The 125746-nt window shown below is 37.6% G+C and overlaps 5 protein-coding genes across 13 annotated transcripts in view; 4 read left to right on the top strand and 1 right to left on the bottom strand.

The window, feature by feature from the left end:
• The first annotated feature begins 5161 nt into the window (after positions 1 to 5161).
• Positions 5162 to 12916, top strand: m6pr (mannose-6-phosphate receptor (cation dependent)). Of its 2 annotated transcripts, none has more exons than XM_066683160.1 (7): positions 5162 to 5441; positions 5777 to 5941; positions 6038 to 6198; positions 6441 to 6550; positions 10378 to 10508; positions 11069 to 11195; positions 11281 to 12916. In XM_066683160.1, exons 2-7 carry the CDS (start codon positions 5787 to 5789, stop codon positions 11401 to 11403), a joined length of 807 nt encoding a protein of 268 aa, XP_066539257.1. In that variant the 5' UTR covers positions 5162 to 5441; positions 5777 to 5786; the 3' UTR covers positions 11404 to 12916. The 2 variants fall into 2 exon arrangements, with proteins under 2 accessions (XP_066539257.1, XP_066539256.1); XM_066683159.1 differs by having other exon boundaries at positions 5178 to 5245.
• A 984-nt stretch (positions 12917 to 13900) lies between these two features.
• casp2 (caspase 2, apoptosis-related cysteine peptidase) lies at positions 13901 to 24071 on the top strand. Of its 5 annotated transcripts, none has more exons than XM_066683903.1 (12): positions 13901 to 14439; positions 14999 to 15155; positions 15357 to 15506; positions 15606 to 15683; positions 18056 to 18128; positions 19115 to 19206; positions 19390 to 19569; positions 19757 to 19885; positions 20550 to 20640; positions 20786 to 20986; positions 21142 to 21251; positions 21467 to 24071. In XM_066683903.1, the coding sequence occupies exons 2-12, from the start codon at positions 15003 to 15005 to the stop codon at positions 21599 to 21601; spliced, it is 1392 nt and encodes a 463-aa protein (XP_066540000.1). In that variant the 5' UTR covers positions 13901 to 14439; positions 14999 to 15002; the 3' UTR covers positions 21602 to 24071. The 5 variants fall into 5 exon arrangements, with proteins under 5 accessions (XP_066540000.1, XP_066540001.1, XP_066539999.1 ...); XM_066683904.1 differs by having other exon boundaries at positions 14996 to 15155; positions 20786 to 20980; XM_066683902.1 differs by having other exon boundaries at positions 14996 to 15155.
• Positions 24072 to 30359: 6288 nt separating this feature from the next.
• clcn1b (chloride channel, voltage-sensitive 1b) lies at positions 30360 to 66431 on the top strand. The gene is made up of 23 exons (XM_066683505.1): positions 30360 to 30450; positions 44207 to 44411; positions 45477 to 45608; positions 45683 to 45811; positions 47699 to 47832; positions 48337 to 48414; positions 49155 to 49233; positions 52575 to 52700; positions 52866 to 52950; positions 53185 to 53286; positions 54149 to 54233; positions 55055 to 55210; positions 55574 to 55643; positions 57199 to 57309; positions 57489 to 57702; positions 60512 to 60645; positions 61030 to 61214; positions 61527 to 61608; positions 61858 to 61934; positions 62688 to 62738; positions 62862 to 62966; positions 65742 to 65828; positions 66035 to 66431. The coding sequence occupies exons 1-23, from the start codon at positions 30418 to 30420 to the stop codon at positions 66416 to 66418; spliced, it is 2844 nt and encodes a 947-aa protein (XP_066539602.1). The 5' UTR covers positions 30360 to 30417; the 3' UTR covers positions 66419 to 66431.
• A 4591-nt stretch (positions 66432 to 71022) lies between these two features.
• Positions 71023 to 105650, bottom strand: fam131bb (family with sequence similarity 131 member Bb). The gene is made up of 8 exons (XM_066683506.1): positions 105508 to 105650; positions 83783 to 83820; positions 78627 to 78732; positions 77003 to 77227; positions 75650 to 75790; positions 73561 to 73892; positions 71458 to 71715; positions 71023 to 71258 (listed from the first exon to the last, which is right to left on the bottom strand). Exons 1-8 carry the CDS (start codon positions 105533 to 105535, stop codon positions 71028 to 71030), a joined length of 1359 nt encoding a protein of 452 aa, XP_066539603.1. The 5' UTR covers positions 105536 to 105650; the 3' UTR covers positions 71023 to 71027.
• A 10337-nt stretch (positions 105651 to 115987) lies between these two features.
• Positions 115988 to 125746, top strand: part of zyx (zyxin) — a 21147-nt gene continuing 11388 nt past the window's right edge. Inside the window, exons 1-2 of one of the 4 annotated variants that reach the window (XM_066683668.1) lie at positions 115988 to 116080; positions 125549 to 125746. The exon at positions 125549 to 125746 is cut by the window's right edge and continues 37 nt beyond it. In XM_066683668.1, coding sequence (XP_066539765.1) covers positions 125555 to 125746 — 192 coding nt within the window. In that variant the 5' untranslated portion in view covers positions 115988 to 116080; positions 125549 to 125554. Of the gene's footprint in view, positions 116081 to 116819; positions 117170 to 125548 lie in introns of those variants that run through there. The other 3 variants (XM_066683666.1, XM_066683669.1, XM_066683665.1) reach the window with 3 other exon arrangements.

The raw sequence follows: 125746 nt of genomic DNA, 5'->3' as shown, positions 1-125746 counted from the left end.
AAAAGTGGCGCTTGGGAGTTTGGAATGCTTTAGATATAACTATATTTCTGCATGAATTTGACCTAAAATTAATCAGAATCTCACAAGTCTCAAAGAAGACACCAATGTTAGACTTGGTCATTTATTTTTTTGAGAACAATTATCCAGTATTACATATCACAGATAATTTAATGTGAATTTAGGAACGTGTTTTCAGTGAGGTTGCAATCGGGTGTGAGTGTGCCCTCTGTTTTATTTAAAGAATAAGGATCTATTAAAGTCAATGCACATGTTTTTGGAAGTGTATCATGTCATGAACAAAGGTGATTTCTTAGGATCTCAGACAGAAGAAATGGAAGTCTATTATTACCCTCCCCAGCAGAGGTCCACCAATAAAGATTACTCCAGTTAGGAGTTAAGTGTGAAAAGGTCAGCAAAAACACAAAGGAACCAAATGTAATGTCTAAGCAACTAAAAGTCTTTCTCATATTATTCATTCATTCATTGTCTGTAACCGCTTATCCATTTCAGGGTCGTGGTGGGCCCGGAGCCTACTCGGAATGCAGGAACACACCCTGGAGGGCATGACATTCCTTTACAGAGCAACACAAACTCACATATTCTCTCACACCTAGGGAAACTTTTGAGTCGCCAATCCACCCACCAACATGTGCTTTTGGACCATGGGAGGAAACCGGAACATCCGGAGGAAACCCACGCTGACACGGGGAGAACAGACCAACTCCTCACACACCTCCACAGCCACAATGCCGCCCTCTTTTTCACATTAGGAAAACACAGGACAAAATGGGGTCTGTGGCAGTTTTGCAAGGAGAAACCATTGCTCTTTATAAAGAACATTGCTGTCCATCTGCAGTTTGCTAAAGATTATGTGGACAAGCCATCTTAAGCCAGTGGGACAATGTTTTGTGGCCGGATGAGACCAAAATAGATCTTTTTGTTTAAATGAGAAGCTTTATGTCTGGAGAAAGAAAAGCACTGCATTCCAGGATAATTATCTCATCTGTGAAACACGGTGGCGTTAGTGTGGTGTTTTGTGGCTGTTTTGCTGCATCTGGACCAGGACAGCTTGTCATCTTTGATGGAACAATGAATTTAATTAAAAAAAAATTTAATTAAATTAATATAAACCTATAATTCTAAAGGTAAATGTCAGGACATCTGTCCATGAGCTGAACCTAAAGAGAATGACACTAATCTATCAAAGAATGGTTAAAGATGTTAACGTTTTGCAATGGCCTAGTCAAAGTCCTGACCTTAATCCAACAGAAATGTTGTGGAAGGACTTGAAGCAAGCAGATAATGGGAGGAAACCCACCAACAAAACAGAGCTGAAGCTGTTTTGTACAGAAGAATGTACCAAAATTACAGTTACCATAAACATTTAGTTGTGGTTTTGGTTGTTAAAGAGAGTCACGTCAGATACTAAAAGCCATGTTTAACTTACTTTTACCACTCACAAATGTATAATATTGTGTCAATTTACTCAATAAATATATGTGTAATATATGTGTAATCTTTTACATTTGTAAAATACCAATTGTGTTATTTTTGTGTTGTGTGTGTCATCTGGCTCTCTTTATCTATTATGAGGACTTCTAAAATCTGCTGAAGTTTCAGGTCAAATGATAAGAAGAAATATAGGAATCTAGAGTTTGCAATCTTTCAAGCACCACTGTAGCAGATAATAAAATTATATATTAACAAACCTTCATAAACTGTTACTGACTATGCTAAACTGCTTTTAATTGATTTTTTTAAAGTAGAAATGTATTATATCATGGCCCAACACTCTGTAACATGTTAAAAGCAGCATATCTCATAATCAGGATTTGTTTTTAATACACACATGCAAATTATTTAATCATTCCAACATCAGAAGGCCATTCACGTCAAACCACATAAAGCACAATCTCGCTTACAACTACATGATCCTATCACCACAAAGAATGCAGCTGATCTCACAACTTCCAGAGTTCCTTGGTTTTATTTATGCTCTATGTCTTATAAATTCGTGTGTATATAAAACCCATGTTCACATAAGTCGTTCGCTCTAGAAAACTTAAAAAACAAACATCGTATAACTAAGAAATAAAAAAGAAGGCGGACACTAACATGGCTGACTAAACAGGAGCAATGTGAGAGCCACAGATGAGAGCAAGAGATGCCTTGAGCATTAGTAACTCAGGCTGTTGTTGACTGGGTGACTCAACTGCAATATGAGTGGTTAGTATCCAAAAAAAAAATTATTGTAATAATAATTTTAAAAAAAAGACGCTACGGACATTCTGCAGAGGGCTCACCTGAGAACTTTCCCGGAGAGACGATGTTCTCTCTGCCCCACTCCTCTACGCTGAGAAGCTAGCAGGGATTGCACAACACACAAGCGCTCCACATACCTGCGCGTGCCCACTGAGTAAATCAGTGTCAGGAGTGAGATAAATACCTTTCTGATAATCGTGATTGAATTACCTTCTCTTTAACTCAGTCTGTTCTTCTAAGACATAAAGTCCAAATGTTTACAATAACTGCCAGTGATTCTTTACTGCGTTCCACTCTCACCGAGTTTCTTCCCCTCCTCCCTCACTTCTCAAATTCCCAAACAAGTCTGAACACATTCATGCAGATCCTCCCTCTTTCTAACTTTCGATCCCACTCTGCTGTAATCAGGAAAGGAACAAAAACATCTTTCCCAAGCCAGGTCCTTTGGGAAGTTCTCTGGTGTCGTCTTCCAACTCAAGTAAGTCCAAAGCGATTAAAAGAGCTGCCAGATTATTGCTCTGAAGAGTCCAAGGGCTTCACCTCCACCCAGGCTTCACACACCACTGCCACACAGAAATAGGAAGTACACCTTCTGAGTGTTTCTTTGCCTGCACTGTGATTGGAGAGATCAAGGAGTCGGGTGTGTCCACACTCTGAGGCAGGTACGAACAGGGTGGACAAGGCGAGAGGGGGAGGGGAACACGAGGAAAATGGATGCAAGGAAAGTGAGGCATGCTTAGTATAACAGCACAAAAAAATAAAATAAAATAAAAGATAGAAAATAAACAAAGCACTTCAAATAAACAACATTACTGACCTAGATATAAGCACCAGCCTTGCGAGAGGTTAAACTACAGCAAAGATGATGTGCAAAGATTGGAATAAGATAATAAGTCATGTTACAAAATATGTATTAATATATTACAGTGTGCTTAAATCTAGATTAACTTTGCCAACAGAGAACTACTGAACCTCAGAAGAATTCTGCACCTTGCCCACAGCTTACAATGTCACAAAAAGAATTGTGTATGTCATTTTGTGTTCTATATTAAAATCAGAACACAGTAATAAGCTCTGCCTACTTAAATGACTTCTTTTTGTATTCATAAGCTGTATGACTGGTATTCAACAGAGATGGGTGTGTCCCATTTGCAGCTATATTTAAATGTATGTGTTGATGTGGCACAACTTAAAACCTTTGAAGCTCTGTATTTTATGTGGGAGTGCAGATACAGGTAAGAACAAATAAAAAAGCAGGTTTCATTTGGTGAGGATTTTTTCATTTAAATCTAAAGTTTCTCAGTTTGTAGACCCTCTATGTTTGCCTCATATAATATCATTTCATTTCATACAATATCATATCATTTCCATCAACATTAAGGTTATGATAAGCTTTGTTGGTGATTATTAACCTACGAATCAATATGTACATACATCAGGAATGTACATAATTAAACAAGCTGTCAGAACACTCAGAGGAAATTAAATGTCAGTGATAGGTCAGCGTAAACAAAGATTAAATGTGTCACTGAATGAGTAGTATTGTTTCCCCATGTGCAAATAACTTTAGGGGGAAATGCACCCCTAGCTTACAAAAAAAAAAAAATAATAATAATAACTTTACAATGAACTATGGTGAATGTCCATCCATCCATTATCTGTAACGGCTTATCCAATTTAGGGTCGCGGTGGGTCCAGAGCCTACCTGGAATCATCGGGCGCAAGGCGGGAATACACCCTGGAGGGGACGCCAGTCCTTCACAGGGCAACACAGACACATTCACTCACACCTACGGACACTTTCGAGTCGCCAATCCACCTGCAACGTGTGTTTTTGGACTGTGGGAGGAAACCGGAGCACCCGGAGGAAACCTATGCGGACACGGGGAGAACACACCAACTCCTCACAGACAGTCACCCGGAGCGGGAATCGAACCCAACAACCTCCAGGCCCCTGGAGCTGTGTGACTGCGACACTACCTGCTGCACCACCGTGCCGCCCCTATGGTGAATGTGAACTGAGGAAAACATTAACATTTCTGAAAATGCAATTCTGGTCATATTTTATGATTTTTCATTAATAATATCATTTTATATGAATAAAATCACATTTCATTTTTGATTACATTAAGTGTACCTTAAGTAAAATAAAACAAATAGTAATATAAGTGTAAAATCATAACACTTAAGACCTATGCATAAGGCGGCACAGTGGTACAGCAGGACCTGGGGTTGTGGGTTCAAGACCCGCTCCGGGTGACTGTCTGTGAGGAGTTTGGTTTGTTCTCCCTCTGTCAGCATGGGTTTCCTCCCATAGTCCAAAAACAGATGTTGGTAGGTGGATTGGTGACTCAAAAGTGTCCGTAGGTGTGAGTGTGTGTTGCCCTGTAAAGAACTAGCGCCCCCTCCAGGGTGTGTTCCTGCCTTACACCCAGTGATTCCGGGTAGGCTCCGGACACACAACGACCCTCAGCTAGATAAGTGGTTACAGACAATGATTGAATGAATGACCTATGCATAAGAAAAGCAAGCAAGGGGATAGTAATACAGAAAACAAAAAATATTAAATCAGTAGCCAGATTCTTGCTTTTTCCTTTGGAGAAATATATTTTTCTTTGCACAGAAATTTTATTTGTTATTGAATTGTTGTTGAAATTGCTTGGTTTATTTTTGGTAGTCTGTTATTTAGCATAGTTTGGTCCTTGTGTTGTTTATTAAGCAATAATTGGGGTTTTATATCAATCGAACTTTCACCTTTGAGGACTAATTTGTGAAGTTTAAAACACTCCCTTGTGAACAATAGTACGTCATTGACAATCAGTGATAAACTCAATTTCCCATAAGCACTCTGGGCTCTACCGGATGTCACGTGCTGCACCGTCTCTGGGTTAGTTTCGTTTCCGTGTGTAGCTGTGATAAACTGGATCATGATCATGAGACTCTTCTCTATGCGGAGCTCCGTCTGCTTCCAACTGTACAAAGAGTAAATTAGCTTGTGTGGCTTTCTCTGTATCCTTCACTCATAGATATCTGGACGAGTGTTTGTGCGGTTTAACGGTTTATTTGGCGAGTCAGTTATAGGACACAAGGAAACTCCTCTAACTTTAACTCTGCAGACTTACGGCTTTTTATTTTCACACAGTTTCTGCTGTACTCGTCCACACTCAAGTCTTTGAAAGGTTTGCTTTTCCTGATTACAGTCATCCATCCTCTGTTTTCATGAGTGAGTGCTAATGTAGCTAGTGCTTGCCTTGTTGAAAGCTCTGACAAGTTGAACGCCTTTAGAAAGAAATTAGCATCATATACAGCCAGTTGGTCAGGGGGTAACCCGATCTTCGTAAAAGCAGGTTCAGGCAGGCTGTTTTCAGATCATTCTAATGACTGTTTGTGCACTTCCTTATTGTAATAATAACTCGTGACTGACAGAGCCCTTTGAAATTAAACTGTTGGATTGACAGTAAACATGCTGTTAATAAACAGTGATTACCTAATGACATTTGTGTTCTGTTTGCAGGGTTTTACACATGGCCATGTCATTATCTTTGAGAGCAGTCGCTGTCCTGATTGTATTGACTGTTGAAGTTCAAGCAAGTGAGAACACCAGTAGATGCAAACTGTCTGCTCCTGACGAACGTGCGAAAAATGCCCTTAGACTCTTAGAGCCCCTTACAAATCAAAGGTAAACTCATCATTTAAATATTTATCATTTACAAATCAAAATATTTCAGCATTTTGTCTATATAAGCTAATGCCTTTTTTGTCCTGCTTCTAACAGTTTTACTGCGAAAAGCCAAGATGGGAATGATAGCTACGAATACGTGTTCAAGGTTTGTGATGATGCTGAGGGGATGAAAGATGCAGGAGTTGTACAGAAGGACAAGAAGGGAAAACAAACCCGTATTGGAAGCTACACTGATACACAAGTTATTGAAGGAAGTGAGTATCAGTGTGACCAAAGTCTACTTAAGGATTTCAGATATCATTCAATTTTCTACAACCCAAATGACCCCCACAATGGTGTAGCTTAGTTAGGAGCCCACTATATTTCATCATAGAACACTAAATGTACCAGTAGTAAAGGTGTAGAAACATCTATATATATATGGGGCCACTTCACATGGACCTACCTCAAGACTGCAGTAACTGAACATAGCCACATTCTTTCACTTTCTCTACAGGTGACTGGGTGATGCTGATCTATAGGAGTGGGGAGAAATATGATAACCATTGCCAAAACGAACAAAGGAAGGCCATCATCATTATTTCCTGTAACAAGTCTGCGACTGTGGTGAGATTTTGGTGTAAAGGAAGCAAACTGAAGTGTGGTTGAGAAAGTAGGGTTTTTATTTAGAGTTTGTCTGTAGTTCTGTATTCTACATTAATCCAATTTTGAAAACAAGAAAAAAAAAAACAAGTAGGCACCAGTTGTCATGGAGCATTTTCCCTTTTTAACACAGCTTCTTTAAATTTAATGTTTTGCCCATTATACCCAGGGAAAAAAATCTAAATGTGATTTTGTATTAACTTATTATACTTAAGTTATAGTACATATCAGCCATAACACCAAAAATGCCCTCCTTGTTTCTACACTCATTGTTCATTTTATCAGCCTTTACCATAAAGGTGCAACTGTACAGTTAAAGACTCCAATATTGTGCAAACCTTTGCCAGTTTCACAGTGTTCCTCAGTGGTCAGGTCTTCTAACAGCCTGCCAACTTACAGGCATTTGCATGGCGGATCATTTTTGGCACTGATTGTTTTTAATGTGGGGCGGCACGGTGGCGCAGCAGGTAGTGTCGCTGTCACACAGCTCCAGGGACCTGGAGGTTGTGGGTTCGATTCCAGCTCCGTGACTGTCTGTGAGGAGTTGGTGTGTTCTCCCTGTGTCCGCGTGGGTTTCCTCCGGGTGCTCCAGTTTCCTCCCACAGTCCAAAAACACACGTTTCAGGTGGATTGGCGACTCAAAAGTGTCCGTAGGTGTGAGTGTGTGAGTGAATGTGTGTGTGTCTGTGTTGCCCTGTGAAGGACTGGCGTCCCCTCCAGGGTGTATTCCTGCCTTGCGCCCGATGATTCCAGGTAGGCTCTGGACCCCCCGTGACCCTAAAATTGGATAAGCGGTTACAGATAATGGATGGATGGATGTTTTCAACGTGTGACAGATCTAGACTTGTTTAGAACCTAGTGGTGCATTTCCTTTAAGACGTAAATTTTAACAGCAATTTTAGGAGTGTTTGCCAAAAGCCTTCTTAGTTGCAAATTACAATGTTTTGAGTAGTTCCTTGTTGATGCCACCCCAGCATCTATGATGGAAAGGCAGCACCAGTTGAAAAACTGAAGCACTGATTTTAAGATGTTTTTGCCTTATTATACCACAAAAATATAATTAGGGCAATAATTATAAAAAAATATGACCAATTATATATTTACATTACTGGTAATAGAAAAATGTAAACAAAAATTGCACTTGTTATTTCTTCGTGTCACATATCAAGCCTATAAATAGGCAGACAATTAACCCATATTTCATAGCAGGGAACATATTGTTTTTTTCCACCTCTACTATGCTGGAAAATAACATTTTATTGAATTCATTTCTTATAAATGTGTATATCAATAAAATACTGTAATACAAATACAGTAAATATTAAGTAATTTAAGTACTACTGTACTTAGATCAAGTATAGTTATTTGTTTCACTGCAATTAAATTATTTAAACACTGGAATTAAATGAAATATTATATGCATTTATGTGTGGAATTGAACTAAGGGCCTTCATATTGGGAGGCTACAGCAGTACCCATAACACAACAATATACACAGCAAGTCCCTAGGAATATATTAATTGCGTATATCAAGCTAGTAGAGATTTTTGTTTTTATTATTATTATTATGTAGTGTATGGAACATAATTACATTTTCAAAAATAATATTGATTGTGGGCGGCACGGTGGCATTTGGTGTGTTCTCCACATGTCCACGTGTGTTTCCCCTGGGTGCTCCGGTTTCCTCCCAGGGGCCAAAAAACACACGTTGGTAAGTGGATTGGCGAGTCGCCCTGTAAAGGACTGTCACCCCCTCCAGGGTGTGTTTCATGTAGGCTCTGGACTCACTCCGACCCTGAACTGTATAAGTGGTTAGAGACAACAAATTAACAAAGTTTGATTGTCATGGATTTGTTATTTTAAAATATATATATTAATGTGCTGTTGCTGTGAATAGAACCAGCCCATTTTTTTAAATAGGAAATTAGCAACCTCTATTGTTGCTAACTTGTGAACTTCACAAGGTTCAATATAAGAAGTACTTGATACACAAATGCATTTAATTGCTACATTAGTTACAGAGGGTTTTTGGAAACACTCATAATTTTAAGAATGTTCTTAGTACAACATTATGAAGAACAAATAATTTAGGAAACCCACCACAGACTCTTTTATAAGGAGCCATACTGTTGTAATCCATCCAAAATGTGCATTGACTTTGTCTTGTGAAAAAACAAAAAGTATCCATGCCATGTGCACTGATGCACCCTACTAGTTATCTTCTAGGCCTTCATCATAGGTCACAGGTTGCTTAACACTGGTCAAAAATATGGACATGAGTCTGTAATTGTAGAACAAAATGCACCTATATGGTCCACGGAGCTGATAAAATGGGCAATGAATGAAAAATAAGGTCATTTTAATGTTATGGTTGATCATATAACATATCCATTGCTAAAATTTTGAACCCAGAGGTGGTATTCACAAAGTGGTTCCATTTAGAAGTGCTTTTTCTGGACCACATGTATGCGATGAATTTCTAGCTTTCTATATTTTTAGATTGTTTGTAAATACCCACACACACATCTGACAAGAATGCCAGAAATTTATTTTCTTTGACATACCTGAGGATTTATGTCTATAATGAACAGTTTATTCAGTTACCTTAATCCTGGACTGATTTTGTAATGAGGCACAATCACGGCAAATCAGGGCTAAGACAGTTTACAGAGGTTGTCATAAAGGCCCTGTCCCAAAAAGAGCCCTCTTAGAGTGTTTTAAAAATGATCATGAAGAAAAATCAGTTGTGATTGTTTTTGGTAACTTAAACACACAAACAAATTAAATGGGATTATTAATGAAAGGTAACAGAGAATTCTGGCAGCTGAGTTTTGGACATACTTAGGTGAGCGGATGGTTTTATTAGGTAAAAGAGGGAGCTGCAATAATCAAGAAAAGCATGACAAAAGCATGAAAAAGAGTTTCAGCATCATTACTTGTGAGCATGGGCCTAAGTCTGTCAAAATTTCAGAGGTGGAAGAAGGTATTTTCAACCAGTGGCTTAATGTGAGGTTCAATGGAAAGTTGGTCATAGAGTCATAGTGTACACCAAGGTCTTTAACTACACATGAGGGTTTAACCATGTCACCATCAAGACTGAGTCTAAAGTCAGTTTAGAGTTTAGAAATAATGGATTTAGGAGAAGTGAGTAGAACTTCATTTTTGTCAGGGTTTAATTTTAGGAAGATAATGCTCATCTACCTTTTAAAATCTTGGTTAAAAAACAGTAGAGTTGGGCGTGTTAGCATATTGCTAACTTTGGTGCTATATCTGTGATTTTTTGGTGCTATATAGATCTGTGATGTCAACATAACAGTGAAAGTGAAGACCAAGTCTGTAAATAATCTGACCAAATAGGTATCAAATAGATAATAAAAAAGAGAGGACAAAGGACAAATGGTTAATCTAAACAGTACATATCTTCTACAGCATTAAGATATTCAAATTCAGTTATACAGTATAATAATACAGTAATAATGATTGCAATCCCACCTTTACACAGGTGAAGAACATAGAGAAATTGCCATTGATAAACAGAGATGGAATTAAACACATTTCCATATGCTGCTTACGTCATGTACTTTTCTTATATTGTGCACATTTGTTGTGTTTTTAGCTTTTTGTTGATTATCTTTATTAATTTTAGTTGGTAGGAGACTGGTGTGCACACCAGCCGCTGTCATATAGACATATGTTACTTCTGAAGCTATTTCTATATATTAACCCTTCAGAACTTTTTTTTTCATCTTTGCAACTTTTACTGACTGCACATGTCTTACCCCTTTCTTTAGGCACATCTCACAATGGTTCAAGAACAAAACATAATAGATTCTGACTGTTTTTACCTGTTTGAGTTGGACACCAGTGAACTATGCCCGGTTGCCCAATCTAAACTCAGCCCAGGATCCATATTTCTTATTGTGTGAGTTTTAATTGTGACTCTCCTTGGTCACCACACCAAATTGCACATCAATCACACACATCCTCTTTTATGTAGATAAGATGAATCACATCAAATTGCACATTTATTTTCAAAGGAACAGAATAGTCTGATAATGAAATGAAGAAATTTCATTGCTGTGTTCTGCCAAACAATGTAGTTTCAAACAGCTTGAACCAGAGTAACACTTCCAAAAGGGCACAAACCTTGCTAAGCAAAGAAAGAAAATTTTATTGATAATTTTATTGGTTCAAAATGTATATAGTTATGATATAGTTATGAATGTGAGATTAAATTTCAGTATCATATAAATGATTGTTTTGTGTTAAATAGTTTAACCAGTTTTAAACATTCCAAAAATGTAATTAAAAATATTGCTAATTGAGAGAAGAATCAAAATATCTTGTAAATTTTATATTACTAGGAAATAATATTAATACATTTCTCTGTAGTTTTTCAATAGTTTTAGAAATTTGGGAGTATTTTGGACATAAAACAATGCTTACTATGTTAATAAATTTAACATGTTGCATGTTTTGTAGTTGCTTCTCCTGTTTGGCTGTGTATCTCATTGGTGGATTCCTGTATCAACGACTCGTGGTTGGAGCAAAAGGAGTTGAACAATTTCCAAATTATGCCTTCTGGTCAGAGATCGGAAATTTATCAGCTGTAAGTCTCTCTATATTTTCTGCTTGGTGAATTGTCTCTTCATTGAAATGCATTAAATATTAAGTGTATTTCTGGACTTTCGCAGGATGGATGTGACTTTGTGTGCCGTTCCCGTGGCAGTAGAGAGGAACAACCCACTTACAGGGGTGTAGTGACTGAGCCATTGGAAGAGCCAGAGGAAAGGGATGATCACTTACTTCCAATGTGACCATAATAATTTGACCTAGCGTCGTAAATTTAGCCTTGACTAGGCAAGGGGTGGGCCAGAACCAGTTCTGTATATCTCCAAACAACCCAGAAAATTAATCTTTATGCATTCCCACTTAATGCTCTTTATACTGCTCATAGACATAACTCAAATATACATTTCAGCAAATTAGTTTTCTTATTTTTTATAGTATACCTCTTAGGAACATTTTTTCATTCGTTTGGGAACTGTTATAATTCTTTCCATCTATTTTAGCCTATAAATTATAACTTGTGTTGTGGTTTAATTTCAGTTATGAGTTGTATTTTATTCTTATAACAAATTAACCACATTCCTAATAGGTTTTCCTCATTGACTCCTGAAAAAGTACCTCAAATAATTTGTTCTCTTGTGCTCAGACACTTGGTGTGCAACCTGCCTGTGACACCTTATTATAAAGTGAAAAGAGTGTTATATTGTATCATTGACAAGTTACCATAAATGGTTTGTTTGAAAGACTCCTCACTAAGAGTACAAGAGAGTGAAAGTGCATTTGCTGGAGGAATTCTGGTTACTTTTGTTGTAAAGTTATAAACAAATATTTAAATTTAGATACTGTATATGACAAACAGTACTGAAATTAATGACATGTAATGGGCTGTTTAGTCATAAATGTTTAGTCAAGGTCCTATATGAAATATTAATGCTATGCTTTGACCTGTGACTGGAGACCTTTGTGTACTTGCAATTGCTGGATAAATATCTATTGATTTTTTTTTTTTTTTTTTTTTTTAATTATTATTATTTTTCTTTTATATGTGCTTCTCTGTTAGTGTGAATAACTAAAGGAAAACTTTGTATCTGCTCATTGTGCTGTAAATGAAGGTACAAAGTGATAAAAAAAAATGAAAACAAACAAACAAAAAGGTTATATTCTGTTCCAAGCCAACCTTTGCTTTGGTTTGGATCTGATGTTTAAAAAAGAAAAAAGAAAAAAAAGCACCTCCAAAGTTTGAAAAAATATTTTCTTTTGCACTTGAAACTCTTTGTGAGGGCATCTTGAACATTGATGTTCTTTTGAAAGGAAGTGTGACCAAAAATTTAACAGTGTACTTTTACTGGTAGCTTCCAGGAGTTAGATGACTATTATTCTGGACTAAAGTGTTCTTAGTTAAAGGTGATTTTTGAATGGAAAAGCTTTGAAGTCAAAAACTGTGCTTAGTAAGTGTCTAGTGAACTGGTCCTGGATCACCAAAAGCTCAAGACTGTTTGTGTGTGCATTTCTTAAATATGACAAACTACTGAACCCTAGCCTTAGACCTATCTTCATAGCAAATTTAGCCAAGAACTATGAAGGCACAAACTTGGATAGCTGGTGAAACACTAGAGCCTGTTATTTTTAGGTAAATATGGATTTCTCTCTTGGGTTGTCCAAACAGACTAGTTTTGCTTATTCCATTTGCTGTTTTTCTGTGTAGAAAATGGAGCTTGGGATTTGCTTGTGATACATAAAGATGAATAAAGTGTTTGATTACCAGCGTAAATTATTATTTTTTTTAATCATACATTTACATTTTTATATATAGAGATCAAATAAGTTAATATAAGCATTGTTTAACTCTGATTTTCTTAAAATTCTGAATACTGTTAGTTGCGATTAAAATAATTGTTTGCATTTGAAATGTGAGACAATAAATGAATACCTGTGCAAGCTGAAGAAACAAACAAACAAACAAACAAACAAAAAGGTAATGTGAGGAAATTAGAAATAAGGAACTGAAGAATTTACTTGGAGCCTGACTTGTTTGACAATATGCTAAGTATGGCAGTTGGTATATTTCAGCAATCTATTTAAGCATGTAAATTAAGCTCATAATCATAGGAGTGCTGATCAAGTATAAGATATCTTCTTATAGGTTTACTTTACTGACCAGCGAATATTGTTCTAAATAAGCATAAAATCAAGTCACTTTTTAATGTAGTCTTACATGTATCTGATACTCTGATACACAGTCACTATATATATATATATATATATATATATATATATATATATATATATATATATATATATATATATATATATATATATATAATTTATTTACATCACGTTTCACTGGGCACATAACTGCCATCCTCCGCTGTCAGCGGTATGTAACATTAGCCATGTTACTAGTGTCAAATACAGAGTAGATGCCAGAAGACCATTACGGGACTCCAGATTTTAACTTATATTGGCTGTTGATGTTTTATGTTTTCAGAGAAAATGCAAAGGTCAACTTTCTTGTTTGAAAATGCTTGGTATAATTCTCACCAAAAAAAGCTGGTTAAAGTCAACATTTCTAACATATACAAAGCATTATACAGTATACGTTAAGAGCGTAAAATATAATGCTGTAAGGCAGAGAATACAGTTTCAGAACTATTGCTGAAATAATCAATTCTTTATGTGAACCCAACGTCAAGGCCAGTACGCGGCAGTAAGGCTCTGTAACATGTAGACGCTGTTAAGACCGAAGAAGCGATAGCAGTCTCCCATTCGCTGTCTGTTGGCGCGGAAGTTACTTCAGGGGATATATTTATGCTGTCAGTTATTATTTTAAATTATCCATGTTCTCTTGAATGTACAGATACAGAGCTGTTGGTGCTCGACGATCTTCCTCCACAGAGCTGCGCTCAGGGGTGACGGTCTTACGGAGGCGGAATGTATTGTGGCTAACAGGTCGCCGTTGTGCGTTTTAGCCTGGTTAGCTTCACCTAGCGCTTTCACTGTGTAGTTAGCTCACTAACGTGTGAGGTTGTCAGGCTAAATAACTATAAAGCGATAAGCAGACTCTAAATACGCTGCCCCCGAATCAGTCTGCTCCGTTTATTTAGCTACTAAAGTTTGCACTGCGTTTTAAATAAGTTTTTTATTGGCTAGTCAGGTATATAGATGTCGGTAGAAAGTTTATATTCCTATTCATGAACGGTTCAGAATAATATGAACAGTCGCTAATCGATAAGAAAAATTGAGCACTTCGGGGAGTACGTTATACCGAGAAGTCGACAGCGGAGGTAAGTTTAGTTTATAGATGCATTTTCTGTGTGACACACTCGTTTAAAGATAACGTTTCAAAATCATTGTTCATGGATGTTGATTACATAATATATCTGGATTAAATATTAGTTATTTAGCCTAACCTACTGATATTGTTTTGAGTAATTGTAGACCTAGCGGTTAACACTGATTAACTTTTTTTTTTTTTTTTTTAACAATTATTTTGGGGGAAAGTCATGCTCCCCCAAGATTTTTTTATTAAAAAAAAAAAAAAATATATATATATATATATATATATATATATATATATATATATGTGTGTGTGTGTGTATGTATATGTGTGTTTTGAGCTTGATGTTCTTCTAAAGCTATTTGTACTCGGGCTGAAATATGTTTATTTAATGTGTTCAGTATATCAGTTTTACCACTTAAATATTTTACATTAGACCACTTAGTGATTTATGCTTTAACTAATAAATGATGCTGGAAAAAAATGGTACAGTTCCCCTTAAAATTCATAACTCTTCATCTCTCTTCCATAATATACATACATTCATAAACATACTTCCTTAGCAGCACCATGCTTGGAGAATGTGGCATGAAAGAACGAGATAAGCTGGCACTGAAGAAGAACTCTGTGGCTCTTTGTAAAGAAATGGTGGTGGATGAGCTGCTCATCCAGTTTTTGCAGGCAGAAGATGTTCTCACTGATGGGATGGCTGAAACCATTTTGGTAAGTTGTAATTAAACAATGGCACAGATTCTGTCATGCTATGTTAACCAGTTTGTTTGTAGTCTCGAAGTTAATTCAGAAATACTTTGTATGGCACATTTAACTGCCTGTGGTTGACTTTCCATAATAGTCACTTGTTTTACAAGGCTTGACTGTTATGTAGTAATAGTGTTTGACCTTGTCATGACTTGAACCCCACAGGCAGAGCCAACATCCCATAAGAGGAGCTGGCGTTTGCTGTCACTGCTGCCTAAGCGTGGTCCCCGAGCCTTCAGCAGCTTCTGCATGGCTCTTAAAGAGACAGAGCAACAACATCTCTACAGCCTGCTTCTAAGTTTCAGAGGCAGAGAGGTGAGGAAAGGCACACTGTAACGTAAACTTGTTGTGTGAGTTAAAATTGCCAGAGACAAGAGTTGTTTTAACAGGAGTGCTGCACAAATGTGGTTGCAGAGCACACCTTCAGAGAGTGAGGGAGAAATCTCACTGACACAGGACAACACACCTGCTAAGATAAAAAGAAAACAGGAGGTGAGGGTTGCAAATGACTGTAAAGTCATCTTAAATCAGAGTGGAAGGGTAGAAGGAAACATTTTGAATACCCCATTACATTTTAGGATTTCCAGTTACGTCTTATTACTATGCAATACTCAGCGCTAATACTATTATAATTAAACATATTATATATACCACTTTGTTGTATTTGCTTCTGTAATTAGTAATGTTTACGTTTTGTTCTTTAACAATATATTTGAAAGAAAAACTATGGAATTTTATATATATGTTACATAGATAGAGAAAGACTTCGAAAGTGAGGGAGATGGGAATAAGGAGGGAAATTGCACACTTGATATTATTGCAGTCAGGGATAATAACAGAAAACAGGACATTGAGAATGAAAGCTCACTTTCTGAGAACAGCAGTGCTGCAATGGTAAGATTCATATGAATTATTAGGTTTGTAGATTTATATGAAAATTTTATTAAATGTGTTCTCTGAGAGTGGAGTAAGTCCAGGGGTTGCATGTATTTATTGCAGTATTTCTTTCAGAAGGTAGTACAGTGACAAGAAATGAGGCCTGGCTCTGTAGTTAAACAGCTAATATCGCAGTCACAAAAAATGAATTACGTTTTTTTAATACATTAAGGGACATCACTCTTAATTGTTAGGTTCAGAGAGAGGAACACAGAAGGTGCTGTCAAATACATTCGTTTGGTACAGCCTCAAATTCTCAAATAATGCGAAATACCAAAGTTCAAAATTGTGCCTCTTGCTACTGAAGGATGCTGTAGTAGAACCATGCTGTGGTCTGCATGGTTTCAGTAACAAACCAATACCAAATCTTGAGAACCAAGTAAAAACACACAATATGACTGGTTCGGTTTCATTTGTATTTAGGTGATGTAATAAATCTCTGCACAGCAAAAATCATTGCACCTGACCCAGCTCAAAGACTTTGAATTAGTAATCTAGGGCTGATTTGGTGTATGAGCCATCATACATACCTCTCAGAATCAGCTCAGTCTTGAGCAAGGGCATCAAGTTTTATTAATGTCACTGATCGAAAATGACATTAATCCACATGTGCTCTGCAAGGTGCTTCTCAAATTCTTAAGACTAGAGATTCTTTATGGAAAGCATTTTGTCTCCTCTGTTCACACAGCAGGATTTGTGGCACAGTTATTACTGATAACCACTTCCTTCAGCATCCCTCTATCTTAAATAATATCAGGTAGACCTCATTCCATTGTCTGTTAATGTAAGACACAGTGGAATATTTATCTGTCTGTTTCAGAACACAAGCACCTGGAGAAAAGTTCTCATGTTGATTTCTAACACAGTAATGAGTAAGCTATTGACAGCACTTCCCTTGCACCCAGCTCCTATCTTGTCAGAGACACATCCATCTGTATAAACATCCCAAGGTTCACTGATTACTGTAGGCAGTTTTGCACTAGTTTTTGGGCACCTGATTGTGATATGAAAGTAGTAGAAAAAATGTTTTACCAGTAAATTATTTATTAGTCAGATATAACAGTCAGTTTAGTTGTAATGATATTTAAAAAAGTCCAATGCTACATTTATTTTAAGCATGTTTTCCTTTTGCAGAAAGCCCATATAATGATTTAATGGCTTTTTAACTCCTGTTACTTCAGTGTAACTTTGGGATTTGCTCATGATTTTTCATGTTTTTGTCCTGACTTTCTAGCCAGGTGATTCAATATTGAAGTTCATAGCTAAGCAGGCACCACTTGCACTCACATTTTTCAGATTGAATGCTTTGTTTTTTTAGCCATTCACTTTCAGTCATTCTACTACTGACATTGTATGTGCAGGCTTAGTATGCAGGTCATGTAACCTGGATTTTATAATCTCCTTTATGAGAAACATAACATATATAATGTTTGTCCCTCTGTTCTTTCTTGATTTAAAATGTAACCAGAAACTTTGTTAATATCAGCACTCACAAAGTCGAAGTGGTGATCAAGGATCAGTCTTTGATTTTGAAGTGAGTTAATTAAACAGAGAAGTGCTGATAATGAGTTATAGCTGTGAGATACCTGATACCTATGGGCACAGATTAACTTGAGGCTTTAAAAGTTAGGCTTAAATGAAAGGTTCATTTACAGTTACATGCAGCAAGGAGAGAAAACGACAGAACACTTTCTACCACCCGTAGCACCACACCCAAACTGCAGGCAGTCTTTGTGTTGATCACAAATGAGTCACAAAAGTGGTTCCTCAACTCTCATATTTCCAGAGTTTCCTCAGCACCTTCTCAGAGAGCATGTTGCAAGACAAACAGTATTAATGAGCAAGTCACACAGTCTGTGAAATCAGTTGAAAGTCAGACCTATTCTCTGTAATGACTTTAACTTACTACTTTTTCTTTGTGTTTGCAGAGATTTCCAGACCCTACACTTCCACTCCCAACTCAGGAACATGCAGTGCCTGCCAAAAGAGCTCGCACCCATGGTGAGTGGGGGTTAGAGAGTAGGAGAGTCTATTCTCTATCCTTTAAAGGGGCTATCACCTGTTTTTCCTAAAATTAAGTACATTTTGAAAATTAATTTTTTGGATATATCATAGCTGTGCTTTACCATGAGAAGCAGGTTTCCCCGCACACTTGCATGTGTTTTTCCGAAAACAGCAATGTAGACACACACACACACACACGGAAATCCTTGTGTAGATGGCATTACTGTTTTTTCGCAAAGTGCAGATTTGTGTGTGACCAAGGTGGCCATGTAAACGGCATTGTAACTCTATGTATTCATGTGTAATGTCAGCCCTTCACAAACAGTAAGATATTATTGGCTGTGTACTGTAATGTCAGAGAGGTACAGCATGTCTCCCCCACTCTGATGGTATAGTTTTACCCCTTTCATTGTAAGGAAAAATCAGAAATCTGGTTGTGAGAAACATGACACGGATCACTGCACACAGACTTGTGGTGAATAAAGAATGAATAAATGGTGTGCTTGGCAGCAGTGAAATGAAATGTCTGGAGCCTTTTTTAGCCTATGAGCTAAGTAGGCAGTTAGCAAGCTAGCAAACTGGTGACATTCACTACCGTTGAGTTCACTCAGTTAAGATAGTGAAAAGTAAACATTTCTTTCTTTGTAGAGCATGCAGTTACACAGTACCAGTTGGATATGGTTTACCGACAAAAGACGTGTAAATGAAATAAATACACTTTAGTGCAGCTACACTTCTAACCTATAAAAAGGTGGAAAGGAAATGTCCAGTAACACAATGGTCAGTCAGCTGATAGTACTCTTGTTTCTAGGCAAAACACATTACCCAGTTGAATGGGTTTAAACTGAAATTTTAAGGTACTGAAGACTTCTACATGGTCTACGTTGTCTTACTGTTGGTAGATGGAAGAATTATTGGATTATTTTACAGATAAGGACATCGGTATGAGTGAGGATAAATATTATTTATATTTTTGTTTTCAGAGTCTATGGAGATGTGTTTGGATGCTGACAGCCCTGTGACAACTGCTGTGCTGCCCTGCACCCCTGAGTTCTACCTATCTCACATTGCACAGGTACACACACATCACAGCACTAACACACAAACAGGCATGCACACACCAAAGCTCCACCTGTCTCACAGTGCATAAAAATATTCTCATTCTTCTGACTGCTAAGAATGAGAATATTTATAAGATATATATCTAATATATTTTCAGCAAATAAGCAGTCTCAAGTCACTCTTCCTATCTTCTTAGGCCTACCCTATGAGCTCAAGTCCAAGGGGCCTTGCACTGGTGCTAAGTAATGTACACTTTGAGCCAGCATTGTCAGAACTGGACACAAGGAGAGGAGGAGAAGTGGATGAGGAGGTGCTGAGGAGACTCTTTACTGAACTGGACTTTACAGTCGTCCTGTGCAAAGACCTCACTGTCAAGGTACCAATCCAGTTTCCTTGGCTCAGCATAAAGCCAGTAGACTTAAGAATTCAGAAATTCATAATGCTTTCTGTGTTTTAAAGCTCTTTTTAGCAAGTACGTTGCAGTTGTGCCTGTATGTGGTGAACTTTAATTGTTAATTATTACAGACCTCAGTTGGAAAATTCTGTTTCTCTATCACTCTCAGGCCATGCAAGACTGTATAGAGCAGTTTGTGCGGCGACAGGAACATGCAAAATTTGACTGCTGTGCTGTGTGCTTATTGTCTCACGGAGTGGAGGGGTCTATCTACGGAACTGATGGTCAGCTGCTGGAGGTTAGCCTTCCTTCTGCCTTTACTTCAGCCTTTAACTGCTTGGGCACATTCAGATTGTGTACTGTCTGCTATATCAGTATGAAATTGCAAGTTATATATGCACATTGATCAGCTGTAACATTAAAATTACCTGCTCATTTCTACATTTATTGTCCATTTTCTCAGTTCTATTCAACAGTAAGGTGAGCATTGTGCTATTTTACGCTACATTTGCAGGTTGTAGTCCATCTGTTGCTCACTGCACATGGGTTGAGACACTGAGAGGCATAGTACATCAGAACAATACCTAATTCTCTTACTCTATTTCTGATTGTAGAAAAATGAAACTGTACAGAAAATCAAAACAGGATCACTTGATGTCGATCATTATTACTTTTAACATTTGGAATTTATTAGGAATGTAGGAATGTATAACTATATGGTTATTAGTGAATGTAAATAATTTGGAAGCTGTGATATATTGATTAATGTCTCCAGAACTTGGCATCAATAAATATGCCGGAAATATTCAGAGATATTAGGAATATCAACTAGTAGCTGTTCAGCTGTGGACTGGTAGGCTATAGTCAGGCTTTTTAATAAGCAGCCATAGTATTTCACTAAGAAACTCTAGTTCAGACATTAAAAACCCTTCTGTCTCTCTGTTTCTCTCTGTCTCTTGCAGCTGGATTGGGTATTTGAGAGGTTTGATAATGCTCGCTGCCCTCTGCTTCAGAACAAGCCAAAAATGTTCTTCGTTCAGGCCTGTAGAGGAGGTTGGTGCTTAAACTTGGTAATCGTCTTAAAATCATTTGAGATATTACATCAAATTCTAAAACGTTATGTGAATGTGTATCGTTCTGTCAAAAGGGTATTCTCATCCATAGCATGCAGAATTTTCACTCTCCCTTCTGTTTTCAGAGGAGATGGACAGTGGTGTGGACCAGTTAGACGGTGAGGAGCATACAGAGCCTACATGCTGTGAGCAGAGTGATGCAGGGAGAGAGGAGAAGAGTGAAAGACAGAATGGCGCGAGGGATCAGACTGAGCGTGAGATACTGCGAGTGAAACTGCCCCAACGATCCGACATGATCTGCGGCTTTGCCACACTTAAAGGTTTCAGTGTGTATCCACTTCTGTCCTAGTTGGAGTGTATGGAATTAATATGTAACTATAAATTTTAGAAAATGTTTTATCCCTTCTCAGTGAAGAATGAGACCACATCTGATTATTTTGTGTGTGTGTATGATATGTTGTGTTTGTGTGTTTGAACTTAGGCACTGCTGCAATGAGAAATACAAAGAAAGGCTCCTGGTTCATTCAGGAACTCAACACAGCTATGAGATTGAGAGGCAGAGACACACATTTATCAGATATATTGGTGCAGGTAATATATTCACTCTTAAAGTGAGGGTCAGAGTTCTGTACAGTACAATTTCCATGATATAACACACTTACAAAATTTGTTAATAAATGAGCAGAATCTGGTGTTACATGAATCCCTGTGCTATCCCTCCACTGGTTTAAAGCTACCAATGCAAGGAGTAAACATATTTATGCATGTAATATGTGACACTGATTGTTAATACCTTCCCTGGATAGGTAAATGGGAGAATTAAGGAGAGAGAAGGCTACGCTCCAGGTTCAGCACATCATCGGTGTAAAGAGATGTCTGAATTCACAAGTTCTCTCTGCAAAGACCTCTACCTCTTTCCCAAGTACTGCCCAAAAAGCTAGACACACACACACACACACACACACTGCTGTACAAAAGCTTAAGTACACAAACATTTAAAATTTTGTGAGTTTTTGAAAGCATTCCTTGATACAAGTATAACACAGATCTGTGCTGTACATATTTTGCACAAATATCCTGTCAATAATTGGACCAATTATAGAACTTCAGAGGTTCCATTTCCTTTTCCAGTTTGTGACACATGTGACTACAAGCACCCAGCACACATTTATAAATGCAGTCTACAAAGAGCCATTTTTCTATGTTTCCAGGAATATGTAATAAATATTAGTGATTTATAAATCCATTTTATATATGTCAAGCCAATATTTCAGTATATGATTTTTATTATTATTTTTTTATATTCCCTGTGTCTTTTTATCTGGGCTTGCCTTTAAACATAACTGTTTTAATAACTATATGCTAGACTTTTTTTTCAAAGATATATGAACTCTGTACAGTTATAATTTTAAAACAGTTACATTTTTTTTCTCCCCATTTGTCACTCGTTTATGTTGGTGAAGTAGTTCTTGCAGTCTATCTGATGCAGCTTATGCTCAGAGTAAATCCTGTACACTGTCTACCTTTTTTCCCCACATTCAGATTGGTTTTCTTGCACTGTGTGTCCACTAAATACTCACACATTTAATAGGTTTCAGCTACATGGCCTTGAAGTATATCTTAGTCCAAAGTTTCTGATGTTGCACATGGCAATCTCTGAAATACTGTATGTACAGATATCTGCCCTAGTATTATGTTGTTCTTACAGGCTTTATTTCCCTAAAACATTGGATTCATTAACATTTAAAAAAGTTTTAGACGGATGTTTTGGATGTGGTGAAATATTTATTGGAGAATAATCAGTTGCCATATGGTTATTTCATATTTTTAATATTTTTCGACACATAGTGCCATATCAGTTAACATCAGCTACCTTCGTTTTTTGTTATTTCTTTTGAGGTAACATTCCATGAGTAAGTCAAAATGCCTTGTCATACTTCTCCTCTAGGAGGCAGTAGAGACTAATTGTTTATTACACACCCACTTACCTTACAGTATTTAAGACTTTGATTATATTTGAACACACCTCTCTCTGGTCTGTTATATCTGTCTCTCTGTTCAGGTGGGATAAAGGCATTTTGAAAACACTGAATAGGTTTTATGGTCAGTATAGTGATTACCTCTAAATAAAGGTTTCACTTAAAATAAGGTTTCAAAATTTTAAAATAAGGTTTTCACTTATTTTAATGCAGATAAAATTAACTGTATTGGCACTTTCCAGAGCTCCATATAACAGCTTGTATACACACTTTTATTTGCACGTTTTATTGGTGTATGCCTTGTGGTGGCTAAGTTGGAGCAAAGACATGTCTGTCTCTCATTCCTGAACAGGAGTGACACTGGAGGGGTCAGGAACTTTGGGATGCCACAAAATTTGACATAGCTCTAAGACATTCTCCATTTTGCATTTGGCAGCACCTGTACTATATTGACATAGCAGTGTAACTTATGCAGGGCATTTTTTTAATATAAAATTTGTTTATTTGAATTTTTTTAAAAATATATGTATTTTATTATTTTTTTAATATATGTAATTTCAATTTTGTAGAGACAACTACATGTGCCGAAATGTGGCAAATACAGATGATAGTGCCAACCTAATCTTTCCATCCTGAAAATATGCAAGTGTATTTTGACCTTTCTGCTGATGGGTGCTGGGTAATGAGTAAAGAAATGCAGCTGTTTACCATCTTTTGTGTGGTATATTACTTATATATTAAGTAGAAATGATTATTAAAAATTTTGAAGGGGGAATAATTACTAATATTTATTGTATAAATGTGTAATTAAATGCAAAAATGTAATCCCTTAATGGCACATCCAAAGGAAGAACTCAAACTTAAGAATCATTTTAATAGTTCAGGAGTGAATCCAGGCAGAGAGGTAAAGATTTACTTCTTTGAATGCAGTTGTGCATTTACATGAATGCTAAATTGATATTCATGATTATAACAGAGAAATTACAGTAATTTAAACATTTCGTGGAGATTTTCTTCCCAGTTTTGTCATGAGAACACTTTAGGTTAATGTATGAGATGCGTCTGTGTTATATTTTTAGTAAATTATCTCTGATATTTGGTGCTATTTTTATTTTTTTCACATTAGCATTTTTCTCCCATAGTTGATATAAATTGTAGAATGTGATCTTGTCAGTTGTTTTTTAACATTCCTTTGCTAATTGATCATACAATCAGTTCACAAACAGCTATATATAATATAAAGTGTGTTCTGAGAGGGAAGTTTAAAGTGTTTTTTATGCAGTGTAGCTTCCATGTAGCCAACTGGAAGAAAAATGAATTACTAGCTCTCTTTTGGTAAGATTGACTTCATTCACTGCCATTATCTGTTTCAACAATCTATTGAGGGTACTGTGGGAAATACTGATATTCAACATTTTGTGATATTTTTGTAAAACACAAAATAAAAAGTATGTTGTTAAAAATACGGTTTATTATTGTTTTTATTACTCGTGGGTGTTTGTGTGAGAGAGAGTGCATGAGATTGGGTAAGTGTGTGCTTGTGGGTTTTTGTCTGAATGTCTGCATCTGCTGGTTAGGCTTTTTTCTGGTTGTCCCATTGTTTGTATATTCCTGGACATTAATTAACACCTTGCAAATGCGTCTTTGGGAGGGGGTGCTGTATTTTCGTTTGGTTGGCATGTTGCTAGTCTTCAAGGCGTAGAAGCTTGCATGGTTGGCTATTGCATTGTTTTCTCGGTGTACTGACAATAGGATAATCTAGTTTGAAGTTTATCTTAATTTTCTATCTTTTTAGGTACTGGCATCTGTTCCATTCTGCTTGCTGAAGAGCTGTAATATTGTCACTATCCCGCTTTTCTCCAGTTGCCTTGTCCTGTTCCTCACTGAGTGTGGCCTGCCTGGTTTTCACGGGGATGCATTTTTCTGGTTCCTTCTGTGGCCTTGCTCGAGTTTCTCTGTCCTGCTGTGGCTGATGGAATGACAACCACAATGGTGATTCACCCCCGCTCACATTACATTTGCCTGCCATAATGTTTTCGTGACTGTAGTGTTATGGTGTTTGATTGTGATGCGCTCAGTATCCTGTCAGGCCTCAAGCAGTTTTTCCACTTTTCATCTTCTGACACAACCACTCGTTGGTAATAAAACAAGGCATTTCATCATATAAAATAATGTCATCGGCGAAACAATATTGAGTTTAATTCAGCTTCAAAAAACATTTTAACAAGCGTGTGTGAGCGAAAGTAGATATACACAATGCATATCCAAAACGTGTGTGTGTATGTGTTAAAACAAATATGGCCATTAGTGTGCTTCATGTGGGTATTTATTGAGGCAGTGTATAGAAGTAGACATTGGCAGGGAGCTCTTCTGTTTACCACACTGTTAATCAGAGTTGTGGCTGGATGGGTTGAATTTAAAGCACATGTGTGCTTTGGCTTAAGAGCAGTGTGTCTCAGCTTCCTTGTCGCTGATGAGGTGAAAGTTGCTAAGACTTTCCCCCCTAGTGCCACACACACACACACACAGACAGCCTCATCGTGTTACAGGGGCTCTCTAAGGGGAGGCAGTATCCTCTCAGAAACGTGTGAGCCTGGAGGGAGTAGGGAGGAAGCAAAACGGAAATCCAGGCGGGAGGGGCGAAGGGGTGCGGATGGACAGATGGACGGATGGACAGGCCGGTGGGCCAGCGTGCTGCCGGGGGACATTGGCATTAAAGGCAGATGAGGGCAGCTATTAGCTGCACACTGGAGCTAAGAAAAGACACGCGGGCCTGCATCATCTCTTTAACACACACTCTCAGTGTCTGATTTTGTACTCATCTCTGTGTTTCTGACTCACCAGACTGTCTCTCTGATTTCATTGCTACTTGTTTATTGTGGAAATGCACATGAATGCTCCTCTACCGTGTGTGGCATTACTCCTTTGCCCTGTTTTTGCACTCCTTCAAAGTTTTTGTCTTCTGTTTCTCTGCGCCACCTGTCTTTTTCTTTCTTAGACTTCTTTTTTATCACTTATCCCTCGTCTGCCTGCAGTTAACCAATTTCCTATGGCAGCTTTCACTTTTTATCTATTTCCTGGTAAATCTAGGCCCTTGATCTGCTTCCATAAATCTAGATTTCTAGTCCAAATGTCTGCAGGGCAAGATGACGCGGAACTGTCATCTAATTAAGTGGGTGGGGTTTTTTTTGCTTTGTTGTGTTTTTTGGCACTCATTACAAGACTGCATGCACAGGGAATGTTAATATGTTTAGATAAGAAAAGTATACAAGAGTGAAATTCATATGGCTGCACTGACCATGCATTTGTGTCATTTTGCCTGAACACTCCTTATGTTGCAAGCTCTGTAACATGAGTGTGAAGTATGTAGTTATTTTTGTGTGTTTGTGTGTTGTAGGTGCAGTATCACTGGCAAAGGACTGTGTATGTATTGCTGTTTGTGTGTGTGTGTGTGTGTGTGTGTGTCTGTGTTTTAGGCGCTGTAATACAGGAGCAGGACAGTGTGTATGTTTATTTTTGGCTCAGTACGAGCTTGTCGATGGCTGCCGATGCGTCGCAAAGGAAAGCTCTGAGATATCAACAGACCCTGGTCAGTCACTCTCTGCCTCTGTTTGACTGTCTCGCTCACACCCTCTGTTGTGTTGTGTGGCGTTGTGCTCAGATTCTTTGTTGAATTGCTGCATGTGGAGCTTTTGCTGTGATGTGGAAGCTGAATTGTGAGAATACAAAGGTCTTATCAGCCAAAAATAACTATTTTTAATAATGGCAACCAAAGTGTTTATCTCCTATAGCTTAAACTTTAATCAGTTTTCCATTCTATTCTTAGTGGTGACATGTTGAGAGCTTGCTGAAATTACAAATGTTTGTTGGGGACAGTTAGGACCTCTCACAGTGCCCTTTTGGATATGGTTGGAACAGTTATATTCGTTACATTAGGGTTACTTGTGGGGCCTGTTGCTGGCAGTTTGCTTGTTGTCACACTGATTGAGAGTGAGTGTGTGTGTTACCTTACATTCTACTTTCTGACTTACTTTAGAGAGCTATTGCTATTAAATGTGACTGTCCTCTTTATAGGTATACTTCAAAGATGCTGAACATTTTGGTTATTATTATTTTTTAATATATAAACATTCTTAACTTCAATTGGACCTTTTAAGGCTTTGAATTATGGGGTGGACAGCTGGTGTGTAGATGATCTATTGGGTTTTTTACTTTAGTTCTGCTCGACACACAGCCAAGTGTGTTGACTGTAACATGCAGTCCACATCTGTGTGGCAATATGCTAGCAGAAACCCGAGCATGCAGGTTAAATATACATCCGCCGATTCTCTTCAGTACAGGCAGAGGAATACATGGGCTCCAGTCTATCAATTACACCACAGGAGCATGACTTGCACCCTCCAAGTGCCATTTTGCCACCAGCGGAGTGGCCTTTGTTTTTTCCCAGCATTTCTTGAAAAGCAATGAAGAAGGAAGACATGGAAAAGAAAGACTTGAATATTGGAAGTGGAGATACATGTCTTGCATTACTGAGAAAGTGAAAAGTGGTAGAGAGAAGGTGTCAATACTTTCCTGCCCTCCCCTTCTTTCTGTCACTTGCTCAGCTTTCTCTCAGCTTTCTCCTCTTGGTCTTGCACAGAAACAAAGATTCTACTCAAATGACTTCAGTTTTCTGGAGTCTCTCTCTCTGCTTAGTCATTATCCATTGAAATGATCTGATACCAATTTATTCTTCATTTATGTTTTTTTTTTACCCACATGCACATGCACACACAAATCCATGTGGAGGGACTGGCTTCAATAGGCGTTAAGCTCTACCAACTGCCCTATTTATAGACTTTATGAGTAAGTGTGTTGATCTCTTTATTATCAGCAGAGCTGATCCACTTCTTCCTTTTGGGGAACTAGGGTTAGGGTCTCAAATAATAGTTATATTGCTGATTTGTTTGGTGGGTGTCCATGCATAATGGACAGGTCTGAGACACAGTGTTAGGCTTTTTGGGCTATAGATATTTCATGTAATCTTCATTGTTTGCTGAGAATTCCTTACTGTATATCTTTCTTTGATTAGTTCGGTTCTGGCTGACTATATAGGCTGAAAAATTAGTGTGTGTGTGTGTGTTTTTTTTTTTTTTGACAGAGTACACAAATTAAATAATCTGAGATATAAATTATCCTACATTTGTCATTGTTAAGAAGTTCTGAGAGAGGAAATTGACATCTGGTACTACATCCAGCATTCAAGACACAAGTGTATAAAAAGATTTGCTGGTGGTTTTAAGTGAAAAACTTTATTCATACGAATCTGTAATAAACCTGCAATTTAGTTCTGGATTAAAAATTATTTTCAGTGGAAATATTCACTGGAATAAATTCTAGACTATAGTGATTTATGTACTGAGTGATTCCACATCCTGGACACACACAAGTTCATCTGAGCTGACTGAAGTCTTAAGGCTTCAGTGTTGAAAGCATGTGCACAGAAGGAAAAAGAGAAAGCAAGTATTTAAAAAACAGCATGCAGAAAGAGTCATCTGTTCAGCATCATCATGAAGATGATTAAAAAAATCACTGTGCTGTTCTTTGCTCAAAAAATGCTTGAATAAAATGTTGAATGCAAACTGTGGATTCCTGATTAATGCACAGTTCGGGTGAAACTAGAGAGTAGATTTAAAAAAGCACATGATATTTTTGGCACATACATAAAATGCTTTAATTTGATATAATACCTACAATCGTGTATATTCACACGTCTGTATATTCACACAAGTCAAAATGCATAAGTCATCAAGAGTTTCTTTTTTTAAACTCTTTTGTAAAACCTTTTTTTTTATGAAGTGCCATGAAAGGTATAGACCCATAAACATCATATTATTCCAGGTTTCAGTCAGCTGATTCCTTGCAGCCAGGTTTTAAATGGAGTCCTGATTTAACCTGTTCTATTGATACATGACTGTGTGAAGCTGAAGCACTAATGTCTATTACCGTTTTGCTGAATAGTTACAATGGTGAAGGTTTATAGGTATTTCTTTGTTCTTTGTGTTTAATTATTATTCTTTAGTATTACAGTTGTCTATAATGTTAATCAATTATATCTTTCTGTATCATATAAAAGTGTATACTGGCTTTGGTATTGACATCAGAAGGTATGCACATGTATATTATTGAAATATAGAATTTCCATACAGATGCAACCCTACTATGTTATTTTTATTTGTGTTTCAACCACACATATTTCTAATATATATATATATATATATATATATATATATATATATATATAAAACCACAGAGAAAGGGTCATTTTGAGTATGCTTTGCATTATTATTATTGTTGTTGTGAACTGAAAGTGGTAAGCTACTTAAACTCATAGAGCAATGCTAGAGTGCTGAAACACAAATCACAGTTAAACTATCTGTCCCCTTGTGCATGACTCATTACAGAGTCCTGTACTGCCCCTGAAAGCAACATGAGTACAAGACCTGTTTGTCAGGAGCTTTATGAACTGGATTCCATGGCTGTGCACAAGGCCACGTGCTGACTAAAGTTGTGTAAAGCCACATCTAAATACTGCACAGTGGAATGTGTTCTTCAAAGTGATAAATTACACTATGTAATATGGCATTTCAGACAATTATATACAGTGAAACCCTGATTTATGTGTGAATCAACTTACAATTTTTTCCCAGATACGAGCTGTCGCTCTGTCATTTTTTCCCCCTTATGATGTGAGTCAAGATCTAATCACAAGCGAGCGAGCGAGCACCACCCGGCACTGGGTGGCCCAGCGAGCATTCACTTGGTTGTCTTGCTGTGCAAGCATCTCTGTCGTATCTCTGTTGTAGCATTGTAGCATTAAGTGTGTAGCGATTAAGTTAAGCAATAGAGCACAAAAAAATTCCCCCAAACTCCTGCAATTCTCCTGCATCTCCACCAGCATCTTCGTCTGATCTGATCTTCAAGGTAGATACCATTAATAGAATCAGTTTATTTCTTTATATTTTCTTTTATTATGTTATTATTTTTTATACAGTTTTTGCTATTTATAAAGTACATTTTTCTTATTTAAAAACGTAACAAAAAAATTGGTGTGGTTTTTAGGGGGCTGGAACAGATTAATAGCATTTCAAATCATTTTAATGGGGAAATTTAATTTGATATATGAGCAAATTATACATTTGTAAGTCAAGGTATTACTGTACTTCACTTTCAAGCCGCATTTGTGTGAAGACACGTTTCTGTTCCAGAATGACTGTGCCCCTGTGCACAAAATCAGGTCCTGTGAATGAACTGGTGACCTGGTAGAAAATCATTGAGATGAAACAAATGGTTTTTTTTATTATTAACTTGGGTTTTTAAGTGAATTCTTGTAAGGTTCTTAAAGTATACTTGTCTTTTTCTTATGTGTGCTGCTTAGAGTTGTGTTTGTCCTTGAAAGGAAAAACTGATTTGATCTAACTGACATTTAAAAGGCCACTGACCAGAAAGAAGTCAAACAAGTCAAATAGTTTGAGGATTCTTAAAATGACAGATGAACCAGCTTTGCAGGACTATGTATTAAAGGCTGCTGACAGCACAGTGTCAAACGTACAGACACTCCAGTCATAGCTAGTGAATTATGGGTAATGTAGTTACCTAACTATATACAGTATGCTTCCTCCCCTTCACACAGAGGGCAGGTAGAGTTGCATATACCTAAAGACATTCTGACAGTGAATGGCACATGGTTGGAGGTAAAAAAGCACTGAGGTACACAGTAGCTGCTAGGATTGGAGAGGATGGTGAAGGAGCATGTTAACACAGATGAAACGGTAACAAATATTTATTTATTATTAAGGTATTTTTTTGCCTTAATTGTTGTTAATATTATTTTAATCAAATATTGTTTTATAATTTCTGAATGTATTTAATTATTTTAGGATAATGATAACTTTTTTGAAATAATATTTAAAAATAAGAATGTCTGACATATATATTGCTAATAATATTAATTAATGAATTAAAGTGGCACCAAGTAATTATCCTGGCATTTTTTGTTCTAATGGAAACTAATGTAATGCTAATAATATTGATTTACATATAAAATATTGTACTGTATTTTTGTTAAATACTGTACTCATATATTAAACAGGCCTGCATCATTATCACATAGAGCACATACTAAAAACATGAAACCCCTTTTAACTAACTATGAACATTTGTAAAATTATCTGATTATTTTTTTACTGGGCTTTTCAGGAGTAGGAGTAGATAAATACACATAATATGGGGGTGAGTGTAGATGCGTGTGTATGTATATTTATTTATATATGTGTATAGATACACTTATATAGAAAAGCAAGATACACATATAGGAGGTGGTGGAGTGTGTTAAGATTCCCCTTATTTTCCTGTTTTTTTTTTTTTGGTTTTTTTTTTCCTCCTGTGTGTTTTCCAGATCTCTATATCAGTCTGTCATTATCTTGGTCAGATTTTGTCATTAAGACTCCTGCTCATATATATACACGCACACACAAACACAGAGGAATCATTATTTTATTTTAATTAACTCAAAGTCAGTGTGACCTTCACTACTAATGTCTGTTAGCAGCACTCACTCTCTTCTCCTCCTAGTCCAACTCTTCTTACACTTTTTTTAAAGGGTTGAAACAAAACATTTCTTTCACAGACCAATTGATCTGTAAATGTTCAAGAAAGTTGAATTAAAATATATTTGTAATGTACAGAAATGTATCTGCAGCATATTTACAGCGTGTGTAATTTTTTAATTAGATTATCAACAAAATTATTTTTTTAATTGAGGCAGGCAAAATTCTTTATCTGTGTTTGATAATTACCTTAACTTTGTCAGTAAACTTTATTTGAATTGTTATTTAATGCAAAGGTTTTCTTAGCATATGGAGTTTTAGGCAGTGCTTTGAAACTTGTTTTGGTCATAAAACTGGTAAGTCAAGGCACACATTTTTTTAACGTCAACGTCAATGTTGATGTCCCATCACTGGAGGGAATGTCATCCAAGAAATTCAATGAATGAAGTTTAAGATGAGTCAGATCTCTTCTGGAGGTGATCTGGACACCTACTAGAGCAAGTAAGGGGAGAGAGAAATAAAGAGTTCTATATACTATTTTACTCCACCGTCTTTGAATTCCAGTTTTGATGTATTAATGATTTGGTGCATTTCACACTGCAGTAGAATTAATAACTCAGGTTTATTTAACCCAATGTAGTTCTTCAGAGGTTAACTGTATAACTTCCTTAAACATTCTAAAACCTTTGTTTAATTTGCCATGGTTTGCCTTTCATATATATATATATATATATATATATATATATATATATATATATATATATATATATATATTTATATATATATATATATATATATATATATATATATATATATATATTACCCTTTCTCATCTATATAGAATATTACAGATTATGTGTATGAGATGGTTTATGTGTACATTCAGAATTTTGATTTTGAGTTGAGATGCATCAGATGCGTTAAAAGTCTGAGATATATCTGTCACCATAAAGGCAAACTCACCCAAGTCCTGGGAAGTAATTAAACCCCACACAGTGTCCTCATTGTCCACTTGTATTGATGCATCAAAAACTTGGTCAATATGCCTGCGCCAGATCATATGTTATCTAACCTTCACAGGGTATGCCTGAAGCCCGGTCCTTGAAATAATTTGCCTGGTTGCCATTTTTGACATGCAGTCAAAAATCTGGTTTTAAAAGGTGAGAATGTGATCTCAGTTATCTCCTCAAAAAGAGTAAAAATTGTGAATGACCCATAGTTCCATGGAAAGTGTTACTATAGGCAAGTTTTTCTTGCCTCACTTTGTCCATTGCATTAAATGACTGCTGAAATGACTGAATGAATATCTTTTGTAGCTGGTAAGGCACAAGGTTATTGCGCTTAATACTATTACTTTTAACAAAAACCTGCTGTACAAGTACACCACTGTGAGCACAATGTGTACTGCGAAAATCTTTGGTAAATATGAGAATAATTGTGCTACCACAAATATGCAGCCAAGGATGGTTCTGGTGTAATTAGTGTGGACCAGTGCCAGAAAATACATTGCTCATTAATAGAGCTGTTTGTCTGTCATTCATGAAGAGCTTCCAGTAGTTTGTGATGAAGCCGTGGTGGCACTATCATACCCTACACTCAGAGTTTGGTAATAGACAACTGCACACCACAAACTGAAAATTTAGTAAAGTTACTTAGAAAGTAATTTGTGGAACACACACAACAGGCAACCACTTTCGGTCAGTTCGTACAGCTTTGCCAAAATTGGGTGTCAACTTGTCTCTTTCTGTATTGTAGTTGTTATGGGAAATGGTTTCATCTGTGTAATGAGGAGCATCCAACTGGAAACATTCCTTGGCCATGTGTATGTTGATGGTCACCATACAATGCTTTAAAATTCTCCTGTCAATTTCTGTGTAATTTGATGTGATACTACAGTCAGAATTCTGTACAGTGAAGCATCACTAGTTAAGCAGCTTCTGGTGTTATCAACTACTTTGAACTTGAAATGGTGTAAATGAGTCTTTTGTCTATTTCCACTCATTCTCCAACTGCAACAGGCAATTAAGTGCAGAGTGAACCAATGACAGGTTTTGCCAGATTCCTCTGGTAATGATTTACAAGGCTCAGAATTGATCACAGTTTCTTCTTCAAATTTGTGACTATTGCATGTCCACAGTATTCTTTGGAGTTTTTAATGAAATCATTTTAGCCTTCACGTGATTGTAGTCTAAACTTCACTGCCATTAAGAATTATATCATACACGACTCTCTGCCACAGAGCTGGATCCAATATCACACCCTGAGCAATCTGTTTTAGTGAAATATACCCTTGTGGGTATTTATGGTGAGATATTTTTGGATCACTCATCTATCTTAATCTGTTGATATGCTTGTGCTAATTTAATTTTTGAAAATGTAATCAATGAAATATATATTTAAAAAAATGACTGACTTTAAAATTGTTTCAATACATACATCACTACATTAGTAATATAGGCATTGACCGGTCTAAACAGTTGACCTGAAAAATTACTTGGTTCTCTAAATGAGTTCTACCACAGATTTTGGTCATCAGTTCAGTGTTGTTTCATAGGAGTCACAGTATTTACTCTCTAATCACCTGAACTGATTTTCCTTAGCTCTGGCCAGCTTTACGTGTATGGAACCTACACACTTTACGTGCTGCCAGCTGAGTTGAATGCTCAGATTCGTGTCTGAAATTAACATTCAAATCAAATAAGATTAATTTGATTTTAAACCCCCCCCCATAACTTTAGTTTAGCTACAAGTGCTATCAATTTCCCTGTCTATATTTTTAGCATTACTGCAGTGTGTTCCATTTTCACATGAGATTTTTTAAATTTTACGTTTAGCAATAAATAACTGACTGTTTACCCTTTCTTCAGTTAAAATTTTGAACTGTGAGCACTGTCAGCAACACCCAGATTCTTTTTCAAAAACTGTAGTTTTTGAAGACATCTCTTCACCGAAAGTCATCTGAGCCTGTCTTTATAACAAGGACATACAGGGGCTGGTAATAAAATTAGAATATCATGAAAAAGTTTATTTATTTCAGTAATTCCATTCAAAAAGTGAAATGTGTATATTATACACATTCATTACACACAGACTGATATATTCCAAGTGTTTATTTCTTTTAATTTGATGATTATAACTGACAGCTAATGAAAACCCCAAATTCAGTATCTCAGAAAATTTGAATATTACTTAAGACCAATACAAATAAGGATTTTTAGAAATGCTGGCCAAATTAAAAGTATGAGCATGTACAGCACTCAAAACTTTGTTGGGGCTCCCTATGCCTGAATTACTGCAGCAATGTGTTGTGGCATGAAGTTGATCAGTCTGTGCCACTGCTCAGATGTTATGAGAGCCCTGGTTGCTCTGATAGTGGCCTTCAGCTCTTCTGCATTGTTGGGTCTGGTGTGTTGCATCTTCCTCTTCACAATACCCCATAGATTTTCTGTGGGGTTAAGGTCAGGCGAATTTGCTGGCCAATTAAGGACAGGTACACCATGGTCCTTAAACCAGGTACTGGTAGCTTTTTCACTGTGTGCATGTGCCAAGTCCTGTTGGAAAATAAAATATGCATTTCCATAAAGTTGGTCAGCAGCAGAAAGCATGAAGTGCTCTAAGCAGTGCTCAGCAGCAGTCCATTCCTTTTTGTCTTTAGCCTAGGTGAGACGCTTCTGACGCTGTCTCTTGTTCAAGAGTGGCTTGACACAAGGAATGAGACAGCTGAAACCAATGTCTTATATACGCTTGTGTGTGGTGGTTCCTGAAGCACTGACTCCAGCTGCAGTCAAGTGTTTGTGAATCTCCCCCATATTTTTGAATGGGTTTTGTTTCACAATCCTCTCCAGGGTGTGGTTATCCCTATTGTACACTTTTTTCTACCAAATCATTTCCTTCCCTTCGCCTCTCTATTAATGTGCTTGTGTGTGGCACCAGGTGTCTTCAATATTGAGCCATTTCACAATATTCAAATTTTCTGAGATACTGAATTTGGGGTTTTCATTAGTTGTCAGTTAGAATCATATATATATATATATATATATATATATACATCAGGGATGTGGCAGACTTGGCTACAAATCCCCTAACACCTATCTCCACCGGTCTTACATGTGCCTGCCACCCGTGTTCCCTCATCTCAGCTGCCAAGTCTGCATACTTCAGCTTTTTCCTTTTGAATACTTAGTCTACTGCATCCTAAAACTCTATGAAATAAACTATCCATTTACTTTCAGATTACAGCACCATGTCTGGCCTCAGTGTAGTTAACACAATGCATGGGACTTGCAGTTTTTTTTACATACGTCCACCTGCAATTTCCAGTCTCATGCTTCACCCCATCTACCAATATTTATAACCTGTGCACATTCTCAAATACATTCCCCCTCATGCACAAACCTAATTACTTTATTACAAATCGGATTCCAAAAAAGTTGGGACACTAAACACATTGTGAATAAAAATTGAATGCAATGATATGGAGATGGCAAATGTCAATATTTTATTCGTAATAGAACATAGATGACAGATCAAAAGTTTAATCTGAGTAAATGTAACATTTTAAAGGAAAAATATGTTGATTCAAAATTTCACAGTGTCAACAAATCCCAAAAAAAGTTGGGACAAGTAGCAATAAGTGGCTAGAAAAAGGAAATTGAGCATATAACGAACAGCTGGAAGACCAATTAACACTAATTAGGTCAATTGACAACATGATTGGGTATAAAAAGAGCTTCTCAGAGTGTCAGTGTCTCTCTGAAGCCAAGATGGTAAGAGGATCATCAATTCCACAATTGTTGTGCAGAAAGATAGTGCAGCAATACCAGAATAGTGTTAGCCAGCGTAAAATAGCAAAGACATTTAAGTTATCATCATCAACCATGCATAACATCATCAAAAGATTCAGAGAATCTGAAAAATTGCTGTGCGTAAGGGTAAAGGCCGTCAAACTCTACTGGATGCTCGTGATTTCCGGGCCCTTAAACATCACTGCACCTCAAACAGGAATGCCACTGTCAAGGAAATAACAGAATGGGCTCAGGAATACTTCCAGAAAGCATTGTCAGTGAACACAATCCACCGCGCCATCCGCTGTTGCCAGCAGAAACTCTACAGTGCAAAGAGGAAGCCATTTCTAAGCAAGCTCCACAAGCTCAGACGTTTGCACTGGGCCAGGGGTCTTATAAAATGGAGTGTGGCAAAATGGAAGACTGTTCTATGGTCAGATGAGTCACAATTTGAAGTTCTTTATGGAACACTGGGACGCTGGGTTGCATGAGTGCTTGTGGCATGGGCAGCTTGCATGTCTGGAAAGGCACCATAAATGCAGAGAACTATGTTCAGGTTCTAGAACTACATATGCTCCCATCTAGACGTCATATCTTTCAGGGAAGACCCTGCATTTTTCAAGATAATGCCAGATCACATTCTGCAGCAATCACATCATCATGGCTACTTAGGAGAAGGATCCGGGAACTGAAATGGCCAGCCTGCAGTCCAGATCTTTCACCTATAGAGAACATTTGGCGCATCATAAAGAGGAAGGTGCGACAAAGAAGGCCCCAGACGATTGAAGAGTTAGAGGCCTGTATTAGACATGAATGGGAGAGCATTCCAATTTCTAAACTTGAGAAACTGGTCTCCTCTGTCCCCAGACATCTGTTGAGTGTTGTAAGGAGGGATGCCACACAGTGGTAAAAAATGGCCTTGTCCCAACTTTTTGGGGATTTGTTGACACCATGAAATTTTGAAATAACATATTTTTCCCTTAAAGTGATACATTCTCTCAGTTTAAACTTTTGATCTATGATTTGTGTTCTATTCTGAATAAAAATTAGATGTTGGCACCTCCACATCATTGCATTCAGTTTTTATTCACAATTTGTTTAGTGTCCCAACTTTTTTGGAATTTGGTTTGTACTACAACCACTTGTCAGTGCATTTACCTCTAAGCGTTTGCTGTTCAACAAACATACTAAGACCCTTAGCACCTGATTATGCCCCAATATATACCTCTCCTGTGACAAACTAACCTTACAGCTGAATATGCTTCAACCTGCCAACCCCTGTACATAATCTACAACTAGGGTGTTTACCTTCCCATTGTCCAAGATCATGTGGAGTTGGAAGGATCATAAGTTGATTCAAGCAAAAACTTAATACGACCTGGCTCTATTGCCCACAATTCTTGCCAAGTGATCTTCTGCTTCTGTAAATTCTCCCAGCGAAGCCACTGGCCGTGTTTTGCCTGTGACGCTGCTGTTGCGCACCATGCCTCCTCTTCCTGATCGCAAATAAATCTAGTCCTAATTTGCCTTGTCTCTGGTGACATGGCATTACTAAAAGCTTTCCACAAATGACCTGAGTCAAGGCCCACTCTTCTGCATTGCACTTGTCCAATCACATCTCTTAGTTCTAATGAGCTCCTGGCAACCTGCCCTGTCACTTGTGGGTTACACTACTTTACTTTTTTTGTGACTGGTGCTGCTGCTTTAACTACTGCATCCTTCGATACTGACAAAATCATCTCGTGCCTCACCTTTGCACATTCAAATTTCTCAACTAAACTTGAGTGGTAGCTCCAGTACCCCTCTCCCATACCATGCCATGCTACTTATACACTGCTGTACCCCTAGCCACTTCCTTATAGCCTTGTTCATAACCTTTTCCATCCTCTCTACTTCTGTGATCAAAACATTATCAACGGCCACCTAATACGAGTCAGTAAGCCAAATTGCAGACACCACAATTTCAACTTTCCTGGCAGACATGGTCAATGCTATTAATAGCTTTTGCCAATTCAGCCTTTATTCCCACAACTAGGTCGGTATCATAAAATATATACTACTCCTTTGTTTAAAGAACCTATTTTGAAAATGTTATATTTCTGTGGTTGCCCACCCCAGTAATTGAAATGTCCCCTAAAAGATGACTTCCTAGTAACATCTCTGGTAGTTTAGGCCTTGTTTTCTCTTGTTCCTTAAATGTTACATTGACCTTCACCCTGTGTATTTTCTAAATTTGTCCCTGTTGCAGTATTTGCATTCGTTGCCACTGAACCAACATTTGGCAGGGTCATGTAATATTTCTTGGGAATTTCTTGACAGTTGCTGAATGAGTTTGAAAATCATTATATCAAATATCAAAGTCACTAATTTGGCAACATTTCGTTCAATTTCCAGTTCAGACATATCAGTGCACTGACGTGTCATGCCAAAATATAATAAATACTAAGGTTTGTCTTACACAAAGTAGATCCTTTACAGATTAAAATAGTAAGGTGCTTGTAAAACTATAACTATAATTTGGCCTGTGTTAATTATTATTATTACAATATCTGTTACAATAAGACATGCTGAGGAAGAAGTCCCACCTAGTGTAAGATCCCATCCTTGTTTTTTTATTCACCTGATCATTTACATTACATTTACATTTATGCATTTGGCAGATGCTTTTATCCAAAGCGACTTACAAAAGAGGATCAAATGGTGTTTCAAATTTAAGACCCAATTCATGGGATAAATGCCCCTTTATTATTGCTCTGAAAATATCACTAAATTGAACTTTTATCTTAAGATTGTTTACTAGGGTTCTAGTGACTTGCTAGCATCAGTGAAACATGCTAACCAGTGAGGCAGAAATAGTTTTAGCAATCTTGCAAGAGGTGAGTTTGTATTTGCAGCTTGGTTATAGTTACAGCTCTTCTGTGTGCAATCTTGATAACCCTGCTGCCTTCCTCCTGTCAGATTTTGGGGCTCTTTTCCTTGTTCAGGATGGATCACTGCACTACAAAAAATAATCTTGGACAAGACCCTTAATGCTACATTAGCTAACCTCTGTAACATGATCAAAATGTGAAATGATTTTAATGGATTTTCTATTAATAATATTATTGTGAATGATTTTGATAATTGAAATTGTCATTAAATAGATTTGTCCTTTATTCATTTCCAAGTAAAAGAAAAAAAAATATCATTTAACTTTGTAAAGTGCATCAAATGCATGAGTGTGTGATTGACTTAGATTCCTGAATAATTGAGGCTGTTAGTGGTCATTTGTGCACAGGACAATGTAAGGGAAAGGTTTCGGCTGTTTTCTGTATACACTGTTAACTTGTTCATAGCCTCTTGCTCTCACGCTCTCTGAAGGTCGGTGAATTACCAACCTGACCTCCAATCATGTAAACAAATCAACAGACAAAATTAAAGAGAAAATGATTTGAGTCAGCCTTGATCACACACTCTCTCTCAGACACACAGACACACACATGTTCGCACAGGCAAAGTGATCAATTGTGAACATTTTCTCTCTTACTAATATATTTACTTTAAGCCCATGAATAAAATTAATTGTTGGAAAATAAATGTAATTTTTCTCATAACTACTAATTATAAACTAATTTCTGATTACTGCATACTCATTTTAAACTTGCGTGTTTGTCAGTGAGATTTTGTGTGCATGCATGTGTGTGTGTGTGTGTGTGTTTGTGTATGTGTATGTGTGTGTGTGTGTGTGTGTGTGTGTGTGTGTGTGTGTGTGTGAGAGAGAGAGAGAGAGAGAGAGATAGCGTGGGAGAGCTATACAATTAATAGGTCTAATTTAGGTGTATTTAAGGTGACTGTGTCTCAGTTTTGGCTGCACTTTCTGTACAGAATGCCTAAGAGAACATCTGCAAAAGAGGTGGGTTCAGAAATCTACCATCGTTACATTTACAAAAATTATTCTTACTAATGGATTGGCATTAGTAGTTTCAAGAACAGTGTAGTTTCAAGGTAAATGTACATTAGAATGTCTATTTTAATTTGCACACCCTGTTTCCAGAAAGGCTAATACTTTAATACTTTTGTACAAAAAAAAAGATTTATCACTGATTAATTTCGTTGTATTTAATATGTATAAACAAACGTATAATATGATGCCTGCAACAACCTCCCACAAACATTGGGACAGAAGTAGGTTTTATATAACTGCTGAAGACTGCTGGAGCAAGACTTGAGCTTTTCAACAGTTTGTGATTGCTGCTCTCTGATTCTTTTCTTCATGCGTCATAGGAAACAAACCTGAACTGTTGTCAGGCCAATAAGCCCACACACTTTCATTTGATGAGTTCATTTTGTAATAGCATGTGCAGAATGAAGCCTGGCATTGTCTTATCTCAATTTTATCTTTATACATCTTTTTTTCATCTTCACACATATGCACGTCATTCATGCAGTGGACATTTTTCACGTCCTTAGCTTGGAAGATATTGGCTTTTAAGCATTATTTTGATAACAGTGTAAAATATTCATTTGTTCTTTGGCACAGAGACATTGACATGCATGTTTTTTTGAACAACGCTGAAGTTTTCTCAGGTTATGCCATACATCAGTCATACATATTCAACAGTTATTCCTGGACTTGATCTACATGGACTGTGGATTCCTTGAATTGTTTCAGTTTTATGTGCTATAGATTGTGAAAGATCTAAATACTTTGCAATCCCACACTGAGAAGTGGTGAGTTATGACTCCTCTTTGCTTGTAGAGACTTGGATGCGCCTTGTGTCACACCTGTCTCTGTGGACGCCTCGCTTTCTCCATCACTTCAGGCCGCATTACCACTCGAGTCTGTGAATGACTCTGGGGACTTCAGTTCCCATGGTTCAACGGATGGTCACATGACTCCATCAACCAATGGGAACTCTTTGAGTTTTAACTTACAGCTGTTCTGTATTTAACATAATCATTCACTTACTATATAAACCCAGGCTTTTGCAGCTGCCACTTGCGAAGTATTGCGAACCTTTTGTTACTTACTGAGCGAACCTTGTTTATGAAAGCCAACCCGTGTATGACCATTTCTTACGTTTCTCTTGACTCTGTGTTTTTGGATCCGGGCTGCTATTGTTTAGTACGTTGTGTATTTGACCTCAGCCTGTACCTCACTATTCTTTGGATTGCCCTTTTTGCTGTGAAGACTTTCTCTTTACGGTGTGCTTTGCACGTAAACATCTCTGAAGTAAATCTGTTCCTGCTAAAAACCCGCGAGCGTCTCTGTTGTTTACAAAGCCTGACACCTTGCATATATCGTCACTGTCCAATGAAAATTATGTATCTCCAAAAAAATAACAGCTTTACAGGAGAAGGAAAAAACATTATATTAAAATGGAAGCCAATGTAAAAAAGATTTTATTCCAAGTAATTTTGCATAATTATACAATGACAATTGGGGGAGGGTCAACTTACTCTTCAGGTCATAATGGGAAACCAGTACAGTGCAGGCGCATGCTTCAGTAAACTGAAGTTATACAATCCAGAGACTTGCTAGGCTGTAATGTCTGCAGTATATTAATGATTAAATGCAAACTCTCTTTTAGTGAATCACGTTAAGTGAAACAAGGTTTTATTTTTATTTTTTTACATTTTAACCAATGTGCCTCAGCCATGTACTTCAAGCTTATATATCAATGTATCAATGTATTGATTCACTGTAGTAAAACAGATCACAGGAGCAACTACTTCACTACTACAGCCACCAGATTATGAACGTTTCATGTTCTTGTTCAAATTGAAATGGTGCATACATTACATTGAGCTTGTAGTAGATGATGGCTCTTGATTAGTTTTATACATTTCTGCTTATGTTGTGCAGAAAATACAATCCACATAAACAATAAACCTGACTTATTTGACTGTTCTGTTCCACATTAACACCCAATACTATAATACTGTAATACTGCAATACTGTATCTAAATATGGTCATGCCAATAAAGCTTATTGAATTGAACACCCAACGAAGTTACGTTCAAAGTGCCTAACAAAATGAATCTTCAGCCTTAAACTTGTGTCGCCTGTGCAGGATTTAATGTGGAACGGTAAAATTGAACAATCTAACATGTTTATGTGAGTGATTTACTGAAGACAAGAACGTGTTTTTAAAAAGCTAGCTAGCTATTTACGCATAAATCCTTCTCTGATATGTACAAGTGTTACCTTAATGAGGAGGTGCTACCTTAGTGAGGCAGGCAGAGAATAGGTTAAACTTAAATAATAGTATGATCCGGTGTAGGGATGTTTGAAATCATTATATTTTCATTGTATTTCAAGACATGAATATTGTACATGTATTGTAACATTTAGCATTATAGATTTTTTTCTCATTTGCCAGTCAGATTAATTTTGTGCATTGGAATTTATTATGTGACAGAAATTTACAACTCATTTCATATTAACACACACCACACCACTTTATGAAGATAGATTTGTCTTCCTTATATTCAGTTTCAGCAGTGGTTATGTGAGATGTGTTTTAATATATTTGTGTGTGTGTGTCTCTGTGTCTGTCTGTCTGCCTGCCTGTCTATCTGTCTGTGTGGCCTGAATGTGGTCCAACAAGTCTTGCAGTGTGTTATAATATATTTTTTGTAGGTGTTATAGCATTATGTGTATTTGTGTGTGTGGCAAAAAGGAAGGTGAAGAGTTTCTTCCTCCTTCTCTCACACAAGTGCTACTAGAATTTAATTTATTCTTTATATTCAATTATGTAATATGCATCTGAGTGGAAAACATGTTTTCATATAATTACATGCATATTATAACATTCTTTTATCATTTTGCTGTGAAATTGTTCATGTAACTGAGCATGTTTATATGTGAATGTGTAGGCTGTTTCTCCAGGGAGACCTTTTTCCATGCTGCGCTGTAAGCCTATTTATGTCCTACAGATACACATGACCACATCTCCCTTAAACACACACACACGCGCGCACGCACACCCACACACCCACACACACAAAACACATTTATATGCATGCATACATACACCCACACATAAACATACATACATACAAACATCTATGTCTTTCTCATCACCACTATTCAGTAATTACTTATACAGATGATGTAGGCCTGGAAATGGTCTAAAACATATCAATAAAAAAGCAAATATAAAACAGTAAAATGTGTGCAATTTTCTGTAATTATAGTGTAACATTTGCACACTAATGTTCTTATGTTATTATGTCTGACTGATTTCATGAGTATATTGTGCTGCTCTACAAACAGTTCTCTGATATTAAAACTTTTTTACACAATCTGACTAAATCAACTGGTTTTCCACAGACATTCAGTCCAGCATTTGCTCTTGGTATCAGTCTAAAATCAGAGCTAGCTGAGCTAGCTAGCTAGTTGTACATGAGAATTTGGAGGAAAAAAATGGAAAAAACATTCTTAACTTTTAATGGTTGATATCAAAATATGTTTTCCAAGTAATTGTGTACCATATTGGTCCATTCATCACAGAAGTTTTACACAATGCAAAGAATATATTTACAAACAATTTTCCACATTATATGTATAAAAAATAATAAAAACAAACAGATTTTTGTTTCAATATAATGCTGCATTCGACTAATGCCATTAACTGGGAAATACCAATATTCTGACTTGTAAATTGCACCTGAACAGTGAACAAAGTCATATTTACCACGGGTAAACTTGGGATTCTAGATGATACATGAGTTTATGAGATGTGATGTACTGTATATCGTGACCTTTTACCTATTCCCCGGAAGAAAATGGCAAATATGCATTTGAATCGTCACATTATGTGTGTTTTCTGTGGATAAAAATCAAATATGATCAGATTTGTTATTACTCAAAAAGAGTCTATTTGTTATTTAATTATGAATCACTTTTTTGGGACATGTTGTATACAGACGGTGGATCTACAACCATGCACAGTGAAGTTATATTTATTACTTAAACTTCTGGTATATACAACCTTCTGATGAGTACCTGAATGCAACATTGGTATTATTAGTCAGTACAGGAAAAAAGCACCAATGCTCTTTTATTTTATGCTCTTTTAAATTATTTTCTCTCTCTCTCTCTCTCTCTCTCTCTCTCTCTCTCTCTCTCTCTCTCTCTCTCTCTTTCTCTCTCTCTCTCCTCTCTCACTCTCTCTCTCTCTCTCTCTCTCTCTCTCTCTCTCTCTACCCAGCTGTATGGAGAATACAGGGAACATCTGGGTAATTTTGCAAGGCGGGAGGCTACACGTCTTCTCGCTGAGAGGCAATCACACAAACATGGCACCCGGAGAGGCTTCGGCCGGGCAAATCGCGGTCCTTTGGAAACAGGACCCATGACCTCAGGGTTCAGCCACTCCTCCTCAGTAAACAAGCCCCACCCCCATTCAAAATGTCAAGGTGAGGCTAATCTCAGACACAGAGGCTATGCCCACAAGTTGATGGAGTGTCTGATATATTTGGTGCACTCACTGTCAAGATTCTACCAGTTGCGTTCTAGTCACTGTCTGCAAATCTGTGTATATGCACTTCTTTGTATCATTTTGAACAGGATCTGCTACTGGTATGATGTAAATCACCACCTTCTACATGTCATGCCAAAATAGCAGATTTGTGATTGGTCCTTTTGCGTGTCAATCAATTTTTTCTTTTTTTTGGCAAAAGTTACCAGTCTCCCTAGAGAGTCTGGCAATTTGAGACTAAGGTGAGGCAGACAGTGCTGCATGTGGGAGCTGCTTCTGCTAAGGAATAACCTTCACTGCGCATTTCCTAAGCACTCTTATACGGTTCATTAAAAAAATATATATTTCAGCATTCTCCTCCAAACTTATTGTGCTCTCCAGTAGGACTGTGCTGGCAGCCATTTAACAGACGCAGTGTGTGGCTGCACATGTCTCAGAGGATTCATGTGCTAGTTCTAACCATCCCAGGCTGGTAGCATCACAGGACTGGATGAATCTTAGAATGAAGGTGGAAAAGGCTATAAATAAATTGTGGACAAAATTGATTTAAAACTAAAGTGCTTCTTTTGTTTTACACCAATGCTCTTTGGTTAAAGTAGCCTACAATCCATGGAAGCTTATTTCCAAGAATTAATATTGTGCTTTCTGCATGTTAAATCAAACATCTGCTGCAAATCATGTTGAATTGTTAATTAATAACATAGAGTTGTTAATTAATATCATATAGAACCATGACACAAATAAGCATACTGTCAAAATTAAGCAAAATTGGCAAAATTTCTTTGCAAAGCTGAAATGCGAAGCTGTAGTGAAAACATAACCTTGTGAAACTTATCAGACACAAAACATTAACTTTTTGGTGCATTTACTTTTGGTGTAAGAGGAAAATTGCAACCATTTTAATTTTTTCCCAACTTTAAACATAGTGAGATCAGCCTGAACTTAAATATTGGCGATGTAATGAAGACTGTCTAAAGCGTGTTGGTGGGTAATATTTCTGCAGACTGTCTTGGACGGATTCAGAGGTATATAGTGACAAAACTCGGGGAGGACTGGCTGTTCTTGGTTCTGCTGGGCCTCACCATGGCTTTGGTCAGCTGGAGTATGGACTACGCTAGCGCTAAGAGCCTACAAGGTAGTATACTGATATTAGCAACAAGATATATAAGAAAGTTGCTCAAGCTAAGCCTCTGTCTCTGTCTTTCTTAGCGTATAAATGGATATATGCAGAGCTGAAAGATAATGTACCACTTCAATATCTGGCCTGGGTCGCCTATCCCATAGTACTCATAGTATTCTCTTCTCTCTTCTGTCACCTGGTCGCACCCCAAGCTATAGGTGCGTATTACTTTCTCTGAGTTTTTATTTTTGTTTTTTTTTTACAATTTTCTTTTTTTTTCTAATGGGCACTAATGACCTTTTTTGTGAGTTTATGAACTAACAAATGACAAATTTATATTTCTTGTTTAATACACTCTTATAAATTGAAAGTGAATGGGCAGGGACAAACTGCTGTAAAATATTGGGATCCTTGCAAATCAATTTATTCATTACATAACAAAAAAATAAATAAAATAAGATAATAATTTTCAAATGTGTGGCATGGTAGTGCAGCAGGTAGTGTTGCAGTCACACAGTTCCAGGGACCTGGGGTTGTGGGTTCAAGTCCTACTCAGGGTGACTGTCTTGTGAGGAGTTTAGTGTGGTCTCTCTGTGTCCACGTGGGTTTCCTCTGAGTGCTCTGATTTAAAATTGTATTGGAATATACAAATTTAAAACAACAACAACAATAATAATAATTTAAATTCACAAATGTGGAAAAAATATTTGTAATGTATAGAAATAATTTTTAAATGTGTAAAAAAGATTTGTATTTGTAAATCAAATGTTATGAATGTGTGAAATCATTTGGTTTTCCACCAAAAGAACTCTGGTTCTTAAACCGGTTCCGTTCCTGATTCTTGAAAGTTGGTTCTTTCCAGTGAACCGCCGCAGTTCACAGCGTCAGAGCCAAAGAAAAAACTGTTAGAGTCATGATAGGGTCATTTATTCTTTGTTTACTGTGGAGTCAGACCAGCGTGAGATATAATACTGTGTAAATATTGTGAAAAATTCAGAGTCGTCCTGCTGAGCTTGAGAACAGCAGAGAAACGTAACCAAGAGCCATGGCTCTGACAAATGCTCATGGCATCGCACCTAACAGCACCAGTATTCCTGACTACCCTCTAAACGTGTAGAAACGCAGCAGTTCACTGGAAAAAAACAAGGTTTCAAGGGTCAGGAACAGAATCCGTTCAAGACCTGTAGTTCATTTGGTGGAAAAGCACTATGGTTGACAGCAACAAATCAAGTGTCCTCAGACAATTGGTGTCCTCAGTTCCCAAATGCTTATTGAGTGTTGTTTAGAGGAAAGGTGATGTAACACAGTGGTAAACATGCTCCTGTCCCAACTCTTTTGGAACGTGTTGCAGGCCTCAAATTCAAAATGAGTGAATATTTGCAAAAAACAATAAATATCTTGTCTTTGTAGTGTATTTAATTGAATATAGGTTGAAAAGGATTTGCAAATCATCGTATTCTGTTTTTATTTATCTTTTACACAACATCCCAACTTAATTGGAATTGGGGTTGTACTTCTTGTGCATGTAATTTGTATCTGTGGGGTGAATACCAACCCACATACCGACCTGCGAAACAAAACAATTCAATTTGATTTTTGCGGTTGTTTTTTTAGTGGCCTTCTTATGTCTGTAAATATAAAACAGTCATTCTGAATTTGTGCTACAGCCTACATAGAGTGCAGAGATTTTAAGTCCTCCTGCTTCTTGATGATCTCAAACAAACAAAACACACATGTAGAAATAAGAGTATTGAATATGGCAGGACTGAGAACAGATCAGAATGCGAAAGAGTGCTTCTGCTCTTCACTCCTGGGTGACTGGGCTAAACTCTGCTGTTGGCTGAGACAGGTGCTGTAATATTTTGATCAAAGCATGTCACAAATATTTCACTAAGACCCCAGGGAACTGTCTTAACTTGTGAAAAATTATAAGATGTCCTCTTTAAGCAAAGCTGTAAAGAAGGGAAAAAAAATTCTTAAATGTTAGTGTAGTTGTATGTCTTTAGATCAACAAATTGAAAAGGGCTCACATAAATCAGTCATGTATTCCTTGTCACCTTTTTCATTTTTGAGTTTTTTTTTCTTCTCATTTACATTTCCTGTAGGTTCTGGGATCCCTGAGTTGAAGACCATTCTACGAGGTGTGGTGTTGAAGGAGTATTTGACTCTGAAAGCATTTGTGGCGAAAGTCATTGGCCTGACCGCTAGCTTGGGCAGTGGCATGCCTCTGGGAAAGGAGGTGGATGTCCTCTAAAGATCTACAAGTCTCAGAAAATGATATGTGTACCTTTAAAGTGTTCAAGTATCCCCAGAATCAAAACACATCATGAGGATAATAATTCAACTGTAGTCCTGAATTATAACTATCCTGTCTCATGGAGGCTGTATTAGCCTAGTTCTCAGTGTGTTAATTATATATGTCAGAATTCCATTGACACCATAAGTAAATAAAATAATGTGAGTGTGCATCCTGTAACTCAAAACCCATATCCTAAAGTATATCATAATATAGCATAAAGAAATGTATGATGTAAAGAAATGTTTAATTTTTCTGAAAAATGCCTGGGAAAATGGGACTATCAAAAGATGGCCAAAAATCATATTCAAATCAAACCTGTTGAACTATGTAAAATCCGTGTTATATTTTATCCCTCATCAGTCCCACTTTCCTCTACTTATTCCTAATTTAAAGCACTGCCAGTTTCATCCCTGATTGTGTTTTTTTTTTTTTTTTTGTTCCAAGGGCCCTTTCGTCCACATTGCCAGTATCTGTGCTGCTGTGCTGAGCAAAGTCATGTCCATCTTCACTGGGGTGTATGAGGTAAAACTGCCAGCAGTCCTTCAATGGCGGTATGTGCTTGTGGCTGAGAACGGAACTGCCCTGGCATGAGCCTTTTACATCAGCATGTTTATGCTAGCTCATTGTGTAATAGTTGCCCATAGTGCTGATCTAGAATCAGATTGGAACTCAACCTTCACTACTTTTTTTTATTTTATTTTCAACCTGGAGGTGCAAACTAATTTGTGATGATAATCTATTACATCTCTTTTATTTTTAAAGTGTAACTCACATGAGGGTTTTTGTTGCTTTTAGTCCCTAAAGTATCAGTTTATGTTCTATATAGCATGAGGAAGAATATGACATAGTGTCCTTTAAATAACTGCTCCTCTAGAGGTCAAAAGTCTGGTCTCAGATCAGTAATTAAGGGCAATGATACTATTCATAATATTGTACTTAACACAATATAAATGTCTGACAAACTGTCTATCTTTGTCTTTCTGTTTGTTTAATGTAATTTCAAGCATTTTAGCTGGTATTTATTCCTTATTGAATCAGTTTTCTTTTTCTCTTCCCACCTGTCCTGTCATCTTTATCTCTTTTTCTCTGCTTCACATATTCTCTGTCCATACTTGTCCTATTTTTTTGGCTACATGTATTAATAGTATTGTTTGGCATGAGTATTAACTGTCTTCCCTCCCTTGATTGTGTGTGTGTGTGTGTGTGTGTGTGTTTATGTTTGTGGGTGGATTTGTCTATGCTCTTTCCTTAACCCCGCCCAGAATAGTGCCCATGTTCAGGACCTGCTGGTGTGTGCGTGTGCAGTGGGAGTGGGCACCTGTTTCGCTGCCCCTGTGGGAGGCAAGTAGAATCTGATTTAATCAGTGCATGTTGCACACACTCTCTCTCTACTAAGAAAGTAAAAGAGAGGGTAGTGAAGTTAAATATGTTTCCCCCACACCCCTCCACTCTACTCTGCTTTTAAATTTGAGTCCCAGGTCCAACCTAATGTTGGGTGTCCCTAATAACAATGTTTAAGAAGAAATTAGGTCATGGGTTCTTTTGTAAGGCAGGATTTCCTGAATTAGCCAGATGTGAACCCCATTCAAGGCATATTTATATTGGACAACACTCACTTTTGGGCTAATGGCCCCCAGACAGCAAGAAGACAGCAGATAAAGGTTGGTCCACTGAGGGAAAATTTGGAGGTGCATTGGTTTTTGCACAGCATTTTCTGGGTGGACCACTGCTGGTTAAATAGAGTTTTAAATAAAATTCTAGCATTTTCCATTCATTGTCCAGTTTACATACTTTTGCTTCATTAATCTTTCATGTTTTTCTTTGTAAATTAGTAAATAATTATATTACAACACAGTTTTAACATTCTCAACCTAATCATTTTATTTCAGACTTACTCATTAATGTTTCTTTCATAGTTGTTGATAATATTTTCATTCATCCATTCATTCATTGTCTGTAACCGCTTATCCAGTTCAGGGTCACGGTGGGTCCGGAGCCTACCCGGAATCACAGGGCGCAAGGCAGGAACACACCCTGGAGGGGGCACCAGTCCTTCACTGGGCAACACACGCACACACAAACAAACATTTTGTCACACACTCACACCTATGGACACTTTTGAGTAGCCAATTCACCTACCAAAGTGTGTTTTTGGACCATGGGAGAAAACCAGAGCACCCGGAGGAAACATATGCAGACATGGGGAGAACACACCAACTCCTCACAGACAGTCACCCGGACCAGGACTTGAACCCACAGCCTCAAGGCCCCTGGAGCTGTGACTGTGTTGTGCCTTTTTTCTATGGTGTTGTGGTGCGGGTGATGAAGAAGAATCTCTGCCAGAAACGGTCTAGAATTTTAAATACATTTTAATTTCACAAAAGAACAGCATCCTACCAGCCATAAGGGCTTGGAGAGAACCAGCCAGTTCTATACGTCTCTCCATTCATCTCTATTCATCTCTCTCCCTTCAGTCCTTCACTACTCACTTATATAGGTTGGTTTGTGTCTACATAAGGTAAATGGTATAGCTTTTGTTTACATCATTTCCAGTTTTGGAAAATGATATGTCATTTGAATATACGTCAACTGCTGCGCTACGGTGCTGCCCTGTTGATAATATTTGTATTAGTTTATTTTTCAGAATAAAAGTTTATTTAAAGTCTCATCAAAGAGATTAAAAGCTAGTAAACATTGTACATAGGACAGTAATCTGAGTGGTCCCATGGTGGACCAGCAATGACTTACAGTTAGTGGTGTGCTGACATTTTTAAGCCAGTGGACCGATACTGTCCGGACAGGTTTTTAAGTTAGCTAAAATTAGCTTTTTTAAAATATTAATCTACCTTCTGTCCAAAAGCTTAACCCTGACTGCTATATAGGCTATAATGTCTGAATGTTGGTCCAAAATAATGTTATCTATAAGCATATATTAGAAAATGCCAGAAGCAAATTTGAACACGTTAAGTTAGCTAATATGAAAGCTAGCACGGTATGTGAGTCTATGTCTTTGCTAGGTCCATACTAAATAAATAAAATAATGCATACATATAATACTACAGAGCAAGATTCGTTTCAAAGAGAACTCATATCTTCTGGTATGTGAATGATTATCTTATTATTATATCTTCATCAGTATAATATGATTTTAACATCTGTGATCTATCAAAGACACTTGTACCAGGGCTAAACATTTATTAACTTTGTGTGTTTTGCATGTGATTATTTATTTATGTATTTATTTTTGGCCTTTCAGTTATAACCAAACCTTAGGTTTACTATCACACGATTCGTACCATTCTATCTCTCATACCGAAGCACTGTATTCTAAGAATGAATAGGTACAGCCAGTATGCTATTGTGTTTTTGTTTACTGGCATTAGGAACACATTTTTTTATACTGGCCCTTGTGGAGACACAGTTATTATGGACAGCTAATGTAAAGTTGCTGGGAGTTGTGCTGTATATACTGAGCTGTATGCAGAGCTACATAGGACTTGGTTTTGCTTCTCTATGTTTGCTCCTAACCTCCTGATTTGCTGTACCCACATCTCTGGTATGATTTATTCACTTCACTTATTGTTTTCCCACTGTTCCCCTCTTTCCTCATTCCTTTTATTCTTTTCTTTCATCCCAACTCTCTCTCTCTCTCTCTCTCTCTCTCTCTCTCTCTCTCTCTCTCTCTCTCTCTCTCTTCCTATCTATCTTTCCTTTATTCTTTTATATCTTTTATTTCTTCTCTTCTACTCCTACCCACACAATGGCCTTGGTGTGTCATTCCTGAACCTCATGCATCCCTTCATCTCCGTACCCTCCCTCACCTCTCTTCACCCCCACCCCCTTTCTCTCTCTTTCTCTCTCTCTCTCTCTCTCTCTCTCTCTCTCTCTCTCTCTGTCTCTCTCTCTCTCACTCTCTCTCTCTCAGTAGAACCCCTATGGTTACACTGATATTCTGACAGTGGGGTGTGCTGTAGGGGTCGGCTGCTGTTTCGGAACTCCTCTTGGAGGTAAAATACAATTTCCCTCCCTTTATTTATCTTCCTCTTCACATTTTCCCTTTTCTTTCTTATGGTATAAATCCATTCCCCCAGTCATTTTACGTTTGAATTGTTCCATAATCAGTTCACAGACAAAGTGCGTGCTATAGGCAAAAGAGCTGGTATGAAAATACACGTAATAACCACCATTACACGAGCCACTGAGATTTGTAACCATAGCTTTTATTTTTGTCTTCCAATGCAGCTTATATCTTTCTCTCTCTCTCTCTCTCTCTCTCTCTCTCTCTCTCTCTCTCTCTCTCTCTCTCTCTCTCACTCACTCTCTCTCACACATTTTCTTACTCACTTCTTCCCTTTGCCGTTCTCTCTTGCTTCCTCCTTTTCTCCTTCTTTACTTCTTTCTTTCTTTCTTTCTTTCTTTCTTTCTTTCTTTCTTTCTTTCTTTCTTTCTTTCTTTCTTTCTTCTTTCTTTGTTTGTTTCTGTCTGTTTGTTTTTTTGTTTTCTTTCTTTCTCCTGCTGTCTGTCCAATCTGTGTCTCTCTGTCTCTGTCTCTCTCACTGTTGTTCTTTCTTGCTTTATGTCTGCCTCTCTCTCTCATGCTCTCTCTGTCTGTTTCTCTCTCCCTTGCGCTCTGTCTGCCTCTTTCTCTGCCCCCCCCCCCTCTCTCTTTCTATCCCCGGCAGGCGTGTTGTTCAGTATTGAGGTCACGTCCACATATTTTGCAGTGAGGAATTACTGGAGAGGATACTTCGCTGCCACCTTCAGTGCCTTTATATTCAGAGTGCTCTCTGTGTGGAACAAAGACTCTGGTTAGACACACACACACACACAAACTCAAACTGTTTTAATAGAGCAATATAAATGCATGTCCCATGCACATGCTAATCTCATTGTATGTATATTACTCACAGTTCAGTGAGGGGATGAATTGTTTTATTTGATGGTGAGATTTGCTGTTTTCTCTTTTCCCACAGTCACTATAACCGCTCTGTTTCGCACAAATTTCCGTATGGACTTCCCATTCGACCTGCAGGAGCTGCCGGCATTTGCCGTGATTGGGTGTGTTGGTAGACACTGCATTTTTTGCACATACTGCACTGTTGAAGTTATAAAGAGAAGGAGTATATATATTTCAGTTTCTGAAGAATTACAGCGAACATTGCTGCAGGGGCTTTTGTTGAAGGACACAAGGAATATGTTTGTGTGTGTGTGTGTGTGTGTGTGTGTGTGTGTGTGCGCGTGTGTGTGTTTAAGAAATGCCTTTGAACAATCCTGTGTTTCTCTATTACACAGGATCTCGTGTGGATTTCTGGGAGCTTTTTTCGTGTATCTGAACAGACAAGTGGTTTTGTTCATGAGAAGGCCAACTGCCCTCACCCGTTTCCTCATGAAACAGTGCGTGACTAATACTCCTTTCCAGATTACGTACAACCTATAGAAATATATACACTTTATGTCCAAAGATTTATAGACACCCGTTATAGTTCCGTTACTTTCAGGTGCACACTGAGGAGCATGTGATGAGTTGGTGTGTCATTTGTGATCCAAAACAAATCATGAAACATCACTACTTGACCTTACTGCGTTCTTGTGGATGGATGAAATCAAATACACAAAGTAATGTTCCATCATCTAATGTAAACCTTCCTCAGAAGATTCAAAGCTATTACTGTAAGACGGGAGACAAATTCCTTATTAATACCTTTAATTTCAGCAGGAATGATGGATGATCATTTTGGCCATATAGTGCAGTGGTTCTCAAACTGTGACACGTGTACCACTGGTGGTACATGTAGCAGCAATAGGGGTACCCGAGATGACCTTGAAAAAAATATTATTTAATAAAAAAATTAATAACTGAAAATCTGAAACTGAAAGAAGTTCATGAGTAAACTGCATAAGGTTTCACAGTTTTCATAATTAAGCTCAGTTAAAGTACTACATGGGCTATGAATAAACGGTAGTTTAGTCTGTGAGTGAAGGGCTGTGCAGCTTTTCCCCACTAAATCTAGGGGCTAAATCTAGATGTAAATATTAAGAATAGTTGGTTTTGTTTGATAATAAGTGGCACTTGGTCTAAAAAAGTATGAGAACCACTGATATAGCGTATCTCACAATTATGATTTCTATGTATTTGCGGTAGCTGTAATATTTAATTATGATCTGATTACTTGTTGGAATTGTTTATTCCCTTATGACACTTATTAATATCTTGATATAACACACTTACAACAGTGTTTTTGTTTGTTTGTTTTAGCCGGCTGATTTACCCTGGTGTGGTGACATTGATTATTGCCACTTTCACGTTTCCTCCAGGCTTTGGCCAGTTTATGGCTGGTGAGGTATGTTCCCCAAATCTGCTCTCACTCTCACTGTAGGCAGGGAAATTTTAATTAATTCAGCTTCTTACACCAAGCCCATATATATGAATGTAAGAGGACTTTTTACCTTCACCTGTCCAGTACTGGTGCATGGTACAATGTTTATTCATATTTAGTCACTGATCCATGGTTAAACAGTATTATGTCTATCAGTGTAATATTGGATTTATAGCAAGGATCTTAAGTAAAATTTTGTGCCCCATTTATTAGTGGGTACACACTCTATATATATTGTTGCTAGTGCTGGACATGTCCACTCTTTTCAAACTTTCAGAAATGGATAGTGTACTGTATAACCATTGCACCACTCATGGAAGAGTGAAGGCTGTACATCACACTGTGTCTGACAACTTAAAGACACAGTCAGTCAGAAACAAAGCGGAAACAAGTGAATTAGTATTTCACATCATTAATACTATTAAACAGATACAAGAACTACTTCACTGTTTGTTTATTAATATCCTTAAAATAAAACTACAACATTAGTTTCAGGTGAATTTACTGGGTTATTTTTAACAGTTAGCAAATATACATTTAATGTTGGGGTAAATACAATGACTTATCTTAAAATGAACATATTATTACAACCCTACTCACTACTGATTTGTAATATATGGTGCTTCCTAAATATGTATAATCATATATATGCATAAAAACAATCAAATAAAATATGTGAGATGTGTTTTAAAATGTTGATCAGAAGATTATCCAATCTCTATTAGTAAAGTGAAAGAGATATATATGAATGGCCCTGTCTTTGTCTTCTCCTTTCTGGTGTATAGCTGATGCCAAGGGAATGTATCAATTCTCTGTTTGATAATTTCACCTGGACAAAGATTTTGACCACTACAGCACCCTCTGGCCTGGGGCGTTCTGCCGTGTGGCTCCATCCACATGTCAGCGTCTTCATCATCCTCCTCCTCTTTTTCATCATGAAGGTATATATTTCTTACTGGTAAAAGGAAGCACATCTTATATCAGCAGTTTTACTCTGACACTCACATAAGGCTCTACAAATTGAACACTTCATAGGCACAGTTGACTTTGAGCTCCTAACACCCTTGCCAATATGCCACTCTACCGGCAAAGTTTAGAACAGATGGAATCGCAGTTTGTTTGGTGATGATATTTTGTGCATTTATCTGAGGAAAGTTAAAAACATGCACTTACAGCTTTCAGAAGTGTTCTGTCATATTGACTTACAAAATAGGTAAATACATTCTAAGCATTATATCAGAATACTAAAACACATCATGTCTTATTGCTTCTTTTTCCCACCATTTTATTTCTCTGTGACATAGTTTTGGATGTCTGCAGTATCTACGACAATGCCTATCCCTTCCGGTGCCTTCATGCCCGTCTTTATATTGGGTCTGTAAGTTTTAATATGGCTAGCTGTTTTCAGATAATTTCCATTTAGTATTATGATGATTGATATGAGACATGAAAGGAGTCAGAGTCCTCTACTGACTATATTTTAATGATACAATGTGATCACTGCTGCCATTTAAACCAAAGAAATTTTCCAGAATACCGAGAAGGTCTTGTCTCCCATGGTTAATTTTGCTATATCTATCAAATGCTCAGAAGAGTTCACCTAAAAGAGTCAGTAGCACTCGTACAGATAAACTAAAAGGAACTTTTAGAAGCATACCCAAGAGCAGAGGTGTCATAGTGTGGTGAAAAATGTTACTAGGGCCCCAAGTGGGGGGAGGGCCCTTGAGGAGTCTGGAATTGTATTTTCCTTTAAATGTTAATATCATTTAAAGATCACAATAAATGTTGCTAACTAATGTAAATTTCATGTTTTGGGTAAATAAATCAGTTTACTGATGCATTGAATTGTGTGTCCGAGCCTACATATAGTGTCTGAGGACAGGCACCCTCACCCCTTGCACAAAATGGTTTAGTCTGCCTTCACTGGGCTTTTTAACTTTTAACTAGGTGCATTTAACTTAGCGTTTGTTTGTGCTACAGAACATGATGCCCAAGAAAGCTAAACCCGGTTTTCAGAAAATAAATTTTTGGCAGGACCAAAAAAAAAAAAAAAGAAAGGAAGGCAACGGCTAACAAACTTCTTTCCCAAGAACGTTGAGCCCAAATGTGAAAGCAAATAGCCTACATTAAATTAACTCCTGTGGTTATAAAATGCTTAAATACCACCGCCGATTGTCAGTGCTAAAAACTGCATAACACAAAAGTTGGGGTGTTGTGGTTGAGTGGAGCCCATAGGCACTGCATAGAGCCAAGAATTTGGTCCTCCGTCCCTGCATATGACAACTGGCAAAACATGAATATAGACCAAGATAAACAAAGCAACAGCAATGAAAGCTACACATTCAGATGAGCTATAGTTAAAAATACATTTACTTAAATGTAAATAATGCATTTGAGCCATATATATATATATGTATATATATATATATATATATATATATATATATATATATGTAGTATCAACAGCAATTATTATCCTAATTACATCATAATTATAATGTAACAATAATTATCATCCTATTACAATATTTTTTGCTAATACCATGCTCTAGTTTAGCTAATCTTAGAACTTTTTTACAGTTTTGCCACTACTGAGCTGGGATTTTTGTCTGCCCCATACTTTGATGCAAAATTGTTTCAGCTTCAGTAATATTATAAAAGTAAACCCACTCTCCAGTTCCTTTCCTCCATTCCTTAACCTAACAATTCTGAATAATTTACTGCTAAGGCTATTTTCAGTGTTTTTACTTTGCTTGACTGAGGATGCAGAATTTATAAGTGACTGTGATTGGATGAGATGTGTGTCAGTCAAAATTTTGCAAATATTCAGTTGTAAGCTGAGTGTATCTTTACATATGTACTGTACTGAACACATTACAGTTCAATTTAATGCATGGTTAATTATTACTGTTGCCATTTTATCCTGTAGGAGCTGCATTTGGTCGGCTGGTTGGAGAGATCATGGCCACTCTCTTTCCTAATGGAATTCTTTTTGATGGGATCGTTTACCGAATCCTTCCTGGAGGTTATGCTGTGATTGGTCAGCAAACATTTTTGTCTGTCCTGCCTCATCTCATCATTTCCGCATATGGTTTACAGTTTTTCAGTGTGTGTGTGTGTGTGTGTGTGTGTGTGTGTGTGTGTGTGTGTGTTTGATGTTCCTCATGTGGTTTTCTTTGTTTGTTTATCTGTTCCCTTGTCATGTACATTTATGTGTAGGTGCTGCAGCGATGACTGGTGCAGTGACACACACAGTATCCACTGCAGTCATATGTTTTGAGCTGACAGGGCAGATCTCTCACATCCTCCCCATGATGGTGGCTGTGATCCTGGCAAATATGGTGGCACAGGGTCTGCAGCCATCTCTCTATGACTCCATCATCCAGGTCAAAAAGCTTCCTTACCTGCCTGAGCTTGGCTTCGGACATATCAGGTAACATTCTGAGATTACAGGTTGGACTAGCACTGACCAGTGTAGTTTCATAGCTTCTGCTCACACAGATGTTCAGAATTACAGAATACTGGCAGAATTTCCACCCTACCTTATGAGGAATTGGTGAATCATTTTGTTTGGTTATTTTGATAATCCCCTGCAGTTTATCTATAGAGATCTAATGCTTATCAAATGTGTTACAAATAGTTTTAAGTTTTGTGTTGAAGTTTTAGTTAGGATTATGTTTGATTATAGGACCAAGTGAACTAAGAGTTGCCCTGCTTTTTGTCAAAATAATTACGTTTATTTGAAAATTGTTTTATTTTACACTAAATGAAGCACTGTAAAAAATGAAGGCTGGCTCATCTGTTTAAACAATTAGCACTTCTTAATGAAATAAAACATGGGTGGCACGGTGGCGCAGCAGGTAGTGTTGCAGTCACACAGCTCCAGGGACCTGGAGGTTGTGGGTTTGATTCCCGCTCCGGGTGACTGTCTGTGAGGAGTTGGTGTGAGTGAACGCCGTGTCCGCGTGCTCTGGTTTCCTCCCACAGTCCAAAATCACACGTAGGTAGGTGGATTGGCGACTCAAAAGTGTGTGTGTCTGTGTTGCCCTGTGAAGGACTGGCGCCCCCTCCAGGGTGTATTCCTGCCTTGCGCCCAATGATTCCAGGTAGGCTCTGGACCCACCGCAACCCTGAACTGGATAAGCAGTTACAGATAATGAATGAATGAAATAAAACAATATATCAAAACAAGTTAATTTTATCTGAACTCAATATTCGCAATATTCCTAGGGCTATCCTGAATACCACTTTTTGGGCTTCGGCCTTTCAGCAGGGATATTTGGTGAATATTCTGAGAGTGGGGTAGTGTATATTTCTGTCGTTAACAAAATCCACTTCCGGCCACTGTTTTAATATTCCTCTCTCCCTCTCTGCCCCGTGGCTCAAAGTGCAGCTTCGTTTGCTACCTACGCTTGCTGCCAACTAGCTCGCTAGCTAAGGGCAAAGAGTATTCAAATTTAACTAATTGAAGTGGATGTGCTCTAATTTCAGGCACAAAGCCAACAAAATGAACTGTGGCGTCGCTCGCTTTGTTGTAGGTGTGTGGTTTTAGTATGTTCGGCTGTTTTATATGACTTGAGTTTTAGGCTTCATTTGCACAAATACTTTTATGTTGATGAGCCTGAGTAAGGGTGGAGTGGGGAGAGCACTGTTTTTACTGCTGGAGCCCGAATGTGGTGGAGCATTGCATTAATCGATAATCACATTTATCCAAAAATACCAGAATCTCAAAATTAGAAACCAAATACATACCCAATAAATATCTGAATACCCAAATATTTGGGGCCAGCCCTATTGTTCAGAAAATCAACTCTCAGCACCAGCTGTAAAATTAAAGCTACACTTTGGCTCTCAGCATGGCTCTGCTCACTGAGTCGTTTGCTAACTCCATACACAGGGCCACTAACGGCTCAGAGTGTACACAAATAAACCAGCGCTTCTTGGAGGTGTTCTAATTTGAGGTGTAAAGCTGACAAAATAAACTGTAGCTTTGCCATACTTTGTTTTAGGTAGGTTGCTGTTGCGTGTTAGGCTGTTTTAGGCTTTGTTCTAGACTTGTATGTTGACACGGCTGAATACATGTAGGATGGAAGGTTGCCTTTATCACCACACTTATCCAAAAAAACAAATATCTTGATCTCAAAATTATAAACCAAATACCCACCCAACGAATTTATATATTTAGGCCAGCCCTAATTATTGCCTTAAATTTCTCTATGTGATGGGTTTAAATGTCCTCTTAATAACTTTGTATTTTTGTCCCTAGCATTGTACTTGACATTTATATTTTACAGTTAATTAAATACATTAATGTTCTTGTAAAGTAGCAGTTGATAAGTCACTCAAAAATGTTACCAGAAGTCCCTGGTCATATTAACTTTAATAATACTGTGTTATAATAAATTATTTCCAAAACATTGTCAATAAAAGATTGAAAAGAATTTAAGTCTTTTACCACCTACAGAACTTAACAGTGAAAACCTTTAGGGAACCTAGTGAATGTCAGTCTGTGTAGGGCAAGGCTAGAAGCTACTGTTGAATGTATGTGACCTTCAAGCCCTACTTCAGCACTGCCGGAGAAACCATCATGGAACTGTGCTCAACAGAGATGTTGACGGAAAGACAATGGAGATATGTGCTGAGGTCAGATATGTCCATATTTCAGCTTGTATTCTGGAAAAGAAAATATATGTGAAATATATCACTGCAAATTATGAGAGATCCACACAGTTCTCAGGGACAGGTGCAAAAGCCAGCATCTATTAAGGAATTGGGGGTACATTACTGCATCATGGGTGACTGGCAATCATTGATGTGGAGGTGTATTAATAGGGATTCTGGAGAGACATATGCTGCCAAAAGGAGGCAATTTTTCATGAAGAAGTTTGTGGTTATTTCAGCAACACAATGCAATGTACCATTCTACACATGCTAGAAAAGCTCTGTTTCATAGACACAGATTGTGTATGCTTGAGTGGCCTGCCTGATGGCCATATTTGTGTCCTATGGCACATCATTAAGAAACAGACAAAAGTGACAATGGAGTGTTAAACATCCAATGGCTTGTATCTAGCAAGAATGGGCATGTTTATATTAACAAAATACAATCAGTTTGGTCAATGAAAACATTGGAAATATGTTCTTTGCCCTTTCGTCCAATGGATGGTTCTATTAAAATCTTTTATTAATAATTAATAAATTGTTGCTGTAGTTTTTGATTTGTTTGCTCTGTCCCCTTACAGTAAGTATAATATCTTTGTGGAGGACATCATGGTGAGGAAGGTTAAGTTTGTGTCTCCTCAGTCCACCTACAGAGAGCTCATCCACCTTCTGGATTCCAGTACCCTCAAAACATTTCCACTTGTGGATTCTAAAGGTCTGTATCTCATGTCTATAGAATTACTTCAGTACTTATTGAAATTCACCACATCATAACAGTATGGGAAGTGGGAAGTCAGGTCTTCTTTGAAAAAATATAGAACAACTTTTAACAGCGTTTAACAATTCAAAGCAGACACTGTGTCATAGGGCACGTTTTGGTCTTTATAGAAAACTTTGCCCAGATGTGGTGAAAGGAGTAAAAGATGACAAAGTTATGTCAAAGTGAACCATATTGCTTTATATGGCTGTGGTCTGAGTTGAACTTGTGTGTTCATCCACCATACTGTAGTTGGTATGTGCATATTTATGTCATGAAATTACTGTTAAAGCTACCCTTATGCTGATGTATAATAAAGTGCCCTCATGATTTTCTTTCCAGAGTCAATGATCTTACTGGGCTCTATAGAGAGGTGTGAACTCCAAGCTTCATGTGACTGGTGGCTGTCAGCAGAAAGACGCGTTCATGACCAAGGCCAGGGAATGCCAAGTCCAGGGTCAGTGGTGAACTGGGAGGAGACTTTCACATTTATAGATGAAGGAGAACAAGATGAGAACAAAGAGAAGGTGAGACCGAACAAGGCTCAAACTCCAAAAGTACAAATCATTACAATTCATAGTTACCATTAATGAATAAACAATTCATATTGTGTTTGTCATAGCAAAACCTTGTATCTGCAAAGTTGTAACTTTATGAGAAAAACATTATTTTGTTGTACATTAATGTTCTTCCTAGTAAATATATATTAAAAACCAAGTTTGAAAATGATTATATCATAACAATATGCTTTTTAGCATCTTGTTTGAATAATCACTTTCCACTTAATTGAGTTCTCATCAATGATACTTCTATCAAAAAACAGAAGTTTTTATTTGCAGAATAATACAACATCTGAGGGGAAAAATGGCCCATTGGCTTTTTCTAAATCTGAAGGAGTCTCCACCAATAACATGCCATCTGGTGAGTCTGACTTGAGCAAGCTTTTTAGTATTGTTATGTTACAAATGTTCTGTATTATAATATGTATTTTTAAGAAAAAAAGGACAAGGTTATCTGTAATCATTATACAAGTCTGACTGGTCTGTCTGATCATCATACATGCTGTTTCTGCTAATCCTACACTAGTGGGGTTTGCAGAGTAGAACCTATATTTATATTGGAGGTTTTAAAAAGACGTGTGACTGATATCCAGTAACTGAATGGGCACAGGTACCCTAAAGTCCATGAGGAGCGCACTTCATAGCCTGTTCTCCACTTCGTCCTCTTCAGAGCCGACTGAATCACAGGTATGTGTCGTGCATGGAGGTAAACAAAGGTTTAAAAAGTGATGAAATGCAATGTCAGCAAAATGGACTGCGCATTAGCTCTCTGACTCAGAGCCTTTAAAGGATGTTAGACTCCGACACCTGAGTGACACTGATACATTGCGATCTCTCAAATGGCAGTGCCAACAATTGGTGGCCTATTTTATTATGGATATAGCAAACGTTTCCCTCAGATTGCTTATGTTTTCTTGTACTTACTGGCAGTCAGCATTATTGTACATGGTAACACTAGGTGGAGACAAATTCCCCTGTATTCTAGTGCTGCATATTCAGCAGTAGCTCTGTCTTATTTTGGCTTTAGCAGCATTTCTAGGCCATTGAAGAACCCTCTGAGTAAGCAGTTCACACCAGCAGATGGCATCAGGCACTCTGTACTTATAGCTTCTAAGCAGAATGAAAAATTCAGGTGCTTATTTTTAGAGTGAATTATGAAGCAGCCTTAAAAATGTGCTGTTATTTCCTCTCTCTCTCTCTCTCTCTCTCTCTCTCTCTCTCTCTCTCTCTCTCTCTCTGTCTCCCTTTCTTTCTGTAAAACCTAGCATATTATGACATTCTCTCTTGCTTTCAGGCTCTCCCCCTCTCTAAAACTATGAAGCCCCGAGACTTAAACTCACAAGTAATTCTCTCTCTCTCTCTCTCTCTCTCTCTCTCTCTCTCTCTCTACATAAATCTTGATATCTTTTCATGTAACAACTATCTCTGTCTCTTCTTTAGGACACCTTACCCCCTGTAACAGCTGTAACAGAGAGCATGACTCCAGATGAGGTAAACAGAATGAAGATTACAGAAGTTTAATTCAGTACAAACACTCTTTACAACTTTATCAGCCATATGTGGATTGCAGTCAGTCAATGTTTATCATCACTGAAATCTGATTGCCCTGTGCAGATTAAAGCTTGGGAGGAGGCTGAGATGGATAAGCCGGTTGACATTGATCAGATTCGCATTGATCCCTCCCCATTTCAACTGGTGGAAAGAACATCGCTCCATAAGGTAGATGCAGTCTTTTAAACCACTTAGGGTTTTTAGCTGGAATACAGATATAGACATTTGTAAAAGAAAAAGAACCGTTTATAGTTCAAACCAATCAACACAACATATATTATTGATCTTTAACATTACTCTTTTACTGACTGTGGCAGCCCAGTGAGCTCTGACATACTGGAGGACCTTCATTTAACTGACTTGACCTGATTTAAAATAATCAATGAAAAGACATTGGTCCAGTTTCCATGTAAATATTGTTATCTATCCAGATAACATCAGATACATTCCAGCCATAAAAATAGGTTTCCATGTTCTAAATTGCCATCTTGTTCACAACATATTCACTCATATTCTTTAAACATGATTGTGCTCAGTGGGAGAAGTTTCCAACTCCTACCCTGTAAATTCCAAGCTCAGCACAATATGTGTATTCCATACTCTACACTCCTGAGTAATGAGGCATTTTTAGTTAAATAATATGATGAGTTGAGACTTATAGATTAGGGGAAAACAGAAAAGAATTGCCAGGACTGGGATTAGTAATGGCGTTGTGTTTGGATATATTTTATGCAATTAATAGGAATGGGTTGAACTTGGAAATGTTGAAATTGAGAAAGTCTTTTATGTTCTTTTTTAAAATTTGCCCATTTTGAATTTGATGCCAGCAACATGTTCCAAAAATGTTGGGACAGGTGCATGTTTACCATTGTGTTGCATCACTATTTTTTTCTAACACTCTCTATGCGTTTGGGAACTGCGGAGATCAGTTGCTCTACTTTTGAAAGTGAATTGTTTTCAGATCCTTGGTTATTATAGAATTGCAACAGCTTAACAGCTCGATGTCTCTGATATTGTGTTTATTGTTTCATAATGCACCAGTTGTTTTCAGTGGATGACAGGTCTTGGCTTGGATAGCTCCTTGATTCTTTTACTAAGGAGCTAAACTGTTGTAATCTATGCAGAATGTGGATCGGCCTTGTCTTACTGAACAGAAGACTGAAATGCGGCATCTTACTCCAAAACCTGTATATATCATTCACCATTAACAGTGCTTTCCCAGATGTGCATGTCACCCATGCCATGTGCACTAAAGTCCTCTCATACCATTATGAATGCTGGCTTTTGGACTGTGCACCTAAATTGAGACAAATGATCCCTCTCCTCGTTAGCCCAAGTCTGTTTTAAAGGAGCTTGGGCATAAAAATAACACATCCGAGTTTCTGGATCCTGTTTATATATGTCCAATGAAAAACATCTCCCAAAAAATAAAATATCTCCCAAAATAATAACCTTACAGGAAAAGGAGAAAAAACTTTTTAGCTTTCAATGCAAGTCCATGTAAAAGGCTTTTGAATTCAAGGCTATTGAATTATTGATTTATAAAATTGTTACACAATGTGAAGGAAAGCTGCTGTATATAAATTAACTTATACAGTGCAGATGCATGTTTTTAATTGGACAGTGACAGTCTGTCTTTTTCTTTGCATTTGATGAGTATTAACATGCATTCTGGATGTAGTGACAAACTGTTTTCATAGACAGTGGTTTTGTGAAGGGTTTCTGAACCAATGCAGTGATATCCGCTATTACAACATGCCTGTTTTAGTTCAGGGCCTAAAGATCACAGCCAGTTAATACTGTTTTTTGGGCATTGTTCCGTGCATATATTGATTTCTTCAGATTCTCTGAAATCTTTAATGATATTATGTTTTGTACAACCAGGGGGCAGCACGGTGTCCCTGTGTCCATGTGGGTTTCCTCTGGGTGCTGCTGTTTCCTTCCACTGTCCAAAAACACATATTGGCAGGTGGATTGGCGACTCAGAGGTGTCCATGTGTTTGTGTTTGTGAGTGTGTGTGTGTGTGTGTATCTCCCTGTGGGGGAATGGCTTCCCCTATGGGGTGTGTTCCTGCCTTGCCCCAAGTGATTCAGAGTAGGCTCCAGACCCACCACAACTCTGACCTGATCATTACTTCTGAAAGAATCATCATTACTTCTGAAATAATCAGACTCCCTGAGACACTCTGTTTAAACCCAATCATATCACTGGTCTATTGACAGTTAATCTCATTTTATTTTTTTGTTGTATTTTGCATTATACAATTTGACTGGTCCTTTGTTCAACGTCCTAAATCTTTTGGAACGTGTTGCTGGTATCACATTCCATCCATCCATCCATTATCTGTAACCGCTTATCCAATTTAGGGTCGCAGGGGGTCCAGAGCCTACCTGGAATCATCGGGCGCAAGGCGGGAATACACCCTGGAGGGGACGCCAGTCCTTCACAGGGCAACACAGACACACACACATTCACTCACACACTCACACCTACGGACACTTTCGAGTCGCCAATCCACCTGCAACGTGTGTTTTTGGACTGTGGGAGGAAACCGGAGCACCCGGAGGAAACCCACGCGGACACGGGGAGAACACACCAACTCCTCACAGACAGTCACCCGGAGCGGGAATCGAACCCACTACCTGCTGCGCCACCGTGCCGCCCCGGTATCACATTCAAAATGGGCAAATATTTAAAAAAATATATGCAATTTCCCATGCCTTTGTCTTTGTTCTATTTCTAATTAAACATGGGGTTTAAATGATTTGCACATCTTTGCATTCTATTTTTTGATTTATTTTGTTTTTTACATTTTGCTCAGTGTTCCAGCTTGAGTATGTATTTTGTGTGATTGTGAATATTTTGATTTGGTTTTGTAATGTTCACTGTACTGTTAAAGCACAAATTCCATACTGTAGTCTTTTAACCTTTCTCTCCTCTAGACACATACTCTCTTCTCCCTCTTGGGTCTTAGTCATGCATATGTCACCAGCATAGGTAAACTGGTGGGGGTTGTTGCCCTAAAGGAGGTGAGTCCCTCTCAAATCTTTAACATTTCAGCTGATATTTATTTTTAGAACATATTATGCAGATTAAGAGTGTTGTTTATTGTTCTTTCACTGATTTGCTTAAGTTTGTTAGTACTATATTCTGGGATTTTCTCTATCCTTCTCTCTTTCTCTCTCTCTCCCCCTCTCTCTCTCTCTTGCTCTCTCTCTCTCTCTCTCTTTTGCAGCTTCAGAAGGCTATTGAGGGTTCAACGCGCAGTGGTGTGCGATTGCGTCCCCCTTTGGCCAGTTTCAGAGATGCCAATCGCAAGGCCAAGAAGCCCCCCCACTCATCCTCTGCCCCCTCTTCACCCACTCGAGACAGGGAACTGTGGAGTGAGGGAGGAAGGAGAGAATCAAAAGACGATGCAGGGGCCCCATCAGCCCAAACCCAAGAAACAGAGTGCAAAGTGACCGTGTGCAGCGACAGTGAAGGTACAGGCAGTCCCTCTGAGGACCAGCCAGCCTTGCCTTCCACCCTCCCCTCTCATTCTATACCCTTGTCTTCCCTCCACCCTCTGCCTGAACGGGAGACGAGTGCAAAGAGAGAGAGCGACTATGATCCTCTTTAGGACTGCTGTTTTTATTTTTCACAAACTGAAGCCTCCAGAGGAAGGTGATACCATAGCACAATGTATTCTGGGAAGTTGAGTTCAGCCTGAGCTGAGTTTTGGTGGCACATGTGCTAGATTGGTACATATATATAGTTCTGGGTTTTTGTACACAGAACCCTTGCCTTCAAGGCAATATTTCTGCTCACCTGTTGCCTCAAGATACTGAATAGTTTCTCAATCTAATCGCAGTCCTTTCAGCAGTTACTGAGAAGCAGATTCTGAAGTTCAGATCTTATCAGCAAGCTAAACACCTTAATTAACAGATTGATTCAATAAATTGTTTTCTAACGATTTAAGCTATAGCATTAACTGTCTGTCATTACAGTTATTGATTAAGGAAGAAACAGATTGATTATTATGATGTAATTACTGATGTCAGGTTTTCTTTTTTTGTAACAAGCTTATCACATCCCATTTACATCCCAGTTATTTATTTCAGACAAATATGCATAATACACCAATATTTCTTCTTTATTTGTTTGTTCTTTATTATTGTCTTCTAGGGAGTAACAGGACAGGAGAGGGTATTGGCCTATGGTTGGGAAAGATTTTTTTTTTTCTCGTGCAGGAAAACAGAGAGAGAGGCGAGTTGGGTGGGGGGGCTCATTGGAAGAACCATGTCATTAGACCCTTCAGACAAGCATGCATAGATATAGGCATCACAGATCAAGTTCCCACTTAGAGTTATTGTATTCAGTCCATTCCCAAATGTCTTCACTTCTGTCTACATAGCACATATTTGGATCAAATCTGTTACAAATGTCTGAACTTTTACATAGTTTTCAAAACAGTTGTATGGATGATAATGACTTATTCTTCCAGTAAAACAACACAGGGTTAGATAGACAAGGCTGAATAATGATCAGAGAAAGATTGAGGGAGATAGAAAGAAAGAGTGAGAGACAGAGGGACAGAACAGAGAAGTTTACAGAGTCATGCCAACATTGTATTGTTTTGAAAGATGGCAGTTGAATCATACAAAACATTGATTTGAATTCATTTCAACAATCTTTAAGCACAAATAATAATATTCAAAGAAATAATGAATAAAATTTGGCTTCTCATTATTCATTTATTCATTCATTATTATCTTACAAATAAAGCAATAAAGAACCTAACCAGAAATGACATTACTCCTCTGATTATAAAAATGTAGCCTGTTGTATTTGGTAGACTGGTGTAAATAACTCTTGACTGCACATTTGAAACATCTGATACCCATCATTTTGGGCTATTTAGCTGGGATGCCATGATATGTGACAGGTAAAAGAACGACAGTTGTATTCTTTAGAAGCTGAACTGAAACTGATTGAACTGAACCGAAGTGGAACTGACCGTGACCCCGACAGTCATTTCTGTCCAAAGAAGCATAAAATACATCACGTCCACAGGCTTCCTTCAGAAAACACAGGCCCATGTTACCACCCAACAATTTTTTACCACATTCTGACAGTTAACCACTATAAGAAGGCTGAATGGTGATATTGCTGAGCAACATGAGGATTTTCATAGCTAAAATGTTTGTACAGAGAATACCTCAATGCAGCAAAGGCTATAATTTCAGTGAATCAAGAGCTAATCAATCAGTAGTAAACCAAGGCCACCGCACACAGGCAGAGTGATGCCATTTCCAAGAAAAACATGCCTAAATCACTAAATGATAAGAACTATACAAGTTGCAAAGTTAAGCCTCTCCCCCCAAATAATTCAAATAAATAAATAAATGAGCACATATTCTTTACTGTGTGCTTCAGTCAGCCTGGCACTGAAGAAGAAGCAGTGGAAGCTCAGAGCTCTTCACAAGATCTTTACGACCAGCTATGACAATAATAAAAGCTTTAAAACATATGAATGTAGAACACTCATGAGTAACTTAAGTTAGGTTCAATGTTTGCACGTATTAATCTCTAAGCAATGACATCAAGCAATCACTATGCAATGTTGTAAGTGACATTGTAAATCCTTTGTGGACGCATTCTCACATTCAGACCTTCCACTGTTTCTAGTTTACCTGCCTTCTTCAGAAGCTCAGCAAGCAACATGTGTCCCATTCTATACTGGGGGAGTGCTCACATTTCTGTAGAAAAATAAACATTGTCCCAACATTGCATAAATAATTAATCAATAAATAAAGTCATTCAAGTCAAGAAACCTCATTTGATCTTATTGAATTTGGTTTGCACACAATCATCAAAAGGTGAACTGAGGTGTTCCTAAAAGAATCGTCCTGGATAACTGGCTGTCCTGGTCGTACTTGTCGTTTTTGTCGGTGAATCATGCACAGCATCACAACGAGTGGTGGAAAAAACCCTCTGCATTTACACTGGTACATTTAAATTGCTTTTGCTTTGGGATACATCAAGTTCCATCTCAGCTCACTTGCACCCGGAAAGGATCACACACTCAACACAGAGTTTGTCCGGTCACAGCGAATATGGTAACCAATAACCATTACAAACAGGAAGACACCAGTTCAGTTCTGATTGGCCTGAGTTCTTCGTGAGGTAATTTCCCCACGTACTTGAATCAGCAATTCCATCCATCACCTTGTTCTGTTGGATACTCCCATAATTCTGGTAATATTGTTTTATTTACATCTGCTGAACTCTCATCTGTCTTCCTTTGCTTATTGTGTACGATGCAGTTTTTAAATATTCACCAGTGCACAGAATCAAAGAGCCTTGTTGCTGAAATCAAGACACATCATTGTATAAAAATAAAGAAGAACTGAGTTATGATCCTGAAAAGTGTTAATAGTATTTACATGTGTTTGACATGTGTCTGACAAGGCCTTGGTAATCCATTGTAGCCTGTGACTGAAAATGTCTTAACTGAACACATTTTATCAGTTTCTTCATTTTCTCCCAGCATTTTTCATTGATTTTACTTGTGCACATGGATGCTGTGACATACTATAATCCATTCAGATTTAACAGACAGGCTGACATTTTATCTTGCAGCCAAAGTGCAAATTAACAAGGAAACTATAACTCAAAAAAAATAAATAAATAAATAAAAAAAACAGCCTTTGTTCTTTGTAAAAGTGCATTCTGGGAAATGTAGTTTCTTTGTTCTTCTCAGGGTGAGTCCAGAAGGCATCTGTTCTTAACTCATACAGCCAATGAGAGTGCAAAGAGTATGCAATGACTGTGCAGCTCAACGACCCTTAATCAGTCAAAGCCCTAAAACTGGGAGAACTCAAGAGAGTTCTTATCAGTGCCCAGCTTAGAGCAGTAAAGTTCAGTGCAATTATCTATACAGTGCTGTATAGGACTCCATAATACACTGACAAACAGCATGCATGCCAAAGGGGACACACAGAGAAGGAAGCACGCTATGATACAATCCGCTGCAGCACAGAACTCTGTATGTGCTTGTATGCATTTGTGTGTATTTGTTTTTGTGTTGCTTTCTCTGTTATTGATATTTCCTAAACTGATTAATCAGATAGCAAAAATGTAGCTTTACGTGAGTGGTTTTCCCTGACTTTTTCATTACACTATATTACATGTGACTCAGGCCTTGTTTTTGTATGGCCCTGTGATCATTTCCCATGTAGAACCAACTAAGGCTGATTGGAAATAAGTATGATTGTACCACAACACATGAGGGCTTATAAAGTATTAAAACAATGGCTGAGTTTGCAAAAATAAAGCAGTTTCACTTTTTGACATGCCTGTCAGAAAACAATTCCAATTAACATTTTACTCTTGACCATATATTAGTGGTGAGATCTGTGAGATGGTATACATCCAGCTCAAACTAATGGGCAAACGTGATCTTTCACAAACCAGTTCATGGAAACATAACCAGATAATTGTGGAAATGACTTTAGAACTCAAAGCTTTTGAGAAAAACATATATTTTGAAATTTTTTGATTTGGAATAAGGGGTCAACATCCAATTGTGTAGCAGTATATAGTATTCTGGTAACATTTATAAGGAGAGACTCATGCTGTACCTCATAAGTATGTGGGTGTATTTGCACATAAATATTTTGGCAAACACACTATATATAAACAATTGTGTTCTGTAGCCATTCAATCTATCCCATTAAATGATGCTGAATTTAATAGTGTTAGTTTCTGTTGTATGATGTTAAATTGCTCTTTGAGGAATTTGAGAAAGTAAGACAGATTGTTTTAATATTCCTGTAGGATTAAAATTTTTCTTTTGTTGCTTTGTTAAAATGTTTTAATCAGTTTATTTTTTTGAAATGTGTCAGATGTTTTGATGTATTGTTATTATGGTTTGTTCTTAGTGCTATGTACCATTCATGGAAGTAGCATGCATGTATTTAACCACTTTTTTGTTGGTACTTTACTCATCTCTGTGAATTCCTTTGTATATCTTTATCCTCTCATACTGTCCCACATCCAGTCCTTTTCTTCAGAAGTGTAAGGCTTTCCTTAAAAAAAATCTGTCCTTTGTTTCCTTTTTGTACTTGAAAAGTCACATACGTTCCATCACAAATGTGTTAATTCCTGAAAAGTGATGTATTAATTCAAATAGTTGATTATGTAGCTTTAAATGTCCATCAAAATCAGTTTTGACTTGCTCCTAACACTCATTTGGTTGCTGTGGCACCGAATGATGAGGATTCTGACTCCTCCTCTTTTTCCTCCAGCATTTCATTAACAGACTGTGTCACATCTGAAGGTTTCCATTCTGTGATTGGTTCCCCAGGGGCCTGTCCTGGACTGCTTCCTCCAGCTGAGGTCACTTCCTCTCTCTGTGCAGCTGGAGAAGGAATTAAAGTCACTGATTCTGATTCCATGCATAACGTTACCTCCTCCTCCTGAAGCAAGAGAGAGAGAAAATCAATTACTTTGTTATAATTACAACTGTATTTATCTGTATGTGTGTGTGTGGGGGGGGGGGGGGGGGGGGGATTTGTTCAGTTGTTTCACTACTGAACACAAAAGCATTCATTTCATGTTTTCTTGGCACAGTAACAGTTTAAACCAATTAATTATGTATAACCTTGATGACCTCACCTTGACCTCCTCTTCCTCCTGAGCCTCCAATAAAGGTGAGTGTTCTGATCCCATCTCCTCTGAGGGGGCCACCAGACTTCCCTCTATTGGTGCCGCCATTCCTATGTAACCCCCCACTTCAGCCTGATAGGTTTCTGTGTGACCTGCCCCCCACAGGTCCACCAACGGTGGGTGAGTTAGTGGAGGTAAACTGTGGATGGTGCTGTTGGGTGTCACTTGTAATGACTGAGTGGCACTATGTAATCTCTGTTCCAGTATCTGAAATGAATAAGTTATTATATAAAAAAGGTTAGAACTTTTGCCATTCCACTACTAAAAAAGGACGTGATTATGCATGTTCCTTGTTTAGTAGTTACTTAAGGTATGTAGCGTAATGTACACATTTCTAAACTACAATGACACGGGTCATGTGTTGCTTGTTTTAGTTATTTTATTTTATTTTTTTCCCAAATAAAGATGGGTGGTACTAAATTTAAATTATTAAAAAAAAATCACAACATTGCTGCTATACCACTTAAATATATAAGAAGTTATATAGTATAATACTATAGCTGCGTTTAGAATGGCTCCCTATTATAGAAATAGTGCACTATATAGTGTGTTGTTTGAAATATCAACATGTACCTTTCACTTCAAATATAGTTTAATATTGAATACCCAAAAAACTTTGCAAAATGTATCGTACAGACTATGTACACTAGAATTTACAATTTATATCTTAATGCCATATGACAGTGTCTTCCAAACTATAAAGAAGAATTGTCTGAAAAGATTTTTAATCATGTCCTAGTCAGTTCAGTATGTAGAAAATGCTATATAGTGAACAGTGTGTGAGTTAATGAGTGAACTACTCCAAACACAGCGTATATCATGTGTTCGGTTGAGGGAGTGGAGTCACTGGAACTTCCTGGTCAGACATATCAAACTGATTTGATCTTGGACCACATATTGGGCAGGAATTAACTGTTAATCAAATTGCTACTAATTGGTATTGCTACTTTAAATGCTTCTATTACTGTTCCACATTTCTATGCTCATATTGCAAAGTGTAAATGGGTAATTCCTTTTGAATGATGTATTATGGTTATGATTATACATACTGATATTTGTCAGACAAAATGTTCTCTGTCATAGCCGCTGTTTCCAGCAGCTGCAAAAAAACAACTGTTCTGTAAAAAGACAACACTGGGCTGCAGTGAAACTAAAGCCAAATTTCAAAAAGAACCAGAAATTTAAGATGGAACAAAAAAATTTAAATGAGGCACCAGAATCCTGTTGGATTTAAGGCAGGACAGAATGTTTAAATATGAATCCAACATGTGAGAATGTCACAGTTTTTGGTTTAACCATTTTCTTTCTTCCTTAATATGCCCTGTGCTCACTCTGGGTGTGGAAGAAATACATGAAAATATTTTGCAAATTATTATTTATACTATTATTGTTATTATTCATTATGTGTTACTGCTTATCCAGTTTAGGGTCGCGTTGGGTCCGAAGCCTACCCCGGAATCATTGGGTGCAAAGCCGGGACACACCCTAGAGGGGACACACACTCACACCTATGGACACTTTTGAGTCACCAATCCACCTACCAACGTGAGTCTTTGGGAGGAAACCCACAAATACACAGGGAGAACACACAAAATTGTGCTGTGTGACTGTGACACTACGCCGCCCCTATTATTATTATTATTATTATTATTATTGTTATAGATGGCTTAATGGAGTTAATGGAGAACTTAACAGAAAATTTAGTATTTTTACTCATGGGTCCCCCCGACAGTTGTAGAATTTAATTCAGTTTACAGCATTGTCCTGAAATCAAGAAGATGGATGGAGGAGGGAGTGTCCTACCCTCATAATTTTACATAGTGCAGTTACTGCAGGGCTGAGCCCAGAACACAAATGACAGAGGCTCAGCTGTGACTTTAAAGTAAAAAGGCCACCTAGTGGTGCATTGGCATCCTGTGGCAGCACATATGTATTTTAAGTGAATTGCTAATTCTGTAGTGATTCTGGAGTTAAAAGAGTGGCTGGTTTTTCAGCTGTAGGTTTGTTGTCCTTGTCCTTGTTTTGGTGACTGTTGGTGGGTTGTCATTTCACCTGTTGCTGTTGCTGATACTGCAGGATCTGTTGTTGTTGGTATTGCTGTATCTGCTGCAGTTGCTGTATCTGATGTAACTGCGTCTGGTGATGTTGGAGGCTGTACTGCTGCTGTTGCTGTTGTGACAGGTAGTGAGCCGCAGCATTTCCATCATAGCCCCCCTCACAAGACGTCCCACTTGCCATCATGTAGGAGCCAGCAGCAGGGGAGGCCACACCTGATGGCTCATTGCTGATTGGCTCCCAGGCATCTGAAGAGGAGAGGCAGTAGAGGCCCTGGGAGACGTAGGTGTGAGGCCATACCTCTGCAGAGGAGTGGTGTAGTATCTGGTCTGAAAGGGAGAAAAGAAAGCTTTTTTTCATAACCATTTCATAACTCTGCTCAAGCAGCTGCAAAGATGTTACCAAATGTCAGAGAGACAATGGCCAGTACAATGATTATGATCATGTGGCTAAAACACACACGTTTTTCTTAATGTGAATGTCAATGAAACATTTTAATTGAGCCCATGGCAGAGCTATGATCTGGCCATATATCATTGTGATATGATTTGGTTTGAGGAGTTGCTGTTGCCGTGGAAATATTTCATCATATAACTGCAGGCACAGTCTAACAGACTGTAGACATATTTCAGCCTGGCGTTTTACAACTTGTCCTTCTGGATATGCTCTAAGGGCTTAGAATCTAAAAAGTCTCAATGGCACTTTGAAGGTAAGACCAAAGGGAAAACGCTGATATGAATGTCAACAAACACTAGTATCCTCAGAGACTAAGCACTAGAATTGTCTCAATCATTTCACATTTGAGCGCAATGCCGGCAGTGAGTAGCTGCATTTTCAAACTTCCCAACTGCTCAAGCTTCCCACACTGCTATAAAAAAACAAGATAGATTTGAGCCAATTGTTGAATAACAGTAACACTGAATAATGATACTGTGGTTTACTATTTCTGTGGTTCAAATTCCTACTTCCTCACCCCACCCTGCAGTCATCATGCTGAATGTAAAATAAATGTTCAGCTCACTCATCCCCCAGGCAGGCCAGAAATTAGATTTTTTTATTTACAGAGGAAAATGGCTCTCGTAATGCAGTGTAGCTGCTGCTGCTCAAACACACTCTGCCAGTTGAGCAGTGCTTTTTCTATCATGCCATTTTATTCCATGCCCCCTCTTATACTCTCTCTCTCTCTCTCTCTCTCTCTCTCTCTCTCTCTCTCTTTCTCTCTTTCACACACACACACACACACACACACATTCTCTCTCCAAGATGTAAACACATATGGTTTTGGATGGACAGTGCAGATTCAAAAAAAGTAATAATTTCAACTGCTGTCACAGTTATTGTGAAGAGCTGAACGAATGTTTTAGGCATGATAAGCTTTTTAATCTCATAATATTGTCCAGCTGTGACTTTCCAAAGCTATGTTAATCTTTATTTATCCTTCCTGGAAATATTGTAATTTTGCAAGCTAACTCTAGCCAGCCTTGGAGCAGCATAGCATTGTTAGCAGAGAAGGACCTCCTGGGGGTTAAGAACTTTGCCCAAGGTACACCCAGTTATTCATGGGATAAGCAGCAGCCTTCTGATGACTAGTTACTCTCATTCCACTGAACACCTTGCCCCACAAATATAGATACTGATAGAGCTGTTGTGACGTGGCATGCTTTTGTATTCTTTGTGCATTATACTTTATAATTGCAGTAACATCAGTACGATGGCAACCACTTTGTGTTTAACTTTTTTCTCCTCTGCCCTGTCATGGCAGTGCAATGGTCCTTGCTAACACTTATACTAGAGCTTGAGGGAGTCAGTGGTCCCTAGCCTCATACTGATTTATTCAAGCTCCATTGTATGCTAAAATTCAAATCAATTGGATGATGATCACACCTTTTGCAAACCAACTAGTATGTGGAACCGACTACCGCCTTTGATATAAGTATGATTTTTGTCAAAATTGAGTGTATCAAAGTTATTGTCTGTGTTAATCAACAATAAACTGCAGGTAGACATGAGTTGTAAGCACACAGTATTCCATTAACAATATGAAAAGCTTGAATTCAGTGCTTCTTTAGGATTTAACATCATGTACCTCTGCTGGTGATGCTCTCTTGGTTGGCTTCACTCAGATGGGCAACGCTTCCTTGATTGGAGCCTGCACTCATACTCTCTCCATCAATGGAAGTCCAGGCTAGTAGGGTGGCCTCAGAGATTGCAAACTGCTGCATGACACCTTACAAAGCAAACACACAGAGGTGAGTAAGGTTAAGAAGAGGAAAAGCACCAAGTGGTTCCAAATTGCCTACCACATGCTGGAGAACATTTTGACATAGATATGCATTTTCATTTCGTAAATGAACGATTATGTTTTCTGCTTGGTCAAAATAATTGCAGTCACATATTGCTCCATGCAAGTTATTACTTCACTGATTTACATGTCATCTGGCAAATGGCTTTAGTGGCTCGGTCTCGGATTTTTGCTGGTCACAGAACAATGTGATATTAGGATCAAGTCAGTGATGCGCAGCCAGTGCAGACGTGGCTTAAATTTTCTAATTTCTGAACCCCATCATAAGAGAAAACCTCCCTCACATATCTGATCACATTGCTCTTTCTCAAACACCTTAATGTCTCAGTGTAGAGTCTGAGGCAGGATCACATTACCATGGACCACAAGCTTGAATAAAGAGGACAAAGGCACATCGGTTTAGTTAAAATTTCATACATAAATGATACATATATAATCCTACCACAACCCACCACAAATAACATATTATCATGCATTCAGCCTGATTTACACCATTCATGCAATAAGAGGTGTTCAGAGCGTGTTGATAGTAACACCTGATGCAATGTGAAATAATAACAGATTTGCTTATTCTACATATCACGGGCTCATATGATTTGATTAGATCTTAGACGCTTAGACTGCCTCTGAGCTTCACAATTGAAAATTAATTTTGTAACAATGTGTTTTGTGTGTTGTTCAATCTAACATGGCTTTATGATAGAGAAACTTGTTTTTTTTGTACACATGTCATGCTCTAAATTGAAGTAAACATTTGCCCTACATTATTGTTTATGTTGAATCAAATATAATACTTTTCTATTACTATGATAGAAAAAAGAAAAAAAAACTGAATTAAGAAGCATAGATAATAATAATAATGTGGGGAAAAAAGCCCAGGTGGCTCTTCATAAAGCTATTATCAAAGCAAATGATGTAGTCATCTTTATTTGGTCCCTGCATAATTCCTTGTGTTAATGATTGTTGTGATGCCTTTAGTAATATTCTAATGTGTGGAAAGTAGTTTTAAAATACAGCCTTTATAAATTGGTGGTTCCAAATTATTGATATGTACTGTATTTATAGATAACACAAAGAAGCAATCACTTATATATCAGGATCATTGCTTGTCTTTATCGCTCTTTCTCTTTTCTTTACCTGCAGCGAAGCGTGCCTCTTTCTCTCCATCACTGAGGTCGCTATAGGCATCGTTCTCCAGCTTGCGTTCTTGCTGGAGGTGGAGTGTAGAGGTTCGGCCACCGCTGGAACCCCCTGCTCCCACCGTCTGCATGCCCCAGTTCTGCCACTCGATCATGTGGGCCACCCGTCCCTGGGCCATAGCCGTCGGCTTCGTCACCTTATCCTTCATAGACCGAGTCACTCCTGGAGTTGAAGGATGAAACAAGGAGGTTAGAGAAGGAAGCAAATCAGAGAGAAATACAAAGGAATGTGTGAGAGTAAAGGGATGTTTGAAGAACGATCATTTGCACATAACATATGTTCAGGATCTGGATAAACCTGACATGTACAAATGGGTTAGAGTAAATGGAGGTTTTAAATTAATTAAGGTGAATGTAGAGCTATTATAAGAATGTACACAAATTAACTCAAGGAAAGGTTATGTCTCTGAAAGACATGGATGGAGGTGAAGGTAGAAGGTTAATTGGAGGAAGACGAGGATGCAGTCTGAGAAATGGCACTATGGCTGGTTGGAATGATCACTCTTCACATTAACGCATATCTACACACAGCATTAGGGCCTCTCCTATTAAAAGTCTTTTATCCAGTTAGTCTTAATTAACACATTTCCAACAGGTAATAGGATCAACCAAGGCTATAATTTACTGCTGGCTTACTAAAGAACTGCCTAAATGTGAGGCCTGATATAGCATTCAGAGGAGAAATGGTTTCATGAATTCTTTTATAATGGTAATGCAGAGTTCTACACTAAACCTGATAGTACGAGACTTTGTGACCTTCCATAATGTCAAATGAAATGATGGTTATGAGTTAAAGGGCCAATATCTTGCATTTATCTTGCATTCTTTAGTTACCATTTGTGTTTTTGGTGTGGTTGTTATGACTAATAGATGTAAATGTATGACTTGTATTTTTGCTCATTGAAAAGCCAGTCCAGGATAAAACACTCTTTATAATATTTATGGACAAGTTTAAACTTCTGTATTGGAACAGATGAATATATGTAAATGTGTTCATTTTTCTGTCCTTACAAAAAAGTGGATTAAAAAACATATGCATATTTATATACTACATCCATTCAAAAAAAAGAAAAAAGAAAGAGACATTTTTCTATGATATGTGCCCTTTAAATGTTAATAAGTTGTGTTTTGAAGAAATTGTAGAGAGAATTTAACACTGCACTGTACTGCACTTCACTGCACATTACAGCTTTACACAGACACAGACATAATTTGTCTGAGACAGAAACACTAAAACAGCACAAAACACTGACTGATCTTCACGCTACACTCCACAAAGCACTTTAACATATAGAAAGAACTGCGGTTCCCATTTATCGCCACTCCCAGAATGACAAACTCTATGAAAAATGTGCTGTGCGTAAGTGCAATTCTTTCTCAGTATGGATCTTTTTCCGATATCTGATATTGCACCAATGACTTGAGAAGTCATTGGTGAGTGTTGTAAATGAAAACAGGGAGTGAAAAGGGCACCCACAAGGGGCCATGTTGGCTCCATCTCCACCACACTCTTCCTGGAGCCAACATGGGGTCAGTTACCAGTTTACAGGACAGACACACACCTGACACACCTGACAGAGAGGACTTAGCCAGAGCGCCAATGCTGTAGGCGTTGGAATTCCGCTTCTTTAGCCGAGGCAAGATGGAGGTCGTGTCCTCCATGGAGAGCTGAAGGGGAAGAAAGACAGCCAAGAAGGAGAGAGAGAAAATTGGGAATGGGAGGAAAAAAAGAAGGAAAGGGTAGCAGAACAGGAACAGTGAGGGAGCATGAGGTGCACAGAAGCACAAAGAATAGGGAAAATTGAGTGTGGTGAAGTTTTAGGAATGTTTGAAGGGATGGAATAGACAGATGATGAAAGAAGTGGGGGTAAATACAGAGTTAGAATTTTGACATGGGTGTGAGGTACTACATTTCCCAACCAGCCTGCTCATCAATGTCTATCATGTTGCATTTTGGGAAGTGTAGTGTTTTTTTTTTTTTTGCAGCATTTGAATCTAACTACAGTGGCATACCAACAAGTCACTGTGAGGACACTGTGTAGAGAGACCACGAGGCAAGGAAATGGAGAGTGAAAGGAAGAGACAAAGCTATCTAATGTGAATCTGAAAAACAGGGAATCGAAAAGAAAAGTCAAAATGAGGAAAATGATAATCACAACACTTACATTGATTCCATCCCATGAAAAGTCTGTTCGGCCATGCTGAGAGAAAAAGAGGGAAAGAGAGAGGGAGGTAGAGAAAGAGGAAGTGTAATGGGGAAAGAGAGGAATGTAGAAAGAGGAGAAAACAAGAATGGCAGTAATAGAAAGAAGACAGGAGGGAGAGGGATTATGACAGAAAAGGCAGGTTTAAAACCATGCAAAGTAGAAGAAAAAAGAGAAGAAAGAAAGGAAGAGAGGGAATCTTTGTTCAAGAGAGAAAATGAAGAGGAGTAACAGAGGCCAGCCCAGTAGAGTGGAGGAAGTAATTAAATTTGGAATCCATTTTTTATCTTGTTGGAATTGTGCAGTGTTCTAATGAGTGTCTGTTCTTTGTACCATGGCCTTTCTTATAGTTGCTGAGTGTATGCTATTCTTTACAAATAAATCCTTATGATGTTATTTCAGCTCTTTCTGAGGGAAGTTTATGTATATTATGAAAAAATATACTGTAGAACTGCATCATACTGCATTAAATATCTGCTTTGACTGCCTGTAGTGAATGAATTTTTGTATGTGATATACACTGGTAAGAGTTACTAATATCAGTGAGGACAACTCTTTTAAGTCAAGGCACTTATTCTCTATGAATCACTAGTGTAAATGCTAATAATTAGCTTTCATATGAATTTAAGCCCATCACCCAGACAAACTGACAGACAAACACACCGAACAGACTAACAAACCAAATACCTTACAGGAGTCTGTGCTGTGAAGAAGCCAGTTTCTACTACACACACAGACACAGACACAAAAGACTCCCTCTAGGACAGCCTCCTTGCTTTTGTTGTAAAATACAACACAAGACAATAATAAAATTTGTGTAGTGTCTAGCAAACAAGACATCCGGTAAACTAATAATTTTACAGCTAATGTCCCTATTTGAGTGTAAGGACATGGAATAGGGCTGTCATGGTCAGTTATACTGGTTATTATAATTTGCTTATTATTTACAGTGCTAAAGTCAGAGAACAGCCATCATTTATATAGTTTCTGATACAGTAATGCCAGTAAGTAAAGGTTATTCAGTCAGCATTAATATCAGAAAAAATGTTTATCTATCAGAAAATTATACTCAGCTACTCAGGCACATTGCATTGAGTTGTCTTCTTACAGGATGAATAAACAGAAGCTTTTTTGTCAGATCTGAAGCAAGAGTGAAGCTTTATTTTCGCCTAGCTTTTAAGAGGAAAGCTTTAATTGCCGTTCAACTGTTAGGGATAGTTTTGATGGTCTTTCAGGTCTTCCAGGATTGTTATGAGGTCTTTTTATGCTTCTATAAAGGTTTTTATAATAGATATTAAACCTATATTTTTCCTTTATTTTTTGACAGTTTCCTTGCCATCATCAAATATCAAATTTTAAATATCATCTGAAAAATTAATAACTGGTAATTAAAGGCTGGAAAATAAATAAAGGACGGGTTGTGCATGTTGCATGGTAATATTAAAATATGTATTATGAATATTATGAAAATTGCCTAATCACACTTGATTTGCTGAGAGGGTACATTTTATTGGACCATTTTTTAAAGTGAATAATATATTTAAATTGATTAATCATGATGTTCCACATCATTCTCTATTTGGAGAACAGCAATGCTGTTCTTACGCTCTGTAGAGCTGGCAGTTGGATTGTGCTCTGTTTGTGTGTGTGTGTGTGTGTGTGTGTGTGTGTTGTTTCCACAGAGCTGTTGCTCAGTACGATACTGACACACAGCTGCAGGACCGCGGGCGAGTTGCGGCTGCCTAAGGCAATGAGCAGTCATACTGCCAGTGTAACCATACATCACGTGAGCTGCTCAGTCACAGCTGCTTGGTGGCACTAACAGGTCACATGATCCTAACATAGAAATCATCAATATCGTACACCACTCAGTACAGGGTATGAACACAAACAGTAATCCACATTAACAAATAAACCTTCGCTCTACACCCCGCAGACTCCTAACCTTTCTCAGGTGGCTGAGAAGGCATGGCTGAATTTAGAGCATCGTTGTTTACTCCTCCCTGCATGCTCACAAAGGGCTAGGGTGCTGTAGCCAGTAATGATGGTTTGCCTGGCATGGTCCAAAGCTTTTGTGGGCCTGATTAAAAGGGAATGCTGTCTCCAGTTGTTTGCTGCCTCTCTGTTATAGTGTGGCTGCAACTGCCATTTTATAAGCTTTTAACACTGTGTCAGTGAGATATTAAATATTCTCAAGTGCACGTCACATGACATTGTATTCCGTCCAAGTTCAGGCTGGTGTTGTTTGTTACCAAAAAATGTCTTTAGAGATATTTGGGATATGACCTATACCCCTTTAAATTTATCCTTGCTATTTATATTTTTAGTTATTTTTTATTTTCCAGTTACGCTACCTTTCACTTATAGAATAACATTAAAAACCAAGGAATTTTATTTTACTCATAGAATTACTAGTCGACTAGAAGTAGAAATACAGTATAGTAGTCTTCTAACTATGACTGATGTGCAAGTCCACACAAAGGGTAATTTGCAATTTGCTAGTTTTCAGCAAAAAACCTGAAAATACATATTTAAAAAAAAATTTTACTTTTGATGTTTGATTATTCTGTAAGTTTGGCAGGATGTTTTTCTTCAAGGGTAGTCTTAGAAGTTGGTTACACATTCTGCTTCACACAGTTTAAGTTATCTCAGTTCATAAAAGCTTTTCAGATATCTGTGTGATTTTATGTTATTCTTGGTATTTGATTTTTTCATGCTTTCTTAACACATTGAAAATAAATAACTTAAATTTAATGATTCTTTTTGATCAGAAACAAAATAAACATCATCTGACTTTTGCACAGTCATTGAATACTGAAATTAGACAGCAGAATTTTCTTTGGTGCTCACAACTGCTTATAGATACATATTGTTTAAACACCCCATGTCTTCTTTGATCAATTTGGTGTTTCAGATACAGATAATGACCATATTTTTGGCTGGATACATTGCAGAAGGCAATTCATCGTTATATTTAAATGGCATGATTGTCTGTGCCACCTTACTTTTTGCTTGTTAAAGATATGATCTTAAATCTGTTGATTTCCTCTCAAATATGCTGTGAACAGCCCTCAGCCTGAGGTTTATCATTTGTTTCAGGATAACTAAAAAGTTATTTTGGAAAAGGTGTGAGTGAGACAGACCCTGTGTTGGCAGTGGAATTTGTCATTATTCTGATAAGGCTTTATCTCTAACAGAATGTCATTAGGTATGCTTCAGTCTACTCTGTGTTTCAGGTAAGAGCCTGAATTTTGTAGATTCACTGTTTGTTGTTGATAGTAAATAAAAAAGATATATCTGTGTTGTGACTCTTGATAATTGTCACCACTATAGTTACAATGAGTGTGTGTGTGTGTGTGTGATCCCTATGCACATGCATGCATACAGTCATGTGCAAAATTTGGGGCAGCCTCAGTCAAATGTTGTTGATTTTATAAGTGAAAATAAGTAATTCTCTAAAACAACATGCTCTAGTACATTTTATTGCACAAGTTGTATTTATTTGCTTTAACATTGTGGGAATAAACATATTATTTTGACAGATTTATATTTATATTCCCTCCCACAATATATAAACCTCAGCAAATAAAACTAATAAACTAATATTTACAAAAGCTTTAATTTGGTTCCCTGTAGAATATGGTAACATAATTTTGTAATTACTTTTGTAATTACTTGTAATATAAAATCAACAAGTGTGTAATTTGAATTTGACCAAAGCTTTTCCATACACCTGCATGAATGTTGCAGTACTGCCTTAATTCCAAATGTAGCTCTATAGCGATGGAAAAAGAAAGGCACACAAAAATGACTGATGTAATGTAGCAATGGTGATGCTTATACCAAAATGATAGTCCAATGATAGTCATACTACAAGAGTCTGATCCTAACAACAGGTTTAGAACCACATTTTTCATCTCACAATATTAAAGGAACATTAGGTGGTATCATTACCTTAAAATTAGAGCTTGAATATCATTGTGATGCTTCACTGACCTGTAATAAGGAGAACAGATCCTGTGTTGTTGCTACTCTGGGCTCAGCACTGCAGAAACTGCATTATGTGCCTTTTGGAGGAGGATAGAAAAACACCCCTCCTCCCACTCTCTTGATTTCAGGACAGGGAGAACCCAGGAGCAAAAATATTAAATCTTACCTAGTGTTCCTTTAAAATGATTTAGTATGAGGTGGAAATAGGATCAGACCAGAAAATAGCATGAAGCATTAGCAATGTGGCCAGAAGTAAAACTACAAGAGCTACGGTAACAGCCACACTACAAGCCAGCCAAACTGACTTTATGACGTATAACATACTTACATGCTAAGAGGCACAGTTAATTTTGTAGAATTTTTTCAACAGATGGAATCTCTTTCTGTAAAAGGGGGGCTTACTGGCTCCCTTATTTGATCATGATATTCTATTCACCTGAGCAAAGTTTAGTTCTGTGGTACGCGGCTGCTAAGAGATTTGTTTGGTTTAAAAGGATTGATATTGTTATTTGTGTCGTGTTTACCTGCTCCCCATCTTTCTGTACTGGAACTCCATCTGCCGCTGGAGAGAGAGAAGAAGACAAACAGAGAAATTAGGTTAGAAACTTCATAGGAAGCTGACGGAAAGATAGGAACAGAGACTGAGAATGCAGGGGCTGAGTATGAAGGAAGAACATAAAATGTCCAGGTACCTGTTAATCTCAGTCATGGTTCTGCAGCACGGTACAAACAGCAGGATGCACTACAAATACACTGCAGTATATTCTGGGTGTAAAAATCAGAGACTACCCTTCATTTATTTTATCTTTAGGCAAAATGGTTGGTAAATAGGTTATTGTTCATTGCCAGGGAAGAAGACAGGAAATGTATTAACACAAAGTTACACAAAATGTGTAAATGACTATTATCATTTTACAATTAGTGTGTCCAACTTTTGTCCTTGTTATAGATTCCTTTTTATTTTTAAGTGTTTTGCGTTTTAAATTTTAGGAGAATTTCTCTCAAAAAAAAAAAAAAAGAAATTTGCAGGAATGCTTTTACACTTCCTGAAATCCAGTATTAGAAATTTCTTAGAAGAGTTTATCCCAAGCACATTCATTGATCTTAAAGTCTGGGTGGCCACCAGCCACTTCTTCATTTAAATTGCAAATATTTAGAATTTTAGTCTTAGTAATGGCTTCACGAGAGTTCCCAGCCATTTTTGACACATGATATTGATGAAAAGAAACACCTGTAGATCTATGCATTTTAAAAAATCAGATTTTGGGAATTGACTATTTGTTCAATATGTGTATGTGGTTTATCTAATATCTCCTAAAATGTAAACTGTATCCAAAGAGTTTTGGGATGAATAAATGAATGGTAAAAGGTAGTCTCTGACCTTTGCCCCATACAATATATGATGGAATAATTTGGCAACTTAGAACTATTTCATCTTCATAAAAGGAAGGTGTGGGTTTCGAATACTAGCGCTGTCCACAAAATGCAGTATATAATGACAGTGCTGACAGTGTAATTGAATCAGGTCCCAACACCTTTCACCTAACCGTTCCCCCTGCTGTGCTTTCATTATTAACTCAGCTAGCCCTACATAAAAGATTCCAACATGGGAGAGAGGAAGAGTTAGAGCAAGGAAAATGAATACAAGTGATGGAGACAATTCTTTCTTAAGACTCAGCTAAAAGCAAAAAAAAAAAAAAAGAGAGAGAGCCAAAGACTCTATTATAAAAACAGCAAAGTGTGTATTTCTCTCTCTTGCTCTCTTTCTTTTTCTCTCTAGAGCCTACAAGCTCTTGCTTCCTGGATGAGAATGGATTACATGAGCTTTCACAGACCAGCCAGCTTCATGATTACCCTCATATAATAATTATGCAGCCAGTCACCATGTAAAAAAATAAATTGTACAGAAAAGGAGCTGTATGAAATGAGTCACCTGCATAAGAGTCTCTCCCTTGAACCGATTAGCAAATTCTACCTCTCTATTTATTTCCTTTATTCCCCACTACTCCTAATAGTTCAGTCCTAATTAAAGATGACTTAATTATGCAGGTCCCTCTGTTGATTAAGCTTAAACACATCCTTGGTCTCCAAGCGGCTTTTCCTTCTTTAATCAGTATTATTATTTTGGAGCAGTATGATTTAGACACCATGAGACCTGTTTGTGTCTGTGACCTTAAACTGTGTGTGTTCAGGTGAAATATTATGAGAGGATTAAGAGCTGGATCACTGTCTTGATTTGTTAATGTTAGTCTGTCGGTTAATAAAGCATCTAATTTATGTGTGTGTTCCAAATAGGTGGGTGGATCAACCCAATTACTTCAGTCCCACAGTTTTCATCCTGAGTGGAATCATAGATAAATAGATAGATAGATTTCTGCATAAACCTAAAATATCATCAGATTTTCCTTGAATATTTAAAAGGAGATAAAAAGAAACCAATAAAACAAATGAGAAAAACTTTGTTTTTATCATAAAAACATTTCTTTCATGAGGAGCTTTATGAAATATTAAATATCTGTGAGTGTCACAGTTGCATGAACCTCTAGGATTAGCAGTTAACTGGAAGGTGAATATAGAATTAGGTGTTTTCAGGCAGTGGGATGACAGTCAGATATGAGAGGGTGCCCTAATGTATTTAGAGAACTATCAAAGACTGATCCTTATAGCACATTCTTGTGGAAGTGAATTATGACACACATAAAAGAGATTTGTGATATATATAATGTAAAATTAAACCCTGAAGTAAAACGTTTTAAATATTTTTTGACATTTTAAAACATTTTAAAATACAGGCCGGACACATAGGATGTCTGGGAAAAGAGGATGTATTGACATAAACAATAGTGGTTTGCATGGCAGAGATACAAGTAGAAAACTATTATACTATTTAAACTACTTAAAAAGAACATCTGCCCTTCTTAAGTTTGCTAGAGATCATGGACGAAGCCAAGTACTACTGTAAACATATGTTTTGTAGATGGATGAGGTGAACAAACCCTCTCAGAGTTGAAGCAGTCTGGAGTACCTGCAAATATGTTTTATTGACAAGCATCAGTTAGAGGGGTGTTAAACCCCCAGGCACTGGAGGCACTGTGTCGTAGTGGAACTGAAGAGATGGAGCAACGTTCAGGTGTTTTAAGGTGAAATAGCTTTTGTGTTTCAGAACTCAATCCTTCCACATTCATATTTGAGCTGACACATGCCTTTGTGGCTTTCTGGCTCTGGGTCATATAATATACACTGAATTTTTTCAACATATTTGTCAAAGAAGTAAAATCTAAATTTGCACTGCAGCAAGGGGGGACAAACTACCATTCAACACCCTTATATATGTATAGCTGTCCACATGTCTTTGGTCATATTGCATATAAGTAACTTGCATAAATATAAAACCTGAATCCATTCTGCCCTGCATGCATTGAACCTACTAAAAATCCACTTTACTGAAGGAAGTACATTTATCAATGAGTACAATAACCTTTATTTTCCATCCACTTCATCAACAGGCTTCATCAGTTTTGGCCCTGTTGCAAACCATATCAACAAAAGCAGTAAAACGTGTTCAAAAAGTGTGAGCATTTCCTCTGCCTGTACATAGTGAGAAGAGGGTTAAACAGAGAAAGTGGAACAGAAAGGAGGGTGTTGTGATTAATTACGGTCTTCTCAACCAATTACACCATTCTTGTCATATATTTAAACAGCTGGGCTAAGCACAATGGCACATCTCAGAAATAGCACAGTTTGAGAGGCATCATATAGAGCACTTAAATAAATAGGGTAGTTAGCAGCACTATATAAGGAGTAGGAAGCTATTTGGGATATATAAATATAACTAAGGATGTAATCATTTTAACAGAGTATAAAAAACGTAAATGTGAAGTAGTGTATCATCAATATGCCTGTCAAGGGTCTCCCATTTATCATATTTCATGGAAACCAGTGTCAGTGATCAAAAATCTTTCTGATGCATTCAGGGTAAAGTAGGAGGAGGGGGCCGGGATTGGATACTTTCAGCACTAATGCTGAAATGGCCTAGTGTATTTTCTGTGGAGCATGTCTATTCTACGGGTTATGATATCTGGTACCCTCTAACTTCTGTTTGTTTGTTTTAAGAAGTGGATCATGGAGCCACCACTTTATTGTATGTAATTCAGTTTTTTTTATTGTTATGCCTCTAAAATGAATTTCTGTACAGCATCATGCTACACAGCTGGAGTAGTCAGTGCAGCCCATGCTATACTGGGCACCAATAATTGGTGCAGCTCAAAGGCACTGTACCATAGGATTAGAGGATTAGATCACTTTTTCTTAATGTAAATGAATAGTCCATTTATTTTCCAGAGCTAATAAGAGATCAAAGTCCCTAGAACACCAGTTCATCCCATACATGCGGCATGCATGCATACTGTAAAGTGAATGAACCTGTAAATCGGTGAAGAATGAATGAGTGCTTGTTGGTCAAACATGTATCAAAGTACAATTAATTTCTACCAGACAGTATTGCCTTTATGGCCATTCATTACCCTTTAACTCTGACCTTTTGACCTAGATACCTAGATTATTAATTGATACTTTTTACAGGATATAAGTCCTGCAGAGGTGTGAGAATGAAGCCAGGGGAAAGTGAGTGCCCTAGTTTGTAAATGCTTCATTTGGCCAATTAATAAAGAATTAATTATTTATGACTCTCTCTCTCTCTCTCTCTCTCTCTCTCTCTCACACACACACACACACACACACACACTTGTTCAATAGCTTGGCAGACTCTGTAACACAGAAAGAGAGCCAGTGAATGAGCTGCTATTAAGAAACATGGAAAGCCAAAGCTGTTCATCAATCCTTTGTGATGATATGCTTGAAGGATATGTTTTTGTTGTGTTTTTGTTGGGAATCTAATAGCTAACATGTAATGCCTCATTTATTCATCTGTGTAAATTGTGTTTGTAGAAGGAAACATGTAAATCTGCTGGCAAACATATACATTTTCTAATATAATTGTCACATTAGATTATCAGAGTATTAGTTTTTTTCTTTTCATGGTGGGTTGTGCACAACAGCTATAATGAGCATTAAAATAAACAAACTATTCTCACGTGCATCTCGCTTTCTTGTTGATAATGTTACATATAATGACAAACCAGCCCTACTGAATCCTGCACCTGAACTAAACCTTGAGCGCAAGCACAAGCAGGCAGTGGGAAAGCTCTCATAATTACACAAACAATGCTAGCTGTTCCCTTCCATTTTTCCTCATGTGAAAAACAGACTCCCTGCTGTCTGCTTCGAAGGTTCATGTATAGTTTGAACAGAGAAATGACACAAAGCAACCCCACAGCACAGAAAAGCAGGTGCTGAGCTTTGTTTATATGAAATGCTTGCAGAGCTATTACTGACCATCCCTTCCAGCAATGGCCAAGTCACACGGGTATTGTGAAGAGTTGATACAATGAGCTATCTTGCTTATATTTGGTCAATTTGCATATTTTGTTCTGTAAGTGGAAATTAAATAGTCTTCCCCAGAGAACACACTATATTTTTGTAAATGTAACAAACTGAGATTGTTAAACTCTGCAAGTTCATGTTCCTTTAGATAGTGTGCTAATCTATATCCACAAAACATGCCATTTGACAAGGGTTACTTGTTTCGCATATGACTTTAATTGTAAGTGCCTCTGAAGCGGCAGAATTGTTGCAGTCAGAAACCAGGAGTGGCCCAGATGTTTTTTGCTTATCCAAACATTATACAACATACAGTAAAATGTGGTCTAGAGCTGCACAGAACCTGCATGCACATCTGCAGTTTAGACTAACCTCAATGAATTATTTATAGATATGCAATTGCAGTAAAGCTCTAGTGCAACATTTCAAGTAAGAGCCCAAGGTGCAACATAACATGGAGCAGAATGTAACAGATTTAATGGAGATTTCCACAGAAATCACTGATATTTCAGAGTTTCATTGTGAAAACTGTTTATATAAAAGTTTCTTTTCATTTTATTATTGATGACTGAGCCATATTAATTTTGATAAATCTCATCTGTATAATTTTGACCCTTTTAATCACCCTTATGGACGATTAAAAAGGTGCTATTCCTGGAACATAGCACCACTTTAAAAGCTATAACAATATCATAGCCAGAGCCTTCTAAGCTAAAGTACAACTTCCACACTGCAAAGTTAGTCTTAACGCATGTATCATAAACTATTATTGCTGATTTTTATTATTATTTTATTTTATTTTATTGCCTTTTTTATACCAAAAGCCCAAACAGTGAATTACATACCTTAGCAACATACATAACATTATTTGCTGTTTTGGTTTAAACTAGTATGTTAAATTTCCCAGTGAAAATCAGTAGCTTTTTAAATAACACGAATAAAGTACTACAGTAAAAGTAGAAGGATACCTGATGCTGTACAGTGAGTAGGGCAGAGGTTTGCAGTTTGCTGTGTTTGTACAAGTGTAGCAACGCTCAAAAGAATGAATTGTTGAATAAAAAATAAATTATATATTTATATATATATATATATATATATATATATATTCAGCTGACTCTGATAAAAAAATTTTGTGAAAAGCCCATACAATATCATTATCTTATTGTACTGTTATTTGCCCCTGTATTTTGGTCAGAAAAGTTGGGAATGCTACTTTTTATATTTTACATATACAATTATACTGAATCATTTGAGTTTATATAAACTTATCTGACCCTCCTAATGGCTATAGCAAGTAGCCCATACTCTGTTACATATTAATTCCGCCTATTTGGTAAAATGTAACATTTATACCAAGGGAACATGTACTTAGATTACATTTTTACATACAGCTACAGCTCTGTACAAGTTGCTCTAATTCCAGACCACTCACGAAGCATAGCTCCATTCTTACATTAGGATCAAGTAAAACAATATGAAAGCAGAGAATCAGAGTGTGTGGTAACGTAGTGCACGCTCAGTGTCTCTTACCCAGTTTGACTCTCTAATGCATGAAACATGTAATTACAGAGTGAGCAAGCTGACATTTATCTAGGCACTCAGCAATGCTTCAGCCAAAATGGCTATGAAAGTGTGTGAGTCATCTTAACATGAAAATTCTGGAGTCTGATTTAATTATACTGCAATTTAAATGATCTGCCATTATTCAGACACTATCAGCAAGTATCTCTCCTTTTGCTGTTAACTAATAATCTAACCTAGATTACAGATGTACAAGGTAGTATTAAAAAAACTTTCTCAAAGAAAACTCCTTCAAAGGACCTTAAGATAAACAGTAAGCAGCTCATAAGCAGGTCCTTAAACGCAATTATCAAAAAACAACAACCTCAAGGAAATGTTAATCTATTATTTCAAATAATACATTTTACCTTCACAGTCTGAGACTAGTTTGAGGCAAATTTAAAAACATTAGCATCATGTACAGTTGGGAAAGTCATAAGGGAGGGGAGAAAAAACACATCTTCAGCTTCAGATTTGTGTAATGTTTGGTTAAATCCTGGAAAGAGAATATTTCCAAATTGACAATGAGCCATATCCCTGCTTGAAGAAATGTGTAATTTCTAAAAGCAATTGTGTTGAAGCATCAACGCCAGTGGAATTTTTTTTACTGGAAACTTACTTTCAAAACTAAGTGTTTGAATATGTTATTCCCTTTTTATAACCAAAAATCTGAATTCAAAATCAGCTCATTCTGACAAGTTTAAAAACCTTTGGTTATCTTATGTTTTCTAATCACAGGGCTATTGTTTTTCCTTTTTATTCCAGTGTAAAAAATTGTGCTATAATCAATATAGGCCTAGCCTTTCATATTTTAACTAAATATATGTTCACCATTGTTCATTATGTCCTCACTGACAGTCCATAACTGGGGCAATTTGTCTCCGGTGTGATTACTCCAACAGAAATCCTGGCTATGCATCATAAATAGTGAATTTAAGATGACTGCATCAGGCTAGATGAGCAGACTTCTTATGCTGCAAAACAGCACATAGAACCTTTCCCTTTTGATTGTGAATCCAAACATTCTAACGAATAAACAACACGCTGCAATATAGAATTCATTTTGACATTAATTACAAAGCATGTTGCTGCTCAACAAGTGAGGTAGGTTAGTGAAACACACTGCATATCACAGGGGCAGGCACACAAATAATTTGTTGAAGCTTTGAGAAAAGGGATTATGCAAAAATGGAGTTTGGTTTTCCTGTGGGCCTTCATGCGTTCTAGTGATAAATAGGTGAGAGTGGGGTGGAGAATAAACACCCATGTACTAAGCTGTGAAATCACTGAAAACACTGTTGAGAAAAGAAATGTGTGCATCAAGTGTGATTAAATGTGCTGGCCTCAACAATGGTAGATTTGTTCCTTACTGCAATTACCTTCCCAGAGCTCTCTTAGCTGGAGAAATTTTCAAAATGATCAAAATGTTGTGCGTTATGCATATCTGACATCATAAAACCAAAAGTCTTAGGCTGCACACTGGAACACAGGTCTTTGCTGAATTCTTCAGTACTGAGGAACAGAAATGGCTCACAGATTCGCCCGAATTGTATTGCAGAGGCTGCATATAGGGTTAACAACCGATCACGTGATCAGGCGTGTCGCGCTGTGCATCTGTGGATTGGTCACGGAGCCCCGCATCCTCCGCTCTGATTGGCTAGTAGTGTTCTGCAGCCTGTTAGATTGGAGACTACCTCATACTCTCAGTGCTCCGCCAAAAGATGGTCGGAAAACAGGTGGGAAATAAAATACGGTCCTCTCTCTTCCTCCCACGCCGCTCTACGATAAAGAAAAGCACCCGTGCGTTAGAGAGGAAACCGCAAAAAGAGAACCTTCTCCATGTGAAGACACAAAGCGAAACGGCAGAGAGAGAAAAGACCGCAGACCCCGTTTTTCCGCAGAACGGAATTCCCCTTGACCTCAAACACGGAGAGGAGTGAAAAGCACGCTAACCATAATACAGGGGAAAGGCTTGAGTAAGAGAAAACAACGAGACCGAAGATAAAAGAAAAGAGACACGGAGATAGTGAAGGAGAGACGGGGAGTAGGAGGGCTAAAAGAAAGATGGAATGAAGGAAAGAGTAATGTGATAGAGGAAGAGGGAATGAAAGAGTCAATCACTGAAAATACAGGACATGAAAAAGTAAGGAAACAGTGATGAAAGAGACAAAGATTAGACACGATTTTTTAGAAGGGTGTGAAAAAATAGCAAATGAAAAGGAGACGTGAGAAAGAGACATTAGGAAAACTGGTACATAAAAAGTGTGAGAACATTCTTTCATTCATTGTCCGTATCCAATTTAGGGTCACAGAGAGAATATGGGCCATTAAATATAATATGAATGACAAATGACTGTATTTTTTAGGAAATACAGAAGAGAGATGGAGTGAAAGTGAGACCTGTGAGGTAGCCACAGCGTAAGAGCAGGGGGCTCCAGATGGCTGTGACTTCTCCGTGAGGTTGAGGCAGGTTGGCGGTAGTCTGACTCTGATGGATATGGGTGAGTGGCCGTCTCTCAGTGAATATCTCGTCTCCCACCTCCAGCCTGTGTCCTACATGCGCCCTGCACGGGAGGGTCCAGCTCACATCATTACAGCTCATCAGTCACTCTGAGCAGCGCCGCTTCTGCAGCAAAACACCACTGCAGCACATTGAGCCCATGTCCAACCTTGTCCTCAAGCAATATGTAACACTGTCGCATTCCTTCACTTTGCTACACACTGCAATTAATCATGCCTCTGTATGATGAAAACCAAATCAGCGTTCTGTGTCCTACTTTAGCATTTGAACCACACATCTGAAATCTCATCTCTGTCCTCCACTTTGTAACTGTGTGTTACAAAGATACAGCAATAACACTGGGTAAGGGTTTTGCTTTTGGGGCCTGCCACTTGACCCCCCTGCACAAACACACATACACATAGACGTCACCTGTCTTTACGCTGAAGACATTGTCAGGGAACTGCTGCTACCCTACAGACATTGATCGATGTTTTAGTCAAGCCTTTTTACCAGGGCGTTGAGTGTTGATGCTGTCATCATTGGAGGGTGTGTGTGAGAGTGTGTGTGTGTGCTTGAGCACACTGTAATCAGATCAATAACTGGGAGTCTCTCAGTAATACAATATTGTACATACTCACCATAAAACATAATGGAAGACAGACTGATGGAGAGAAAAAAAAGAGCAGCCAGTAAAACCCAATGAAAATATTAAGTGCATTTTAGTCTTTGTTTTTTTTTCAGATACAAAAGTTAAATAAACGTGCTTTTTCTTGGTGTTTACTTTGTTTTGTTTTTTCTTTGAATCTATGCAAAAGAACTTAAGTTGTAAACTGAGGTTAAACAGTACGGAATCCCCACACATATGTTTTCATATTTTGTAACAAACAAGTGCAGACTGCCTTGCAGGTCTAAAATCATGACTACAACATCAAAGCCATTTACTGAAATCTGCATTTTGTATCTCTCAGTCAGGGAATAGCATGAAGTGATTCAGTTGCATTGTCATTAGTGTTAAAGGAGCAGGAAGTAGAATTTCCATTAATATTTTATGAAATATCAAAGCTCCAATCAGGATTAGCTGTACCAAAGCCACAGATTTAAAAGATCAAATCTGTGTTTACTAACAGAGAGCATAGCAATTTGATGTGTGGTGCTTTTTTAGAACATTGGTTATTATTCAGAAGCTTTTGTGGTTTTGCAGTACTAAATGTTAGTCTGCATGTTCCTGATGTTTTTCAGTGTGACTTTAGTGAAGTACTTAAGGCTGCTGGAGCTGCTGCTGTTTGCAGTGTTTGCAGTGACTGTCGATCTTGGAACCTATTGTGGCCCTGTGGCTCGGTGGTGCTCGCTGTGTACTCTTTGTTGTATTTGTTTGTTTTTTGTGTGTGTGATTTGCTTTGTGTCTTTTTTTGTTGCTTTGTATTTGTTTGTCTTTTGAGGTTTTTTTTGGTTCTGTGTTTTTGGCATTGATGTTGTTGGTACTTTAGGTTGCACCGGAGGTGGCACCAGTCCATTGTAGGGCTACACACACTCACAAATTTACTTATACCTATGGATATTTTGAGCAGCCAATCAACCTACCAATATTCATCATTCATTGTCTGTAACCGCTTATTGAATTCAGGGTCACGGTGGGTTGGGAGCCTACCCAGAATCACTGGGCACAAGGCGGGAACACACACTGGAGTGGGCGTCAGTCTCGCAGGGTGACACACTCACTCACTCACACACCTATGGACAATTTTGAGTCACCAATCCTGTGGGAGGAAACCAGAGCACCCATGCCACCATGTTGCCCTCCATATTTATCATTATATTAAAATATGTCACAACATGTTATGTGGCGGCACGGTGGTGCAGCAGGTAGTGTCGCAGTCACACAGCTCCAGGGACCTGGAGATTGTGGGTTTGATTCCCGCTCCGGGTGACTGTCTGTGAGGAGTTGGTGTGTTCTTCCCGTGTCCATGTGGGTTTCCTCCGGGTGCTCCGGTTTCCTCCCACAGTCCAAAAATACGTGTTTGTAGGTGGATTGGCGACTCCATGATTCCAGGTAGGCTCTGGACCCACCGTGACCCTGAACTGGATAGGTGGTTACAGATAATGAATGAATGAATGAATGAACAACATGTTATGCACATAAAGATATTTTTACAAAACACATCACATTTCACAATAAATATCAGTTCTCAGTAAAACATGACTAATTATGATCTCGTTTTAATGTAGTGTAGTTGGTTAATGTTCTTTAAGTTGTTTTTTCCACAATACACTTAGATGTATTAGGGATGCACGATATTTTGGCGGTGATGTATTATTTGCAGATACGTGGATACTTAATCACAACAATGAAAAAATATTGTCTTTAATCTAATTATTTTAGTCTAAAATTTCGAAATTCTGTCAGAAAGTTTGTTTCAGTAGGGCAGGTAAAACAGCTGTACACAAGAACTGTAAAAGTCAGGCTATTGCACAGAGATTAACAGGTGCAGTGAAACTGCAGCAAGGAAATACAGCAAGTCGACCACTTCATTACACACGGAATCTGGGAACAAATAAACCTTACTAATGTTTCAGAAAGCTGCTCTCACCAGGGACCAAGGGCGCATTCTCAGAGACTGAAGAAGACACACTCGCACAAAACAACACAGTCTGGAGGTCTTGCTGAGAGAGTTGGGCTCCCTGAAGAATAAAGCAGTCATGCACTGAGACTCACTTTGTTCCAGGAGAGCGACACGTACTGCAGCTCCACACTGCCATGACACTGTACTATAGCCCCAGCACACACATACGCACACACACACTGAAAGCCCAAGTGGGGAATACTCTGCTGCTTTTATTAATAAGCAAGCCTGTATGCGCTTATGTTCATGTGGGCATGAGATTCTGTGTAAGTTCCTTGTACTTACACTCACCAGCCATTTGGTACAGCTACCAAAGGCAGCCTTTATTTTTTTTATGCCAATGCAATCTTAAAATAAATAACAGAAAAAATATTCCAAGATTTGTAATTAATTATTATCAATGGATTTTTTTTTCATTGAAGCTTGGATTTAGATGTTATACAAATGTAGGGCCGATGCCAACTTGAATGCACACTGTCATTAATTGCAAGTGAAAATATTAACTTAATTTTTAATATTTTAAACATGTTTTTTGACTCATTGTTATGTGCATATTATAATGTTTAATGAAAAACATTGTGTTAAATGAGACAAGGAAGCACAAGAGAATAATTTTAATCAGTGGACTTTGGGACCGTTACAGACTGCAGGCCAGCTGTTGCTGTGCACGATCTGTCAGCCAGTCTCTGATATATTATGACGCACAAAAGTGTTGCTGGGTTTCTTAAACACCCATTAACTGGCCACTTTATTAGGGACACCCACACTGTGGGTGTGCATTTAGAAGCTGCTATGCTCATATTTATTTAAAGCCTGTGTTAGTAATCCACTTGCCCTTCTTCTGTGGTCAATTTGTGATCACAGAACCATTGAAACGTTACAAACAGTGAAACAATAGTATGTTAAAACCACATCAACACTGTTGTGTTTCATACACTTGTTCCAACAACACACGCCTGTGTTTGAATTACTTCTGTGCGAAGAAGGTCCATCACCAAGATAGCATGGGGTCAGTGGTGGTTCTATGATGGTCCCTTTTCATTTATTGGTGATGGGTGTGCAAGAATATATGGGTTATTAATTGTAAACCTAAAGATTATGGTTACACAACAACATTGGAATCATGTCAGTATGTCAATAGCAGAGGATTTAGGTGACACTGGGCTTCTGGGATAAAATGTGCAGATAAATAGATACAAATAAATATTACATTTCTCCATAATGCTGTTACAGACGGAGCTAATCCTAATTTCTATACATGCCTAAAATGTTTATGCATCAGTTTCTGCAGACAAGTACATGAACTATATCTGATATTACTATAGGCTCACAAATTTTTATATAGGAGCATTTCTAATAAAAAGTCTACCAGTATGGTACGTTAACTAATACTAGAAAGATGTGGTACAAAGTGGAGGTACAAATGCATGTAAACACTGTGTATATTAACATTTCTTTTTAAATATGAAATGGCATTACCTCAAATAATTGTTTTTGTATGCTGTTTTTTTTGTAATGCATATGAAAAACTAAATATAAACATCACTAGACATATATAAAAAGTATAGATCTAAAGAGGTGTTGTGCTAAAACATTCAGGTATTATCTTGAACACCTATTCATTAACATTTCTTTTGAAAAATCTTAATATTTATAGGGATTTTGGCCCCCTTTTTGTATTATGGCTCTGCTCGTCTAGAAAGGCTTTACATTAGATGTTGGAAAATTGCTGTGAAAATTTGCTTGAATTTGAGTGTACAGATTTTCTAACTCATCCCAGTCCAATTAGATCGATCTCCATCTTTTCAGAGAACACTGTCCTACTGTTCCACAGCCCAGTGCTGGGCATGGTGGTGGGGTGTGTGTGTGTGGGGGGGGGGTGTTGGCAAAGGACATGGCGAATGTGGCTGCCCCTGAGCATCTCATTCTATTGGCAGTGCTTTTCTGTGGAGATTATAGAAGCTGTGTGGACACAAACGAACACCTTCTTTCAGGGTGTATTCCAGTGTACCTAACAAACTGGCAACTCACAATATACATTCATGTATGAGAGTGTTTTTCTGTGTGTATGTATGTGTTTCTGAGTGTTGTTTTATTTGCTGAGTTAAGCAGGGGGAGGTAGCACAGTAGCAGGTGGATTGTAATGATGCTCTCACTGCATCTCCTGAGCCAAAGTAGGCAACACTGCACTGTATTTGAGGATTGCTGAATAAGCAGAAGCCACTTTACACTCATACCACAACTAAAGCTCATGAATCTCTTATCTTTAATCCTTCACTCTGAACACTGGAGTAGTGTATCCATGCACAATGTGTGACAGCCATCTGGCTTCATCACACCAACACTGCTACAGTGTTCTCTTCTGTTACTGAAACCTTTTATAAAAATGAACCAACAGCACTGTCAAAAACATTAGTTAAAAAACAATAGTTTATCAGCTTGCTCTTACACTGCAGATATAGAGTAATGTATTTTTCTGTAAGACATTTTTTCTCAAATGAGCAGCATGGAGCTGGAGCAGGTAGTGTCACTGACACCAGTGGTAGACAAAGTACACAAACCATGTATTTGAGTAAAAGTATAGATACTCAAGGTAAAATATTACTCCAGTGAATGTAGAAGTCCTTTTTGTAGATCTTCACTTGAGTAAAAGTACAAAACTATTTCCCTTCAAATTATGTCCAGGTCAGTGAAGCATCACAATCATTTTGAAGCTGTAATTTTAAGGTTAAAATATTACATAGCGTTCCCTTAAGCTCTTTGTTTAGTCTGCATAGTTGACCATGGTTTTGTTTTTCTGACGTTTCACCTGATACTTGTTTTTTTTTCTTTTTGCACTTGTTTATATTCATTCATGGAACTGAAGCTGTGTGACTGCGACCCTACCTGCTGCGCCACCATGCCGCCCCGCTTGTTTATATCTCTGTACTAATTTTTGGGTTTTGGAATATTTCTTCTAGTTTTGACCTCAATTTATATATTGTGTTTAATAAATCTCCAACTGACTCTCGCCCTTGGTGAGCGATTTGTGACATCTACAGGTCTGTATTTGAATTCATAGTAGTTACTGATGACTCAAATGTGGCCAAATACTAAAGAGTACAGGCCATTTTGTTAATTCATAACGCTTTTAAGAATTGAAAGTGATTACTTAGAGTCCCAAATTCACACAACAGATTATAACAACAAAGTCCGCTTTTGGTATTATTGGTTTTAGGTGGAGAAATATTTTCACTTGTTTTAGAGCTGCGACAGTGTTCATTAGTCTCCTAGCAACAGTGCCACGGAGAGCTGTGCGGAGCAGGGAGATTTGTTCAGACGTTACGTTACGGTTTTATTCACACATTAACCAAAAAGACTGACTGATTTTTATAATGTACTGGAGTAAAAAGTAAGATATTTGACTTTGAAATGTAGTGGAGTTAAAGTAAAAAGTCGCCTAAAATGTAAATAATTAATTAAAGTACAGATGCACAAAAAACTACTCCGTTAAATAAAGTACATTTACATTTACAGTTACTGTCCACCACTAACTGTCACACAGCTCCAGTGTTCTGGGATTGTGGGTTCTAACCCTGCTTAAGGTCACTGTCTGTGGGGATTTGTGTTCTCCCTGTGTCTGCATGGGTTTCCTCCCACAGTCCAAAAACACACATTGGTAGGTGGCTTGGCTATTCTTCCACAGTCCACAGGTGTGAGTGTGTAAGTGAATGTCTGAGTGTGTGAGTTGTATTCTTACTGTATTTTGTCACTAGTTACTTGCACCACTAGAACTTATTACAAATGTACATCCTTGACAGAAAACACATTTACACATATTCAAGTGCAAGGCTATTCTTTTTTGGCTGAAATCAACATACCTGGGAACCATTAATCATAGCATTTAATCTGTGTAATATATTCATGTTGCTTATTAATATGTTATATGTAAAAAAAACCTTTGTTTTTTGTAATTAGCAGGGGAAAAAAAGAAAACTTGCTTTTACTGTTTGCTGCATTTGAGAGATGTGAATATACTGCATACATAGTGTGTAGTGTTTTGATTGGTATCACTGTATAATGTATAGTTGTGTATTATCTTGTGTGATTTGATTTGATTTAGGTTTCAGCTTTAGATTGGGACACTGCACATTTGCAAATATATATATAAGCTTGCAACAGTAGAGCTTAATGGCTTTACTCTTCTAATTGTTTGTTTTTTTTTTGTTTGTTTGGATTTGTTTACACTTCTCTCAGGGCTGTATGTACCCAGGAGGATTAAAAAGGAAGTGTCAAGTTTCAGTTTACTAAATGTACAAATACAAGAAGTGTGTGAAGAGAAATATAGTTTTTGAAAGCAGATTTAAAACAAGCAAGCAGCCAGACCATATAAAAGTGTATTTGTTTAATGTGTGTGCTGCCTTTATGTCTCTGAGGCAGAAGCTCATTCCTAACTCAGCACTGATGCGTCTTATCATAAAGTCTGAGTCGTCTCACAAAGTGCTGAAGAGTGATGTGGCTTGAAATGGCTCGTTATGAGTACAGTGGGTAACTTCATTCAAATTTCAGAGGCAGCCATTTCACTGGTGAATGAAAGCTTTCTGTTTTCAAAGTGATTTTGTTGTTCCTTCAAGCACCTCTCCACTCGACACTTAGGGTCATATTTACAATAGTGTGCGCTGGCTCTAATTACAGATTCATTGGCTGACATCTGGGTCAGGACTGAGCATGTGCAGTACGCTGGAGTAAACACAAAATGCAGCGAGAAAACAACAGTTTATGTGCAGAGCGAAAACACTACTGAAACAGGAGGCATAGGTAAATATCCAATCCAAATGTTTTATTGACACCAGTGAAGCACGAGTGCTGAGAGAGCTACATATGGCCTTTGCCTCATCTGAGAAATGGGTAGCTGCAACTCAACCACAGACAATGAAACAATGGAAGCAAATGTAATATTTATGACCCTATTATTGCATAGATTCAAACAGGTGTTCTGATTGTTAGTCTATTTTGGAGCAAAGACCTCAAATCCTCAGAGCTGCCTTTCATTCATATTTTGTAATCACTTTTTCCATTTCAGGGTTGCGGTGGGTCCAGAACCTACCTGGTATATGTGGATATGTTTACTTTATTGTTTATATTTACTTTATTGTTTACATAATATTAATTAGCATTTCCTTTAGGCTTATATGGGTGTATTGGTATGCATTGTAAGCCTCTGCAAATTCTGACATTGCGACCTATGTTTTTAGTATGTGCTTTAATATAGCAGGCCATTTCTCGTGTGTGTGTGTGTGTGTTCCTGTGGGCATGCTTTCACTGCAATGATCAGTCTTCTCAGATCTCAGACTCTCAGAAAGCTGATCTGAAGTTCACAAATCAATATCTGACTCTAGAGCTGCTCAGAGCCAGGATAAACACCCAGCAGGCTGCAAGACTCTATACAATACTGCCAGAAAAATCTACTCTTCATCTTACCCGCCCTGCACTGTAAGACTGTCATGTAATACGACTCACCTATCCTTACTTTTCCATATGTGTACTACTCCAATAAATACTCAAGTAGTAGGAAATCTCCTGTTTCTCTCTGCTTTAGGCCTATAACAATGTTATCAAAATACTACTTCAGCAGTCTTATCTTACAGAAAGTGATTACTCATACACACAGGTTTAGCCTCTTAACACTAAGAAGTTCTTGTCTTGCTCTCATAACTACATTCGTTACATATCATCCCTCTTATATTAAAATATCAAATAGGCCTGTCATAATTATTACATATAACTGTACCAGCTGCTAGCACTAATTTCCTACATCTGTTAGCTATTACAATCACATGTTTATACCAAAACAAGCAATGTAGCAATGTAAACTGGGTACATTTGCAATGTATGTAAATAAAGTAAAGATACATGTTGGTTTAGTAGACACCAAGCTGTTTCTGATACAGCTGGCAACTACCAAATACCAATAGCTAGGATGCACACTGTTTACATGGCAATAAATATACTACTGTGAAATTCCAACTAATAATATATAAAGATTGCGAAAATCTAAAACAGTGTTTTACAGGTGGTAAACACCATCTGCCTTTTGTCTTTAAATGGGGTAATATAAAAGATATAAATTAAATTTTCTTGTTTATTTGTTAGTATATTTATATAAATGTATATTTTGTTTTTCTAAATTAAGTTCTCTTATCATTTTTAATGAGATATTATGCTTTGTTATGACACTGATTGTTCTTGTTTATGACTAAGAGTGAAGAATTTAACTATGGACACATATGGACCCTTGCAGGTTATTAAAAGACAGTGATCACTATCAGAAACAGTTCCTAGTGCTGGAAAAAGATTTGATCGTCTTAACCCTATAACAGTTCCTTGGTATATGAAAATAAAATAAGGAATGGTGAAGTTGAAGTGGCCTGTAGAAGGAAGTGTGATGACTGGGCAGTGAAAGTGACAGTGCCCAGCTTGGAGTTGGCCTGGGCTCTGTCCCATGGCGACCACTATCACCGTAGTGCTGAGAACTACAGAGTGAGTCACAGTGCAAATACAAGCAGACAGCACAAGTCTACGGTGTGAAGCTTTTCACGAAGTACATGACAACAAGCAAAGTGTCAACTGTGCAGTGACTGTATCGTGGACAATATGTTTACTGCTTTATACAAATACTGGAGTGTCCACAATCCACTCTTCACTTTATACCCATTATTCACTCCACACCCATCAAAATAAACCACTCAGACCTTAAGTGCAGCTGTTTGCTCATTATACTCTGTTTACAAGAATATACAAGGGTTCTGTCTACTGAATGAAAAATGTTAACATCTCCACTAAGGTTCTGTAGACATTAAAGTCCCTGGAGTCCTGATATACACAACATTTGCCATTATGTCTTGTATTACATGACTGCAAAATTATTTTCTCTTTTTTCATCAATGGTATTTGATACTACCAAAATGGGCTTGTAAATTAGCAGCGGCCTTGAAAGTGCCCACTATCATAAAGTTATTTTTACACAGTAAAATAACAATAAGCAGGTACAAAATTGAAAAATGTTACATTTTTGATAACATCTGCTTATTATTGTGTACATGCATTTCCTTTGTAGTATTTTCAAATGTTGTTGCATGAAAAATAAGACAAGCGTCAGTATGAATATACAGTGTCTCAGTATTTCCTTCACTAAAATGGAGAATCAGACACATCTGTCTTAGAAGTATTTTGTGTTTGTATTCCATTATCTTGCCACTTATCGATTCTGTTCAGTGGAGTCTATGTATACAGTAACCTGATCTAATACGTTACATGTAGCAGTGACCTTGTTGTTCCAGAGCCAAACTTTTGTGCTTTCACCTATGGAGTGTTTTGCTGCAAAGCAATAGGATGTTCTTATTTTATATACATTGCTTGATATTTGAGGCCACTATAAATGAAGCCCCCAAAACACCTAAACAAGATTATTTTTAGTATATCTGTTTATATTTTTACAATATGCACTTCTGTCTGTTAAGATTTTTCACTGAACTCTATGATTTAAGTCAGTGGTCTTCAAGTTGATCTGATTTATTAATTTATTATTATTATTTTTATTATTATTATTGTTGTTGTTATTATTATTATTATAATTATTATTTGATTTTATTTTCAGAGCACTATACCACATCCTTTACAACCTGCATTTTTCACACAGCAGCTTCATAGTGGAAATCCCACTATGACCCTAAAAGATTTTACCACAGCTACTCAAAATACATGTCTAGTTCCAGATGAAATGCTCAATATAATCACAGGTCACCAGCTATTTTAGCTTATTTCCAGTTTCTGCTCAACTCTGATTAGACTTAAATTAACTGCCATTGATCATTAGCGTCATCATGAGCACATTCCTTTAAAAATATAGCTGCTTGAAAGGTTTATTTTAAGCGACAACATAGCTAATGCCCTAAATAACCTTTGAGTGATTGGTCCTTTGAAGAACTGCTTTTGTAAATGAGGTGTGTAAAAAAACCTTTTGAAACTCAAAGGAACCTCTATATGATAAAATACAAGGTTTGGTCCTAATTGATTTATTTTAATTACTTATAATCTGTATGGAATATTGGTTAACAATCTTCCCCAACCCACAATTTATTCCAAAAGGGGAATTCTTTATCCTATACTATGTTTTAGATGTGCACTGATTAGCCGCAGAACCACAACAGGACAGATTTGCATTGACACTGACGTTGTGGTAGTGTGTTATTGTCTCTAGTGCTGGTATGAGTGGATCAGACACAGCAGGGCTGCTGGAGTTTTTAAAGCCCTCATTGTCTCTTCTTGACTGAGAATAGTCCACCAATGGAAAATGTCCAGCCAACACTGTCCTGTGAGTAGCTCCCAGTAATCACTGATGAAGGAATTGAAGATGACTACAGCAACAGACGAGTTACTTTTTCTGACTTTACATCTACAAGTTGGACCATCAAGGTAGGTGTGTATAGAGTGTACAATGAGTGGGCACAGTGTTTAACAGCTGCAGCAGCACTGCTGTGTCTGATCTATGCATACAAATACAACAAACACTCACCCACCACCACCACCACATCTGTGTCACTGCATCGCTGAGAATGATGCACCCCCCAAAACATACCTGCTCTCTGGTGGGGTTAACAAAGTATGCAGAACCCAGCAGATAGACTACAGTCTGTAATTTCAGAATTACAAATTGCTCATGTATGTTCAATGGAACCCATCACCTAAAAGATCTGGAGACCTGGATCACAGTTAGTTGTCGGAAGAGGCTGTTATTGGTTTACTCTTTCTTGTAACAATCATGTCACATTTCCATCCAGCTTGATGGAAGAAGACTTTTAACTTGAAAAAACAGATAAAATTGATAGCTTATCATTCTATAAATATAGATTCATTTATATCTGCCAATTTTTTACACATGATGTAATTCCTAAAATTAATGCCATTACCAAATTCAGTGCTCATGCTGTTCTTTTCACTTCCAAAAGCTTGTATCCTGCCCAGTTTCTTGCACTTTTTCTTTGTCCTACAATAACGTTTATGTGGTTTTGAAAAAACACAATCATAATCACTATGCCTTCAAACCTGATATATGTACATCAGCTCTGTATTGTTTGTAATGTGTCTCATTTTAAAAACAGTCTAGCCTGAAACTCTCTGGATAACTTCAGTGTAACTGGGACTCTATCCATCTCCTACTGTATGTTCAGTAGACAGACACGTGGTTATATGCCAATTGGCTGATATTGGTGACATCACAAATCAACAAATAAAAAAAACCCAGATTGTTTTGTGCTCTCGACTGCGTAGACTTGGTGGATAGCAGTATTGAAATTTGAACATATGATAACAATGTAGCGCTATAAATTACGGGACCCTGGTTCTTTACAGTTTTCTGCACAGGAGTAGCAGAGTCAGGATAGTCCCAGCCTACACATACACACACCTACACTGACTCCTTTCAGTAACTCCTGCTTGGATTCCCCCTCCCTTTATTCCACATTGTGCTCACCTCTCCCCCAACTGCAATGAAACCCAGCATGGCTTTCGTTTTCTTTCCTTCTTTCTTTCTCTCCATATTCTTTCTGTCATCACTATTTCTACTGTAAGCAAATATCCAGTGCAATTCTTCCTTCCTTCCTCACTATTTAAATTTTCTTTTTATTTTTCTGCAGATAAACAGCAGCTATAATACTGCATCTCTCACTCTCTCTCTCTCTCTCTCTCTCTCTCTCTCTACTACCCACCCCCACACACACTGTTCATGCAGTAGCATAAATCAGAGATGCAGGCTGAGATCCAGATATGGGGTCCTTCTCTAAACATCTGCACACACAAAACACATGTCCAGCTAAACCTTGCTCCCATGTGCCTTCTTCTTCTTTTTTTTCTTCTTCTTTTTCTTCTTTTTCTTCTTCTTCTTCTTCTTCTTCTTATTCCTTGCAGCCAAATTCATTTCACACATCCCAAATGTGAGGCAAATAACATTAGCCCAGTGCTGCTTCACACACCAGCAACCCCCTCCCCATCCAGCTAATTACACCACCTACACACACACACACACACACACACGGGTGCGCACGCACACACACACACACAGTATAAGAAAAGAAGAAGGGGGTCTTACTGAGTGTTCGCGAGCCGATACATCCCATGGTTTATTCACAAAGGCCTTGGATATGAACGAGGAAGTGCTTGCCTTTCACCAAACATTCTCTCCCTCTCTCTTCTCTTGCACTCTCTCTCTCTCTCTCTCTCTCTGTCTTTCTCTCCCCACTCTCGTGCTGCTCTCCCTCCCTCTCTTCCTCACTCCCTCCCCTGCTTCTTCTCTCTGTCTCTCTTCCCTGCTCTACTCTTCTCACAAAGCCTCTCTCTCTCTCTCTCTCTCTCTCTCTCTCTCTCCCTCCCTCCCTCCAGTTAAGTCAGACCACCGTAGGTTTGTCGTGTTTAAGCAGAAGGAGGATGTTTGGAACACATGTGCTGTAATGAGGATTCATGTGCATGAATCTATGGGGTATAACGGAGGTAATTAATGACAAGTCTTTAATATCACAGGGCACTGTATCGGTGGCACTGTTAATGCTGCTGTTGTTTTGCATATTTATTGTTTCCATTTCATGTTTTGCAACTGCTGTGCATGGCTGAGCTGAAATGCAGTGATTCTCTCTCTCTCTCTCTCTCCCAGTCTCTGTCTCCCTCTCTCGTTCCTCCATCACTTCACACGTCTTACAGTGCTACAATGCAGCACATCTGTGCAGTTTCCCTCTGCATTTGCTCTTTTGCTCTCTCTCGCTTTCTCTCTCTCCCTCTCTTTCTCTCTATTTCACGCACACACACACACACACACACACACACACACACACACACACATTTTTAGATCCCACAACTCCCAACTCATATATTCATACACTGAAAAATCACAAGGTATTCCTCTGTGGCCTCTCTCTCTCTCTCTCTCTCTCTCTCTCTCTCTCTCTCTCTCTCTCTCTCTCTCTCTCTCTCTCTCTCTCTCTCTTTCTCTCTCTCTCTCTCTCTCTCTTTCTCTCTCTCTCTGTCTCTCTCTCTCGATCTTGCTACACTTTTTTCTATTCTCCCCTCTCTCTAGAGAACATTTGTTACCTACATACAGTATCTCATCTTTCTCTGCTCTCTCTCTCTCTCTCTCTCTCTCTCTCTTTCTCTCTCTCTCCCCCTCTCTCTCTCTCTCTCTCTCCACCCCACCATCCCCCACCTGTAAAATAAATCTGTGCTGCTAGCCAACACGCATGTATATATGCTACCCAAAAACAAGCGACGCAGGAAAACTGAGATAAAAGAGTGGAAGGATGGAAGGACATTCAATCAATTTTCCTTCAGTTCATAGAGCAAAAGAGAGGGAGAGAGGTAGATGGACAGATGGAGAGAGATGGGGAGGGAAGGAGCCAAGAAGAAGGAGGTGGAGGAGGAGGAGAGGCTTTTGAGTCATTTTAAGCAGAGGTGAGGCTGGGATACGCAAATTAGTATTCAGTAAAGGACAGAGCAAGAGCAGCAGAGAGAGTGAGAGGGAGGAGGAATAGAGAGGGGGAGGGTAGAGCATGGAAGATATGGAAGATGAACTGAAGGCAAAAAGTTGTACAGTGAGAAAGGAAAGAGATGAAGTGGGAAGACAATGGTTAATATGGAATGTACACAAACACATACCAAAAAAAAAAAACCTGGCGAGACACAGCAGCCAAACCATAATCTCTCCAGTCCTGGAGAGACACCCTGCACATGGGCTATTTATAGAAGATCAGCTCACTCACTGTTTGTGTGATCCTTTATTTTAGCCGGCAGAGTGAGGAGGTGGGAACAGGGGCATCTGCTGAATGTGTACATTTCCATTTAACATCATAAGTGTAGTGCGGGGTATATCCTGGAGAGAGAGTTACACACACACATTAAAAAAAGGTTCATACACTGTTGTGAAAATGATCTGTTTTTGCAGTAAATGCTTTTTAAAAAACAATAGAATAAATCCATATTATACATGACAGACTGGCACCTATTCCAGGGTATATTCTTTCCTTTTACCAAACAATTCTGTGTAGTCTGCAGACCCAAACAGGATGAAGCGGTTAGAGATAATAATTGAATGACTGAATGATTGTACTTTGCACTGTTGCTGCTGGCACTTTAATGGTTTTAAAAGATTTCCTGTCTTTTAAGCAGCCACCGTACACAATCGCTGGTCCTTGTTAAGCTTTTTGGCTTTAGCCATGTTGTGGACCTAAACCTTGTAACAGACTAGAGAACTAGTGCATCCACTTTGTTCAGTTTATATCAGATTAGTATACTCTAAATATAGTGGAAAATGCTAGGACAATTTGGAATGATACAGAAACTTACACTAAATTTTAAGAACAGGTATGAATACATTTGTATATATTTTTATAAACAACAACATAGAAGGAGTTACAATTCATCACTAGCATCTCTGGAAAAATGTCTTTTGTCACTTGTTAATATAAATTCCACCCAAAAGAAATCTGGTGAGAAAATTCACTTTAAATCAAAATTTGGCATGGACATGAATAATTTTTATTTAATTTTATTGCGTACAAAACACATACTGGGAAAACGTAAATCAAAAAGATAGAACAATGTGCAAATCATTCAAATTCTATATTGAAAGGAAAATAACACAAAACAATATCTCAGATGTTGAAAAAAAAACTTGATGAAATTGATGCCAGGAACTCATTACAAAAATGGCGCCACAGTCATACCAATTTGTTGCATCCCCTATTCTTTGAACAATGCAGTAAATGATGGGAAATGTGGAGGCCAATTAATTTTGAGAGTGAAAGGTTTTCCCATTCTTGCCTGATATGGGATTTCTGCTGCACAATATCTCAGGGTCTCCTTTATAGTATTTTTAATTAATAATGCAGCAAATGATTTCAGTTTGTCTGAACTAGTTTAGCACCTCTTTTACTATGGGACAATGACGTTATAATCCATGCAGAATGTATATTGACCTTGTCTTGCTAAAATAAGCAACCCAGAAAAAGACGTTTTCTGGGTGGTTGCATTTTGCTCTTGAACCCATATTGTTCACATAAATAAAGTGACCACAGCACATGTTTTTCCGGGGAAAATCCTGTTTTTTATTCTATGTCATGGTGTCCAAATTTACTTTTGAAATATGTGTGTTTGTCCTGTTGTTCAAAAGCAATGGGAAGAAAGAATGATCAATAAGACATGGATTTCATTCACACAAATATTTCAAAAACAAGAGGGGGCAAACCAATTGACACATAGTGATTATACTCAGGCATTAATAATCAAATTACACTGTTTTACAGTGAACCACAAGTGGGCTGTGAAGCTCTCTGGTGGTCTGTGGGACATACCTGAGTAATTGTAAAATTCCATGCAACCCCAGCTGACAGAAAAGAGAATCACAGACTTTAAATACAGGAGCATGATTCGGGGTAGCAGTAGGACATCACAGTGATGAAATGACTGGTACGTGGCGCTTCTGGTGTTAAACGTCATAAGTTTCATCTCATTTTTCTACTTGCTTAACAGCTTCACACATTTTTTGAGATTGAACTGAAATAGTATTTTTAGGCAATTGTTCAGGACTTAATTCTAGGCTTTATGGGCCATTTAATAATATTATATTCCATAGATGCAGAAATCCTCAGGTTCTTTGATATTTTATGTTGATAAACATTATTCTTGAATTGTTTCATTATTTGTCTTTCACAGGATTTTGAAACCCCCATCCATCTTTACTTCTGAAAGACTTAGGCAGGACTATTTTAAAACACACTCATGTCACTGGCCTGTTGCCAATTAAACAATATATATTTTTTAACATTACAGAATTCTACCAGACATTGGTTGCATCGTCCCAACTTTTCTGTAACGTGATGCTGGTGTCAAAATCAAAATGGACATGTTTATCAAACAACAACATTTTTTATCTCTTTCAGCATTTGAAATATTGTCTGTGTATTTTTTTTACTAAATATGTTTTAAATAATTTGCATATTATTGCAACATTCCTTTTTTTAATTATATTTGGCACCACATCCCAAGTTTTCTCTAAACGGGTCTATGCAGAATCAGCATAGTCAGTACATACTTGATGTTCAGAGTCAAACATACATACACACACACCACACACACAGCAGTGGACATCATGGACATCATGGAAATCATGTTTGTGGCCCATAAAATCAACATTTATTGTGTGTGTTTAAAGAGAGGGAGAGAGCAGTACATGACTGATGGAGGCTGTAGTATAAGGTGAGGGAGGAGGGGCTGCATGTTGTGTGTGGGTGCTTCACTAAGCTGTCAACCTCTTGTTTTAAACACACTCATTATAGTGTTCCACGGTGCTGCTGAGGGACTTTCCTCAGGACCAGTCTCTCTCTCTCTCTCTCGCTCTCTCTCCTTTTCGACCAATTGCTTAAAGTCTCTCTTTTCATGTATATGTTTATTGTGTTATATTGATATAATATATAATAATATTGATGTATTGCTCACTGAATTCTTCCATTTTGCAGATATTTTATAGATAATATACATACAGTATATTATTCAAATAAGCTCCCTGGACAAAAAAATGCTTCAGTCCAGTCTCCTGTCCATTCTAGTCTTTCAAGGTTTTCCAAACTCAGACTGAGGTCTAGTGATTTCTTTGATCAGTCAGTATCCCAGTGTTTTATTTGGTCTGTTGAACTAGTCTCATGCAGGCACTTTATTATTATTATCCTGGAATGTGTGAATAATCTGCCCAGACATGAAGCACACAGTTAGTGAAAAACTTGGCTAAAATGGGGAGGAAAATCCAGAGACTGTTGTAATTCTAACCTGAGAGAGTTGCTGCTGTAATTAAAGGGGACATGTTATATCCCTTTTCTGCAGGTTAACACAGTTTTCTTAATTTTCTTAAAACACAGTCTGAGTGAAGCTTTGTTTGTAATACACTAAATATAAAAACAACACAGCACAATTCGCCCCCTGTATGAACAGTCTTGTTCAGACTGGCTGGTTTCTCTGCCTGTTCTTTTAAATGCGAGGGATTCTCAGTTGACTTCAACATGAGAATCCAGCAGTGATTGAAGGAAGAGTAGAAGTTGGTGTAGCCTTTTTATCTTGGTTCCTCTCTCTTCTCCTTTTTTTAGTCAGTACAGTACAGTACAGTACAATACAGTACAGTATTTTCTCGTGGTTGTGATTGGAGATGCTCAGTTCAAAAATGTCTGCACAAAATGAAAACAACTTGTTTTATATTATTTTTTGTATTATTTATGTTTAGGCATCTTTATGTTTGTGGGGCAGGAGCTCCAGATCACTGAATGAATGTGCTAATGCACTGAACAAATGATATTTACATAATATGTTCAACTGAAGGGACAGTAATAATGCAATCATAACTACAGCCTAAACTTTCAAGATTTTTTTAACTCTTTGTGGCCCACTCACTTTCAGCACCATGATCCTGAAATGAAGCACAGTTAGATGACTAAATGACTGATGAAGAACATTACACCCCACAACTCACTCACTATCACACTAGCACAGTGCTCACTCACAGTCATCACCAATCTGCTAGATCATCTCTAACAAATTCCCAGCTTTTACAGCTAGACATTTCTGTTGGAAAGAAATGACAATCTTTTCTTCTATTGTTTCTATTTTCCTATTTTTTCAATTTATAATTATTATTTTAATTAGCATTAAAATTCATTCCAATTACTGCTACACTATATGGATGTTTTTTTCAACTCTCATAATGTAAATACAATGACCACTAAGTGTGCATTCATACAACTGAGAAGAATTTAAACTTGAGGACTCAAATAACACTATAGAATTATATCTCAGCATACACTAAATAATTAGTTTACAGAGAAATATGCTTGGGAAGTTATTTATCTACTACTTTTGGTCTATTTTACTACTTCACACCACATATAGATATATGAATAATTCCAAAAATGCACCTTAATTTATATTGTTCCAACTACAGCACTCCAAAACGATTGACTAAACAAAAGCAAGAAGTGATTCCGGAGAGTGTGTGTGTATTTTCCACAGTAACTAGAGGATTTGTGTTATTTCTAATCTAAAGCTGATGTAATAAGTATCATATGTGCATTATCTAAATACGTGCATGCTTGTAAGTTCCCACTTTGCTATTCTGTGTGTTTGTTTGCTTTCATGGGAACAAAACTCCAATAGTCCCAAAAACACATTTTACTCTGTGCCTCCTAACATATATAGACCTACACCGGTTATGAATTTGCCTTCTTTGTGAGTGGGCGTGTGTCACTAAAACTGTGTGCTTTGGGATGTCCCATCTCTCTTCCATAATTTAGATGCTCTTACCCTTTCTTCATGTTACCCTACATTGCCTCTCATCTCGTCTAGACTTGCATATGTTAGCCATCTTGACTGCCACTGCCATACTGGCCTTAATATCTGTCCAATTCTTTAAGCTCTCATGTCCAATCCCTGCATATATATACTCCCACTGGGCCCCTTCAATTCTAGTTTTGTTCCAGAATATGCCCAAAAAACAGTGTGTGGTGGAAAATTTTATGTGTAACAATTTTCTCCAGCAAAAAATAGCCTGTTAATAATAATAATAATAATTATTATTATTATTTATATATATATATATATATATATATATATATATATATATATATATATATATATATATATATATATATATATATTACTGTACAAAGGTTTAAGCACCAGAGATTATGAGATTTAAAAAGGTATTTATCTGAGCAGTAAGTTTATTTTAATTAAAAAACAAACAAATAACAAAATCAAATAACATTATTCCAGTGTGATATTCTGTGTGTGAATGTGTTGGTTTAACATTTTCCAACTCTCCTCGCAACAGTCCATATTATTTGAGATTATCATCCAATACCTAGTTTTACTGGTTAATAAATAATGATTTTAAATTGAAGTGCTATTGATTTAACAAATTCATGTGATCAAGGAGAATCTGAACAAAACATTGTTCTTCAAACTCACTCAAACCTACTACTTTATAGAAAAAAAAAAAAAAAAATATATATATATATATATATATATATATATATATATTTACTGTGATTATATATAACTTTATACAAGCACCTCATTTACTGAGAAGGCATTAGTCTAAACACTTCTGCACAGTACTGTATATATGTATGTTGTTTTATTTTGTTTTTTTATGTTGTTTTTTTTTATATATGTATGTTGTTTTATGCTCTCTTGAATTAATGTTGTCTGTTATATATATATATATATATATATATATATATATATATATATATATATATATATATATATATATATAATACATACAATTTCACAAATCATCCAACATGTCTTTAACAAAAGCAATAGCTCACACTGTGTCATTGTTTTTCAGAAAACAGATTTATGGGGAAAGCATTTTAATTAATTCAACTCTTTTCCCTTAACTTTGAAAATTATTCTAATTCACACATATGACATTTGATACTAGTTCCCATCATCTAGCCTTTCCTGCAGCAAACTACCTTAATTAACGTTTGAAGAGTTAGATAATTGTCTTACACTACAACAATGTAAACACTGGACTGGTATCCTGTAGGACTGGATTTGATTAACACAGTGAGACCCTCATTCTGGGCCTCTTTTGAAGAATTGTTGCTTTTAGACTGACATCTACTGGACCAAACAGGGACTACAAGGTTAAAGTCAGAGCCAGATCTGGACTAAATATGGGTGCCTGTTTGATGTTTACAGGAGGAGATCAAACAGAAAGCATAAGGCCTTTCTAAAGGCCACTGGACTATGGGTGAACCATGACATTGTATAAACGTTCATACTGGAGTTTTAATTCTAAGTAAAATAAGGTAAAAATAAGCAGTGTGTTTGAATGTGTGTGCGCGTGTGAATATGCCTATCTCTATGGGAGACGAGAGCAAGTCAAGTGCAAACACAAGCCAGGAATTTTACGAATGCTCTCAGCAGGGGAGGAGAAAGACAGAGAAAAATGAAAAAAGGATGACTGCAGCCCACTCGCCTCCCTCCAAATGGAGAGGAACAGAACGAGGATGTAGGAATCTAGCTGAGGCCTACAGTATGAGCACACACAATGAGTCATGGTGGGTGGGGGTGGAGAGGGATTGTTCCGAGCCGCGTCTGGCAGTACTCCAAGCTGAACACTCTTCGCTTCCAATGGGCCTCCTGCTGGGGAGCTTCACCTTCAGCCTGGCTGCAAAACACTCCACCTCCTCTTTCTTTCTCTCTGTGGAGACCCTGGCCACTGACCAATTACCTCAACAATAGTTTTTGTTAAAGAAAGAAATTTTCTTTAGCTGGAAAACAAAACACAACAAAGAGGAACACAAAGTAATAAAAGGGGAAATGATAAAATCGTTATAGTTCTGCATAATGCACCTATAATAACCTATATATATTCCCCTCTTGTAGCAATGTTTCATGATAATCAACATTGGACAAATTAAAGGAAAATCAACACAGAGTGTCTAAAGTATTGAAATATTAAAAACATCTTCAATGTGCCTTTGCACTGATTATATTTCTGGAACTTTACTGTAAGTATAGCACCAACATATACCCTCAACTTGTTTCATCCTCATCAGACCAGTTTTCATACTCATCAGACCATGCAATGCACCCATGTGACAGTTATCTTTCTCTCTGTCCAAACCACATGGACACTCACCCTGTATGAATATGATAAAGAATGTCTTGTCTGAACAATTATCTGTGAAATGGGGAGATTGTGCATTGCGACTCTTTGCATGTAGTTGTGGGTGTGTGTAGTGTAAAAATGTTTTTCCCTTCATTTCATACTAAAAATACTATAAATCTATCGTAATACACTTTAGTCCCTTTTTTATCTTCAAAACTTAGACCCTGATAAAAACCCACAAGTCATTTAGATCTTTTCCTGTTGACCTCCAAAACTGAGATAAACAGGGGCTTCTATTTTTATGCATACAACAGAACACAGTAGGAAGCTAACTGCTCAATTGCACCATATATACCTGTCTGAGAGCATCTGCTTTTGTTATATTTTTCCACTTGTTTATTCAACTTTTACTTTTAATAATTTATTTCTCAGTATATATTTTGTAGGATGATACAGTAAACTACAATTGTTTTCTGAATGTATTATTGAGTCAAGTTTCTATATTTTAATATAGTACACACTGTACTGATACCTTTTCAGATCATGCTTAAATATTATTTGGCTCCAGGAGGCTGGCTGCCTGCAACCACTCCCTGCTGTTGTGTTTATTTTCAACAAACAAAGCATGTCAACCTGTGTCCTTCCTGACAGTGAGAATTGTTCCATATTAAGCATGCAGGGTTCAGTGGTGTTTGGTGAGCTGGCACGTCATGCTGTATCAGCCAGGGCAGTGAACTGTGTGACTGGGATTAGTGGCAGAGAGATGCACAGAACCAAAAGCTAGATATTTTCCAGACCACTGTAGGGGAATAATAATTTAAAAAAAAACTATAATGCACCTGAAACATTAACAGGCCTCATTAGGAAGGACAGAATGTGCATGAGAGAGAGAGAGAGAGAGAGGTGGACAGAGCAGCAGATGTGCAGGATGGGTGGAATTGAGCTCTGCCATTGTGGCAGTGGTAAACTCACATCCTTATTCGTCATTATCCTGGCTCCCTGAACAGATCTGCCAATTAAAACATTCCTACTTCTTTGAAACTAACATGGCATAACTTTATGTGCTTCAAATTGTGCCCAGTGTTGTAGAGCCATATTTAATGGATTATTTACGTTTGGCTTTTTGTTAATAAGTTAACTGCTGATAGCTTTTTGGTGACCTCATGTGTTTTGCATTAGAGTTGGATCTGGCTGTGGAAAACCATATAAGCAGCGGAATAAAATGAGGTTGACCATAGCTTCTCTAAAGTTCTTTTCACTTGAAAGCACTGGGTTTTAAAGCAAGACTCTGGGTTCAAAGTTGATTTAAGTAAAGTGTTTTCCCTAAGCACTGTCCTTTCTTTTTCTCTCCCCTTCCCTTTCTCCTGCCAAATGTTGCTCATTTCTGAATCTGTATCTAATCAACCCCCAACCTCCTTTATCTTTCCCTCCCTACTCTCTCTCTCTCTCTCTCTCTCTCTCTCTCTCTCTCTCTCTCTCTCTTCCACCTACAGCCCCCTTGCTGTCTCTCCTTTTCTCCCTCTCTTCCCCTCAGGATTCTTTAAACATTCTTCATTCTATGACATCAACCCTGCCTGCCTTTCCTTGTAAGGGCAGAGTGAGCGAGAGAGAGAGAGAGAGAGAGAGGAGAGAGAGAGAGAGAGAGAGAGAGAGAGAGAGAGAGAGAGAGAGAGAGAGAGAGAGAGAGAGAGAGAGAGAGAGAGAGAGAGAGAGAGAGAAGTCTTTGGCATGTGATAGATATGACCTGGGTGAAAGTCAAACGAGAAAGAACTTGTTTAGAGGGATGGTGTCATTCCTTTGGGAGACAAATAGGGGGAGGGTCTAACAGCAACACAGGAACTGTGTATGTGTGTGTGTCACAGAGAGAGAGAGAGAGAGAGAGAGAGAGAGAGAGAGAGAGAGAGAGAGAGAGAGAGAGAGAATCTGTGTAAGTTACGTTTAAAAAGAAGAAGTTTGTGTCCAGAAGTAGGAACACGTCAAGACCTATAAGACCTGTGAAAATATAGAGGTAAGCTGGACATTCGTTTTAGAAAGTTATTTGAAAGTTAGTTAAGATCATTTTTATCCAATGAGTAATGCCACTGGTGTTGCTTTAAAAGCTGAAGGAAATGATGTGCTATGGCAATCTGTTTTCAAATCAAGACAGGAAGACTGAAATGTATTAAGTCCATTTTTGCATTCATTTTCACTATATGCACCCTTAGGAAATGTTTTTTACAGTGGATTTATAGAAGTGTGACAACTCAGTAGAAGCATTTAAATTCATATTTGTTTATTGAGATGTCAGTCCCATTACCATATGATTCTTTAAGGACTATTTTAAAAGTTAAAAAGGCTGAAGCAAAAAGTATATATATATATATGCTATAAAGTATCCAATTTTGGGAGTGGTGGACAAATGTAGTCCTGTTATCAATTTTTATTATAATACAAATTTATTTGTTTGCTTGCAACGTACAAAGAGGAACATGACACAAGCACATTAACAAATTAACAGTTAACAAATTAAAATACAAAGCATTTATATATGGGTAGAAAGAAAGGCGCAGACACAAGCCTAAAATCCAATGAAGCTGGTGTCTTTCTAATGACTTAAATTTACACAAATGAATATGTCCCCGTTGCTTTTTGTGTTTCAACCTTGTAGGACAGTGATTGAATGATTGTAATTGATACACACATAGTCTGGAATTAGGTTTGGCAGTCTTGGTTCTGTAATTATTTGTTATATGTGTCCAGAAGAGCCTCGTATTTCAGAAGTCCGCTGAGAGTGTAGGGGGAGGCGGAACTGAAGCTGAAGGCGGAAGTGAGGATACATTGCTGGGGAAAAGTTCCCCGAGCAGCGTTTCCAGGTGATAAGCTTCTAAAAAGCTGCCGAGACACACACTGTGGGTAATGGAGCTCGGTAAATGAGTAGTTAAGTGCCATACTTGGTTCGTATTCTGATATTGGGCCCCAGATCGAGGGGGTAGAACCGCAGAGGTTGGTTAAATCTAAACGGAGGAGCAAAGTCTGCTGCTCGACGCTCACTGTTCCATTCAGGATACAACCGCTGGGCTTATCTGCAGTGAGTCGCTTCTGAAAACGTTCAGCTCCAGTAAGAACCTTCTCTATGTATACGGTTTAGACGGTTTGTGGGCCTGTCGTCCACCAGCATTGTGTGTTTTCCGTTGCGTTATTGTGTATCGGTCATTAGCGGCAGTGTGTTTGTGTTATAGCCCGCTGAATTAACGATGGACTGATAACCGCGTCTTTTCACAGCTCCACATTCCGGACTCGATGTGTAGCTAACTGACCAGAAAGGCCCAGGATAACGCTTTCTAAAATCTGCCTTTCCTTTCAAGTTTTTTTGTTAACCAATTTAAAGCCGTTTATATTAGTGTGAAAAGGGTGGGTGGGGCAGTGTCTCGTGCTTTTTTTTAGTCAGGACTTAAAGGCTTAACGTGGCTATAGTTAAATGAGCTATAGGATGTCCTCCAATTTTCTCAAATATATTTGCTCTTTTGACTATTACAGAGAGCACGAGAAAAGTCTTAAAGCCAATGGCATGGAAGAGAATTTTGGTGTTACCCTCCGGGAATTAAATAAAAAAAAATTCTCATAACTCATCTCTGTTCATCAAAAAAAATGATATATGTATGAGAGAGAGAGAGAGAAATAACTAATCTCTGCCTCTGTCTCTACCCACCCCTTTGCTAAAACTTGAAAGCCCCACCCTGCAAGTTGATGGCATTGGCCTTAGATATGTGATGTAAAAAATCCTGGCTGCCTGAATCCACTCACTTGAGCTGGTGTTTCTAACACTGGAGTTTCAAAGCAAAAATGCTCAGCTATGGCATTGACTAGTTATTTTCTTCAGGTCTTCCTCAAGTCTACTAGCATACTATTAAAAAAACAGATACGTCTTAACAACAGTAAAAGCTTGTTTTCATCAGGGTTGGGATGAGGGTTATTTGTGTTCTTTGTTTCAAGCTGTTTCCATAATGATTTGAAGTGGAGAGAGAAACATTTTAAATAATTTACTTAATACTGAGGCTCATAATTTTCAGCAATAGAATATGCATATATCCCTCAATAATATATCAGATCATTTATTGATGCTAGGTCAGAGTTTTAGAATGTAAAGACATTTTAACCTCTTTTTGAACCGTTTGTAACCGGTTCATTCTATGCACTAGCTACATTATGTTAAGTTTCAACCAGCAAATACACTTTGCTAAATATATTACAAAGACATTGTTTTCTGCCTTGTTGTGTTGGCTGGCAGGTAGCTGGTGTCGTAGGCTAGACATCCATATAAGGTCAACAGCTCTTACTCTTCTGAACTCAGTTCCTCCCCTGCCCTATGTCTACAAACAAGAGCTTTTGCAGTGTTGATAATCTAGGACCTATTTCCTGGACATTGCCTTGACTAAATGGGGCATAAAATGCATTGATGTTGCAGTTTTTTACAACATTAGGATTATTCCACCTTCAGGAATCCCTAATGTTTAGCTTGAAATCTGAACTGAATATGGTTAAAAACATTAGAAGGGATGTGCCTGGACCAGACATGGCCTCATACTTGTTGTATGAAACACTGTTCCTGCAAGGAACTGCGCAAATGGGTGAGCAAGAATGTAGGATTTATTATGCACAGTTTTTGTCCAGAAGCCGTTTGAGAATGTTTTTGGTATTTTTGTTATTGAAGACAGTGTTTTGGTTAGCTGTGTCTGGGCTTAATTTGGAGATCCCCGTTTACTAAAGATGTCCTGCTGTGGTGTTGGAATGGGACTGCAGGGCTGTAATCACAACATTATTGTAACCTACATGTCTGAAAAAACTGTCCTCTGTCCTATTAATTAAAGAAACACTTTGTTCCTCCCAGTATTTCTACTTTTTTGTTCTACAGTAGAGACTCATGTTTGGTACATGAGAGACATAACATCAGTATTCAAGAAAGAAACAGTTTATCAATTTGGGGGCCTTTTAACATGATGGGCATGTGGCCAGCAAGCATTCCTGGCAGGGGTGTGTCAATAGGGGACAGCAATTAAAAAAGCCACACAATGTCCCAAACACCACACTGTGATTTGTTCAGGCAACGTTGATATAGTCTTTATCAAGGTTCAAAAGACTGATTAGTCACTTTAAACTAGTGTTGTAAATTGTAGGCGCTGCCTTTGTCTGGCTGTAGTCATTTTTCCACTTGCTCACCCTGATGTCATGGCCATGACTGACAGCATGTTGTAAACTAAAGGAAGGCCGGCCGTTCTAATTGCAACACTACCTCACACAAAGCCTTGTTTAAAAGCCTCAGTGAAACCTGACTGCAGAATATTGCTGTATGTATATACATTCCTGTGTTAGACTGCTTTCACTTTGTGAACATTTGCACCTATGTGGTCTTCACATTAGTCTGTTATATTTTCCATGAACTGCCCTCTGCAGTTTGTGCTACAGCTGTATGATTGAAGGATGGAGAAAAAATTGGATAAGGTTTCTTGTCAGCATTGTTGCCCTGGCAGACATGGGTGGAGTCTTGCCAACAGAAATACCGTTAAAGACCAGCTGAGATTCCAGACATTCCCATATTACATGGGCATGTCCAATCTACAGCATTTGTGAGTAAATCTCTTTGTATTTTGAATTACAGAATGTTAAAGTTGTCAACTTTCTTAATCTGATTATGCCAGATTTTGACTGTAGGGTTGGAGAATTCTATGAATTTACTGAGATCCTTTTTGACTTTCTTGCCGTTTTGTGTTTCCTCTGTATTGAGTCTGTGGAGAAGTTGGACAGTGTATGAGTATGAGTTTTTTCCTCATAGCACTCCAAATTAAGCCAGATAGTTCATGAAGAGTCTCTTGCCCCAGCCCTGCCTAAATCAAATCAAATCTTCTGATTCTTTGCTAAATAGCATTTTGATTTTTGTGCTTAGAAATCCCTGTAACACATGGCATCTTTTAGCTTTTTGCTTTTAAAAGAAATGCTTGTCTGCAGTGCTCACTCAGTTTGCCGTTTTAACACGCAAGAAAACCAAAACACTTTGTCGAAGCATTCCCCTTTTCTCATTAAATTTTCTCTGTCCATCTTCCAGGACTGCAGTGTTGAGTGTGCAGTAATATTAACTCACCACTATTTCTGCATAATTTGTTTCTAATCCAACTTCTTCAGCAATTGCTAATGCTGTTAATCTGCTGTCTGTCATAGTTCACTAGATGAAGAATGGTACTAATAGGGGTTGGCTGAATTCCTAATCGACATAACTGTACTTCTTTTAAAAAAAAATTTCATACAAATGCAGAGTTTTCAGTGTCACTGAGAGAGTATTTATGTCTGTCAGTAAATACTTAAAACAACACTGCGAAATGATAACAAATTTTCCTTTTTTTCTGAGAAGGTCAGATGCTTACACCCAGGCTTTAGATGGAATGGAATTCATGTTGTATTTTGTCATTGTGAATTTGTTGAGAGAGAGAGAGATATGCACCATTTTTAAATAGTTTATACCTTTGTCTGTTCTTTAGAAATGGTCTTGTAACAGAGTTCTAACAGAGCTTTTTGTAAAGGGAAAGTCACAACATTTCACACATTAATATCTTATACCATCTGTGAAATAACAGTTATATTTTCTTTGTGTGTAAAACTAAAACTATAACTGTTATTTCACAGTTTGTACCAGATATTAATGTCCCAGACTGGGCTCAGGTCAACAACTAGTGGTTTATTTTAGCAGCATAATAGTGGGCATGCAGCACTTTTATGGAAGAAATTAGATTCATCACATAGTGCTCTCACAGCTGTTCAGGAGGAGTGATGAAGCACAGGCGTATGTGGAACTGTGCTAGCAAAAGGCCCCTGGAATCTTTACATTGCAGCTGTTTCTCCTTCTCTCTCTCACACACCCAAACACCCCAACCTCTCATTACCACTTGTGCTAAACACATAAAATATAACATTCCTTTAGCTATGTAAAACACTTTTTTCCTCCACTTTTATAATGTTCATTGAATGCGTACACGTGGCAAAGAAGTGAAATAGAGTTATAGAAGACGCAATGGACAAGGATCAAAGCTCTTTGCAAAATTCATGGAGTGTACTGAGAATAATGGACGTTCAATGGAAGGGGAAATAATTGAATTTGTATTTTGGTTGTTTACTTAAATTGGCAACATATGTTGGATTTAATTTAAGCCTGAACCAAGAACTGTATAATTCTGGAGTTATGAATGAATCATAGGTTAGTAACATGGGCAAATAAAACCACAAACAATGGTTCGGTATGTCCAGAGGTTACATATGGGGAAATTGTTTCTAGGTAGTTGCTCACGCTATGTGTAACTTAGCAATGGGACAACCTGTACTTCCCTTTTTCATGGAATTGTTAGTTAAAGCAAACTACAGAACTGTTTTGTTGATGAAAGATCCTTGAAAAGTGAACCAGTATTTATTTAGAACTGAAAGATTTGCCCTCTGTGCTAGTGGTATTTTTATGTTATAGAACCTCAGCTATCTACTCCAGGTTCAGCACAGCCAAAACTGTACTATGTAACCTTTTGGTGGAGGGTAGGAAACCAGCCCTTCCCTCCCCCCTCTCCTTGATTACAGGACAGTGCTGTATAAGTGATTAAGTGCAACTTTAGGGGGAGCCCTGGAGCAAAATCCTGATGATTTTGATGTCTATGTAACCCTTTTATTTTGTATTCTGCTAAACTGAGTAAAGTAATTCAGTCTATATTTACTTACAATGTATCCGTAGAAGTCCATTAGTTATTATAGAACGTCTACACCTCTCTCTGGCTGGCGTGTGTGAATATTTCATCAAAGCTTTTATCTTTGCATTATTTAACATGTCTTCCAAACTGTGTGAGAGGCTGTTGGTTGCAGTACCCTATATCTGTGGTTTTCAGCAGGCAAAAATAAACCTACATCCTGGATATTACTCTCCAGTATGACTGTGCATTTCCTTTTAGTTTGTTCAAAGATACCTCTCAGGGCAAGAATTAGAAGTGTAGTGATGAAGATTGTTGCACAGATGAAAGCGAAACCTTTAAATGTCTGTTGTCATTCCCGCCATCACTTAAAATTATCCATTGACTATTCTTTTAAGCTTAGCTCAGACATGGCATAATTCTTGTGTTGCTCTGATGATCTCAGCATTTCAAGAATACTCTTAGAAACTGTTGCCATTTTGCTCATGCCACAACATGAACTGTTGCTTAGATAGAGCTGTGGTTGTATCAGGAATTTAGCAACCAAAGTGGCTGTGATGAGAGTTCTCTTCAGAAGACTTTCACCAAAGCACAGAATAAAGTATATAACTTGTGCATCTTACTTATAGATGAATGGTTTATAGATTCAATTCCACTGTAACAGTATTTTAAGGGAAGGTTGTTTCTTATTTGATAAGTTATTAGTTATTATCTGTAATTTTTTAAGCTTTCAGAAAATAGCAAGCCAGCCTGCTCACTGATAAATCATACTTGTCATTAGCCTTGGCAGAGTTGAATAGCCACATAACTACCTCTTTATAGGGCTGGGTGATATCGCAAAAATACATTTTTTTTCCTAATTCTAATAAACAATTCTTGATTACAATTTAGATTTTTATTTATTTTTTAAATAATGCAACAACAAAAATCACAATTTAATTCAACTTTTTTTTATTAGAAGGGAATATAGAGGTGCAAAATATTAACAGCACATCTATAACAAACATAACATTTTGCAAATAATGGTTACTTTAAAATTTCCTTTCAAAGGACTGAAACAAATGTTAAAAAAAGTTTAAAATAATTTTTCCATTTATCAGTAGTAAACAGCATGCTTTTTTATTAAAAATTTAACCAAACTGTTAATGCAGAAGTTGCACATAACCCTTTGAAGTATAATACACCACATTATTTAAAGTTTGTATTGCTTGTACTTTTCAGGAATTGATGATTGTTTATTGGCATTGTTCGTGAATGATTTATAAACTGTTGACTGAATGGAACTTATCACAATTTATGTCCACAATTGCACATTAGCACACACCAGAGAGATGTGCTCACACCACAAATTATGCATAGTCTGTGTTTTGGGGTGTTTTTAAAAAAAAAATGTTTTATTTGTTTACTGTTACGTAGTGGTTTAATCCGACTCAGGGTCTAAAGAGTAATTCTGCAGGAACAGCACATGCAAAACTCCTTCAATTATAAGTAAATAATGAATAGTTTGTAATTTGTGTGCTAATGTTTAATTCTTTCTATCTCTCTTTTCTGTGCTGTGTTGGTTCTGACATGCTTTTATCTAAGCCTGTTTGTTTTACAAATTTGCGCTTTATGTTTACATATTAAACCAGCACACGACAACTACAGTTTCTCTTGTTAACTCTAATGACAAGCAAACAGGTGATAAAGATTAATTAGTTTTGTGTCCCGCAGGCAACGCTCCCGGTGTCTTTTTCTTAAAATGCTTTTACTGTATGTGACTGGTGTGTAGTGTGTAGGCCTGTGGGAGGTGGCGTTTATCCAGTTAAGATGTGTTTTTGTTCATAATGCTTGAGTAAACTGTAAAAAAGGATGTAAACATGTACAATCTCGATTTTTACATGTCGAACATCACGCAAAAACATTAATTTGAATTAACCAAATTAATCGTAAAAAATCGCCCAGCACTAGCTCCTTATCCCATCAAGTCTCTTCATTATTTTCCAAGCAAATGAACATAAGTAACAATGTAGTCTGTTGATTGATTATGCAAAAGCAAATCATTAATTTTTACATAGAAATTTTGACTGTTGTATTTTATTCTTCTAATATTACAAGTTGAAACGTAATTGTTGATTGATTTTATTCATATGTTACTGACCTAGATCATGAGATATTATAATGGACTAAGCGCCTGCAAATGTTACCTAACTCTGTTTGATTCTTAGCTTGTGTGATGTAATGTCAGTAGCGGAACATTGCAGTAGGGGTTTGTTGTGTGGTTGAATACTGTCTTGCATCATATCAACATGAACTTTCCACACAAATCTAATCTATAAGCTGCCTTAACTTTGTTCTACTGCTTCAAATTTTTGTTAAAAATTTGAATTCATTTGCTACCTTCATTGAAACACTTTTTCTCTGTCTATGTACTTATAGCCAAGTGTCTCATCTTAACTTGGACTGTGGCAGATGACATAAAATACTGTGGTCAGACATAAAACACTGATCTCTCATAACATGCTAGTCAAAAAAAAAATGTCTAAACATGTACAGGCATTTAAATATGAAATAAAGGCCAGATGCTCAGCTTGTGAAATATTTTCTCAAAAGAAACATTTTGTAAGAAATATGATTTCACAGCACAGGAACATGGGCTTAGGCAATATTGCAAGAGGTCTACGTCAAAACACCCTTTGTAGAAGCTGAAGTGCAACAATGGAGTGTATTTTAGAAGGACATAGTTAAATGAGGTATCAGCAAATATTTAGGTGTAAATTTGGACGTTGTCAATTATATGAGAATAAATGATGGCCTCAAGCTAAATGAAATGATTCATAAATAAACAGTAATTAGTTGCTTGAACATTGATGTTTTCAAAAGCAGTAGAATGGTGTTAAACTCTTCAGGCAAGAATACTGTCCTAAAGTGATATGATTTTGTTACATTTTCAGTAAAGTCTTAATGCAAGGTAATAGAAACATTACCAGTAAATATATTTCTTTGCAAAATAAAGGATCATTAGGGATGGGAGGTAATAATTTTTTTTCATACCGTCATAGTGTCTCAATTTTTATATGGTATATGGTATTACCATAGAGTGGGGGGTGTGCACTGTCAGGCTGCATGAGCCTCATGAGTGCAGGTTTTTCGGTTCTCTGGCTAAGCACAGCCCAACAGTGCACACCGACAACCATGTTTCTGAGAGAGCAAATTTCAGCAACTGGTGCTAGAGAAACAATAAGTTAGAGCTTCATTCCTCTCTCTTTTTACCCAAACTTGCACCTGCTGTGGGCTACTGGGCTTTTTATATATATATATATATATATATATATATATATATATATATATATATATATATATATGTGTGTGTATATATATATAGATATATATGTATATATATATATATATGTATGTATGTATGTGTGTGTGTGTATATATATGTTCTCCTTTTTTTCCCCTGAGTTCTCACAGTGCCCCCTCCATGTGATTCTTTAAGTACAAGGCCATAAAGTAAATTTATGTGCATTTAAACAGAACAGAAATTTGATACACGCATCATAAATACTGCCTTTGTTTTGGGATAATAACCACATTTTTAAATACCTTGTATATGTTATTACTATTATACAGTTCAAACCTAAGATTCATACATGCTCTTGCTAACTTGAACAGTCAAATCTGCAACAGCACACAATATGCACATTTGTGTACACTAGGCCTAGTTCATTTGTCAACATTCACTCATTTCTTCAGTTATGACTATAATCTAAATATTGCTCTGTGCTTCTATTTTTCCACAGATCAAGATGGAAGACTCCAATGGCACCAAACCCATTACGGTAACCTCCTCCCTGTCTCTCCAAGTCTCCCCCCCTTCTTTCTACAACCAGCCAAAAAAGTTTGCCTCTGTAGCACCTCCAAAACCCAAAGGACAGTCTCCCTATTCTCAGCCCACAACCTATTCTTCATCAATTGCAAGCACAGCTGTGATTGGCCGG

This window comes from Hoplias malabaricus, chromosome 10 (genome assembly GCF_029633855.1).
Source record: "Hoplias malabaricus isolate fHopMal1 chromosome 10, fHopMal1.hap1, whole genome shotgun sequence".
NCBI classification, from domain to species: Eukaryota; Metazoa; Chordata; class Actinopteri; order Characiformes; family Erythrinidae; genus Hoplias; species Hoplias malabaricus.
Note: the sequence above shows the minus strand (reverse complement) of the source record. Positions and strands in the feature narration are given on the sequence as shown.

Excerpts from the sequence above, each read along its gene's own strand:
- m6pr (XM_066683159.1), top strand. The coding sequence starts at position 5,190 with ATGATCATGAGACTCTTCTCTATGCGGAGCTCCGTCTGCTTCCAACTG. Across the intron at positions 10,509-11,068 it reads GGATCCATATTTCTTATTGT|TTGCTTCTCCTGTTTGGCTG; the intron begins GTGAGTTTTAAT and ends CATGTTTTGTAG. Across the intron at positions 11,196-11,280 it reads AGATCGGAAATTTATCAGCT|GATGGATGTGACTTTGTGTG; the intron begins GTAAGTCTCTCT and ends GGACTTTCGCAG.
- fam131bb (XM_066683506.1), bottom strand. The coding sequence starts at position 105,535 with ATGGGATGTATCGGCTCGCGAACACTCA. Across the intron at positions 73,893-75,649 it reads AGAGAGCATCACCAGCAGAG|ACCAGATACTACACCACTCC; the intron begins GTACATGATGTT and ends TCTCCCTTTCAG. Across the intron at positions 71,259-71,457 it reads AGGAGGAAGAGGAGGTCAAG|GAGGAGGAGGTAACGTTATG; the intron begins GTGAGGTCATCA and ends CTCTTGCTTCAG.
- casp2 (XM_066683903.1), top strand. The coding sequence starts at position 15,003 with ATGCTTGGAGAATGTGGCATGAAAGAACGAGATAAGCTGGCACTGAAG. Across the intron at positions 18,129-19,114 it reads CAAAAGAGCTCGCACCCATG|AGTCTATGGAGATGTGTTTG; the intron begins GTGAGTGGGGGT and ends TTTTGTTTTCAG. Across the intron at positions 19,207-19,389 it reads ACCTATCTCACATTGCACAG|GCCTACCCTATGAGCTCAAG; the intron begins GTACACACACAT and ends CTATCTTCTTAG.
- clcn1b (XM_066683505.1), top strand. The coding sequence starts at position 30,418 with ATGGTGAAGGAGCATGTTAACACAGATGAAACG. Across the intron at positions 49,234-52,574 it reads TTTCGCTGCCCCTGTGGGAG|GCGTGTTGTTCAGTATTGAG; the intron begins GCAAGTAGAATC and ends TATCCCCGGCAG. Across the intron at positions 55,211-55,573 it reads TCCTCTTTTTCATCATGAAG|TTTTGGATGTCTGCAGTATC; the intron begins GTATATATTTCT and ends TCTGTGACATAG.